Source organism: Tachyglossus aculeatus, chromosome 1 (assembly GCF_015852505.1).
Source record: "Tachyglossus aculeatus isolate mTacAcu1 chromosome 1, mTacAcu1.pri, whole genome shotgun sequence".
NCBI classification, from domain to species: Eukaryota; Metazoa; Chordata; class Mammalia; order Monotremata; family Tachyglossidae; genus Tachyglossus; species Tachyglossus aculeatus.
The window spans coordinates 76,556,314-76,700,492 of NC_052066.1; the positions used below are offsets into that span (position 1 = coordinate 76,556,314).

Genomic DNA, 144,179 nt, shown 5'->3' on the forward strand with positions numbered 1-144,179 from the left:
TAGCAGGGAAGGAGAAGGAGTTACAGTGAGTAGGTTGACTAGTGAGGAGAGAAGAAGGTAAGCTGGGGTATAGAGGAAGAAGAGAGAGAAAATGCCTAGTAGAAAGATAACAGGCTTGGGAGTCAGAAGGACCTGGGCTCTAATTCCGGCTCCACCGCTGTCTGCTGTGACCTTGGGCAAGTCTCTTAACTTCTCTGTGCCTCAATTATCTCAACTCTAAAATGGAGGTGAATACTGAGAGCCCCATGTGGGACATAGACTGTGCTCAACCTGATTAACTTGTATCTGCCCCACCATTTAGTGCAGTGTCTGGCACGTAGTAAATGCCCAACAAATACCATTAAAAAAAAAGAAAAGAAGTTGGTAGAGTGCTGATTGAGTGTCATAAAGCCAGTTGTCTGGGGTTTGAGCTTAATGTGGAGATGAGTGGACAGCCAACATAGTTTTTGAAAAGTGGGGAGGAGTGGTGAAATGAGCTCAAAATGATGCTTTAGAAAAAGGGGCTAGGCAGCAGAGTGAGGTATGGACTGGAGATGGAACAAGCTGAAGGAATGGAGGTCAGTGAGGAGGCTGATGCAGTGAGTGAGATGAAATATGGCAAGTGCTTGGACCAGTGTGGTAGCAGTAGTAGGTTTACACACATTAAAAGTTCAGTAAATACTCTTGATTAAATTGATCAACTGATGGAGAGGGAGGGATAGATTCTGGAAATGTGATAATAGAACAGATTGGATTTGGGGACTGATTAAATATGGGGTTGGAAAGATAGTGGGCAGTATAGAATAATCTTCCCCATTTTACAGATGAAGAAATTGAGGCACAGATGCACCCAAGGTTATATAATGGAATAATGATCTAAAACCATAGGAGCTCAATTCCGGTCCTCCAGACACTTCCCACTGTGAGGCATCACATTTTAAAAAGACTCTACAGAGCTATAGTTGGCATCGCATTTTCCATACCTACTAGTAACGTGAAAGCATGGGAAAGTGCTCCAAAAACTTTATTTTTTCCATTTCCTGTGTTGGGCAGGTTTTCTTGTCTTAACCTTAATGTTTTATTAATGTGGTGTGGGTCTCTTTTTCACACGTAGATTCTTATATAGTAGAGGCAGAAGAGCAACCTATATTAAAGACAGGGTGGTGAAAGACACCCAATGGTATTATGGCCAACATGATTGAATCATGGGAAATTGGAAAGCCAAAGGAGTTTGATGTGATTGTTTTATTAGAGTTTAGGCCAGGGAGAAGAAATGGATTTTGTGATGAGATTTGAAGAGTCGGAGAGTTCAGGCTCAAAGGTTACCCTAGTGTTAGGCACAAGTGGAGGAAACATATAAACGTTACTCTAGGGAGGCTTTCAGGAAACACTAGAAGAGTTAATAAAGTGTGCAATGCTTGCTGTCCAGCTGCTGCTAGCTAGCTAAAAATTCAATCCCCAAAGTGTTATGAAGAAATATCATTACCTACACAATAAAGGATCATAAATACAGAGGCACAGTCAAGCTGGGTAACAGAAATAGTAGTGAGGTGACCATTACAGTCGCTGACAATAGTTGGGGGGCACGTGGCAGATATATACTAAGTTTGGGATAATCCAGCTGTAAATTTGGGGGAATACTGGAAGGGGCAGGAGGACAGGATGGAACAGTTAGCTACTGGCAGTAGCATGGGCAATGAGTAAAACCAAAGGATGATGGGATCAGGGCAAGGAATGGCACAGTGGTGAAAGGATAACAGGATTACAACAAGAATAGATCATCCCATCATCACCAGGATGCCAATACTGAATGGGCAGGGAGTCTTCTCTTCCTTCTCCAGACAATCAGATAAAAGTATCCCCTGCTCTGACCATGACCTTTTTACCAGGATGGAGCAGACTCAGTTGGTCAGTTGGTTGTATTTATTGAGTCCATACTGTGTGATGAGCACTGTACTAAGCACTTGGGAGAGTCCAATGTAACAATATAACAGACACATTCCCTATCCACAAAGAGCTTTCGGTCTAGAGGGGAAGACAGACATTAATATAAATAAATACATTACAGATATGTATATAAGCATTATAGGGCTCCTGAGCACTTAGAACAGTGCTTAGCACATAGTATGCACTTAAATGTCATCATTATTATTGAAATTTGTGGACATGCCTCAGGAATGCCCCAGACCACCCAGAGTGATGACAGAGCCAAGGAAGCCCACCTTTGGGAAAGATATGGAATATTGGATGGAGATAAAAGAGGGATCAGGGGAATACTCTTGGTTTAATGGGTCAGAGCCCACTGATCTGTACAAATGTGCAAAGGTGAGCCAGTGAACTACATCGTCGTGGACTTCTTGACATGACATCTCATTCTTGGATTGGTCATTACACTGGGTGACAGGCTGGTTCTTTTATTTTTTGGAGAGGGCTCTCTTCTATGAACCCCAGAATTTTGTTGATGGGAGGTGGTTGTCAGCAACACTGACTTCTTGACAATTGTTATCTTCAGAAGCACAGAAAGTGAGTGAAAGCCAGAAGCCCATATAATGCTATGTAATCCTGATAGAAGCACTGTATTTTCTCCATCATTAACCTGTTTTGATTTTGTGGACCCAATTCCCATCAACAAGACTCTAGACTAAGATATTTGCAAGATTGCTTAACTAAATATGCAAGGGTAAAACAATTCTATTGCATTGTACTTTTCCAATTGTTCAGTACAGTGTTCTGCACACAGTCAGTGTTCAGTAAATACAATTGTTTGATTGTGAGGCCAGTGTCCTTGGCTCAGTCTCCCAGCCTGCTAACAGTTCAAGCAGTCTGGAAAGCAGGCTTCTGAGGCTCTGTTTCTCCTTCAGGGACAGGACTAATCTCCCATAATTATTACGAAATTTTAACTTTCTCCAGAAATTCCCAGGACCCCTAATTCTTTCCTCTTTCATTCTTATTACCTGACCAGTTTATTTCCTTGACTCTGGAAACTCCATGCCAAACTGCCTTGCAGCATCCAGATAGAAAGGACAAGAAGTAGCAGCAGCAGCAGTAGTCCTCACCATTTAACGTAGAATGTTGGGAAGGACATCGCTGTGTCCGTTACTATGGCTGCGGTTGTCCTTGTGGGGCTCTGATCAGTGGGAAGGCTGAAACTCTTCTCTTCTAGCCACGGTAATTAGTCAATCAGATTCATTAGAAAAACAGTGTGGCTCAGTGGAAAGAGTCCGGGCTTGGGAGTCAGAGGTCATGTGTTCTAATCCTTGCTCCGCAACTTGTCAGCTATGTGACTTTGGGCAAGTCACTTAACTTTTTTTTGCCTCAGCTACCTCAACTGTAAAATGGGGATTAAGACTGTTAGCCCCACGTGGCACAACCTGATTACCTTGTATGCCCCCCAGTGCTTAGAACAGTGCTTGGCACATAAGTGCTTAAATAACATTATTATTATTATTATTCTCCCACTCCCTTCTGGGTAGCCCTGACTTGCTCCCTTTACTCATTCCCCCTTCCAGCCCCACAGCTCTTATGTACTCATGTGTAATTTGTTTACTTATATTGATGTCTGTCTCTCTCTCCTCTACAATATACACTTCTAATGGGCAGGGAACGTGTCAGTTAATTGTTATATTATACTCTTCCAAGAGCTTAGTACTGTAGTCTGCACACAGTAAGCACTCAAGAAATATGATTGACTGACTCATCATTTTATTATTCCTTCTCTGCCATTAATCTCCTTTCCCCCTTTACACTTAGATTGTGACCCCCTAGAGGATCAGGGGCCATATCTACTTCTCAACCTTGTGTTCTTTCTCAGGGCTTAGTAATTGATCAGTCGATCAATGGTATTTATTGAGTACTTAGTGTGTAAAGAGTAGTGTCCTAAACTTAATTCAGAACAGCTTGACTTAGACTGTGATCTCCAAGTGAGACAGGAAGTCTGAGACAGAAGACCTGCATTATAATAGTTACCTGCTAAATCTAATCTTACCTGCTGTGTGACCTTGGACAAGTCACTTATCTACTCTGTGTGTCGGTTTCCTCATCGCTAAAATGGGGATTCAATACCTGTTCTCCCTCCTACTTAAACTGTGAGCCCTATGTGGGACAGGGACTCTGTCCAACCTGATTATTTTGCATCTACCCCAGTATTTAGAACAGTGCTTGACACATACTAAGGGTTAACAATAATGATAATAATAATATTAATAATAATAATAAGTACTTGGGAGAGTAAAATACCAATAGAGTTGGTAGTCACCATCCTGTCCTCCAAGAGCTTTCATTACATTTTTTTTTCCACTCAGTAAGTGCTCAATAAACAGTCTTATTCATCAAGTGTGATTTCCCTAAAGTCCCGTTTGAATCTAGTCATGCCTTAGATGGGCTGTGCCCTATTTCATCACAGATTTAGAGGGACAGAATCAGTACAGGCTTGAATATCTTCTGATATTTCCTCCTAGGTTTCTCCTTTTGGCTCAGATTTTCCCAACCCAAGCTCCAAAGCTACCCGACCAGAACTAAGAACAAAACCAGAGATGTTTAAACTCGGTTTGCCTTCAGGCTGCTCTGCTAGAAATGCTGCTGGGCCTGTCTGTCTTTTAGACTGTGAGCCCACTGTTGGGTAGGGATTGTCTCTATATGTTGCCAACTTGTACTTCCCAAGCGCTTAGTACAGTGCTCTGCACACAGTAAGCGCTCAATAAATATGATTGATGATGATGATGATGGTACATTCACACTTTGTGGTGGTTCCCCTGTGGGCTGCTGGGATACATAGCCCCATTCATGCCTTACAGCCCCAGCTCACGTGCCCAAACCTGGTTGTTGATGGTTGAAGCAGGAGGGAGAGGATGGAGCAGGCTTTCCTGGAAGCTGATCCCTTGCACTTGGAAGAGCCACAGGAATGCAATGATAATAATAATAATAATAATAATAATAATAATAATAGTGGTATTTCTTAAGCACTTGTCAAACACTGTACTAAGCACTGGTTTAGATCAGATCTCACATGGGGCTGACAGTCTAAGTAGAAGGGAGAACAGGTATTGACTCCCAATTTTGCAGATGAAGGATCCGTGGCACAGAGAAGATAAATGACTTGTTCAAGGACACACATTGCAGGTAAGTGGCAGCGTTGGGAGAATAACCCAGGTCCTTGGACTCCCGGGCCAGTGCTCTTTCTACTACGCCGCTCTGCTTAGGCAGCATTGCGCTGAGAAGCAGCATGACTTAGTGGAAAGAACACAGGCTTGGGAGTCAGAGGATGTGGGCCTAATTCAAACTTGGCCACTTGTCTGCTGTGTGACCTTGGACAAGCCACTTAACTTCTCTATGCCTCAGTTACCTCATCTGCAAAATGGGGATTAAGACTGTGAGCCCTATGTGGGACAACCTCATTACCTTGTATCTATCCCAGTGCTTAGATCAGTGCTTGGCACATTCATTCATTCATTCATTCAATCGTATTTATTGAGCGCTTACTGTGTGCAGAGCACTGGACTAAGCGCTTGGGAAGGACAAGTTGGCAACATCTAGAGACGGTCCCTACCCAACAGCGGGCTCAGAGTCTAGAAGGGGGAGACAGAGAACAAAACAAAACATATTAACAAAATAGAATGAATAAAATAAATACGTACAAATAAAATAAATAGAGTAATAAATTCGTACAAACATATATACATATATACAGGTGCACATACACACACACACATATATATACACATATATATATATTTATACGTATAGATAGATAGATAGGTAGATAGATAGAGATAGATAGATAGACAGATGATAGATAGATAGAGAGAGAGAGATAGAGATAGATAGATAGATAGATAGATAGATAGATAGATAGATAGATAGATAGATAGATACAGGTGCTGCGGGGAGGGGAAGGAGGTAGGACGGGGGGATGGGGAGGGGGAGGAGGGGAAGAGGAAGGAGGGGGCTCAGTGTGGGAAAGCCTCCTGGAGGAGGTGAGCTCTCAGTAGGGCTTTGAAGGGGCCCCCCGGGCCCCCCGCTTCACTCACATATTAAGTGCTTAACAAATACCATAATTATTGTTATAATTTCCAATGTCTCTGACCATCTTCTGGCCTCTTACCCATGTTGTTTTAATCCCTTATTCACTTGTCCCTCAGAGGCTGGTGCTGATCGGCAATAGAACAGACACCAGCCCACCTGAGAGACAAGAAGAGTAATTATTTAGCACAAAACCTCCAGACACTATAATGGATTTCATTTTCACAGAGAAGTCATTTGAAGAAGCCAGTCAATGTCGAGATCAACAAGCAGTTTTTCAGCAAGTGCAATTATGTCTTATCATTTATTTAACCACTTCTGTACACAGCTGGTTTGTCATTAGTGTCTCCAGAGGGATAACAAGGGGAAGTGTATGAGGAACCAAAGAGCTGCCCCTTCAAATCAACCACTCGGCAGGATGTGATAACTCAGGTCACTTTCCAATAGAGAAATTTTAGTTTCACAGAGTTCCCAGCAGACTTGATCAACCTATTAGTAGGGAGGGAGAGAAGGAGAGCCGCAATTATTTTTTAATGATTACTAGATCTTTAAAGGGCTCACTTTGTTTCCGGACTTCAGGATTTATCAACACCATTTTTTTTATAAACCTAAAGAGTGAAATTTATTTGAAGAGTGTTTTTTTCATTTAGGAGGAGGAGGATGTACCAAACAAGCCAATTCTTACTTAAGGCCCATTTTGGATAGAACGGTGCTCAGTCTGTTTTGCTGTGAGTATGTTCATTTACTTTTATAAAAGCTTCCTCATAGATACTCTACTTCCAAACTAAACAAGCCCCTATTTTCTGTATGCACAGCCTGTTACCCATTAATGACTTTGTTTTAGCCTCCAGCAAAGAATATCTTAAAGCACTTTTCATATTCAGGAAAAAAATTTTTATTAATACAAAATAAAGGACATGCATTTAATATGAAATGCATTAATCTACAGATGCTGCAGGCTTCATTTATCTGCTTTCACTAATGTTTTATTGAATAACCAAGTGACTAAAACAACCATGGAGATGTTACACCTCACTTCAGAAATGAATAGTGTGTTTTGGATTCACTTAATCTACCACTGGGGCTTGTAATATTCTCTTAAAACATTAGTATTCTCTTCATGATTTTTTAAAAAAATATTTATTTCATAGTCTCCTAGTGCCCTGAGCATCTCTAGGTTCAACACTGAAGAATAACAGCTAAATTTCCCCTTAAAAGGACACCGGAATACTACTTGCTGGAGAATACGGGAAAAAACAATGGGTCAGATGGAGTCTCCTGAAAGTCAACCAATCACTGTGGCTTGCTTAGAGAGAATAAAAGGATAAGAAGTGACATAGTAAGTACCTAGACTTCTGCAAGTCTCTTTACGTATGAGAGGTAATTTCATCTAAGTGACTGCTTTCCCTTTGTACAGATAACCCAATTCATTGAGAAGCAGTGTGGCTCAGTGGAAAGAGAGTGGACTTGGAAATCAGAGGTCACGTGTCTAATCCCGGCTCTGCCACTTAATAATAATAATAATAATAATAATAATAATAATAATAATTGCATTTGTTAAGCACTTACTACGTGCAAAGCACTGTTCTAAGCGCTGGGGGGGGGAATACAAGGTGATCAGGTTGTCCCAGATGGGGCTCACAATCTTAGTCCCCATTTTACAGATGAGGTAACTGAAGCTCAGAGAAGTGAAGTTACTTGCCCAAGATCACACAGCAGACATGTGGCAGAGCCGGTATTCGAACTCATGACCTCTGACTCCCAAGCCCGGGCTCTTTCCACTGAGCCATGCTGCTTCTCTATAATAATAATAATGATGGCATTTGTTAAGCGCTTACTATGTGCAAAGCACTGTTCTAAGCGCTGGGGAGGGGAAACAAGGTAACGGGTTTGTCCCATGTGGGGCTCCCAGTCTTAATCCCCATTTTACAGATGAAGTAACTAAGGCTCAGAGAAGTTAAGTAACACAGCAGATGTGGCGGAGCCGAGATTCGAACCTATGATCTCTGAGTCCAAAGCCCGTGCTCTTTCCACTGAGCCACGCTGCTTCTCACTTATCAGCTGTCTCACACACTTATCTCTGTCTCTCACTTATCTCACACACTTATCAGCTGTGTGGCTTTGGGCAAGTCACTTAACTTCTCAGTGCCTCAGTTACCTCATCTGGAAAATGGGGTTTAAGACTGGGAGCCCCATGTGGGACAACATGATTACCTTGTATCTCCCCCAGTGCTTAGAACAGCGCTTGGCACATAGTAAGTGCTTAACAAATACCAAAATTATTGTTATTATTATGAGGCTGACTGGGCCAGAGACAATTCTTAAAAACACTTTTACAGTGAAAATGATGGACTCTGACCCAAGTGCCCACAAGGCAACATAAAGTACCAGACTAACATTAGGCTTCTCCATCTCTAACTCCTCCTCTTCTTCCTCCTCCTCTTTTGTACTATCCCCCTTCTTCCTCCGTATTCTCTTTCTTTCTCATCTACCGCTCAGGGGGCTTCTTCTGTTCCCCGATTCCCAGAGATTGCAAGACAGGGCAGGGTTTGTCCATGTGCCACTAGAAAATACAGTGTGAAGCAGTGTTTCCTAGTGGATAGAGCATGAGCCTGGGAATCAGAAGGACCTGGGTTCTAATTCTACCTCTACCATTTGTCTGCTGTGTGACCCTGGGGAAGTCACTCCATTTCTCTGTGTCTCAGTTACCTCATCTGTAAAATGGGGATTAAGACTGTGGGCCCTATGTGGGCCAGGGACGGTGTCTAACCTGATTAATTTGTATCTACCCCAGAGCTTAGTAGAGCACCTGGCACATAGTAAGCAAAGCAGTGTGGTTTAGTGGAAAGAGCACGAGCTTATGAGTCAGAACAAGTGGGTTCTAATTCCGGCTCTGCCACTTGTCTGCTGTGTGACCTTGGGCAAGTCACTTAACTTCTCTGTGCCTCAGTTACCACATCTGTAAAGTGGGGATTAATAATAATAATAATAATAGCATTTATTAAGCACTTACTATGTGCAAAGCACTGTTCTAAGTGCTGGAGAGGTTACAAGGTGATCAGGTTGTCCCACAGGGGGCTCACAGTCAATCCCCATTTTACAGATGAGGTAACTGAGGCGCAGAGAAGTTAAAGGACTTGCTGAAAGTCACACAGCTGACAATTGGCGGAGCTGGGATTTGAACCCATGACCACTGACTCCAAAGCCCGTGCTCTTTCCACTGAGCCATGCTGCTTCTCTAAGACTGTGAGCCCCACTTGGGACAATCTGATTACTTTGTATCTACCCCAGCACTTAGAACAATGCTTGGCACATAGTAAGCACTTAGCAAATATCATAATTATTACTTAACGAATAACATATAAAAATAATAGCAGACACTTAAGATTCTCATCCTCAACTGTGATGAAAAACACTAGGGCCTAATCTTCCTTAAATGAGCTGGCTTATTAGTCAGATAGCATTATTGCCCTTAAGAGATGTGAACTCTGTGACCATTTTTCCACTTGGCTTTTGATGTCTCCAGGGAAGACATGACCAACAAGAGATCATAGATTTAAATTGTATGAAGACCAATTAAGGTTAGATGTAAGGAAAAATCTCTTTATAGATAAGATCATGAAACAGTTTTTCAAGGAAGATGAAAAAACACTTTCCATGGAAATCTTAAAAAGTTACCTAGCTGCCCAGTTGGCCCAAAGGTCTGAAGAATACCTAGAAGGGAGTTAAGGACAGATAATATCATTGAAAGTGTATTTGAAAAAAAGGCAGGTTAACCCATAAACCAGTGTTATCTTTATCCTATTTCTTTCGGTTCTGGAGAGGGACTCATTCTTTGAGCTGCTGAAGATGTTTCTAAACAGATGGTTGAACTGCATTATGAAAATACAATCTTTTGATTCCATTCCTTATGGTGTGATCCACACATAAATAATAAAAAATATGAGGGTTTATGTGAAAATGACAGCAAGGAAAAGGAGTCAATTATTTATGAGTAGTAATCTCACAGCATTTATAGAGCACTCCTTAAATCACTTGCCTGGAATAGTCTTCTGAGGAAAGATAAGGACTGTTATCTATTTTACATTTGAGGAAACAGTGGGGAGAGAGTTTAAAAGGCTCCTGATATCACAAAAGTAAGTTACTAGAACAGCCGGGATTCAAACTAAGGAGTCAAACTAAGACTAGTTCTGGGTTCTTATGACAAGCACTCACCTTTAAATGTCCTAACTTCAAAAGGAAAGTCATTTTTTGGTGAGCTGTCAAAATGCACACAAAGCATCCCCGAAACCATTGATGTGCTTCCAAGGTTAGAAATGATTCCCATACAGGACTGCTGTTCAGCTGCTGACAAAGCCATCAGCCTCCGAGAAAACTATCAAAAATACCATTACCCCATAGGGTAGTTTTGTATATTCAGCAGACCTCTCTGTCAGAGGCATCAGCAATGGGCTCTCCTAGATGAGATGGGGTGGTTAGCTACGCTGTGCCTCCCCTTATATCTCCATCTATTTTGCAGGCATATGCTAGGCATTTACAGAAGCCTGGCTGGAGATCTCTGCACTTTCAAAGGATTATGTTAACTCCATGTGATATTCCTGGGGACTTTCAACCCTAAATCCTGGAAGAAAGAGCCTGCCGAGTCACTGTAGGAGAGCCCAGACCCTGTTCAGCCTGCACTGGGACCTAAAACCCTCCAGTTTTCTCACTGCCCCTTAAATCCCTGCACCTCTTTTTCGCTGCCCCCACTCTACTGCTGAAGTCCAGGCTTTTCTCCCAAAGTAGAGAGACAATCGGGGACTAGGCTGCAACCCTGGTTCCAGGGCTGGTTGCAGGAAATTAGGAGATAAAGCAAGAACTCCAGCCTGCAGCTCTCCAGATGATGTATCTCCCTGGCATCTGGAGCTTTGCATTCATTCATTCCATCACATTTATTTAGTGTTTACTATAATAATAATAATGGTATTTGTTAAGCGCTTACTATGTGCAAAACACTGTTCTAAGTGCTGGGGGGATTCAAGGTGATCAGGTTGCCCCACCTGGGGCTCACAGTCTTAATCCCCCTTTTACAGATGAGGGAACTGATGCACAGAGAAGTTAAGTGACTTGCCCAAAGTCACACAGCTGACAATTGGTGGAGCTGGGATTTGAACCCTTGACATCTGACTCCAAAGCCTGTGCTCTTTCCACTGAGCCACACTGCTATGTGCAGAGCACTATACTAAACTTTTGGGAGAGTACAATACAACAATAAACAGTCACATTCCCTACCAACAATGGGCTTAAAGTCAAGAGTCGAGGAGACATACATCAATATAAATGAATAAAATTGCAGCTATGTACAGAAGTGCTGTGGGACTGGGATGGGGGAAGAGCAAAGGGAGCAAGTCAGGGTGACACAGAAGGATTGAGGTAAAGTGGGACTTAGCTTCTCCCACAGCTCCTACCTGAGGTAGACACAAAGATCTGAGATCTTAACACTACTTAATGAGTTCTGAAGTTAACAAATCAAAGCAAAACCATTCAAACGCACTCTCTCTGGATCTACTAATTCTACTCCAGGATCCACTGAATTTCCCTCTAAACACGCCAGGGCTCCTAGCTGCTGGACTCTGAAGCTCAGAGATCCTCTCCTATCCTTCTCTGCACCCTGTGTCAGTCCAGGGACCCCAGCATGAGCTTTCCCCATGGTCTGCTTTCCCGGAGGCACAGCTCATTTCCCTTCCCTCAAGATGGCTCAGGGTCCTCTTTTTCTGCAAGTCTGGCCCCTCTACTTCCTTTCTAGACTGTGAGCCCACTGTTGGGTAGGGACTGTCTCTATATGTTGCCAACTTGTACTTCCCAAGCGCTTAGTACAGTGCTCTGCACACAGTAAGTGCTCAATAAATATGATTGATTGATTGATTCCTAATAATTCACACTGATTGGTTCATCTTATACTTCAGTCAGGGGCATCATGGAGTACTCTCCTGGGTTCCTCCTCCCTCTCTTAAATGAAGGGAGACAGTGACACTGGTCATCACATTCCTTATTGTCTGGAATTGTCTGCAAAAGCATTGGAAATACCCAGCCATGACCATCATGGGTTGCATGACCTGGGGCGATTTGCTCATAGATAATAATGGAATGGGAGAGGACTAATTTTTTCATTCTGATGATGAGGAGGAGGAGGAGGAGGAGGAGGAAGAGGTGAAGGAAGAAGGTAATTTGGGTTAAGCCCTTGTCATGTGTCAAACACTATTCTAAGAGCTAGGGTAGATACAAATCAGTCAGTTTAGATGTGGTCCCCAACCAACAGGAGACCCCACATTTTAATTAGGATGAAAAACAGGTATTAAATTCCCATTTTACGGATGAGGAAACTGAGGCAAAGAGAAGTGAACTGACTTGCCCAAGTTCACACAGCAGGCAAGTGGCAGAGTGAAGGTAAGAACCCAGGTAGTCTTCACCTATGCCCAGAGGGAGTGTCAACGTTCCTCATCTTCATGTAATGGTCCTAACTCAGGAGCTGGCATTCCTGGTCTTAAAATAAATACCTTAGATATTGATGAAATTTAGTTGATATTTCATTGAAATTTGCAGAAATCTGGGGAAGCAGCATGGCTCAGTGGAAAGAGCATGGGCTTAGGAGTCAGAGGTCACGGGTTCAAATCCCGGCTCCGTCACTTGTCAGCTGTGTGATTCTGGGCAAGTCACTTAACTTCTCTGTGCCTCAGTTACCTCATCTGTAAAATGCAAGCCCCAGGTGGGACAACCTGATCACCTTGTACCCTCCCCAATGCTTAGAACAGTGCTTTGCATGTAGTAAGTGCTTAATAAATGCCATTATTATTATTATTATAAAGTGAGTAGGAGGCTGATTGGAAATATGCTTTTGGGCAGAAACTGATGAATTGTATTTCCCATGATGACAAACTTAGCCCATGCCTCATTTGGCCCAAATCTAGTGTGAATCATGAGATTTCCAAAGATAATAAAAGAACTGGACCATTGCTCCAATTCCCCTGCTCTTCAAACAAAGAATTATGTAGTTGGGATAATCTTGATAATCTATTCTATGCTGTGATGAGTGAAGACACAACAAAAGACATGGAATCTAGATTCAGAGTAAAATTATAATCCTCTACTAAACTACTCCAATCAAACAAATTATAGATGTGATCTTACATCATTGATTTAGCCAACGAACTGTTATATCTATATCTCCAGCCCTGATCTCTCTCCGTCTCTGCAGTCTCACGATTCCTCTTGCCTTCAAAACATCTCTACTTGGATGTCCACCCAAAACCTCAAGCTTAATATGCCCAAAACAAAACTTCTTATCTTCCCACCCAAACCCTGTCCTCCCTTTGACTTTCCCCGTAAGTCTGCCCCATAAGTCCCTGCACCTCTTTTGCTCCCACCACTCTACTGCTGAAGCCCAAGCTTCTCCCCAAAAGTATAGAGATCACTGGGAACTAAACTGCCTCCCCCATCCCAGGGCTGGCTGACACCACCATCCTTCCTGTCTCACTAGCCCATAACCTTAGTGTTATCCTTGACTCCTCTCTCTCATTCAACATATTCAGCCCATCACTAAATCCTGTCGGTCCCACCTTCACAACATCACTAAAATCTGCCCTTACCTCTCCATCCAAACTGCTACCATATTAATACAATCACTCATCCTATCCCATCCTATCTTCAGCTGCTCACTATCCAGTGGACTCTTCCCCTCAGCCTTCAAACATGCCCACATCTCCCCCATCCTAAAAAAAACCCTCTCTTGACCCCACTGCCCCTTCCAGTTATAGCTCTATCTCCCTCCTACCCTTTCTTTCCAAACTCTTAGAATGAGTCATCTACACTAGCTGCCTCAAATTCCTCAACTCCAACTCTCCAAGACCCCCTCCAATCTGGCTTCCATCCCCTACACTCCACCGGAACTGCCCTCTCAAAGGTCACCAATGACCTCCTTCTTGCCAAATCAAATGGCTCCTATTCTATCCTAATCCTCCTCAACTTCTCAGCTGCCTTTGACACTGTGAACCATCCCCTTCTCTTCAACACATTATCCAGCCTTGACTTGACAGACTCCGTTCTCTCCTGGTTCTCTGCTTATCTCTCTGGCCACACATTCGCAGTCTCCTTTGCGGGCTCCTCTTCCCCCTCACATCCCCTTACTGTAGGGGTTAAGAGAAGCAGTGTGGCTCAGTGGAAAAGAGCACGGGCTTTGGAGTCAGAGTTGATGGGTTCAAATCCCGGCTCTGCCACTTGTCAGCTGTGTGACTTTGGGCAAGTCATTTAACTTCTCTGTGCCTCAGTTCCCTCATCTGTAAAATGGGGATGAAGGCTGTGAGCCCCACGTGGGACAACCTCATGACCTTGTATCCCCCCAGCGCTTAGAACAGTGCTTTGCACATAGTAAGCGCTTAATAAATGCTATTATTATTATTATTATTATTCCTCAAGGATCAGTTCTTGGTCCCCTTCTGTTCTCCATCTATACTCACTCATTTGGTGAACTCATTCACTCCCATGGCTTCAACTATCATCTCTACATAGATGACACCCAAATTTACATCTCCTCCTCTGCTCTCTCTCCCTTCCTCCAGGCCCGTATCTCCTCCTGCCTTCAGGACATCTCCACCTGGATATCTGCCCACCACCCGAAATTCAACAAGTCCAAGACTGAGCTCCTTATCTTCCCTCCTAAACCCTGTCCTCTCCCTGACTTTTCCATCACTGTGGACAGCACTGCCATCCTTCCCACCTCACAAGCCCTCACCATTGGTGTCATCCTTGACTCCACTCTCTCATTCATCCAATCCATCACCAAACCCTGCCGTTCTCACCCTCACAACATCACGAAGATCCGCCCTTTCCTCTCCACCCAAACCGCCACCTTGTTGGTTCAATCTCTCATCCTATCTCGACTGGATTACTGCATCAGCCCCATCTCTCATCTCCCATCCTCCTCTCTCTCTCCGCTTCAGTCTATACTTGAATCTGCTGCCCGGATTATCTTTCTACAGAAATGCCCTGGACATGTCATTCCCTTCCTCTAAAATCTCCAGTGGTTACCTATCAGCCTTCACATGAAGCACAAACTCCTCACTATTGGCTTCAAAGCTCTCCATCACCTCACCCCTTTCTGTCTCACCTCCCTTCTCTCCTTCTACAGCCCAGCCTGCACACTCCACTCCTCTGCCACTAACCTCCTCACTGTGCCTTGTTCTCGCCTGTCCTGACACCAACCCCTTGCCTTCTTCCTATCTCTGGCCTGCGATGCCCTCCCTCCTCACATCTGCCAAACTAGCCCACTTCCCCCTTCAAAGCCCTACTGAGAGCTCACGTTCTCCAGGAGGCCTTCCCATACTCAGCCCCCCTTTTTCTCAGCTCCTCCTCCCCTCCCCACCACCCCCACTCCTTCCCTCTGCCCTTCCACCTTCCCCTCCCCACAGAACGTGTGTATATTTGTACATATTTATTACTCTATTTCATTAACGATGTGTAAATAGCTATAATTCTATTCATCTATTTTGATGATATTGACACCTGTCTACTTGTTTTGTTTTGTTGTCTGTCTCCCCCCTATAGACTGTGAACCCATTGTTGGGTAGGGACCTTTTCTATCCGTTGCCAAATTGTACTTTCCAAGTGCTCAGTACAGCGCTCTGCATACAGTAAGTGCTCCATAAATACGATTGAATGAGTGAATGAATCCCACCTGGATTACTGAATCAGTCTCCTTCATTCATTTATTCATTCAATTGTATTTATTAAGTGCTTACTGTGTGCAGACCACTGTACTAAGTGCTTGGAAAGGACAATTGAGCAACAGATAGAGACAATCCCTACCCAACAACGGACCTCCCAGTGTCCCATCTCTCTCCACTCTAGTCCATAGTCTGCTAAAAAGCATTCAGGACATGTCTCCCCAATCCTCAAAAAACTCCAGTGGTTGCTCATCAAACAAAAACTCCTCACCATTGGCTTTAAAGCCCTGAATCACTTTGTTCCCTCCTACCTCACATTGCTACTCTCCTACTACATACTTTGCACTTCTAATGCTAACCTTCTCACTTTGCCTCGATCTCATCTATCTAGTTGCTGACCCCTCACCCACATCCCGGCTCTGGCCTCCCTCAAGGCCAACAGACAATTACACTCCCCTTCTTCAAAGGCACAACTCCTCCAAGAGGTCTTCCCTGACTAAGCCCTCCATTCCTCTTCTCCCATTCCCTTCTGTGTTGACCTGATTTGCTCCCTTTATTCATTCCTCTTCCCAGGCCCACAGACCTTATGTAAATATCTGTAATTCATTTATTTATATTAATGTCTGTCTCCCCTCTCTAAACTATAAACTTGTTGTGGGCAGGAAATGTGTCTGTGTATTGTTGTATTGTACTCTCCCAAGTGCTTGGTACCATGCTCTGCACACAGTAAATGCTCAATAACTATGGTTGAATAAATGAATGAATGAATAAATGTTAAAGGCAGTTAGTAATAATAATAACAATGATGGTATTTGTTAAGCACTTACTATGTGCAAAGCACTGTTCTAAGCACTGGGGGGATACCAAGTGATCAGGCTGTCCCACGTGGGGCTCACAGTCTTAATCCCCATTTTACAGATGAGATAACTGAGGCACAGAGAAGTTTAGTGGCTTGCCCAAGGTCACACAGCTTACAAGTGGTGGAAACAGGATTCAAACCCATGACCTCTGACTCCCAATAGTACTTTCAATTTGTTCTATGAAAACAGAGCATTAACTAAACAAGAAAAAAGAAAATGTAAAGTGCATTAATTTTCTCCCAGAATCACAAACAAACCCTACAGAAACACAAAAATGTGATTTTTGCGAGTATGTATATACATATATATATGCATATATGTATATGAATATAAGAAGACAATATTCAATTTATTATCATTTACATCTTATTCAGCAAGAAGGCACATTGTGCTACCAGACTAGAGATATGTTATTAGCAGTGAAGTAGCAGTGATGGTCCCTATTCAACACTTTGGGAAAAGCATACTACTAAGCACTAGTTTGGTTACAAATAATGACAGTAATAATGACAATAATATTTGTTAAACACTTATTATGTATCAAGCACTGTTCTAAGCTCTGGAGTAGGTTCAAATCAATCAGATTAGATACAGTCCTTGTCCTGCACAAGGTTCACAATCTTAAAATGAGGGAGAATAGGTAGTGAACCCCCATTTTCTAGTTGAGGAAACCGAGGCAGAGAGAAGTTAAGTGACTTACCCAGGATCACATATCAGATATGCTGTAGAGTTGAGATTAGAACCCAAGTCCTCTGACTCTCAGGCTCACGCTTTTTCTGCTAGGCCACACTGCTTCTATTTACAAAGTAAATCGTTTACAAAGTAAATGGATTAGAAATGGAACCTGTTCTGCACTCACATTCTAAATGAGCTTCTAATCTAGAACAATAGCAGTGGGAAAAAAATCAAAAATCAAAAACCCCAAAACAAAGTAAAACTGTATGGTCAGATACCATTTATGGAGGGCAGAATCCTCCCACCTCCTGATGACTACTGACACAGCTTATACCAAATTGACCTGTCATTATATCAGGCTAATTTGGAACAATCATTAATTTCTCTGTACAAGTCAGAGTACTTTGAAGACTGAGGGGAGGAGGGGTTTGAGACAAAGGAAATGTTGTAACAGTATCTCAAAGTGAGAGAGAGCAGTAAGTAATATCAGCAATGGTATACAATAATGTTACTGTGAAAGAGCACTTAAAGAAAGAAGAGGGCTATAACTGGAATGACTACTAATGGATTAGTTGTGCTCCGGAAACATATACATAAGAAGATAAACAAATGATTCAGAACTTCCTAAGAAGAAGATAAAAGCCACAAAACAGTCTGCATCAGGAAATCCCTGTCCTTATTTGAGGATGTCATGATCTTTCTCTTCACCCTACCAGTATCAAGTACTAACAACACCAAATGCAACATTACACCATTCACGGGCACGCTTGTGTTAAAGATTATTGTTCTTTCCTGTGACATCCAAAATCATGGATGGAAAGTACTCCACAAAGTGTCATCTTTGAACCCGAAGGCCCACTAGAGACTGATTTACTTGGGTGAGATTTATCTGCCATGGAAGTGATGTTACAGCTGACAATGAAGATGGAATTCAGTGGCAGAGCTGGCCATAAAAAGCTTATAAGTGCTTAGTACAGTGCTCTGCACACAGTAAGTGCTCAATAAATACGATTGATAAAAAGCTGACTTTAGAGTTCTTAGGATCAAAGGCTCAGTCTAAATTCAAATTATCATTATTAAGCCTAAACCGTAAGCTCACTGTGGGCAGGAAATGTGTCTGTTCATTGTAATATTGTGCTCTCCCAAGCACCTCTTAGGCTCTCACTTGGAGAGTTTCCAGTACTCTACCTGTCTCAACTATGGGAGGGAGGGTCATCATCATCAATCGTATTTATTGAGCGCTTACTATGTGCAGAGCACTGTACTAAGTGCTTGAAGCAAAGGCCTATGCATTCCGTTCCTAGCTTGGCAATGGCTAGAGAGTGGAAGGCAATCTAAACTCACCCATGCTGGGCAGCAGCATGGGAGAGAATCGAGGGCTGAAACTCAGGTTTACTTCACTGAAGGAGGCAATGGTAAACCGCTTCTGTATTTTTACGAAGAAAACTCTATAGATACACCACCAGAACGATTGCAGATGAAGGTGGGGCGTTCCGGGGGAGATATATCCATGGCGTTGCTATGGGTTGAACACAACTCGAAAGCATAAGACAACAACAACTCTCCCAAGCACTTCGTACAGTGCTCTGCACACAGTAAGCGCTCAATAAGTACTATGGAATGAATGAATTAATGAGCCTATTTCTGTTCCTCACTCCAGCATAGAGAGAGAATGGGTGGTCGGTGGAAGACATCAGTCATTTAGATTTAAAATGGGTGGCAAGGGAGGGAACTGAGAGGAGGAGAAGATGCATTTACTTCTGGCATTCAGCAGTGCCATTATGCCTTGTCCTTGTGGCAGGCATCCACTGAGATCAATCAATCAATCAATCAATCGTATTTATTGAGCACTTACTGTGTGCAAAGCACTGTACTAAGCACTTGGGAAGTACATCCCCATCTGGATGTCTGCCCGCCACCTAAAGCTCAACATGTCGAAGACTGAACTCCTTGTCTTCGCTCCCAAACCTTGCCCTCTCCCTGACTTTCCCATCTCTGTTGACGGCACTACCATCCTTCCCATCTCACAAGCCCGCAAACTTGGTGTCATCCTCAACTCCGCTCTCTCATTCACCCCTCACATCCAAGCCGTCACCAAAACCTGCCGGTCTCAGCTCCGCAACATTGCCAAGATCCGCCCTATCCTCTCCATTCATACCGCTACTCTGCTCATTCAAGCTCTCCTCCTATCCTGTCTGGACTACTGCATCAGCCTTCTCTCTGATCTCCCATCCTCGTGTCTCTCCCCACTTCAATCCATACTTCATGCTGCTGCCCAGATTATCTTTGTCCAGAAATGCTCTGAGCATATTACTCCCCTCCTCAAAAATCTGCAGTGGCTACCAATCAATCTGCGCATCAGGCAGAAACTCCTCACCCTGGGCTTCAAGGCTGTCCATCACCTCGCCCCCTCCTACCTCACCTCCCTTCTCTCCTTCTACAGCCCACCCCACACCCTCCGCTCCTCCACCACTAATCTCCTCACCGTACCTCGTTCTCGCCTGTCCCGCCATCGACCCCCGGCCCACGTCATAACCCGGGCCTGGAATGCCCTCCCTCTGCCCACCCGCCAAGCTAGCTCTCTTCCTCCCTTCAAGGCCCTACTGAGAGCTCACCTCCTCCAGGAGGCCTTCCCAGACTGAGCCCCTTCCTTCCTCTCCCCCTCATCCCCCTCTCCATCCCCCCCATCTTACCTCCTTCCCTTCACCACAGCACCTGTATATATGTATATATGTTTGTGCATATTTATTACTCTATTTATCTATTTATTTTACTTGTACATATCTATTCTATTTATTTTATTTTGTTAGTATGTTTGGTTTTGTTCTCTGTCTCCCCCTTTTAGACTGTGAGCCCACTGTTGGGTAGGGACTGTCTCTATATGTTGCCAAATTGTACTTCCCAAGCGCTTAGTATAGTGCTCTGCACACAGCAAGTGCTCAATAAATATGATTGATGATGATGATGATTGATGATACAAGTTGGCAACATATAGAGACAGTCCTACCCAACAGTGGGTTCACAGTCTAGAAGGGGGAGACAGAGAACAAAACCAAACATACTAACAAAATAAAATGAATAGAATAGATATGTACACATAAAATAAATAAATAAATAAATAGAGTAATAAATATGTACAAACATATATACATATATACAGGTGCTGTGGGGAAGAGAAGGAGGTAAGACGGGGGGGATGGAGAGGGGTACGAGGAGGAGAGGAGGCTCAGTCTGGGAAGGCCTCCTGGAGGAGGTGAGCTCTCAGTAGGGCCTTGAAGGGAGGAAGAGAGCTAGCTTGGTGGATGGGCAGAGGGAGGGCATTCCAGGCCCAGGAGATGACGTGGGCCGGGGGTAGATAAATACGATTGATTGATTGATTGACAGGCGAGAACGAGGTACGGTAAGGAGATTAGCGGCAGAGGAGCAGAGGGTGCGGGGTGGGCTGTAGAAGGAGAGAAGGGAGGTGAGGTAGGAGGGACGAGGTGATGGACAGCCTTGAAGCCCAGGGTGAGGAGTTTCTGCCTGATGCGCAGATTGATTGGTAGCCACTGGAGATTTTTGAGGAGGGGAGTAACATGCCCAGAGCGTTTCTGGACAAAGACAATCCGGGCAGCAGTATGAAGTATGAATTGAAGTGGGGAAAGACACGAGGATGGGAGATCAGAGAGAAGGCTGATGCAGTAGTCCAGACGGGATAGGATGAGAGCTTGAACGAGCAGGGTAGCGATTTGGATGGAGAGGAAAGGGCGGATCTTGGCAATGTTGCGGAGCTGAGACTGGCAGGTTTTGGTGACAGCTTGGATGTGATAGGCACCTGGACTCAAATGGGCAAATCTTGTCACCAGCGATTCCTCAAGAACATTGTTGGGAAGGAGCAGAGCAGGACAATGCACTAGCAGATGCCACCCTGGACCAATGGGCAGACACACTCCAACTCGTAAAGGGGAAGTTGGAAACATGTTAGTTGGAATTGGCTTTTAAATCAATCAATCCATAAGTTGTATTTATTGAATGGTTACTTTGTGCAGAACACTGTACTTAGTGCTTGGGTGAGTGGCATTAGTAGAGAAGCAGGGTGGCTCGGTGGAAAAAGCCCGGGCTTTGGAGTCAGAGGTCATCGGTTCAAATCCCGGCTCCGCCAGTTGTCAGCTGTGTGATTTGGGGCAAGTCACTTAACTTCTCTGGGCCTCAGTTATCTCATCTGTAAAATGGGGATTAAGACTGTGAGCCCCCCAGGACAACCTGATCACCTTGTAAGCGCCACAGTGCTTAGAACTGTGCTTTGCACATAGTAAGCGCTGAATAAATGCCATCACTATTATTATTATTACAGTATAACAATATAACAGCCACATTCCCTGCCTATAATGAGCTTACAGTCTCAAGGGAGCTTTTATTGTTGGTTCATTGCTTTGCATCTGTGAGTCTGGGAAAGGACAGTAGCAGTACATTTATTATTAGCTTTATCCTAATTGTTATTGTATGTCAAGGTACAATCCTCTAAGCCCTGCTACCTGCCAGGAGGAATGTATTCAAGTTGACAATTCTGCATTTAAAAATTACATTAAGGGCTCTGTAGTGCATGACTTCACTTCTTTCTACTATGTCATGACATGTTAAACACCCTCTCTATTACATCTTGATCGTAAATCCTCTTGAGGTGAAAGAGCAACCAAATCCCCCTTTGCTTGATTGATCTTTAAGAGAGCACATTTCTTTGAGGCCAAGGATTTCCAAATTGCACAGGGCCTGTTTCTTATCCTCCGTCATTTGGGAGGCTTTACAGAAGAAAAGGAATTTGTTATAGAGCCCAGGAGAGCATAACATTCTATAATCCTTTCAAAGTGTAAAGAGTAGGTGCCAGAAAAGGTGTTTCTAAATCTTCATACACCCGAATGATGGGGCTTCCAAAATATTACACTGCAAATGAAGCAGAACACAGGATTTGGAGTCAGAGGTCACGGGTTCAAATACTGGCTCTGCCAATTGTCAGCTGTGTGACTTTGGACAAGTCACTTCACTTTTCTGGGACTCAGTTACCTCATCTGTAAAATGGGGATTAAGACTGTGAGCCCCACATGGGACAACCTGATCACATTGTAACCTCTCCAGCGCTTAGAACAGTGCTTTGCAGATAGTAAGCACTTAACAGATGCTATCATTATTATTTAGGCAAAGGGGATTTGTATATTCTGAATTGTACTTTCTTGCATTTAGCACAGTGATCTGCACACAGTAAATGGTCAATAAATACGATTGAATGAATGAATGAATATTCCGTATCATTTGTAAGAAAATGAAGAAAAAGTTGGCAAAACTACTGAACTCCCAATGGGAACAAGTCAATTCCTAAAGGTATCTGGCAAAAGACAACTTATTGCTTCCCTTCAAGGTCCTCCCTTGGTCCAGAGCTCCTCTGTCCCCAGGATTCTAGAGCCATGCTGGGCTTCCTCTACACTGAGCTCAGGGAGGGTGAGTGTGAGAGTAACTGTGCCTATATCTTGCTATGAAAGGGGAAGAAGGATTGAAGATAGACCCCATGAAGACCCCCCAAAATGGACATGAATACCATGTTTACCCCTGGAGAAGCCCTCTGAGGCCAGTTCAAGAGATGAGAGGCTATAGGGAGCTGATGACTCCTGGAGGCAAAGATTACCTTCCCTCTGCTCTAAACTCTGGTCTGAGGAAAGCACTTCCAGGAGGGAAGGGTCAGGGTGTGTTAGAGTGACGGGTAGCATCCTTGAGGGTCAACAATATCTGTTTGTGCATATGTATATATGTTTGTGCGTATTTATTACTCTATTTTATTTGTACATATTTATTCTATTTATTTTATTTTGTTAATATGTTTTGTTTTGTTCTCTGTCTCCCCCTTCTAGACTGTGAGCCCACTATTGCATAGGGAGCGTCTCTATATGTTGCCAACTTGTACTTCTCAAGTGCTTAGTACAGTGCTCTGCACACACTAAGCGCTCAATAAATACGATTGAATGAATGAATGAATGAATGAATGAATGAATGAACAGAGAGAAATGAGGCAGGAACACCTGAAGCTATAGAGAACCTACTGGTCCACAACTATGGTGGGCAGAAATAGAAGGTGTCAATCTCAAATGTGTTTGTCGCATAATAAAGGCAGCTGGCCACTAAAGTTGGGATATTAAAGGAGTGGACTCTCCCTCTTCTCATGCTGTTGGAGAGGTAAGAGGAGAATCCATGTAGTCAGTGAGTCAGTCAGTCAATCGTATTTATTGAGTGCTTGCTGTGTGCAGAGCACTGTACTGAGTGCTTGGGAAAGTACAATATAACAATCTAAGAGGCACATACTGCTTCTTGCCTAACACAAGGCCCACTAGCTGGAAAAATCAACCTTGCTGTTACCCATCTGTGACAAAGTGTCTACTGAGTCGGAGAGGGAAAGATCTCTCTCTTGTTCAAGGGGTGTAAAGAGCCCAGGAAGGAGGCAGTCCAAACGGAAGGCGGATGATAGCAGGCTGCAGCTGGCTGAAAACAGGTTACATGGCTCAGAGGAAAGAGCACAGGCTTGGGAGTCAGAGGTCATGGGTGCTAATCCCAGCTCTGCCACTTGTCAGCTATGTGACTTTGGGCAAGTCACTTAACTTCTCTGTGCCTCCGTTCCCTCATCTGGAAAATGGGGATTAAGACTGTGAGCCCCGTGTGGGACAACCTGATTACCTTGTATCCCCTCAGCACTTAGAAAGTGCTTGGCACATAGTAAGTGCTTAACAAATGCCATCATCATTATTATTATTATTAAAGGGGGACTGTTTACGGCCAAAGAAACCAGTGGGAGCTAGTGTGCAGATACCCCAGTCCCTAGGCCCTGAATATCAGACATCAGGCATACATTAGGGGGTCAGCAGAAGGGGTAGTCCATGGGTCAGGATGTGGATCTCACTAAATTAGAGGTGCCGTTCGCTGAAACCTCAGATCCCAGTGAAGAGTCACTGGTGGAGATCTCAGCACCCAGTGACATGTCGTTGGTGGAGACCATGTTGGGGGATATAGCAGCTAGAAGTAGGAGAGTGCTGCCTGGGACTATGCTGTCAGTGGTGAAGGTTTTGATTGAAGAACCATCCAGGATTCGACGGAAGCCCAAATCTTACCCATCTTGGGCAACAAAGATAACAGAAGCTGTTATATCATGGTGCTATGACCAGAAAGGGTTTTGCACATGAAATTGGTGCATCTGCTCACCTGTACAGAGTTCCCAAAGGAAACACAACCGTCAGAGAAGAGGACATGTGAGTGTCTCTGAGCAAACCACTATCATAATAGTCTGTGCAGGTTCTCAGACAAGCCCACAACTGGAAAAGCAGCATGGCCCAGTGGTTAGAGCATGGGCCTGAGAATCAGTACGACACGGATTCTAATCCAGGCTCTGCCACTTGGCTGCTGTGTGACTTTGGGCAAGTCACTTCACTTCTCTGGGCCTCAGTTATTTCACCTGTAAAATGGGGATTAAGATTGTGAGCCCTTTGTGGGACTGGGACTGGGTCCAACATGATTAGTACAGTGGCTGGCACATAGTAAATGCTTAACAAATACCATTTTTTAAAAAATCTTGACTCTGAGGATCCTCCTTTTTGACAAAGGGAGATGCCATTGTCTCCTGCAAAGGGGAAAGGTCTTGAACACCAATTATTTATTGTTTTACGAACAAAGGGCAGCCTACTATTCCCAGAAACACACACACACACACACACACACACACACTCTCTCACACACACACACACACACACTCTCACACACACGCCCACCCAGTGTTATCATTAGTCTGAATAGGCTCCACCAGCAATACAGAAGTGCTGAATACTGCTAATAAGGCCATAGGGTTATTTAGGTACTCTTAACATATATTGTACTCTCCCAAGAGCTTAGTACAGTGCTCTGCACATAATAAGTGCTCAATATATATGATAGAATGAATGAATAAAAAATGAGCTTAGAGGTTCAGTTGGCTTCTGGAAGACTCAAAAACAGAAAATGGTGCCCAAATGACATAAAGTTTTGTTTGTTTGTTTCTTTTAAATGGCATGTGTTAAATGCTTACTATGTAATAATAATAATAATAATGGCATTTATTAAGCGCTTACTATCTGCAGAACACTGTTCTAAGCGCTGGGGAGGTTACAAGGTGATCAGGTTGTCCCATGTGGTGCTCACAGTCTTAATCCCCATTTTACAGATGAGGTAATTGAGGCTCAGAGAAGTGAAGTGACTTGCCCAAAGTCGTACAGCTGACAAGTGGCGGAGCCGGGATTTGAACCCATGACCTCTGACTCCAAAGCCCGTGCTCTTTCCACTGAGCCACGCTGCTTCTGACATAGACACATAGACAGGCTGCTTCTATGTGTCAGGCACATAATAATAATAATAATTATAATGGTATTTGTTAAGCACTTACTATGTGCCAATCATTGTTCTAAGTGCTGGGGTTTCTACAAGGTAATCAGGTTGTCCCACGTAGGGCTCACAGTCTTAATCCCCATTTTACAGATGAAGTAACTGAGGCACAGAGGAGTTAAGTGACTTGCCCCAAGTCACACAGCTGACAAGCGGCAGAGCTGGGATTACAACCCATGACCTCTGACTCCCAAACCCGTGCTCTTTCCACTAAGCCACACTACTTCTCATAGTATATGGGGCATATAGAAAATAATCATATTGACACAGTTCATGTCCCAAGTGGGGCTCAATGTATCTATTCTCATTTTGCAGATGAGGGAACTGAGGCACAAAGAAATTAAGTGATTTGCCCAAGGTCACACAACAGCCAAGTGGTAGAGCCAAGATTAAAACCAAAGGTCCTTCTGACTCTCAGGCCCAGGGTCTATCCATTAGGCTATAATGTTTCTCTTTAAAACTCAACTGATGGTCTCTAGAGTTATTCTATTAATAATATTCTTCATATCTACATAATCTATATAACCTCCTTTATATCCAGAGTTTAGAACACTGTCTGGCACACGTGTTCTTTTTACATACCATTAAAAAAAATAACTGTCATTTCGGGATTTACCACAAACCCAAATCTCATCAGGATCAACAAAACTACTATCCAATTTCCTCAAATCTTTAAATTTAGCATTTTCCTCCCTCTCTTTCAGTCCAGTCTGTCCCTGAATCCTGTTGTACTTCCACAACACTTCCAAAACCTGTTCCTTCCTCTCCACCTAAAGAAAGCCCATTCTGTTCCAAGTATTTACCATGTCCCAATTTTACTATTTTATCAGCTTCCTCACTGATCGCCCTGCTGCCAGTTTCTGTCTTTTTCAATCTATATTGGACTTTGCTGCCAAGCAATTTTTCAAAATATCACTCTGCACATGTCTCTCGACTCCTCACATACCTCCAGGTAGAAACTCCTGACAATTGGTTTGTACTTAATTCTCTCCCTCCTACTTGGCCGCTGTCTTCATCCACTATATCACAATTTGTACTTTTCATTCTTGTCAAATTAATCTCCTCATTTGGCCTTCATCTCTTTTGCCACCAACCACTTGCTTACAGTCTTCCCTCTGTCTAGAGCTCCTTCTCTCATCATACCGACAGGTAACAGATCTTCCCATCGTCCAAGCCATTCTGAAATCACACCTCTTTCAGAAGGCCATCCCCAGGTTATATTTCTTCAGTTGCCACTTCAGCGATTTTGTTCCATCTAAGCATCTGATGATGATGATGGCAACGATGATGATAATGGCATTAGTTAAGCACTTACTACGTGCCAAGCACTGTAGGCTGAAAGCTCTTTGTGAGCAAGGATCATGTCTATCAACCCTATTGGAGAAGAAGCGTGGCTCAGTGGAAAAAGCCCGGGCTTTGGAGTCAGAGGTCATGGGTTCAAATCCCAGCTCCACCAACTGTAAGCTATGTGACTTTGGGCAAGTCACTTCACTTCTCTGTGCCTCAGTTATCTCATCTGTAAAATGGGGATTAAAACTGTGAGCTCCCCTTGGGAAAACCTGATCACCTTGTAACCTCCCCAGCACTTAGAACAGTGTTTTGCACATAGTAAGTACTTAATAAATGCCATCATTATTATTATTATTATTATTATTGCACTTTCCCAAGCATTTAATATAGTGCTTTGTACCTGGTAAGTGCTTAATAAATAGCACATATTGATTGATTGATTGATTAATGAGTGCCAATACAAGTCAGACACAGTTTCTGTTTCTGAGCTTCAAAGTCTCAGTAGAAGGGAGAAAGGTATTCTTTTATTCATTCATTCATTCATATTTATTGAGCACTTACTGTGTGCAGAGCACTATACTAAGCGCTTGGGAAAGTACAATACAGCAATGAAGAGTGACAATCCCTGCCAACAATGGGCTCACAGTCTAGAAGTGGGGGAGACAGACATCAGTACAAATAGACATCAATATAAATAAATAAAATTACAGATATATACATAAGAGCTGAGGGGCGAGGCAGGGGGGAAGAGTAAAGAGCAAGAGTCAAGGTGATGCAGAAGGGAATGGGAGATGAGGAAAAGTTATGCTTAATCTGGGAAGGCCTCCTAGGAGAAATGTGCTTTCAGTAAGGCTTTGAAGTTGTGGGGCGGAGAGGGGGGAGAGTAATTGCAAAATTGAGAAGGGAGGGCGTTCCAGGCCAGAGATAGGATGTGGGCCAGGGGTTGGCAATGAGTCAGGCGAGATTGAGGCACAGTGAGAAAGTTAGTACCAGAGGAGCAAAGTGTTTAGGCTGGGTTTTAGAAGGAGAGAAGTGAGGTGAGGTAGGAGGGGGTGAGGTGATGGAGTGCTTTCAAGTCAATGGGAAGAAGTTTTTGTTTGATATGAAGGAGGATAGGCAACCACTGGAGATTTTTGAGGAGGAGGGTAACATGTCCTGAATGTTTCTGTAGAAAGGTGATCTGGGCAGTGGAGTGAAGTATGGACCGGAGTGGGGAGAGGCAGGAAGGTGGGAGTCCTCATTTTACAGAACAGGAAACTGAAGCACAGAAGAGTTAAGGGCCTTGACCAAATTCACACAGCAGGCAAGTAAGTGGTGGAGTCAGAATTAGATCCAAGAGCCTCTGACTCTTAGGCCTGCACTCTTTCCAACATGTCATTCTTCTCTCAGAATCCCCCTTAGCAATTATGCACATCTTATTCTTATTACTCTTATTAGTTCCTCCGAAAAATTTACTTTGGAGTTAAGCTATTCTGCTAGACTGTAAACTTGTTGATGGCAGGGATTCTACTGTACTCTCCAAAGCATTTACAGTGCTCTGCTTACAGTAGAAAAAATATTGTTGATTGATAAATACAGTTTCTGGAACCATTTTATCTTTGCCACATTGCCATTCCTAACATCAAGTGGTAGCCGGATGGTAAACAACAGATACTAGAAGTCAGAGTTAGTAATGTGTACTAAGTGCCTATTATATGTAGAGCACTTTACTAAGGTATGAGTTACCAATGGATAGTCACCTAAGGTGGAATGGTCTCACCTTGGTATTATCAGCCAACTTGGCACCCATGGTTAAAACCCAGAGGACAGCTGAATCTATTCAGATGGAAGGGGAAAAGAAAAACCTCCATCTTTCCTTCTGAGTTCTTTGTTCCCCATACTACACAAAAAATTCATCCAATTTCCTGATATTTGAAATCAGATGATATTAGCAGTGAGACACAGCCTAATGTCTGTCAATGTAGGTGAGGGGCGGAAAGGCAAGCTGGGGAGAAAACGTGTCCAGAAGACAGGAGGTGGGAAGAAAATGCTTGTGGGTTGGAAGAAAAATATCTGAAACTAGTTTCACCAGCTGTTTTGGTGTTTTGTGTCAGAAAGCCAATTTGTGGTGTTTCTCTTCTACTTTCCCCCATTAAGGCAGCTCCTCATCTTATGAATTATGCAGACTGTGTTAACCACCCAAGGTGAGGCTAATTAAAATGTTAAATGTGACTTTAGATGGAGTGCCTAACACCACTTCATCTTGTTTCATTTTATAACTCTGACTTGCTTAACGAAAAGCATACTTCCTGCTGGTAAATAACCATCTGCGCTAAGAGGGAACAGAACTTTCTGTGCCCATGATTTTATCTGGGACCATATTTAACAGTGATTAATAGGCAAAACTAAAAATAAAAATGGTTAAAGCATATGGTGATCATTAAACAAAATGATAACTTGATAGAGTAAGACAATCCCTTGAATGGAACAGGATCTCTGTTCCACACAAGTTGCCAACTTGTACTTCCCAAGCTCTTAGTACAGTGCTCTGCACACAGTAAGCACTCAATAAATACGATTGATTGATTGATTGATTGAAGAAGAAGAAACGACTCAACGGAATGTTTTCCTTGCAACTTTTCATTTGCACCATTTTCCGATTGGTGCCAAGTAGAAATGCACGAGATATCTGAAGCCCTTAGAGGGAGAAGCAGTTTTGAGCATCTGGCCAGCTCCAGGGCTGGCACCCGACTTTGCGTGTTACTTGTGCAGTGTAACTAAATGGATTCTGGGCCAGTGACAGCAGGGTTGTAGGGCTGAGAGTTGGCCATATTGCTGAGTGAGTGGGGACTTCCAGCCAGACTCTCCTCTCCCGCTAGACTATAAGCTCCCCAGTAGACTGTAAGCTCCTTGAGGGCAGGAGACATGCCTCCCAACTGTTCCGTACTCCCCCAAGCACTTAATATAGTGGCCTGCATACAATAAGTGCTCAACAAATACCACTGATTAACTAATGAACTTGCCCTGTCAAGTGTCTGTCAGTCAGTCAAACGTATTTATTGAACATATTTATTTAAAGTATTTACTGTGTGCAGAGCACTGTATTATTGTTGTATCTGTTAAATGCTTACTATGTGGTAGGCACTGTACTAAGCACTGAGGTGGATACAAGCGATTCGGGTTGGACACAGTCCCTGTCCCATGAGAGGCTCACAGTCTCATTCTCCATTTTGCAGATGTGGCAACTGAGGTCCAGAGAAGTGAAGTGACTTGCCCAACGTCACACAGCGGACAACTGCCAGAGCTGGGATTAGAACCTATGACTTTCTAACTCCCAGGCCTGTGCTCTATCCACCTCACCATGCACAGTAAAATAATAATAGTGAAGATGGTATTTCTGAAGTGCTTACTATGTGCCAAGCTCTGTTCTAAGCACTGGGACAGATACAAGGTAATCAGGTTGTCCCACATGGGGCTCACAGTCTAAATCCTCATTTTACAAATGAGGGAACCAAGGCATAGAGAAGTGAAGTGTCTTGCCCAAAGTCACACAACTGACAAGTGACAGAGCTGGGATTAGAACCCACAACCACTGACTCCCAAGCCCGGGATCTTCATGTGGGAGAGTACAATATAATAGTAAACAGACACATTCCCTGCAGGCAGTGAGTTTATAGCCTAGTGCGGGGAGACAGAAATAAATATAAATAAATAAATTACAGATGGACAATGCAATACAAATGGCCAGTACAATTCAAACACAGGTGGCCAATACTGGGCTTCCCTGAGCAGACAACTGAGGTGGCAGAAGTCTAACATTGGGGAGAATAACTGGCAATTAATAAAAATCACCATTTTTCACCCTCATATATTTAGATTGTGATTCCAGCTGAGGGGCAGGAGGCAGGTCTAATTCCCCCTTGTGCATTCTTCCCCCTTGCTGGTTACAGGGCTCTGCGCACAGCAAACACTTAATAAATGCTATTACTAGTACCCCTAGTCCCATTCCCAGGTCCATCGGCTATTTTTCTGGGTCCCACATCATCAAACATTGGGAAAGATATCACCTGGATCCTTGTCCACCATAGGACTTCACTCTTTGGCTTTCTTCCACCCTGGTAGAGTAGACCAAATATCAACTATTACTCTATCAAGGCTCTTCATCCATCCATTGCTCCCCAGTTTCTCTCTACTTATTCCTGTCTGCTGGCCTCCTTTCTGCCCTAATGCTTTTATTTTTACTTTCACATTCACTATGTTTTAGCTGTTAATGAGTTAAATGAAAGATGTTCCTCCAGAGTGTACTCTCCTAAACCTTTTCTAATTCATGTAGAAGGATTTAGAAGTGGAAAAATGTATGTTTGACAAAAGAAAATGAGACAAACAAAGCAAAGTGAGCTTTGAACTCCTCAGTCATATGGAGGAACGAAGCTATAGTGCAGAATTTGATTTCCATGATGGCCAGGAGCTGTGGGCTTCTAAAATACCCCAGAGTGGGTAGAGATATTCTTGTCTCTCACTGGAGTGGAGTGGAGAAGCAGTGTGGCTCAGTGGAAAGAGCATGGGCTTTGGAGTCAGAGGTCATGGGTTCAAATCCCGGCTCCACCAATTGTCAGCTGTGTGACTGGGCAAGTCACTTCACTTCTCTGGGCCTCAGTTCCCTCATCTGTAAAATGGGGATTAAGACCGTGAGCCACATGTGGGACAACCTGATCACCTTTTAACCTCCCCAGCTCTTAGAACAGTGCTTTGCAAGTAGTAAGCCCTTAATAAATGCCATTATTATTATTATTATATAAAAGTCTGCTACAGGGATTTTTTTTTATCTTGGTGGCCACTGAAGAATTTGAATCCTACCCTGGGATCTGTGCAACTGCTGCTACTGTAACTGGGTTTTCTGATGGGTTGGCACATTTTTCTCCCTGAAACATTATTCAGGCAAAACCCTTCAAGACAGCATGACAGACATGTGGCTTATAATGGCTGTCGATCAATCAGTTTATAATTGTATTACCACATTGCCTGATCTTCTGAGGTTGGGGTGGCACTGGGGAAAAGGGAGGCTAAACTTTCCATGAAGCTCAGTAGGAGGAGGGAACTGGTATGGGGAGCGGACTGGTGATGTGAATGTACATGGTTTCCTCTAAAACCAAAGTGTTTGTGAGTGAATCTGTAACCGGCCCCGTCAGTAGGAGAAGAAGGGATACCAGCTAGGGCCACAGTAGCCGGGGCCTTCCTGTCTGGTCTCAATCAGTTGCGTTGCTAACTCCACCATCACTAGGCTGTGTGGGTGAAAGGGGATGTGTTTGCATGGGGTTTCCACTGCCATACCAGGGAACAGAGAAGTTGCTGTCTCCTGTCTCATCAGTCTGGGCTCCAGAGTGGCATCCAGAGAGGGGAAGACTTTTTCCCTCCCCTCAATGCAGGAAAGCAGTGTAAACCGAATCGGCTGTCTCTCAGCCCCTTGGGAAGGTTCGTGCTGCCATTTCCCTACTCATTAGACTGGGCTCTGGAGTGACAACCAGAGCAGAGAACAATAATAATAATAATAGTAATAATAATAATAATAATAATAACAATAATTGTGGTATTTGTTAAGCACTTACTGTATGCCAGGCACTGTACTAAGCACTGGGGCAGATATAAGCAAATTGGGTTGGACACAGTCCCTGTCCCACATGGAGCTCACAGTCTCAATCGCCATTTTATAGATGAGGTAACAGGCACAGAGAAGTTAAGGGATTTGCCCAAGGTCCCACAGCAGACAGGAGGCAGAGCTGGGATTAGAACCCATGACCTTCTGACTTCACAGCCCCCGCCTCTAATCGACTACACCAGAGAAAGGAGGAAAGCATATGTAGTTCCTCATAAGACCTTTCCCTGTCTGGGCCTGGCCCAGGGTGGGTGGAAGAAATGGAACAAGAAGCCTTTTCTCTTTAATTTTCTCTATCTTTCCTTCTATCTAAAAATCAGGGCAAGCGGCAGTCTGAGGCAGAGGTGACTCCTAATCGGGGAGCTCTGCAAGTCACTGCTCGGCTCAGCAGGGTCGCCCGTAGAAGGTAGACAACAGCCCAACCTCAGATTGTGTCCTCTGACAGGAAGGGAGAGGCAGCACCATGTTGGCTCATAGTTCAACCCTTTCAGCTGGGAATTGTGGTGGAATTGGTAGGACACCTAAACAAGTTCATCAGCCAATCAAATGCCCTACTGAGATCTCACCTCCTCCAAGAGGCCTTCCCAGGCTGAGCCCCCTTTTCCTCTCCTCCTCCCCACCCCCCTGCCCTACCTCCTTCCCCTCTCCACAGCACCTGTATATATGTTTGTACAGATTTGTTACTCTATTTTACTTGTACTAAATTACTATTCTATTTTGTTAATGATGTACATTTAGCTTTAATTCTATCTGTTCTGACGACTTAACACCTGTCCACATGTTTTGTTTTGTTGTCTGTCTTCCCCTTCTAGACTGTGAGCCCTTTGTTGGGTAAGACTGTCTCTGTATGTTGCCAACTTGTACTTCCCGAGCACTTGAGAAGCAGCATGGCTCAGTGGAAAGAGCCCGGGCTTTGGAGTCAGAGGTCATGGGTTCGAATCCCGGCTCTGCCACATGTCTGCTGTGTGAACTTGGGCAAGTCACTTAACTTCTCTGAGCCTCAGTTACCTCATCTGTAAATGGGGATAGACTGTGAGCCCCACGTGGAACAACCTGATCATGTTATATCCCCCAGCGCTTAGAACAGTGCTTTGCACATAGTAAGCACTTAACAAATGCCATTATTATTATTAGTACAGTGCTCTGCAAGGAGTAAGCGCTCAATAAATATGATTGAATGAATGAATGAATGAACCCCTCATCCTGGACACTTGTGGTGAGTTGAGTGGCTTTGTGTGCAGTGATCATGAGATGGAGTACTGTAAATGAGAGAGTAAGTAAATGCCCATAGTTTGATGAACTGCCAAACAGTTGTCTAGAAAACCCAAAACAGTAGGACTTTTTTTTAATCAAACAAGGGGTGTTCTGGATATGCTTGCCCTACTACACACAATCTTGCTTGCTTACAAACATTGGACAGAAGTGTTATCCTTTGAAAGCCTTTTAAATGCAGTGATTAACATGAAAGGGGGGATTTTGAGTTGAGCATTTGAATTAGTCTCATCTATCCACTTGAATTACAGGTGTGAATGCTTCTGATTGTGATGATGCTCTAATTTGACTCCTCATCATCAATGCCTTTGTATCCTGCACTTTTAAATGAAGAAACCCAGAGAAGCTCAATCAAGTTGTTTTCAAGTGCAGGTACTGACAAGCAGACAAAGTAGGAGAACAGCCCTGGAAGTCTTGCATTTCTTCAGCATAGAAGAAATGTCACCTGATTCTCCTCTGCTAATACACTAAGGACAAATTATGTTGCCCTATCTAAAAAAAAATTAATTAAACTAAAGTTCCCATGATGTCATCTAATTTAACTCAAACTTTTATTTTTTATTGAATATGCATTACACATACCTTTGTTTTAACCATAAGAATAATGCACCCGAGATTGGTTGCTTTAGTCTGTGTTAGATACATAAGAAATAAAATATTTATGCTTCTTCTTTCTCTGTGTCTCTCTTTGTTCTCCTCCCGCTCTAACCCCTTTTCCTGAGAAGGAAGAATGTTGGTCCTGTGATATTTATTGTACCTATGACCAGCAAAAGGTACAAAGTATAAGTCCCACAAAGGGACTCCAGTATTGTAGCAAAGTAAAAACAAAAGCCTGAAGATAGAATGAAATAATAGTGATAGTAATAACAATAATGGTACTTGTTAAGCATTTACTATGTGCCAAGCACTGTTCTAAGCACTGGGGTAGATACAAGGTAATCAGGTTGGCCCACTTGGGGCTCACAATCTTAATCCCCATTTTACAGATGAGGTAACTGAGTCCCAGAGAAGTTAAGTGACTTGCCCAAAGTCACACAGCTGACAAGTGGCAGAGCCAGGTTTAGAACTCATGACCTCTGACTCCCAAGCCCATTCTCTATCCACTAAGCCATGCTACTTCTCAAAAGGAAGGGGAAGGTCACAGAACTTGTGGGAGCTTAAAAAAAATTAAATGCCCCCAATTCCATCTTTGTACCAAGAAATTCATTCATTCAATCATATTTATTGAGCATTTACTGCATGGAGATCACTGTAAGAAATTATTTTCTTGCTGGTACTTGGAATAACAATCAATCCTCTAGAAAAGATGTTAGAGGCTTTTTTATTTTACCTTCCTATGTCCACTGTACTTCACCTATTTAGATCCAGTCTCCCCCTCCCAGAACAATTTTATATGTATTAAAGATTAACACAGGAGTCCCAGAATACTAAAAATTCTGAGCATGTTGCTAGGTACCAGTCATGGTAGCTGTTTTGGAAAGAGGCTCCTTTGTAGCTTTCCTGCCGATTTTCACCCAGTGAAAACCCAATAAAGGAGACTGACTGACTGACTAGCCTGCCTAAACCAGGATAAAATGGAAGTTTGGGATGGGGAAAGGTACCACTGACTGACAGCAGATAATAAAAATAATTGTGTTGTTGTTAAGTGCTCACTATAAACCAAGCACTGTACCAAACTCTGGGGCCAATACAAGATAATCAGGTCACACACATGGGCCTCATAATCTAAGTCTAAGAAGAAGTGGCTATTCCAACAGTGAAAGAGAGGTGTTTGGCTGAGAATGGGTTGGAGACATCTGGGACATAAAGGATCAGAAAAGGAGATTGCCAGATCAGGAACAAAAATGACAGAGATATTCCAATGGGGGAAAAAAATAAAACAGAGTTTCTTGTGAAAAGAAAGGTTGGGACTATCCCAAAGGCTCTGTCCCTTGGAGGGTCTCCTGTTTCATCAGGAGTTTCCCACCACTTTAAGATCATATGTCACCAGTAAAATCAATGCCTCCAATTTCTCCAAAACCCTACATATTGCACAGACAATCAGTGTGTCTACACCGACCTCATTATATTTTCCAACAATGCATAGTCGTTTTGCAGTGAATTTTCACAGAGCAAGCCAAAGACATATGAACTGACTTCATACCCAAATGATCCATCAAAGCCCACACAAGTTCCCCTTTTGATTCTCCCCCAGGAAACCTGCCTCAAGCTTTGACCCTCCAATGAGCGGCATTAGTGTCAGAGGGGTGAATTCCTGGGCCAGTTGGGAAGCACAAACAAGGAGAGGAAAAGAAGCCATGTGATGAACCAGATGGTCTTCTTGAGCCCCAACAAACAGCCTGGCTGTGAACCTCACAATCATGTCATGGTTCAGGGGACAGAAAACAAAGTCAGGTGCCCTGGAGTCATTAAGAAGCAGGCAGGATTCCCTACGGTACTTTTTTTTCAATCTGGCATAATCACAATAACAGAAAATGAATAATGTTTGGGAAAATCTTCCTTGCATCCATATGGCTGTAAAAATCCTTGTGTCAGCACCTTTTTCAAACAGATGGTATTCTGCTTGCTGCATAATAGCACTCACTCCCCATCTTAAAACATGCCTTAGTAAATACTTCCTTCCCCAGAATGTCAGGGGGCATATAAGGTTTCTTGTTCTTCTCCATGAACTGTCCCTGAAATCGCTCTTTCATATCTTTGACTCCTTAATGAACATTGCCAAAGAAGTCAGAGCAATGTGGCCTCATTATTTCAAGTCAAATCACTCATCTCCTTGCCGAATAAGGAAGAGGAAATAAATGTAGGGAAATGGAGTCTGTCATTTCAGCCTGATATCTGCTCACTGATTTATGATGCAGTCCCGTATTATGGAGAACATTTTTCTCCAAATCGAGGCCCGGACACTTTACTAAGCTAAGTACCAAAAAACATTTGGAATGCATTTGCATTGTTCATTTTTCCTCTAGGACCGGATCTTGTTGTTTCTCCATGTGAAATATTACCATTCAGTACATTTCTAATGGTTCTACAAGTTCCCAGTCTTCTCAAGGTTGAGCCAAGGCACACAGACTTTGAACATGCATCTGAATTGTTTAAGGTAAATTGATAGCAATCAGAATTTGTTCAAGTGCTATTTTTGAAAGATTGCTCAATAGATCAAGTCCATGGCAATTTATCTTGGCCACATGTCCAAAACCTGAACACTCCAAATGACATGATAAAATATTTGTGTTCTACAAGTTTTAGTATATCAATCAATAAAGCAATCGATCACTATAAGCAGCCTGTTGTAGCGCTTAGAGCTCGGGAGTGGAAGTCAGAAGGTCATGGGTTCTAATTCCGCCTCTGCCACATGCTGTGTGACCTTGGGCAAGTCACTTCACTTCTCTGGGCCTCAGTTACTGCATGTGTAAAATGGGGATTGAGACTGTGAGCCTCACGTGGGACAGGGACTGTGTCCAACCTGATCTGCTTGTATCCACTCCAGTGCTTAGTACAGTGCCTGGCACATAGTAAGCGCTTAATAAATATCATAAGTGTCAGTAGTAGAAGTATGTACTGAATGCTTACTTGGTTCAGATCACTGTACTAAGCACTTGAGAAAGTGCAGTAGAGTTAGGAGACATGATCTCTGTAAATCTAAAGTCTTCAAATTAAATTAGCTTTCTTTAGGGAGCCAGGGTCTCAATGCATTCATATTTCTTTCCTGCTCAGAAACACCTCCTCTGAAGAAGCCCAAGTTCACGAAGGAGCCTATGTCCGGCAATTCCTTCACTCCAGGAAGAATTCCATCAGCAGCACAGAGTCGAATGCTAGCACAGAATAATGTTACTTTAGCAGCATGGGGCCCAATTGTGCAAGAAAAACAAGGTGGGTGAAAATCCTAGTCAAGGTGGCTAGAACCTCCTTTGGGATAGTAAAACAGTATGATGCCAAAATGTCATCAATGGTATTTATTGAGCGCTTACTGTATGCAAAGCACTGTACTAATTTTTTGTGAGAGTACAAGTAGACAAAATCCTTTCCTGCATGATAAAACTGTAAGCTTGTTGGGGGCAGAGGATGTGTCTACCAACTGCATTATACTCTACACTCCCAAGCACTTAGTACAGTGCTCTGTACACAGTTAGCACTTAATAAATACCATTGATTGATTACAAGATTCTAACCAAGCTGAAGGTTTATGTAGGGCAACTCTTGAGTCCCACCTTCCTTATGCCTGTAAGTGCCGATCCTACCACAGTGGTTCTATGCAGGGCCTTCTATTGGAAATTCTCAGAATTAAATGTCAAGACAGGATCCCAAGCAAGGAGGGCTTCAGTTGCATCTTCACATTACTGGTCTGGTTGAATAAGGCAGGGGCTAGTTTGGAGTTGGGAGAGTTAGAGAGATGATTTCTATGGCATTGTCAAGACAGGGCCCCACAAAATCCATAATAATAATAATAATAATCATGGTATTTGTTAAGCACTTACTATGTGACAAGCACTGTTCTAAGTACTGTGGTAGTTGCAAGTTAATTAGTCATGAGTTCACAGTGGGGGGAAAAGGAGTTAATACAGCTCTTGCCTTCAAATGCATATGAAATCCTGGCACACCCCCAAATGAAATCCTGCTACCACCCCCCAAAAAAAGCTCTTTGAAAGGGAGAAGGGAAAGGTTGGTTCCCACAATAATTAAGTAGTCCACATATCTGAAAAGCTATAAGAATAAATGGACTTGGGTACCATAATGAGGACAGTTTGAGAAAAAGGATAAAAAAAGATGGTGAGTGATCGTTACAAACCTTTTGGGTGGAATGAGAGGGTAAGGAGCAGAATGCAATATGGCTTCATAAAGAGGCTGATTGGCATACTGATTTGGGGAAATTGTAATAGCTTTGCTGATGACTCAATGAAAGAATGCATGCCCAAGATCACACAGTAGCCAACTGGCCTAGCAGGGATTAGAACCCAGGTTCTTGACTCGCAGGCCTGTCCTCTTTCCACTAGACTCCACTACTTCCCTTGAATGACACTGATAGAAGATAGTTATTGGCATAGAATGTCATGGTGCAGTAGCAGATGGCAAGAGAAGCTGCAGAGAAGCAGATAAGTGTAAAGCCAACTACCCTGATCACAAACCATGGGAATGGGTGATGTCGACGGGAGAAGTGGGTTTCAGTTTGCAATGAATCAAGAAGAAATGTGTCTGGACATAGAGACCTCCTTTGTCAAATGCAAAAATTTGGTCATTTGCAACCCGCGTGAACTAATAGGAGGGAAACTGCAGCGCAGACATCAAATTTGAGCCATTCAATAGCAAAACATGCATGAACAACATGGAGAAGACTCAGCTTCTACAGGGATATGTTGCAAAGTGTAATCAACACTTCAAATCTATTGCAACATCTCTCTCCCCCCGTAAAATTGAAAGCTCCTGGTGGGCAGGGTTTGCACCTACCAACTCAACTACATTATACTTTCCTAAGTGCTTACTATAGTGCTCTGCACAATGCTCTGCCTTTATTGCTGCATCAGCCTCCTGGCTGACCTCCTGCTTCCTATCTCTCTCCACTTCAGTCTGTATTTCACTCTGCTGACCTGATCATTTTTCCACACAAAAAATTAAGACCATATTTCCATGCTCTTCAAGAACCTCCAGTAGTTGTCCATTCACCTCCACATCAAACAGAAACTCCTTACCCTTGGTTTTAAAGCTCTCAATCACCTTGTCCGCATCTACTTCACCTCACTGCTTTCTTACTACAACCCAGCCCATCCGCTTTGCTCCTCTAATGCCAACCTACTCACTGTACCTCAAACTCATCTATCTCGGCTCCAAACTCCTCTCATCCATGTCCTGCCTCTGGTCTGGACTGCTGGGTCAGTGGAAAGAGCACAGGTTTGGGAGTCAGAGGTCATGGGTTCTAATCCCAGCTCCGCCACTTGTCAGCTGTGTGACTTTGGGCAAGTCACTTAACTTCTCTGAACCTCAGTTCCCTCATCTGTAAAATGGGAATTAAGACTGTGAGCCCACCCATGCGACAACCTGATCATCTTGTGTCCCCCGAGCGCTTAGCACAGTGTTTTGCACATAGCAAGCATTTAACAAATACCATCATTATTGTTATTTTTATTAATAGCAGACAGATGATCACGCTTTTCACTTTCAAAGCCTTATTGAAGGCACATCTCCTCCAAGAGGCTTCCTTAAGCCCTCTTTTCTTCTTTACTATCTTTCTTCTTTATCACTCTGATTAGTTCCCTCTGTTCACCACCCCCATAGCATTTATATGCATATTCATAAGTTTTTTTATGTTAATGTCTGTCTCCCTCTCTAAAGTGTAAGGTTGTTGTGGGCAGGGAATATGTCTTACAACTACGTTATAGTGTTACTCTGTACTCTCCCAAGTGCTTAGTACAGTGTTCTGCATACAGTAAGTGCTCAATAAAAATAATTTATTTATTAAGCACACAATAAATACCATTGACCCCTCTCAGAGTTGCACCTGGAGAGTTTCCAGTACTGTACTAGTCTTGACTACGCATGGCCTAGTGGAAAGAGCACGGGCTTTGGAGTCAGAGGTCATGAGTTTGAATCCCAGCTCCACCACATGTCTGCTGTGTGACCTTGGGCAAGTCATTTAACTTCTCGGAGCCTCAGTTACCTCATCTGTAAAATGGGGATGAAGACTGTGAGCCCCACGTGGGACAACCTGATCACCTTGTATCCCCCCCAGCACTTAGAACAGTGCTTTGCACATAGTAAGTGCTTAACAAATGCCATCATTATTATTATTATTATTATTGACTACAGGAGAGTCAAGCAGAGGCCTGTCCATTCCATTCTTAGCTTGGGCAGTGGCTAGTGAGGGGAAGGCAATCTGCTACAAGTAAAAACTCACCTGAGCTTGGCAGCAGAGGCACGGGAGAGAGTCAAGGGCGGAGACAGCTTTACTGTGGGGAAGCAGGCAAGGGCCTCCAATTTTTTACCAAAAAAAATCTATGGATAAACTACCAGAATGATTGTAGATGAAGATGGGGCATTCTGGGAGAGATGTAACAAATGCATTGCTATGGATTGGAGACGGCTCAATGGCACAAATTCTATTGATTGAGTAAGGTCTGCATTATCCTTCTTTCTCAGAGATAAGGTAGGCATAAACGGCAACAAGAAGACATCATCTACTAGGCTTAGTCAATAGGGATAATGTGGACTTTTAGTGGTTCATCAGAATCAGAAGGTAACGAAGAGAACACTTCTACTTCTCAGGATCGGGCCCTAGAGGCCAACTCCTTGGGGTAAATGGAGTTGTTGGCACTCACAGCTACTGAAGCTCAGTTCCCAGTCTCACTCATCCCCGGTCTCTGACAAGCTCTGAAAACATCCAGTCAATGCAAAAGAGATGCAAAATGGTGTTTTTCTGACCTGTCAGCTCTTAGAAGCCTGATTTCTCTCAGTCCCCTCCCTCCTAAAAACTCAGACCCCTTCTTGTTCCCTCACACTCACAATGAAAAGTTGGAACCTTTGCTTAGTACAGTGCTCTGCATCCTCATCAGCAGCAGAATGGCTCAATGGAAAGAGCATGGGCTTTGGAGTCAGAGGTTTTGGGTTCAAATTCTGCTCCTCCAATTGTCAGCTGTGTGACTTTGGGCAAGTCACCTAACTTCTCTGGGCCTCAGTTACCTCATCTGTAAAATAAAGATTTTACAGATGAGCGCCCCCGTGGGACAACCTGATCACCTTGTAACCTCCCCTGTGCTTAGAACAGTGCTTTGCACATAGTAAGCACTTAACAAATGCCATTATTATTATTATTATCCTCACCATCATCTTCATCAATGGTATTTATTTAGCACTTACTGTGTGCAGAACACTGTATTAAGCACTTGGGCAAGTATAATTCAAAAGAGTCAAGAGACATCTTCCCTGCCCAAAATGACCTTACAGTCTAGAGGGACAGAGAAAACACTCAATAAATGCCATTAATTGACTGATTGAGCATGCTACTGGTAGTCTTAACAGTAGTGGATGGATGTGAATATTTTAGTTTTCCCTTTCCAATGGAATGAATATTCTCATAACAACAGTTGAGATATAACAAATGTGGACTTAGGATATGACATATGGGGACCTAGGAATAGGTTTGAAAGACTGCCCAAAATATAGTCATCCAGCTGTGAATAATTTTGCTGGCCTGTAGAAAGATCCACATTTTAGGGGAAAAAAAATCGATTCATTCAATTCATTAATTTAATAGTATTTATTGAGCACTTACTGTGAGAATGAATGAATGAATACGATACAATGGTGAACAGGCACATTCTCTGCCCACAATGAGCTTACAGTCTAGACAGGGGGAGACAAACATTAATCTAAATAAATGAATTTCATATATGTACATAAGTGCTATGGGGCTGGGAGAGGGGATGAACAAAGGGAGCAAGTCAGGGTGAAGCAGAAGATTTCTCCTTGACCCTAAGAGATTAGTAGATCTAGAGTACTACAGAAGCAAAATATGTGAAAATTATTTTCCTGTTAGCTATTGTCAGGGGTTTTTTGGTCTTTGATCAAAATATAGTATACGCTTGTCTGGTTTTTTTATTTGTTTCATTTGCTGTTTCTGGCTCAGATAATGTTCTAGATTGTACCCACCCTAAACATGTGGTGTTAACTTTTCTTTGATTAATCATTGAATCTAAAGGCATAGACTAATATTTCAAGGATTTTCCCACTGTTCATTCTATTATAAAAACTGATAATGAAAAACTACCTGTTTTTCTTAAATAAGCTACTGTCATTTCTAAGGCAGAATCCAAGGGCCTTCTGTCCTTTATGATTCACATGTGATCCTCAGAGATATTGCAAAAGGGGAAAGAACTGGGATTTGATGGGTGATTAAATATTAAAGGTAGGAGAGAATGTCTGGAAAGAAAAGAATCAGGGCTGCCAAAAGAGAAAGGTTATAGGGTGAAGGTAATGAAACTGCCTGTAGAGCCTGTATTGCAAAAGGGGAAAGAACTGGGATTTGATGGGTGATTAAATATTAAAGGTAGGAGAGAATGTCTGGAAAGAAAAGAATCAGGGCTGCCAAAAGAGAAAGGTTATAGGGTGAAGGTAATGAAACTGCCTGTAGAGCACAAGGAATTAGATGTAAGACCTGAAAGAAGGTATATGAAGTGAAGTAAGATATTAAGGAATGCCATGGCTTGATAAAAAAAGCTTCAGATATCCTATGGCTAAAGCATTTATCATTATTATTATTATTAACAATAATAATAATAATGTTGGTATTTGTTAAATGCTTACTATGTGCCAAACACTGTTCTAAGTTCTGGGGCAGATACAAGGTCATTCATTCACTCATTTATTCAATCATATTTAATGAATCGTATTTAATCATATTTAATGAATGCTCTGTGTGCAGAGTACTGTACTAAGCACTTGGGAAGTACAAGTCGGCAACATATAGAGACGGTCCCTATCCAACAACGGGCTCACAGTCTAGAAGGGGGAGACAGACAACAGGTTGTTCCATGTGGGGCTCACAGTCTTACTCCCCATTTTACAGATGAGGTAACTGAGGCTCAGAGAAATTAAGTGACTTGCCCAAAGTCACACAGCTGACAAGTAGTGGAGCCAGAATTAGAACCCACCACCTCTGACTCCTAAGCCCATGCTCTTTCCACTAAGGCATGCTTGTTCTCTAGGACAAGCCAACAGACCTGAAATGTTCAGTCCTTTCTTTTCTCCGATGGCTCAAGAGATTTAAAAGTTGCCTCTCTCTTTAGTCTATCTTGCAAATCAACAAAGATTCATTCCCTTGTTAAAGTTGCCCTGTAAATTCCTTTTATGATATTTGTTAAGCACTTACTATATACTGAGCACTGTACTGAGCACTGGGGTAAATGCAAGAGAATTGGGTTGGGCATAGTTCCTGTTCCACTTAGGGCTCACAGTCTAATCCTCTTTATAGTTGAGGAAATTGAGGCACAGAAAAGTTAAATGATTTGCCCAAGGTAACTCAGCATGCAATTGGCAGAGCCAGGTAGAGAACCTGACTCTCAGGGCTATGCTTCATCTACTAAGCCACACTGCTTCTTGTGCTTTAGCCCTAAGATTCTCCATGAGGGCCAACATTAAAATGCATAATTGTGTCATCATTTGTGGTCATATCCCCCTGACCATTTTATCTAAACACAGTAAAATACATATTTACTTTTGTTGAAGCCATGAAGGAGGAGTCAGTTGTCTTTGCTATACTCAGATTTAAAACTTAGAATAGTAAACCAGACCTTTCTACACAGTAAGCTATCAATAAATACAATTGAATTGAACTGTGAATTGAAAAACTCTTCCAATTTCAAATCCATGTGGTTATTAAAAAAAAAACATTAAAGCCTCATCAGTTGAACCATTTTATCGTGTGTCTTGTTCATCTCTCACTGAACTCCAGCAAAGCTCCTGGGGTCGGTTCCTCAGGGAAGACCCGTACTGACCTTGTGGAGAAGTTATGATCATGCTGATCATTAGGAGAAGCAGCTTGGTTCAGTCGAAAGAGCATGGGCTTTGGAGTCAGAGGTCATGGGTTCAAATCCCAGGTCCGCCACTTGTCAGCTGTGTGACTTTGGGCAAGTCACTTCACTTCTCTGGGCCTTAGTTACCTCATCTGTAAAATGGGGATTAAGACTGTGAGCCCCCTGTGGGACAACCTGATCACCTTGTAACCTTTCGAGCACTTAGAATAATGTTTTGCACATAGTAAATGCTTAATAAATGTCATAATTATTATTATCATTTCCTCTTCTCCTTACTCCCTTCTGAATCTGCCTGATTGCTCCCCTTATTCATCCTCTCTCCCAGCCCCACAGCATTTATGTATATATCTGTAATGTATTTATTTATATTAATATCTGTCTCCCCCATAGACTGTAAGCTTGTTATGGGCAGGGAAAGTATCCATTAGATTGTTCTAGTCTACTCTTCCAAGCACTTAGTACAGTACTCTGCACACAGTAAGTGCTCGATAAATGTGATTAACTTACTGACAGCGTTCACTGCTACATGCCACAAAGCCTATTTCATCAATAGTTGAAATGATATCTGAGAATAGCCAGACCTAACATCAGGAATGAAAACTGCCAAAGGCATCCTGAAAAGAATCAGACATGGAACTTTTCCACAAATTATCTGGAAACTGTGATTAGCATCTTAGTCACAACCCTGACCTTCACTCCAAGTCAGAGGGCTGACAGTGTTACAGAACCAAAATCTCATCCTCCAGAGATTCCTGGTTCGTGTCCATAGAATCAGACCAAAAGGGTTAAAGTAACAGACTGGAAACCCATGTGATTGTCATATGAATAAAAGGATCTTCCCCATCCTGTGCCTCCCAGATGTGGCCCTTGGGTGGGTCGAGGCCACTGGGCGGGTGTGCCACAGCTAGAACACGGGAGTTGGAGTCAGAAAGACCTGGGTTCTAATTCCTGCTCTGCCACTTCTCTGCTGAGTGGCCTGGAGCAAGGCACTTGACAAGCAAGACACTATCCTCTCCTGCTTCTCCTCATCTCTCTGGCCACTCATTTTCAGGTTCATTTGCAAGGTCTTCCTCTGCCCCCCATCCCCTAACTGTGGGAATTCCTCATGGTTCTGTTCTGGGTCCCCTTCTATTCGCCATCTGCACCCACTCCCTTGGAGAACTAGTTCATCTCCATGACCCAAGCGCTTAGTACAGTGCTCTGCATACAGTAAGCACTCAATAAATATGACTGGATGAATTAATGAATGACTTCAACTACCACTTCTATGTGGGTGATACCCAAATCTGCATCTCCAGGCTTGACCTCTCGCCCTCTCTTCAGTCCCACATTTCCTCGTGCCTTCAGGACTTCTCTACTTGAATGTCCTCCTGGCATCTCCCCCTGGAGATGTCCAAAACAGAGCTCGTTATCTTCCCATCCAAACCCTGTCCTCCCCCTGCCTTTCCCACCACTGTATGTGGCACCACTAACATTCCTCTCCACAGGCCCATAACTTTGACATTATAGATGACTCCTCTCTCTCATTCAACCCACATATTCAATCCATCACTAAATCCTGTCAGTTGCAACTTCACAACATTGCTAAAATATGCCCTTTCTTCTCCATAATAATAATAACTAGGGTATTAGTTAAGCACTTACTATGGGCCAGGCACTGTACTAAGTTCTGGGGTGGATACAGGTAGATCGGGTTGGACACAGTCCCTGTCCCACTTGGGACTCACAGTCTCAATCCCCATTTTATAGATGAGGTAACTTAGACACAAAGAAGTGAAGTGACTTCCTCAAGGCCACACAGTAGACAAGTGGCAGAGCTAGGATTAGAATTCACCAACTTCTGACTTCTGAACTTCACGAACTATCTTCCCACCCAAATCCTGTCCTCCCCCTGCCTTTCCCATCAGTGTATGTGGCACCACTAACTTTCCTCTCCATAGGCCCATAACTTTGATGTAACTTCTCTCTCTCATTCAACCCACATATTCATCACTAAATCCTGTCAGTTCCAACTTCATAGCATTGCTAAAATACACCCTTTCTTCTCCATAATAATAATAATTATGGTATTAGTTAAGCACTTACTATGTGCCAGGCACTGTACTAAGTGCTGGGGTGGATACAGGTAGATCGGGTTGGACACAGTCCCTGTCCCACTTGGGGCTCACAGTCTCAATCCCCATTTTATAGATGAGGTAACAGACACCAAGAAGTGAAGTGACTTGCCCAAGGCCACACAGCAGGCAAGTGGCAGAGCTAGGATTAGAATTCATGAACTTTTGCCCCCCAGCCCCAGGATCTATCCAATATGCAATGGTGGTTCTCTACTATGTCATTAATACAATCAGTTATTCATTCATTCAATCATATTTATTGAGTGCGTACTGTGTGCAGAGCACTGTACTAAGCACTTGGGAAGTACATGTTGGCAACATATAGAGACGGTCCCTACCCAACAGTGGGCTCACAGTCTAGAAGGGGGAGACAGAGAACAAAACAAAACATATTAACAAAATAAAATAAATGGAATAAATATGTACAAATAAAATAAATAAATAAGTAGAGTAATAAATACGTACAAACATATTTACATATATACAGGTGCTGTGCGGAGGGGAAGGAGGTAAGGCGGGGGGGATGGAGAGGAGGGGGAGAGAAAGGAGGGGGCTCAGTCTGGGAAGGCCTCCTGGAGGAGATGAGCTCTCAGTAGGGCCTTGAAGGGAGGAAGAGAGCTAGCTTGGCGGAAGGGCAGAGGGAGGGCATTCCAGGACCGGGGATGACGTGGGCCGGGGGTCGACGGCGGGACAGGCGAGAACGAGGTACGGTGAGGAGATTAGCGGTAGAGGAGCGGAGGGTGTGGGCTGGGCTGCAGAAGGAGAGAAGAGAGGTGAGGTAGGAGGGGGCGAGGTGATGGACAGCCTTGAAGCCCAGGATGAGGAGTTCCCGCCTCAATTATTGTGTTAGCCTCCTTGCTTACCTCCCAGTCTCCTGTCTCTCCCCACTCTGGGTCCATACTTCACTTGGCTGCCTAGATCATTTTCCTTCAAAAACATTCAGGACATGGCTCCCAGCTCCTCAAAAAACTCCAGTGGTTGCCCATCCACCTACGCATCAAACAAAAACTCCTCACCTCTAACTTAAAAGCATTCAATCACCTTTCCCCCTCCTATCTCATCTCACTACTCACCTACTACAACCCAGACTGCACACTCTGCTCCTCTAATGCTAATGTTCTCACTGTACCTAGACATCATCTATCTCGCCACTGATCATTCGCCCACATCCTGCCTCTGCCCTGAATCCCCTCCGTTCTCAAATCTGACAATTATTCTCCCCGACTTCAAGGCCTTATTGAAGGCCCAACTCCTCCAAGAGGCCTTTGCTGGCTCATCCCTCCTTTCCTCTTTTCCCACACCCTTCTACGTCACCCTGACTTGCTCCCTTTATTCATTCCCTTTCCCAGCCCCACAGCACTTCTGTACAGATCTGCAATTTATGCATTTATTTATATTAATGCCTGTCTCTCCCTCTAGACTGTAAGCTGAATTTGGGCAGGGAATGTGTCTGCTTATCATTATCATTATTATTATTACTATTATTAATAATTTCCTGAGTGCTTAATGTGTGCAAAGCACTGCACTAGGCACTGGGGAGAGTACAATATAACATCAGACACATTCCCTGCCCACAACATTGTTGTACTGTGCTTTCCCAAGAGCTTAGTAAAGTGTTCTACACACAGTAAACACTCAATAAATACAGCTGAATGAGTGAATGAATAAACAAATGAATTCTCTGTGCCTCAGTTACCTCATCTATAAAATGGGGATTAAGGCTGTGAGCCCCATGTAGGACATGGATTGTGTCCAACTTGATTAGCTTGTATCTACCTAGCGCTTTGAACAGTGCTTGACACATAGTAAATGCTTAACAAGTACCATCATTATTATCCCCAGGCCTGTCCCAAACCAGCTCAATTATGTGGGGCGGTTCCAGAGCTGCTCAGTTCTGAGACTCACCTGGGGCCAATGCCTCATCCCCACTCTCATAGGCTGATGACTCTATGGAACTGAGGGAAGGAAAAGAGATGGGAATAGGTCTTTAAAATATGTTGTATTGTGCTCTCCCAAGTGCTCAGTACAGTGCTTTGCACACAGTAAGTGCTCAATAAATACTATTGATTGAGAGATGGGAAAGATCCGGAGAGTCCTTTGTTTGGTTTACCTCAGCACACTAAGAAGGTTGGGAAGCATTTTCTGATTGTCTTCCTTCACTGAAAATCCCTGATTCAAATTGAATTTAGCGATCGGAACCAGATTGCTCCTCCACGTTCTTCACCCCATTCTGCAGTTCCCAACCCAACTCTCTCTGAGGGTGGCCCCATGTTTCACTTAGACAACCATTAAATATGGAGAGAGATCAATCATATATGGGGAGAGATCAACCCTCTAAAGTCTGTCTAAGAGTGAATTGCTAACAATGTCCAGAGAAGCAGCATGGTCTGGTGGAAAGGGCATGGGCCTGGGAGTAAGAGGACCTGGAATCCAATCCCAGCTCTGCAACTTCCCTGCTGTGCGATGTTGGTCAATTCATTTATCTTATTTGTGCCTCAGTTTCCTCATGTTCAAAATGGGGGTTCAATTTCTTCTTAGGCAGTGAGCCCCATGTGAGGCAGGGACTGTGTCAAACCTGATTTTGACACTTGGTACAGTGCTTGTCACATGGTAAGAGCTTAAAAAATACCATTGATATTATTATTATTTGGGTCTCCTGAAATCAAAATTTGGACCTTTCAACTGCACCACACATTCATCTCTCCCACTTTCGTCCACTCACACTGATCCCCCAGTCTGGAGTTCCCTTCCCCAGCAAACCCTGGGGCTCACAGTCTTAATCCCCATTTCACACTTGAGGTAGATGAGGCACAGAGAATAATAATAATGATGACATTTATTAAGTGCTTACTATATGCAGAGCACTGTTCTAAGCACTGGGGAGGTTACAAGGTGATCAGGTTGTCCCATGTGGGGGCTCACAGTTTTAATCCCCATTTTACAGATGAGGTAACTGAGGCACAGAGAAGTTAAGTGACTTGCCCAAAGCCACACAGTGGTGGAGCTGGGATTTGAACCCATGACCTCTAACTCCAAAGCCCATGCTCTTTCCACTGAGCCACGCTGATTCCCTCAAGAGAAGGGAAGTGACTCGTCCAACATCACATGACAAACACCTGGCAGAGTCAGAATTAGAACCCAGGTCCTTTTAACTTCCAGGCCCATGCTCTATAAACTCAGTCATGCGTCTTCTCAAATTTTATAACTACCAGTGCAACTACTGAACCACTAATTGTCCAAAACTTGAGGTTTGTAGAGTGCGATCTCTCTATGAGCAGGAAACGTGTCACTTTTTTTTGCTTTTTATTTCCTAATTTATTAGTAGAGTGCATTGCATCTAGTGGGTGCTTAATAAATGCTTCTAGTAATGATAATAATGATAATAATAATGATGGTATTTGTTAAGTGCTTACTATATGCAAAGCACTGTTCTAATCGCTGGGGAAGTTACAAGGTGATCAGGTTGTCCCACGTGGGATTCACAGTTTTTTAATCCCCATTTTACAGATGAGGTAACTGAGGCACAGAGAAGTTAAGTGACTTGCCCAAAGTCACACAGCTGACAATTGGCAGAGCCAGGATTTGAACCCATGACTTCTGACTCTAAAGCCTGGGCTCTTTCTACCGAGCCATGCTGCTTCTCATAATAATAATAATGATGGCATTTGTTGGGCGTTTACTATGTGCCATGCGCAGTTCTAAGTGCTGGTGGAGATACAAGGTAATCAAGTTGTCCCATGTGGGGCTCACAGTCTTAATCCCTGTTTTACAGATGAGGGAACTGAGGCACAGAGAAGTCAAGTGACTTGCTCAAAGTCACACAGCTGGTCAGAAGCGGAGCCGGGATTAGAGCCCATGACCTCTTACTCCCAAGCCCAGGCTCTTTCCACTATGCCACGCGGTACTAAACAACATATATTTCCCCTTATTTCACCAGTGCAGTATTAATAATAATATTCATTAAATGCTTCCCTGTATGCAGAACACTGTGCTAAACTCTGGAAAAGAATGCACGGCTGGGGAATAGACAACATCCCTTTCCTTTTGGGGGGGCTCTTAATCTAAGACTCTAAGTAGGGAGAGGATTGGAGATAGACACATCAGGAATGTTGAAACATTAGAATGCAACACAAATACACGGAATAAAAAACAAAACCATAGGGAGCCGTGGCTAGAGGAGCAGAATTTCAGGCTCCTTGGGGCTCAGAGGTCAGGGCACATCCATGGTCACCAGGCTTCGCAGGGTTTTGTTAAGACCTCATGCTATGGGTGCATGCAGGAGCAGGTTTTATCTCCATCAGCTGGATGAGCCCCCCCGCCCTTCCTCCTTTTTCTACTTCCCTCCAAATTCTTGTCATGCAGTCACAAGTTCCCATAATAGGCAACTTGTCCCTTCTTCTCCCTTCCCTGCCCAGGCAGATAAATAATGGAATTTTCATCCCTGAAAAAATGACCTCCAACAGAGGAAGCACCTATCTAAGAGTTGTGCGATGGCCTGTTCATTCGAACATATTTATTGAGCGCATACTGTTACAGAGCACTGTACTAAGCTCTTGGGAGAGTACAATACAACAATAAAAGGAAACATTTCCCTCCCCCAATGTCCTCCATGCATAATCGGTTTTTTCGTAAGTACGGCATGTAGGAAAGAATCAAAGTCATGCTGGAAGTGCTTTCCAACAATGAATTGGTTTTGTCATTTAGCCATGTAAGGGTGTTTGATTTTTCTTACAGATGTGAATATCAATCACAACCACCCATAGAATCTCTGAACGTATTGACTTACATTATTATTATTCTAAAGTGCCGTCGAGTCGTTTCCGATTCATACGACTCTATGGATATTATATCTCCAAAAGGTCCTGTCCTCTGCCATAATCCACAACCTTTCTAATGGTTCTTCCGTTACTGTTGTTATGGTCTCAATACTTCTAGCTGTTGATCTGCCTCTTTCACGTTTTCCCTCGACCTTGCCTAGCATTAGTGTCTTCTCCAGAGAATTAGTCTTCCTGATTATGTGTCCACATTTGCTAATCTAAGTCAAGTCATTCGGCCTTCCATAGACCACTTTGGTTTAATTTGCTCTAAAATCCATTTTTTTGTTTATCGGGCAGTCCATGGTATTCACAAAAACCAACACTACATTTCAAAAGAATCAATGTTCTTTCTATCCTGTTTTTTCACTGTCCAGCTTTCTGATCCATACATTGTCACTGGAAACACCATAGAGTTGACAATTTGGATTTTTGTGGCAATTGTTACATTAGCACATTTCATGACTTTTTCCTGGCTCTTCATAGCAAGTCTTCCTTACATTAATCTTCAACATATTTCTTGGCTACTAGTTCCTTTATTATTGGTTATCAATCCCAAGAGGGAAAACTTACATACCTACTCTCCTACTTAAGTATTTACTGTAGAAGGTAGTAGTGAGGAAGTAGTAATAATAGCAGTAGTACTAGTATTAGCAGTGGTAGTAATCATGGCTCTGCAACTTGTCGGCTGTGTGACCTTGGGCAAGTCACTTCATTTCTCTGTGCCTCAGTTACCTCTCTGTAAAATGGGGATTGAGACTGTGAGTCCCATGTGGGACAGGTACTGTGTCCAACCCAATTTGCTTGTATTCACCCCAGAGTTTAGTACAGTGCCTGGCATATAGTAAGCACTTAACAAACACTAGGTAGTAGTAGTAGTAGTAGTAGTAGTAGTAGTAGTAGTAGTAGTAGTAGTAGTAGTAATAGAATTTATCAAGCATCCCCTGGGAGCAGTGCGTTACAGTAAACAATACACTTAGGAAGTACGAAATGAGCTACTGATCAATCAATCAATCAATCGTATTTATTGAGCGCTTAATATGTGCAGAGCACTGTACTAAGCGCTTGGAAAGTACAAATTGGCAACACATAGAGACAGTCCCTACCCAACAGTGGGCTCACAGTCTAAAAGGGGGAGACAGAGAACAGAACCAAACATACCAACAAAATAAAATAAATAGGATAGAAATGTACAAGTAAAATAAATAAATAAATAAATAAATAAATAGAGTAATAAATATGTACAACCATATATACATATATACAGGTATAGTACCTATCCACAGGGAGCTTGCACTTTAGTGGGTAGAGACATAAAGTTATTTAAAAACATAATGATCATAATAGATAATTGCGTGAATACAAATGTGCAAGTATTGAGGATGGGATCTAAAGAGCTTATATGACTTGGAAGCTGATAATTTCTCAATCTCTTTTGCGGGCTCCTCCTCCCCCTCCCATCCCCTTACTTAGGGGGTTCCTCAAGGTTCAGTGCTTGGTCCCCTTCTGTTCTCGATCTACACTCACTCCCTCGGTGACCTAATTCGCCATCATGGCTTCAACTATCATCTCTTCGCTGATGACACCCAAATCTACATCTCTGCCCCTGCTCTCTCTCCCTCCCTCCAGGCTCACATCTCCCCCTGCCTTCAGGACATCTCCATCTGGATGTCTGCCCGCCACCTAAAACTCAACATGTCCAAGACTGAACTCCTTGTCTTCCCTCCCAAACCCTGCCCTCTCCCTGACTTTCCCATCACTGTATACAGCACTACCACCCTTCCCGTCTCACAAGCCCGCAACTTTGGTGTCATCCTCGACTCCGCTCTCTCATTCACCCCTCACATCCAAGCCGTCACCAAAAACTGCCGGTCTCGGCTCCGCAACATTGCCAAGATCCGCCCTTTCCTCTCCATCCAAACCGCTACCCTGCTCGTTCAAGCTCTCATCCTATCCCGTCTGGACTACTGTATCGGCCTGCTCTCCGATCTCCCATCCTCGTGTCTCTCCCCACTTCAATCCATACTTCATGCCGCTGCCCGGATTGTCTTTGTCCAGAAACACTCTGGGAATGTTACTCCCCTCCTCAAAAATCTCCAGTGGCTACCAATCTACCTACACATCAGGCAGAAACTCCTCACCCTGGGCTTCAAGGCTGTCCATCACCTCGCCCCCTCCTACCTCACCTCCCTTCTCTCCTTCTCCAGCCCAGCCCACACCCTCTGCTCCTCTGCCGCTAACCTCCGCACGGTGCCTTGTTCTCGCCTGTCCCGCCGTTGACCCCCGGCCCACGTCATCCCCCTGGCCTGGAATGCCCTCCCTCTGCCCATCCGCCAAGCTAGCTCTCTTCCTCCCTTCAAGGCCCTTCTGAGAGCTCACCTCCTCCATGAGGCCTTCCCAGACTGAGTCCCCTCCTTCCCCTCCCTCTCCTCCCACTTTCCATCCCCCCCGCCTTACCTCCTTCCCCTCCCTACAGCACCTGGATATATGTATAAATGTTTGTATGTATTTATTACTCTATTTATTTTATTTGTACATATTTATTCTATTTATTTCATTTTGTTAATATGTTCTGTTTTGTTCTCTATCTTCCCCTTCTAGACTGTGAGCCCACTGTTGGGTAGGGACCGTCTCTATATGTTGCCAACTTGTACTTCCCAAGCGCTTAGTACAGTGCTTTGCACACAGTAAGCACTCAATAAATATGATTGATGATGAATAAATATGATTGAATGAATGAATGAATGAATAATTAACAGGGGAAGTCAGGTTAAAGGCAGTGAGCTCTCACAAGTGCTTCTAATATAGATAGGCCTGGAGTACAGGAGTTTGGGGAAGGGAGGGAATTCCCAACAAGGGAACAACAGCTTGGGCAAAGGAGGGAGATAGGACAATCAACAATTAAGTTCAACTTGAGGGCTAGCCTACTCATCAACATACCCATCTGTCTATTCTCTTATTCCTCCTATCTGTAATTCATAAGAGTCTGTCTCCCCTGTTAAATTGTAAACTTCTTGAGAGCAGGGATCATGTCTTGTAACTCAGTAGTACTCTCTCAAGCCTCTACAAAAATGTTTTGCCCACAGTGAATGCTAATTGATTGATTGATTGAATGATTGACTGATGGGACCATACTAGTTCTTATATGGCACTTTGATCTCTTAAAGTGTTTTTACATTGATTTTGTGCTTTTGCTGTACTGAATCATTTCCCCAAGGAGCTCAAAAATACAAGGAACCCTTCTGCAGAATGCTAATTAGACAGTAGCAGTGTAATGTTTCACTGTGCTTACAGTTCTTATAATCATTTACTAATTAAAAAGAACCATAATTGTTTATCAAGAGAGTCACTGTATATTAATGATCTGCTGGGTAGCTGATGTGATGATTTTGATAAACTAAATTTACCCTGGCACTTAACTATAGAGCTTCCTGACATCACTTTAAACATCAATCAATTATTTAAAATCCCTTGTATATTGACTTTTTTAATTAGAGAGCATTTCAGAACTCAGGGAGTGTTAACAAAGAAAGAATGAGGTTGTTGTGAAGATTAGAACACTCCGTATTAGAATTTGATATATTTTCCTCTGTTTTCATTAAGATCTTGGTTTGCTTTATAGATCTTAGTGGAGTGGGCCAATTTGTTTTTGAAGGTGATGTTTTTCTGATTATTGTTCTGAATAGTAGCTACTCAGTCTTAATTGGCATTTCTGGGTTTTGATCAAGCAGTCATGAGAAACCTCAAGCTTTAGGGATAATTGTTCTCTCAAGTTTTTTTGGAGCTGTCATGTCCTGGTTAAAAATAGATCTTCTCCTCTTCCCTCCCTTGAAACTTCCATCTGAATGTCTAGAGTATAAAATTAGAATCTGAAGGGAAATTCACTTGGAATGGTAGCACCCGAACTTCTGATTGTTCTAATTAAATGCCCCATCTATTTCAGATGGAGGTTTTGAATTTCCTACTTCACTATAGTTCCTTGAACTGTACCAATCAATACTATTTGTTGAGCACCTAGTGAGTGTAGAGCACCATACTAAGCACTTGGTATGATAATGATGATAATAATAATAGTAATAATAATAATAATGGCATTTGGTAAGCACTTACTATGTGTGAAGCACTGTTCTAAGCGCTGTGGGGGATACAAGGTGATCAGGTTGTCCCACGTAGGGCTCACAGTCTTCATCTCCATTTTACAGATGAGGGAACTGAGGCACAGAGAAGTGAAGTGACTTGCCCAAAGTCCCACAGCTGACAAGTGGCAGAGCTGGGATTAGAACCCATGACCTCTGGCTCCCAAGCCCGGGCTCTTTCCACTGAGCCACACTGCAGTGCCATTCGGTAAGCACTTACTGTGTGACTCAACCTGTACTAAGCCCTGGAGGAGATAATCAATCAATCAATAAACGATATTTATTGAGCAGAAGCGATGTTGCCTAGTGGAAAGAGCATGTGCCCTGGGGGTCAGAGGACCTACATTTCATTCATTCATTCATTCATTCATTCATTCAATCGTATTTATTGAGCACTTACTGCATGCAGAGCACGGTACTAAGCACTTGGGAAGTACAAGCAGCGTGGCTCAGTGGAAAGAGCACAGGCTTTGGAGTCAGAGGTCATGGGTTCAAATACCCACTCTACCAATAGTCAGCTGTGTGACCTCAGGCAAGTCACTTAACTTCTCTGGGCCTCAGTGACCACATCTGTAAAATGGGGATTAAAACTGTGAGCCCCCCGTGGGACAACCTGATCACCTTGTAACCTCCCCAGCACTTAGAATAGTGCTTTGCACATAGTAAGTGCTTAATAAATGCCATCATTATTATTATTATTATTACAAGTTGGCAACATGTAGAGACAGTCCCTACCCAACAGCAGGCTCACAGTCTAGAAGGGGGAGAAAGACAACAAAATAAAACATATTAACAAAATAAAATAAATAGAATAAATATGTACAAATAAAATAAATAGAGTAACAAATATGTACAAACATATATACATATATACAGGTGCTGTGGGGAAGGGAAGGAGGTAAGGTCGGGGGATAGGGAGGGGATGGAGGGGGAGAGGAAGGGGGAGGCTCAGTCTGGGAAGGCCTCCTGAGTTTTAATCCCAGCTGTGCCACCTGTCTGCTGTGTGACCTTGGGCAAGTTCCTTAACTTCTCTGCACCTCAGATACCTCATCTGTAAAATGGGAATTAAGACTGCGAGCCCTATATGGGAAAGGGACTGAGTCCAATGCAATTATGTTCTCTAGACTGTAAAATCGGCGTGTGCAGGAAACACGTCTCCTTGCTCTGTTATAGTGTAATCTCACAAGTGCTTAGTACAGTGCTCTGCAAACAGTAAGCACTCAATAAATACGATTGATTGATTGATTGCAGGACATCATACTAAACTCTTGGGAGAGTACAGACAAAATTAGCAGACATGTCCCCTGCCCATTTCTAGATTACAGTATAGATAAAAGATAATCACAGACTCCATCCTCTCCTGGTTCTCTTATCTCTCTGGGCGTTCATTCTCAGTCTCTTTTGCAGGCTCCTCCTCCCCCTCCCATCCTCTTACTGTGGGGGTTCCCCAAGGTTAAGTGCTTGGTCCCCTTCTGTTCTCGATCTACACTCACTCCCTTGGTGACCTCATTCCCTCCCACGGCTTCAACTATCATCTCTACACTGATGACACCCAGATCTACATCTCTGCCCCTGCTCTCTCCCCCTCCCTCCAGGCTCACATCTTCCCCTGCCTTCAGGACATCTCCATTTGGATGTCTGCCCACCACCTAAAACTCAACATGTCCAAGACTGAACTCCTTGTCTTCCCTTCCAAACCCTGCCCTCTCCCTGACTTTCCCATCTCTGTTGACAGCACTACCATCCTTCCCGTCTCACAAGCCCGCAACCTTGGTGTCATCCTCGACTCCGCTCTCTCATTCACCTCTCACATCCAAGCCGTCACCAAAACCTGCCGGTCTCAGCTCCGAAACATTGCCAAGATCCGCCCTTTCCTCTCCATCCAAACCGCTACCCTGCTCGTTCAAGCTCTCATCCTATCCCGTCTGGACTACTGCATCAGCCTGCTCTCTGATCTCCCATCCTCGTGTCTCTCCCCACTTCAATCTATACTTCATGCTGCTGCCCGGATTATCTTTGTCCAGAAATGCTGTGGGCATGCTACTCCCCTCCTCAAAAATCTCCAGTGGCTATCAATCAATCTGCACATCAGGCAGAAACTCCTCACCCTGGGCTCCAAGGCTGTCCATCACCTTTCCCCCTCCTACCTCCCCTCCCTTCTCATCTTCTCCAGCCCACCCCACACCCTCCGCTCTTCTGCCGTTAATCTCCTCACCGGGCCTCGTTCTCGCCTGTCCCGCCGTTGACCCTCGGCCTACGTCATCCCCCGGGCCTGGAATGCCCTCCCTCTGCCCATCTGCCAAGCCAGCTCTCTTCCTCCCTTCAAGGCCCTACTGAGAGCTCACCTCCTCCAGGAGGCCTTCCCAGACTGAGCCCCTTCCTTCCTCTCCCCCTCGTTCCCCTCTCCATCCCCCCATCTTACCTCCTTCCCTTCCCCACAGCACCTGTATATATGTATATATGTTTGTACATATTTATTACTCTACTTATTTATTTATTTATCTTACTTGTACATATCTATTCTATTTATTTTATTTTGTAAGTGTGTTTGGTTTTGTTCTCTGTCTCCCCCTTCTAGACTGTGAGCCCACTGTTGGGTAGGGACTGTCTCTATATGTTGCCAACTTGTACTTCCCAAGCACTTAGTACAGTGCTCTGCACACAGTAAGCGCTCAATAAATACAATTGATTGATTGATTGATTGATTGATTAATAGTACCTGCCCCACAAGGGGCTCTCAAACTAAGAGGCAGAGCAAAAGAATATATAGAGTAAGATATGTCAACCTAGGCCTTAAGGAGTTAGAATCAAGCGGGGAAGACAGACATTTAAATGATTTACATACAAGAGGAAAAACATGAAGGATGCATACATACTTAACTGCTTAAGTAATAGGGTATTTAAGATATACACACCAGTGCTTTGGTTGGTTATGATTACACCTGAGTTGAGGAGGTATAGAAGTCCCAAAGTGGCATTTGTGGGAGTTAAAACTGAGGCAGTTAGAAATTACGGAGGGCTTCATGGAAAAGATGTGATTTTAGAGGACTTTGAAAGTGAAGGGAGTTGTGGCTGGGGAGGTTGAAGTGGGAGGGAGTTCCAGGCCAGGTGAGAGTGTGAACAATAGAGAAACAGTGGATCCTAGTAGAGAGAGAGCATGGGCTTGGGAGTCTAGAAGGACCAGGGTTCTAATCCCGGCTCAACCACTCTTCTGCTGTGCAATCTTAGGAAAGTCACTTAACTTCTCTGTGCCTCAGTTACCTCACCTGTAAAATGGAGTTTAAAACTGTGAGCCCTATGTGGGACAGGGATTGTGTCCAATCCAATTATCTTGTATCTACCCCAGCAATTAGTACAGTGCCTGGCATATAGTAAGCACTTAACAAATACCATAAAATGGGATAGATGAAAACCAGGTATATTGAATAGGTACAATGAAGAGCTTGAGAGGACTGAAGTGTCTTGAGCTAAGGAATAGTGGGAGAAGAGGATGGATAAGTAGGAAGAAGAGAGCTGTCTGAGTGTCTTAAAGACAATGGTTAGTACTTTTTCCTTGGTCAGGGGAGGAATGGAGCCATTGGGAGTTTCTGAAGGGTGCGGGGTTGGGTGTAGAACTACATTTTAGAAAAATGTTCTAAGTAGCAGAGTGAGAAACTGGAGGCTAGGCTGTGAATGAGAAGGTTGATTCATTTGTCAAGCTGAATCTGAAAAGTGCCTGGGCCAGCATGGTAACTCTTTGGATGGAGAGGAAGGAGTGGATTTGGGACATCTTGCAGGGAAAAATGGATAGGATTAGGCAATGGATTCATTAAATAGAGGAAAGAGAGGTTAGAGTCAAGATAAGTGGAAATGTTTCAGATTTCAGAGATTCATTCATTCATTCATTCAATCGTATTTATTGAGTGCTTACTGTGTGCAGAGCACTGTACTAAGCGCTTGGGAAGTACAAGTTGGCAACATATAGAGACGGTCCCTACCCAACAGTGGGCTCACAGTCTAGAAGGGGAAATGTCCAGCACGTCAACTGTAGGGGGGAAGTTAGTTGGAGAAGAAGATTTGGGAGGGAAGATGAGTTCAGTCTTGTACATATTGAGCTTGAGGTACTGGAGGGTCATCCCTGTAGAGGTAACATGGAGGTAGATTGGTAAAGACCAAGAGCCAGATGTTGTTCCATGAAATGCACATAACGCCATGCAGATAGGGGTTACTTATGGTCTTCTCTTGTCTTATGCTGCCCCAACCCATTGCAAATCAATGGACACATCTCTCCCAGAACGCCCCATCTCCATCTACAGTCATTCTGGTAGCATATCCACAGTTTTCTTGATAAAAAAAATGGAAGTGGTTTTCCATGGCCTTCTTTCACAGGATAAACTTGAGTCTCTGCCCTCAGCTCTCTCCCATGCCATTGCTGCCCAGCACAGGAGAGTTTTGGCTTGTAGCAGATTGCTTTCCACTTGCTAGCCACTGGTCAAGCTAGGAATGGAATGGGTAGGGCTCTGCTTGACTATCTCTCCCATAGTTGAGATTGGTAGAGTACTGGAAACTATCCAGGTATGATCCTGAGAAGGGCATTTCATGGAAGATGGGAGGATAAATAGGGAAACATCATGGCTTACTGGAAAGATCATTGGTCTGGGCATCAGAGGACCTGGGTTCTAATCCTGACTCTGCCTCTTGTCTGCTGGTTGACCCTGGGCAAATCACTTAACTTCTTTGTGCCTCAGTTTCCTCATCTGTGAAATAGGGATCCTATAGCTGTTCCCCCTCCCCTTAGACTGTGAGCCCCTTGAGGGACAGGGACTGTGCCCAGCCTGATTAATCTGTATCCAGCCCAGCACTTAGAACAGTTCTTGACACAAAGTTAGCGTTTAACAAATACCATTGGAAAAAGCCCCAATAGTCCACAACTATTCTGTCCTTATCTTTTGTGTATGTCATGTTACAAATATATTACTAATTCCCTTCCCCCTGCTGGACTGTAAACTCATTGTGGGCAGGGAATGTGTCTGTTTATTCTTATATTGCACTCTCCCAAGCACTTAGTACAGTGTTCTACTCACAGTAAGTGCTCAATGAATATGACTGACCCACAAACTTCTTCACTCCTAAATGATATTTGTTAAGTGCTTATGCTCCCATATCCAATAGTTTAGTACAGTGCTCTGCAGATAGTAATCTCAATTGCATTTATTGAGCACTTACTATGTGCAGAGCACTGTACTGTTTGGTAGAGTACAATATAACAAGTCGGTAGACATGTTCCCTTTAGACTGTGAGCCCACTGTTGGGTAGGGACTGTCCCTATATGTTGCCAATTTGTACTTCCCAAGCACTTAGTACAGTGCTCTGCACACAGTAAGCGCTCAATAAATATGATTGATGATGATGATGATGAAGTTCCCTGCCTATAAGTAATCATTCAATAAATACGATTTATAAGAATGTTCATAAGAACCTAAAAACAACTCCTGTCTTCCTCAGCTTTTGCTAGTTTTGTTTTTTGTTCCTTGTCTGTCAGTAGTAAACTCCCTTCACCCCATTTACTCTTACACTGTGAGCCCCTTGGCACACAGTAAGTGCTTAACATGTACTTCTTTCTAGAGCTGAGTACAGTGCTTGGCACACAGTATGTTACTACTGCACAGTACTACTACTACTACTACTACTACTACTATTACTACTACTATTATTATTATTACTACTATTACTACTACTATTATTACTACTATTACTAGTACTACTAATACTATTACCACAACCATTATTACCCAACTACCCACCCACTGCACATTTTTGCACCTAGGAGGTGTGTTCCCCTGCTTTGCTCTCCATTGTAAACTCATCACTAGGCTGTAAGCTCGTTATGGGAAGGAAACATGTCTAAGCTCTGAAGTACTGCACTCTCCAAAGCACTTAGTACGGTGCTCTGCATTCAGTAAGTGCCCCCAAAATACCAGTGATTGATGGGCTCAAACATTCGGTTTATTTTCCATGTTGTCTCAGTCTAACCAAACTGAACAGGCCAGGAAGCATGCTGTTGCAAGCCCGAGTGTGGAAAAACTAGTCATAGTCTACGCTCCACAGCTGGACCTCAGGGCTACAAGGCCCATACACAGCCAAAAACAAACTTTTAAAGGCCTTTAAATCCTGGATATCGGATTTGAGCAGTCTAATATGCTATATTGCAATGAACTCTCCACTAGGCAGTTAGTGCTAGAGATAGGATTTAGACACACTCACTGGATTTAGAAGTGACACACACTTCCTATGCTTAACAGACATCAGCAAGGATTTGGTCAATAGAGACTGCATTGTGAAAAGACGCCTGTTTGAAAAATGAACAGAATTAGTTGGAGCCGAGATCAGTGGATTTCCTGTGTCTTCCCTGACATCAAGAGTTTCTTTTGGCGGGTTTCAATATCTGTCTTAGCCCATTAAATCAGGTGGTATTTGTGGCGATCATAGTTGTAAAACCAGATGACAGCTCAGGTGATAAATTAATCAAGGAAAGACACACGCTAACCTGTTTGGTATCCAGCCTGCGTCTTGCCCAAGTATGTCTTAATACAGAAGTGACACCACTACTGGTCTGTATCTAATGCATTTTTATTGACATATGTGTAAATAATTGAAAGCTAATGGAAAGTGCAGGCAACATTAACCCTCCAAAGTCTCCAGAGGTTATTGCACAGAGAATTGCAAATGATTCTAAATTTATTTTTCTTTCATATTTGTGGACTTATTCCATGAGTTTGAACAATAATATTGAAAATAAATTGCTAGCACAAGTAAACTTATATCTGGGCTCCTTTGTTGCTGCTACCTCTATCGAGGGCATTAAAGCAATCAATCAGTTGTATTTATTGAATTCTTACTGTGTGCAGAGCACTATACTAAGCACTTGGGAGAGTACAGTATAACAGAATCAGTGAACACGTTCCCACAAGGAGCTGACAGTCTAGAGGAAGAGATAGATATTAAAATAAATTACGGATACGTGCCTTTGTCCAGTGGGGTTGAGGGTGAGGTGAATACAGGGTACAAATCCAAGTGCAAGAGTGACAGGAGAGAGACAAAGTAGAACTGAGAGCTTAGTTGGTGATTTGTACTTCCCAAGTGCATAGTACAGTACTCTGCACACAGTAAGCACTCAACAAATTAAAGAAATGAAAAATAAAGCAATGGAGGGAGAGTTTAATATAAAAGCAGCATTATTTCTAAACAAAATTAATGACAGATACATTCAGCAAGAGGAGTTAACATCTTCAAGAAAATCGAAAGTACCTCTAGCTATAAACAGGTATGAACTAAATTCTTGTTAATTTATTGTTTAAGGTAATGCGGCAATTATTATTAAAGTAATATGTAGTAAATATCCATCTTGCTGTACCAAACAGAATGGAGGTAGATTGACCATTTTTCTGCACTTGAAAGCTAAGGATCATATTAAAAATATAAGCAGTTTCAAACACAGACTGTGACTGCAGAGACTTTTTATTCTCAACTTCCTTCTTCAGTCACTTCTTGTGAAAAACCAATATGAAAACAGGGGATGGAGCCAAGGACAAAGAGTGCTGGAAAAAGAATAGAAGCATAGTGTGTGTTTGCTTTTGAATTTCCCTTCCCTTTTTTCCTTTTTTAATGGACTATTTTCTACTCTACTCTAAACAGCAGCAAAAAATAAAAAAGGGGATGTCAGTGAAGGGGTGAAAGAAGGGAAAAATAAAAGGAAGGGTAGCCAAAATTAAGTTGGGAGGTAAGTGACAGCAAGATGGTTGAAGGAACTCTATTTATTTATTTATTTTACTTGTACATATTTATTCTACTTATTTTATTTTGTTAATATGTTTTGTTTCGTTCTCTGTCTTCCCCTCCCAGACTGTGAGCCCACTGTTGGGTAGGGACCATGTTGCCAACTTGTACTTCCCAAGCGCTTAGTACAGTGCTCTGCACACAGTAAGCGCTCAATAAATGCAATTGAATGAATGAATGAATGAACAAATACGATTGAATGAATGAATGAAGGCCTCCTGGAGGAGATGTGATTTTAAGGAGGACTTGAAGGTTGAAAGTGTGATCATCTGTTGGATATAAAGGGGAGGAAATGTTTTGTGTGAGTGTGTGCGTGCACGTGTATGTGTGTCTGTGTGTAATATTTTATGGTACTTGTAAAGCATTTTCTATGTTCCAGGCACTATACTAAGAGCTGAGATAGATACAAAATAGGTTGGGCACAGTCCCCGCCCCTCACTGGGCTCACGGTCTAAATTGGAGTGTTAGAATTATTGTAATTGTTAAGCATTTATTATATGTCAAGCACTATTATACGCACTGGAGTAGATACAAGTTAACAGAATTGGACCTACAGTCAGGGACAGTCCATGTCCCACGTGGGGCAGTCTAAGCAGGAGGGCAAAGGGAGAGTGAATCCCCACTTTACAAATGAGGAAACTGAGGCTCAGAAAAGTTGTGAATTGCCCAAGGTTGCGCTGCAGGTAAGTGAAGGAGCCGGGCTTAGAACCCATGTCTTCTGGCTCTCAGGCCCATGATCTCTCTACTAGGCCATCCTACTTCATGGCCAGAGTTCCAGGACAGGACGTGGGCAAGGGGTCGACAGCAAGACAGACAAGATGGAGGTATAGTGAGTAGATTGGCATTATAGGAATGAAGTGAGTGTACTTTGTTGTACAAAGAAATCAGTGAGGTAAGGTAGGAGGGGCAAGGTGATTGAGTGCTTTAAAGCCAATGGTAAGGAAATTCAGTTTGCTGCAGAGGTGGATGGGTAAACCTGGAGGCTAAAAACTCCTCACGCTGGGCTTCAAGCCTCCCCATCACCTCGCCCCCTCCTACCTCACCTCCCTTCTCTCCTTCTCCAGCCCAGCCCGCACCCTCCGCTCCTCTGCCACTAATCTCCTCACCGTGCCTCGTTCTCGCCTGTCCCACCTTCGACCCCCGGCCCACGTCATCCCCCGGGCCTGGAATGCCCTCCCTCTGCCCATCCGCCAAGCTAGCTCTCTTCCTCCCTTCAAGGCCCTACTGAGAGCTCACCTCTTCCAGGAGGCCTTCCTAGACTGAGCCCCCTTTTTCCTCTCCTCCTCCCATCCACCCCGCCCTATGTATTTCCCCTCCCCACGGCATTTTTATATATATATACACTTGTGCAGATATATTACTCTATTTATTTTCCTTGTACACATTGACTATTCTATTTATTTTGTTAATGATTTGCATATAGCTTCAATTCTATTTGTTCTGATGATTTTGACACCTGTCTACATGTTTTGTTTTGTTGTCTGTCTCCCCCTTCTAGACTGTGAGCCTGTTGTTGGGTAGGGACCGTCTCCATATGTTGTCGACTTGTACTTCCCAAGCGCTTAGTACAGTGCTCTGCACAAAGTTAGTGCTCAATAAATATGATTGAATGAATGAATGTTTTGTTTTGTTATCTGTCTCCCCGTTCTAGACTGTGAGCCCGTTGTTGGGTAGGGACCGTCTCTATATGTTGCTGACTTGTACTTCCCAAGTGCTTAGTACAGTGCTCTGCACACAGTTAGTGCTCAATAAATACGATTGAATGAATGAATGAATGAGTGGGGAGATGTGAACTCAAACTTTTTTAGTAGAAAAATAACCCAGGCAGGAGAGTGAAGTCTGAACTGGACTGGGAAGAGACAGAAGTCAGAGAGGTTAAGAGAGTGACTGATGCAGTAACCAAGGCAGGGTAGGATAAGTGCATGGATCAACAGGATAGCAGGTTAGATGGAGAAGAAAGGGTAGATTTTAGCGATGATCTGAAGGTAGAACTGATAGCAATTGGTGACAGATTGAATATACATTCATTTATTCAGTCGTATTCATTGAGCGCTTACTGTGTGCAGAGCACTGTACTAAGCACTTGGGAAGTACAAGTCGTCAACCTATAGAGACGGTCCCTACCCAACAACGGGCTCAAAGTCTAAAAGGGGGAGACAGACAACAAAACAAAACATGTAGATGGGTGTCAAAGTCGTCAGAACACAATATGTGTTGAATGAGAGAACTGAGTCAAGGATAATGCCAAGACTGAAAAGCAACATGCCCTAGTGGATAGAGCACAGGCCTGGGAGCCAGAAGGACCTGGGTTCTAATCCCTTCTCCACCATTTGTCCGCTATGTGACCTTGGGCAAGTTACTTCTCTGTGCCTCAGTTACCACATCTGTAAAATGGGAACTGAAACGGTGAGCCCCACGTGGGACTTGGACTGTGCCCAACCTTGTATCTACCCCAGTGCTTAGTACAACATCCGGCACATAGTAAGAGCTTAATAAATATCATAAAAAATGAAAGGTTGTGAGACAGGAAGGATGGTGGTCCTGATTGGTAATGGGAAAACTGAGGGGGACTGCCGCTTCTTCTGAGTACATTTGCCAGGCAAAATGATAAAGTCTCCCAGAGCCGAAGCTATGCTCACTTTAATTACCCTGAGAGGACATGAGAGAAGACTGAGTGAGAGTCTCACCACCGCAACATCACCAAGATCCACCCTTTCCTCTCCATCCAAACCGCTACCCTGCTCGTTCAATCTCTCATCCTATCCCGACTGGATTACTGCATCAGCCTCCTCTCTGATCTCCCATCCTCCTGTCTCTCCCCACTTCAGTCTATACTTCATGCCACTGCCCGGATCGTCTTTGTGCAGAAACGCTCTGGGCATGTTACTCCCCTCCTCAAAAATCTCCAGTGGCTACCAATCAACCTACGCATCAGGCAGAAACTCCTCACCCTGGGCTTCAAGGCTGTCCATCACTTCGCCCCCTCCTACCTCACCTCCCTTCTCTCCTTCTACAGTTCAGCCCACACCCTCCGCTCCTCTGCTGCTAACCTCCTCACTGTGCCTCATTCTCACCTGTCCCGCCGTCGACCCCTGGCCTAGATCCTCCCCCTGGCCTGGAATGCCCTCCCTCTGCACATCCACCAAGCTAGCTCTCTTCCTCCCTTCAAAGCCCTACTGAGAGCTCACCTCCTCCAGGAGGCCTTCCCAGACTGAGCCCCCTTCTTCCTCTCCCCCTTCTTGCCCTCCCCACCCCCTAGCTTACCTCCTTCCCCTCCCCACAGCACCTGTATATATGTATATGTGTTTGTACATATTTATGACTCTATTTTATTTGTACATATTCTATTCATTTTATTTTGTTAATATGTTTTGTTTTGTTGTCTGTCTCTCCCTTCTAGACTGTGAGACCACTGTTGGGTAAGGACTGTCTCTAGATGTTGCCAACTTGTACTTCCCAAGTGTTTAGTACAGTGCTCTGCACACAGTAAGTGCTCAATAAATACGATTGAAAGAATGAATGAATGAATGAATGAGTAGTTCATGCCCGCAGCTGCTGAACAAAGAGCTGAAATTGGGAAATCTTAAGAAGGAGAGCAGAGGTAAAGTGTTAAGGACTTTAACAAAGCAAAGCCTCAGATGATACTGCATAGTGGCTGAACCCTGGGAGTCAACTGCTGCTGCAAACAAGAAAGGAGTGCCTCTTTTCTAGCAAAAGCTTTGCAAGGAATGAGAGGTGAGGAGGCAAAAGAGAAAACAACTCCAGATTCTGCAGATGTTAAACATAATGACACAACTTGGGATTAATCAATCAATCAATCAATGTTATATTTATTTAGAGCTTACTGTTTGAAAAGCACTGTACTAAGCACTTGGGAGAGTATAGTATACTAGAGTTGGTTGATAAATTCCCAGCCCACAGTGAGCTGCAGTCTAGAGGAGGATAGAGACATTAAAATAAATAAAATATGGATGTGTACATAAGTGCTGTAGGGCTGAGGGAGGGATGGATATACCACCGGCCTGGGAGTCAGAAGGACCTGGGTTCTAATCCTGGCTCTGCCACTTGCCTGCTGTATTACCTTGGGAAAGCCACTTCACTTATTTGTGCCTCAGGTACCGCATCTGCAAAATGGAGGTAAAGATTATGAGCCCCATGTGGGACAGGGACTATTTCCAACCTGATTATCTTGTATGTACCCCTGTGCTTAGAACAGTGCCTGGCATACCGTGAGCATTTAAAAAATGCCATTAAATACAACATATATATTTATATATATCATCATCATCAATCGTATTTATTGAGCGCTTACTGTGTGCAGAGCACTGTACTAAGCGCTTGGGAAGTACAAGTTGGCAACATATAGAGACAGTCCCTACCCAACAGTGGGCTCACAGTCTAAAAGGGGGAGACAGAGAACAAAACCAAACATACTAACAAAATAAAATAAATAGAATAGATATGTATAAGTAAAATAAATAAATAGAGTAATAAATATGTACAAGCATATATACATATATACAGGTGCTGTGGGGAAGGGAAGGAGGTAAGATGGGGGGATGGAGAGGGGGACGAGGGGGAGAGGAAGGAAGGGGCTCAGTCTGGGAAGGCCTCCTGGAGGAGGTGAGCTCTCAGTAGGGCCTTGAGGGGAGGAAGAGAGCTAGCTTGGCGGATAGGCAGAGGGAGGGCATTCCAGGCCCGGGGGATGACGTGGGCCGGGGGTCGATGGCGGGACAGGCAAGAACGAGGCACGGTGAGGAGATTAGCGGCAGAGGAGCGGAGGGTGCTAGGTGGGCTGTAGAAGGAGAGAAGGGAGGTGAGATAGGAGGGGGAGAGGGGATGGACAGCCTTGAAGCCCAGGGTGAGGAATTTCTGCCTGATGCACAGATTGATTGGTAGCCACTGGAGATTTTTGAGGAGGGGAGTAATATGCCCAGAGCGTTTCTGGACAAAGATAATCCAGGCAGCAACATGAAGTATGGATTGAAGTGGGGAGAGACACGAGGATGGGAGATCAGAGACAAGGCTGATGCAGTAGTCCAGACAGGATAGGATGAGAGCTTGAATGAGCAGGGTAGCGGTATGGATGGAGAGGAAAGGGAGGATCTTGGCAATGTTGCGGAGCTGAGACCGGTAGGTTTTGTGACGGCTTGGATGTGAGGGGTGAATGAGAGAGCGTAGTCATGGATGACACCAAGGTTGCGGGCTTGTGATACGGGAAGGATGGTAGTGCCGTCAATAGAGATGGGAAAGTCAGGGAGAGGGCAGGGTTTGGGAGGGAAGACAAGGAGTTCAGTCTTGGACATGTATATGTATATATTTATATATATATAAATGAAGGGTACAAAAGCAAGTGCAAGTGCAAATGCGACCCAGAAGAGAGTGGGAGAAGAGAAAATGAGGGCTTATTCAGGGAAGGTTTTTAGGAGGAGATGTGCTTCAAATTAGACTTTGAAGATGGGGAAAGTGATCATCTGTCAGGTATGAAGAGGGAGTCAAGAGGTGGCCTAGTGGATAGAGCACAGGCCTGGGAGTCAGAAGGACCTGGGTTCGAATCCTGGCTCTGCCACTTGTCTGCTGTGTGACCTTGAGCGTATCACTTCCCTTCTCTGGGCCTCAGTAAAATGGGGATTAAGAGTGTGAGCCCCATGTGGGACAGGGGCTGTGTCCAACCTGATTAACCTGTATCTACCCCAGCACATAGAAAAGTGCTTTGCACATAGTACACGCTTAAGAAATACCATAATTACTACTTAACTTCTCTGTTCCTCAGTTTCCTCCTCTGTGAAGTGGAGATTCAATTCCTGAATTACCTCCTACTTAGACTGTGAACCCCAGAGACTGTGAGCTGGATTTTCTTGTTTCTACCCCAGTGCTTAATTCATCGCTTGTCACATAACAAGCACAAACAAATAATAATAATAATATTAATAATATTAATAATAATAATAATAATAATAATAATAATAATAATGGTATTCATTAAGCCTTACAATGTGCCAAGTACTGTTTTAAGCACAGGGGTAGATACAAGGTAATCAGGTTGTCCCATGTGGGGCTCACAGGCTTCATCCCCATTTTACAGATGAAGTAACTGAGGCACAGAGAAGTTAAGTGACTTGGCCAAAGTCACACAGCTGACGTGGCAGAGGCTGGATTAGAACCCATGACCTCTGACTCCCAAGCCCGCGCTCTTTCCACTAAGCCACGCTGTTTCTCCTATTAACATTCTGATTATTATTGATAATAATAATGAGAATAATAATCATGGAATCTGTGAAGGAATATGATGGCTCTGGAGCAAAAGAGAAGGTTGAGAGTCCCTCCAGAAAAACACTCAAAGTTGGGGGATTCAAATAAACGTACTTTTTTATGATGTCATTGCGTTTCGTTGCATGGCTACAGAGCATAACACAATGATGCCATATGCTTGTGTATCTAACAACCTGAATGATAATAATAATGATAATGATATTTGTTAAGCACCTATTATGGGCCAAGCAGTGTATTAAGCACTGTGGAAGATACAAGATAATCAGGTCAGACATACTCCCTGACTCAAATACAGTCTGACTATGCCCTCAGGATGTTAAGAATGGGAAATTGTATCAACACTGAGTTGTCGTATATACCCGAGAATACTTTTGAAAGAAAGTCCTGCATACCCTGATAGAATCACTGGAAACATTGGTGGATTAGAAATACCTTTTCCATGGGGTACAATTGGCATGTTACACATAGGCCACCAGGCCTAGGCCCCTCCTGACTTCTTTCTTTCTTCCAGTCTCCAGTCCGTGTCCATCCCTCTTCAGACTCCACAGGGGCTTGGAGTCTTTCACTTACCATTGTGAAGTGAGAAGCAATGTGGTCAAAGGAAAGAGAAAAAGGTCTGGAAGTTTGAGGGCTGGGTTTCTAATACCAACTCTATTTGCCCGCTGCATAAGACTTGGGCAGGTCACTCTGTATCTCAGTTACCTTAAAATGGGGATTAATAATAATAATGGCATTTATTAAGTGCTTACTATGTGCAAAGCACTGTTCTAAGCGCCGGGGAGGTTACAAGGTGATCAGGCTGTCCCACGGGGGGCCTCACAGTCTTAATCCCCATTTTACAGATGAGGTCACTGAGGCCCAGAGAAGTTAAGTGACTTGCCCAAAGTCACACAGCTGACAAGTGGCGGAGTCCTGCCCTAGACTCTAGGGTCATTATGAGCAGGGAAACTGCTTGCTAATTCTGTTGTATTTATACTCTCCCAAGTGCTTAGTACAGTGCTCTGAACATAGTTCTTAATAAATACCACTGATTGTTTGATGCTTGCTCCAATTTAGAATGAAAACCCTCTTTATGACAAGGATTGTATCTCACCCAGTTATCTTATATATCCCTCATCTCAGTATAGTTTTGGCAATACCAAAATTAGTATTATTAAGCTGATTTTTCCCTCTGCTCAGCCCTGTGAATTATCTTATATATCCCTCATCTCTTAGTATAGTTTTGGCAATACCAAAATTAGTATTATTAAGCTGATTTTTCCCTCTGCTCAGCCCTGTGAATGGGGCTGGGCTGACTATTTTCTTAACAATTACCTCCTGAGATTCAGCTGATTATTATAATTATCACTATTAATTATGAAGATGAGGAGGAGGCGAAGGAGGGAAGTAGCATGGCTTAATGGAAAGAGCATGGGCTTGGGAGTCAGAGGTCATGGGTTCAAATTCCGTCTCCGCCACTGGTCAGCTGTGTGACTTTGGGCAAGTCACTTAACTTCTCTGTGCCTCAGTTCCCTCATCTGTAAAATGGGGATTAAGACTGTGAGCCCCTCCCGTGGGACAACCTGATCACCTTGTAACCTCCCCAGTGCTTTGAACACTGCTTTGTATATAGTAAGAGCTTAATAAATACCATTATTATTATTATTATTAGTAGTAGTAGTAGTAGTAGTAGTAGTAGTAGTAGTATTAATTCCCCATTTTAAAGATAAGGAAACTGGGGAACATAGAAGTTTAGTAACTTGTCCTTGGTTACACAGAAATCAAGTGGTAGGACAGGATTAGACCCCTCACAACGAAGCCTGCATTCTTTCCACTAGGCAATGCTGCTTCTGAAGGTGCTTAAACAGACTGCTCTAAAATTTCCCACAGCACAGCGGGTAAAGCTGCTACCTGTTCATTAGAAATGAATCTTATTTGCATATTCCAATTACATTTTCCATAAACTCCAACCACAGTTTCAGTTAAACTACAGCACATACCCCAAGGGTCCATTAAAGTCTCAGGATTTATTGCCCCAAACAGTAGAAAAAAGCAGTTTTAACAGTTACCCAAAGAAACATATGACATTTTTGTCTAAGACCTGAGTGGATATTATAAAAGCAAAGCCAAAAATGTTGTTGCTGCAATTCCAAAAGCCTATTTCTGCTCTATCACCGTTGGTACCATTTAGTGTGAAAATTATGTTTATATAGTCATTTGTAAATGGTTTTCCCACTCATCCTACATTATTCATGTGCAAAAATTCACTGATCATTGTTCTGCTTATGGTTTAAGAATTCATCAGTAGCTCCAGATTTCCAACTTCACCTCTACGACCTAGTTTTATGAACCTGAAACCACACTGGTTTATCCTCTCATACTTAAGGGTCTCTGACCCCAAGGAAAGTCCGAAGCCAGTGGTTTCTGTGGCCATCAATGGCTATAAGGGAAGTTTAGGGAGGAGGTGGAATATATAATTGGTCAAAGGAACACTGAAGCAGGTTTCCTAGCATGTCTGACACTGCCTTAAATGAATTTTAATAACAGGTCAGGAAACCCAAATGAAGGGATTGCTTTAATCCCTGATTTAAGGAACTGTCTATGGTATTTTTTTTACTTTTGAATGATGATTTAGCCACTGAAGTTTCTACTTGTACCTGCTCAATAGTGTGATGAAATGGGGTAACACAACAAGTGAGATCAAAGGAACATTTTAAAAGCCAAATCTTACACTATTCTGCATAGTTGTGAATAGGTGAAAAGCAACTATAGAATCAACTAATCACGTTGAGAAAAAGAGCCCAGGGTTAGGAGTCAGGAGACTTGAGTTCTAATCACAGCTCTGCCTGTTGCCTTCCATGTGATCTTGGGTCAGATGCTGCATTTCTCTGTACCTCAATTTTCTCATTTTCTGAATGGGGATTCAATACCTGTTTTCCTTCCTATTTAGTTTGCACCCCACGTGTGATGGAGCTGTGTCAGAATTGTTTATATTATATTATACTCCATTGTCTAGTAGAGTTCTTATCACATTGCAAGCAACTAATTGATACCACAATTATTACTATCAATAATTGCATTTATTGAGCACCTGTGTGCTGTGCATGAACTCTACATGCCCTTGTGAGAGTATAGTATAGCCAAAAAACATGGACCCTACCTTCCAGAAATTTACATTGCAGATGGTTTAAATTACTCATAAATTCAGGGTCAGCTATTACAAAACATGGGGCAAAGTTTCATGATTCCATGTCCCTGATGTGGGCTTCCAGAGGTCTTATGGGGAGAATATACACCTATGGTTGGAATTTGGGATTTTGGTACACTCCCCACAACACCTGTATATATGTTTGTACAGATTTATTACTCTACTTTACTTGAGTATTTACTTTACTTTACTATTCTATTTATTTTGTTAATGATGTGCATTTAGTTTTAATTCTATTTATAATGACGGCTTGACACCTGTCCACATGTTTTGTTTTGTTGTCTGTCTCCCCCTTCTAGACTGTGAGCCCGTTGTTGGGTAGGGACCGTCTCTATATATCGCCAACTTGTACTTCCCAAGTGCTTAGTACAGTGCTCTGCACACAGTAAGCATTCTATAAATGCGATTGAATGACTGAATGAATGCTGGAGTCCAAAAGAGTTCCCACCTTTTTAAATTGAATTTGGGTCTGTATTGTGCATATCTGTAAACTAAGACCAAGCATCTGAAATGTCTTTACAGCTATCAAGGGAAGATATGGATTTAAGAACACCTCCCAGGATCCAATTAAATATCCTGTGTATGCCCCAGGGAACATAACTGAACTTCAACCCCAAACCAGAGCAGCCTGAAATCAGAATTTAATTAGTCATACAAATAGAAAGAGCACCGTGCAATACTGAAGGTGAGGTTTCCCAGTAGTTACCAACAGCTCCTGAAGGACTGAGATCATCAGACACCCTAGAAGGACCCAGACCATGAGGTTGGGCAAGGCTTGGAAGCGTGGAGAAATCTGAGAAAATGGGTTAGGCTTAAATCTCCTCTGGACTGTAAGCTTTTTGTGGGCTGGGAATATAGCTATGAACTTTGTTACACTGTACTCTCCCAAGAGCTTAGTACAGTGCTCTGCACACAGCAAGGGCTCAATAACTACTAAGTGATAATAATAATAATAATAATAGTAGTATTTGTTAAGTGCTCACTATTTGCCAGGCCCAACACTAAGCACTGGGATGGATACAAGCAAATCAGGTTGGACACTGTCCCTGTCCTATGTGGGGCTCACGGTCTCAATCCCCATTTTACAGATGAGGTAACTGAGGCCCAGAGAAGTGAGGTGACTTGCCCAAGGCCACACAGCAGACACACAGCAGAGCCAGGATTAGAATCCATGATCTCCTGGCTCCTGGGCCCATGCTCTATCAACTATGGCTTGCAGCTTCTCGTTTCTCATCACCAAATTAATCCACACTAACCTTTGTTTTTGTTCCAGACGTAGCTTAGAGGGAGAGAAATCAATTCTGACTGGCAGGCAGGGGATGGAGAGTCAGGCTGGAAGCTCCACCATGAACCAACTCCATCCTGAAAAGTTGCCCAAGCCCAGCCCTCAGTTTGTTCAGCCCCACCCCATGGAGTGGGACTCTTCACCCAGTTGGATAAAAATCAGTGCCTTCAGAATACTCCAAACTACCACAGGGGAAGATTAATTCATGCATTCATCCATTCAATCATATTTATTGAGCGCTTACTGTGTGCAGAGCACTGTACTAAGCACTTGGGAAGTACAAGTTGGCAACATATAGAGATAGCCCTACCCAACAAAGGGCTCAAAGTCTAGAAGGGGGAGACAGACAATAAAACAAAACATGTAGACAGATGTCAAGTCATCAGAATAAATAGAAGTAAAGCTAGATGCACATCATTAACAAAATAAATGGAATAGTAAATATATACAAGTGAAATAAATAAAGTAAAAAATCTGTACAAACATATATACAGTTGTTGGGAGGGGATGGAGGTAGGGCAGGGGGATGAGGAGGAGGAGAGGACAAAGGGGGCTCAGTCTGGGAAGGCCTCCTGGAGGAGGTGAGCTCTCAGTAGGGCTTTGAAGGGAGGAAGAGAGCTAGCTTGGCGGATATGTGGAGGGATCTGTCCCAAACCAAAGTGTGAGCCAACTAAGGAAGATGTTCCAGGTGACATCATCAGATGGGGTCAGTCAGGACTGTCACAGCTCAACAGTTAGAGCCACATCCCACTCAGAAGCATTGAGTTTTCCTAAGAACCCTGCAAATTTTCCCAGGCTCCCTCTAGATTGTGGCCTGATATTGTTGGGCTGCAGAAAGGGCTAGGGCAAGGGTTCCATTGAAACATACATTTTTCTTTGAAACAATAGTAAAGATCAGCAGAAGCAACATTCAGCGGCAGCCAAATATGACAACTGAATGAGATTTTCTTTCTACTGAAGCATTTCCATGGCACTGTACTGGATGCCAATATGGTCTTAGGCCATTACGGCCTAGCAAGAAGAGCCAGGATAGCAGTCTTGAACCTGATACTTTATTACAATCCATTAGATTGTCAAGTCCCCACTAGATTGTAAGCTTCTCGTGGACAGGAATCAACTCTGAGGTACCGCACTGTCCCAATCCCTTAGTACAGTGGTTTACCTACAGTAAGTGCTCAATAAATACCATTGCCATTTTATTTTTACTTCTATCTGTAAATGATTTTATATCTGTCTCTCCAATTATATTAATTTAATAATAATGATGATGATGGTACTAATTGAGTGCTTAATACATGCCAAGCACTGTTCTAAATACTGGGGTAGATACAAGTTAATCAGGTTGGACACAGTGCCTGTCCCATATGGGATTCACACTTAAAATCCCCATTTTACAGATGAGGTAACCAAGTCCCAGAGAACTGAAGTTACTTGCCTAAAATCACACAGCAGACATGTGGCAGAGAAGAATTAGAACCCAGCACCTTGTGACTCCAAGGCTTATTCTCTAGCCACTAAAAGCTCCTTGAGGATAGGCATAGTATCTTTTACTTCTATTGTACTTTTCCATCCATGACCGTCATCAGTTAATCAGTCAATCTTACATTTCTTGAGGCCTGGACAGAATGCTGTACTAGATGCTCCGGAGACTATAACAGAGATATCAGACATGATCTCTGTCCTCAAGGAGCTTACAATCCAACTGGGGAGATTGTCATAATAATGAATTGGAGGTTGTGGAGGCAACAGGGCTTGAAGGTATGTTCGTAATTGCCCTGGACAAGGGTGAGTATCAAGTGCTTAGGTGGCATGGAACTGCTGAAGTGGCAATAGAAACTGTTGAAGGGGAAATAGAGTGGGGAGATGAGAGATTAATCAAAGAAGACTCCATGAAAGAGGTGTGATTTCAGAAGGACCCTGAAGTTGGGGAGAGCAGTAGTCTGCTGCTTGAAACCCAGGCAGAAGAGCTGGTGTGAGCAAGAGGCTAGTGGGAAGAGAAAAAAGAGCAAGGCACACTGAGTAGGATGGCTTGAGAGGAGCACAGCATGCAATCTAGGATGGAGTGGGAAAGGAATGAGGATAAGCAGTGCAGAGAGAGCTGATTGAGTACCTTAAGTCAATCAATCAATAAGTTGTATTCATTGAGTGCTTACTGTTTGCAGAGCCCTGTACTGCATGCAGAGGTTGTTTGGTTGGTTTGTTTGTTTTGTTATGGTGTTTGCTAAACTTTTACTATATGCTGAGCATTTGGAAAGACACAAGCTAATTAGACTGGATACAGTCCATGTCCCACATGGGGCTCACAGTCTTAATCCCCTTGTTACAGATGAGGTTAATTCAGGCACAGAGACATTAAGTGACTTGCCCAAGGTCACACAGCAGACAGGAGGTGGAACCAGGATTGAAACCCAGGTCCTCTGACTCCCAGGCTTTTGTTTTATTCACTAGGCCACACTGCTTCCCATATGAGTTGGTAGATGCTCCATGACCACAACAAGCTTAGAGTCTGGAGGGAGAGACAGACATTAACTATAAATAAATAATATATTCATTCATTCATTCAATCGTATTTATTGAGCGCTTACTGTGTGCAGAGCACTGTACTAAGCGCTTGGGAAGTAAAAGTTAGCAACATATAGAGACGGTCCCTACCCAACAGTGGGCTCCTTTATGGATGTGTACATAGTGCTGTGGGGCTGAAGGTGGGTGAATACCAAATTCCCAAAAAGGTATGGATGCATATGCACAGACAACATAGAAGGGAGAGGGAGTTGAAGAATTTGAAGGAGTTGAAGGAGTTTACCATCGACCCCCAGCCCACGTCCTACCTCTAGCCTGGAATGCCCTCCCTCCTCACATCTGCCAAACTAGCACACCTCCCCCCTTCAAAGCCCTACTGAAAGCTCACCTCCTCTAGGAGGACTTCCCAGATAAGCCCCCACTTTCCTCTGCTCCTTCCCCTCTTCATTGCCCCAACTCCCTCCCTCTGCTCTACCCCTTCCCCACCCCACAGCACTTGTGCATATTTGTACATATTTATTATTCTATTTATTTTATTAATGATGTGTATATACCTATAATTATATTTATTTATATTGATGCTATTGATGCCTGTTTGCTTGCTTTGTTTTGTTGTCTGTCTCCCCCCTTCTAGACCTGGAGCCTGTTGTTGCATAGGGATTGTCTCTTTGTTGCTGAATTGTACTTCCCAAAGTACAATTGTGCTTAGTACAGTGCTCTGCACACAGTAAGCACTCAATAAATACAATTGAATGAAGAATAGAGGGTTTAATCAGGGAAGGCCTCTTGGAAGAGATGTGACTTTAATAATAATAATAATGATGGCATTTATTAAGTGCTTACTACGTGCAAAGCACTGTTCTAAGCGCTGGGGAGGTTACAAGGTGATCAGGTTGTCCCACGGGGGGCTTACAGTCTTAATCCCCATTTTACAGATGAGGGAACTGAGGCCCAGAGAAGTTAAGTGATTTGCCCAAGATCACACAGCTGACAATTGGCAGAGCTGGGATTTGAACTCATGACCTCTGACTCCAAAGCCCCGTGCTGTTTCCACTGAGCCACGCTGCTTCTCTAATAAGGCTTGGAAGGTGGGGAGAGTGGTGGTCTGGTTTATATGAAGGGGTAGGCATTGCAGACCATGGGGAGGATGTGGGTAAAGGGTTCGCAGTGAATAGACTAGATCAGGGCTCAATGAGCAAGCTGTCACTAGAGGGGAAAAGTTTGTAAGCTGGGCTGAAATGATAATAATAATAATTAATAATGATAGTATTTGTTAAGTGCTTACTATGTGCCAGGCACTCTAATAAACACAGGTGTGGATACAAGCAAATCGATTTGGAAATAGTCCCTGTCCCATGTGGGGCTCACAGTCTCAATCCCCATTTGATAGATCGGGTAACTGAGGCACGGAGAAGTTAAGTGACTTGTTCAAGGTCACCCAGCGGACAAGTGGCAGAGCCAGAATTAGAACCCAGGACCTTCTGCTATGCTCTATCCACTATGCCATGCTGCTTCTGTAGAGATCAGTGAGTTAAGGTAATAATAACAATAATGATGACATTTCTTAAGCGCTTACTATATGCTAAGCACCGTTTTAAGCGCTGGGGGTGATACAAAGTAATCAGGTTGTCCCACATGGGGCTTACAGTCTTAATCCCCATTTTACAGATGAGGTAACTGAGGCACAGAGAAGTTAACGTGGCTCAGTGAAAAGAGCACGGGCTTTGTAGTCAGAGGTCATGGGTTTGAATCCCGACTCCACCACATGACGGCTGTGTGACCTTGGACAAGTCATTTAACTTCTCTGAGCCTCAGTTACCTCATCTGTAAAATGGGGATTGATTGTGAGCCCCACGTGGGGCAACTTGATCACCTTGTATCCCCCCCGCGCTTAGAACAGTGCTCTGCACATAGTAAGCACTTAACAAATGCCATCATTATTATTATTATTGACTTGCCCAAAGTCACAAAGCAGACAAGTGGCCGAGGCAGGATTAGAACACATGACCTCTGACTCCCAAGCCTGGACTCTTGTCACTGAGCCACGCTGCTTCGGGCAAAATGATAGAGCGCTTTAAAGCCAATTATATGGAGTTTCTGTTTGACTTGGATATGGGTGGGTCGCCATTGGAGATTTTTGAAAGATGGGGAGACATGAGCCAAGTTTGTTTTTTTTTTAAATGATCTGTACTGTAGACTGAAGTGTGGACTGGAGTGGGGAAGGACAGGAGGCTGGGAGGTCAGCAAGGAGGAATACGCAGTAGTCAAGGCGGGATGGGACAAGTGCCTGGATTAGCATAATAGCAATATGGAAGGAGAGGAAAGGATGGATTTTAGCAGTTATGAAAGTAGGCCTGATAGGATTTGGTGACAGGTCGAATATGTGGGTTGAATAATAATAATAATAATAATAATGGCATTTGTTGAGTGCTTACTATGTGCAAAGCACTGTTCTAAGTGCTGGGGAGGATACAAGATGTTCAGGTTGTCCCATGTGGGGCTCAAAGTCTTAATCCTCATTTTACAGATGAGGTAACTGAGGCACAGAGAAGTTAAGTGACTTGCCCAAGGTCACACAGCTGACAATTGGAGGAGCTGGGATTTGAACCGATGACCTCTGACTCCCAAGCCTGTGCTCTTTCCACTGAGCCACAAAGGAGAGAGATAAGTCGAGAACATTATCAAGCCTAAGGGCTTGTGGATAGGGTGATTAGTGATATTATCTACAGTGAGGGGAAAAATGAGGAGGCAGGGTCAGGATGGGAAGATAAGGGTTATCTTCTTGAATCATCACTCAGCCCAAACATCTCTCTTATCCTCAAACCTCCAGTGGTTTCCTGGGTCGCTTCTTCCGCCTGGACTGTAAGCTTATTGTGGGCAAGGAACACGTCTACCAAATCTTTTATATTGTACTCTCTCAAGCCCTTAGTACAGTGGTCTGCCCACAGTAAACACTCAATTTGCTCCTACTCCCTTTCTCTGCTCTACCCCTCTCCCCAACCCACTGCATTTGTGTATATATGTACATATGTATTATTTTACTATTCTATTGATTTTATTAATAATTCATTCATTCAATCAATCATATTTATTGAGCACTTACTGTGTGCAGAGCACTGTACTAAGTGCTTGGGAAGTACTAGTCAGCAACACATATGTGTATATATCTATAATTCTATTTATTTATATTGACGCTATTGATGCCTGTCTAGTTGTTTTGTTTTGTTGTCCGTCTCCCCCTTCTAGACTGTGAGGCTGTTGTTGGGTAGGGATTGTTTCTATTTATCGCTGAATTGTACTTTCCAAGCATTTAGTCTACTGTCTGTCTACTTGTTTTGTTTTGTTGTCTGTCTCCCCCTTCTAGACTGTGAGGCTGTTGTTGGGTCGGGATTGTTTCTATTTATTGCTGAATTGTACTTTCCAAGCATTTAGTACAGTATTCTGAACACAGTAAGCTCTCAATAAATCTGACTGAATAAATGAATAAATACAACTAATCAATTCCGAGTACTTAATACAGTGCTCTGCACACAGTAGGGGCTTGATTAAACATTACCGATTAGTTACTTGATTGTTTGCAATGCCCCTGTGAGGAGAGTAAATGCCAGCCAGGAGAGTCAAGCAGCTACTAGACTATGGGCTAAGAGGAAACAGTAGAAAGCATGGCAGGTGGAAAAAAAACCACAACGAAGACACCAGCCCACAACTCAGACGTCAACAGAGTGGAATATTAACCGGGTAAAGCCACAGCAGAGATTGACTGATCATCTAAGCCAGATTTTGAGGTGAGTTTGGCCTATTTGTCAGAAATGCTGGATCTGTCAGCGTAGATGCAGAAACGTAAGTAGTTACAGACCTGGGAGAAAGTCACCCCCACAGCTAGTGAAAGGACAGACAAGCTCTGAACTCGGTAAGGGAATGACAAAGTCAGATCTTCAGTCTTTCAACACCCGGGTACACAGAGGTATTATTCACCTTTGAAGCCTCATCCTCATAGCCAAAGGATAATGGAATCATTTGTAGTTATTTTTTGCCAACTGTGGTCATGCAGATGACACGAAAGAGGATAAGAATTCCAACTGTGGGAAACTGGAGAATTGGGCAGAAGCAAATGAAATGAAGTGCAAGGAGGAAAAGAACACAGGCCTGGGAATCAGAAGGACCTGGGTAATGATCCCAGCTCTGCCACTAAACTTCTGTGTGATCTTGGACAAGTCAATTCACTTCTCTGTGCCTCAGTTCCGGGCAAGTCACTTCACTTCTCTGTGCCTCAATTCACTCATCTGTTAAATGGAGATCGAGACTGTGAGCCCCATGTGGGACATGGACTGCACCCAACCTGAGCAGCGTGGCTCAGTGGAAGAGTCTGGGTTTAGGAGTCAGAGGTCATGGGTTCTAATCCTGTCTCCGCCATTTAGCTGTGTGACCTTGGGTGAGTCATTTCACTTCTCTGGGCCTCAGTGCCCTCATCTGTAAAATGGGGATGAAGACTGTGAGTCCCCCATGGGACAACCTGATTGCCTTGTATCCCCCCAGCACATAGAACAGTGCTTGGCACATAATAAGCACTTAAATACCATCGTTATTATTAGAGAAGCAATGTGGGTCAGTGGAAAGAGCATGGCAGAGAAGAGAGAACAGGAAGGCTCAAGGTGGGGAAGAGCCTGGGATCATATTGTCCTGAGCCCATTCTCTGGCTTCCTCTGAGTGCCCATCCCTCCAATTTTCCCCTTCCTCCACTGTCACCACCATCCACTCCCCTCCAGGCCCACCCAATCCATCCTCGATCCTCATAACCCTGTTTTTATGTCCCTGGGTGGAGTAGTCTTCTGGGAATGGAGGAGACTGGGTTGGTGGCAAAGCTGGTGGCTTGTTCAGTGAGCTCACTGAGGTGTCACATGGCAGCTGGCTTCTGCTGGCTATGGTGGTTATGCTCGTCTTCTCATTAGGGTGACCTGAGCATTTAGTCAGAGCATTTAGGTAGGGATCACCCAAAGACCTTTATCTTCCAGAAGGATTGTTTTCCCATATTTCAAATCGTTAATGGTTTTCTTTCCCTTCAACTGATCTGAGTGAGCAGGATTTGTTTGTGTTTGGAACACAGGGCACATTTCTTTCTCATTTCCCCTTGCTTAATTTCACATCCCTGAAATGGATTCAAGTGAGGTAATAGACTAATAATGAGAACAAATTATTGATGTCTCTGGCTTCTGATGTCCATTTGAATGCTGTGACAGACATGGATTGAAATGAGACAAAATGCAGTTGATCCTTCCCAAAGGCCTTCTTGGGCACCCTCAAGATTTCCTTCTTGTGCTAAATATATTTAACTTTTCGATATCTAAAGAATATTTCCTTTGCATTATTGATATTGGGGGATTCAGTGATTTAAATAAGGCTAGTATTTCTATTTATAGCATTTAACACTGCCTAACTGCCTTATCCTTTCACCAGTGACTAGGAAATGGGTGAGTGGAAACAGTGACACAATTATTCCCATTTTCTTCTCACTGATTCAGGCAAAAGCCTATGTCAGTGATGTTACTCCCATTCAATCTAACACTTTGGTGGAGAGAGGGTGAGACTAGGAAAGGACTGAGCCTGGGGATTTTGATAGAAAATTTGTTCACTGAGGAATCTCTCAGATTCCTTCCTTCATCTACTTGAACTCCTCCCAACCCTGGCATAGTTCCCTTAGACTTTTGCTTCAAACAGACAGCCACACTAATCACACGCTTCATGTACATAGGTGGCTGTAGGATTATGTGCACATGTGCACAAACACACACAAGCACACACAGAGAATCAATGAGGTTGTGAGTCCCCCATGGGCCAGGGATTTTATCTAATTTATTATCCATTGCTTTCTCTTCCAGGCTTTAGCACAGTGCTCTGTTTATGGTAAGTATGCCATAGAAGCAGCATTGTTTAGTGGATAGAGCACGGGCCTGGGTTCTAATCCCAGCTCCACCACTTGTCTGCTGTGTGATCTTGGGCAAGTCACTTCATTTTTCCAGGCCTCAGTTACCTCATCTGTAAAATGGGGATTGGGACTGTGAACCCCACATGGGTCAGGGACTGTGTCCAACCCGATTTGCTTGTGTCCAACCCAGAGCTTAGTACAGTGCCTGGTACATAGTAAGCACTTCATAAATACCATAATAAGAACACAATAAATATTATTGAATAAATAAGAGTTAATGCATGCTACTAAGACCCGATCTTTGTCCCTTAGAGGACTTATAGTCAGAGAAACGGGGAAGGAAGTGTGGCAAGCAACAAATAAGGAAAGGTTGGAATCCTAAAAACCACAAAAGCAACAGAATAAAAGGGAGAAGGAGCACTATCAAGTGGAAAGAGCATGGGACTGGGAGTCGGAGGACATATGTTCTAATTCCTGCTTTGCCACTTGTCTGCTGAGTAAGCTTTGCCAAACCACGTTTTTAGCTGTGCTTCAGTTACCTCATCTGTAAAATGGGGATCAAGATGGTGAGCCCCATGTGGGACATGTACTTTGTCCAATGTGATTAGTTATATCTTCCCCAGTAACCTGACCAAGGTCACATAGTAGACAAGTAACAGAGCTGGGATTAGATCCCAAGTCCTTCCAACTTCCAATTTCATGGATGGATAAAACACTGGAAGTTCTTGAGGAGTAGGAAAACAAAGAATGACCTTTTTTTAGAAAAATGATATGGGAAGGAGAGTGAAGTATGGACTGGAATGGGAGAGACAGGAAGCAGGAAAGTCAGTAAGTGTTCCATAAATATGACTGAATGAGAATGAGAGTGAAAATGGATATTCTGTTCAAATTTTTCTTCCTACTTAGAAATTCCAAGTTTTGCAAATTAAATATTTATAGGGATGATGACCATTGACTTTCATAGCCAAGAGAATAACAGTTTAATTAACAGAATGATATGAATCTATTGGAACATTTTTCATGATTCAAAGCTGCTGAAAATAAATACAAACTGTTAATTTAAAAAAAAAATCAATAGGCCTGCTGCAGATAATGAACAGTTCATTGCTTTGTACATTCTAAAATAATTTGAGACAGAGTAAACATAAGGTCGACACAATTGCAAACCTCATGAAACATGGGCCCTCATCTTTATAACAACTAACAAGAAGTTAAAACTGTGCAATGCAAGAGGTACATACACACAAGTTAACCCCAACACTTATTTTCACTCACAGAAGTGGAATTGTTATTTTTCAAAATGAGAGGCAGCATTCTAACTCAGGTAGAATTGCTAGGCAGTGATGCTGAGTATAAGACAAAAAGAAGACTTTGTTCAGAGGTTTGTTTTTCCTTGTGCTATAGTGAGCAGATGAATATCAGAATGGCTCATCATTGTATGACAGAGAGGAAAGTGGAAAAGATTAGAAATGAAGAGTTTAACTATGTCCTGTCAGATAAAATCAACTGAATATGAACAAAAAAGTGTCATATCCCACAAAAAGCAACTGCTAGAGAAGGATAGTAAGGTATAAGAGGATCCTCATGTTTTAATGTTTTTAATCAATTTTTTTTCCTGTGATAATTTGTTTTATCACTCTAAACTACCCAGAAAAGTCAGTTATCCTCAGTGGATCTATCTTCACTACCAAATTCTACCAAGAAGAACTAACAGATTCTTCCTTTGAAAAATACATTCTCCATAGAACGACTGAATTTTCTAGAAAATTTCTACAAAATAGACACAGTTTTTGAATTGCTGCCATCGCTGACTGACAGAGATAAAGTGAAATGTTGTCTTTATTCATATTACAAAAACCGCTGAGCCAAATTGAAATGAAGAGAGAAGCAAATTTGCCTGTAAATTCATCCAAAAAAAAAAAACAACCCACAAAGATGGAACCTTTTGGACTGTTTTCTCTACATTAGCTACCTACCTTAGATTCTAAACTCTTTGATAGCGTGAACTATTCCTAACCTTTCCTATATGCTCCAAGCACCTGAGCACTCAGTGGGAAACTATTATTAGTTGTTTAATGGATGACATGGCTCACATTCAGTTTTAATTTGCAAATGCAGCTTAATTCTGCAAATTATAGCAATTGCATGCAGATAAATGCACTAGTTCAAATACTATGAGCAAAAAAGACTAGTTTTGCTAGCACTCCCCAGCAACTGTTCAAGAATGTACAATTCTGTATCAGTTCACAATACAGAATAAATGGAAGTACTTATTGGCTTATTGATCCACTCTTTTCTGTGCATCATCATGCTAAATACCCTAAGGCTTTATAGGGGTGCTTACAATTTTTTTAAGTAAAATTAATGTTTCTAATGCAAGAATGGAAACTTGGGAATTCCAGGACATTTTAAAAGGGTGAATCAGAGAAACTCAGTGAATAAGACAGCTCAAGCTGTCTTTTCTAAAACTGTTAATCAGTGGTATTTATTAAGTGTTTACTGTATCCTGAACACTGTACCAAGCACAGATAGCATTAGCATAGATAGTATTAGACAGAAAGGTCATGGAGAAAGTGGTATGTCTTCAAATCCTTTGAAGGAAGCTTGGCAGGAAAATTTCAGGGAGAGAAGCCTAAAAAGTCCACACTCCCTAGGGGCTGTTTTCCCCTCTTTCCTGGCTTCTCTAATCAATTCTGGGAGAGCTGTCCACTAGACTTGGACTGCAGCCCCATGTGGGTTATGGACTGTGTCCACCCTGATTATCATGTACCTACTTACCACGTAACCAACAAGTACCATTAAAAAAAAAATAAGAAAGAACCCTAAACTACAAAAAGGATACCTTCCCCTACCCTTACTGGCTTCTCTACCAATACTAGGAGAGCTCCACTCCAACCTGGAGGGGGACAGAGTTTACATTCAGTCAGTCAATTGTATTTATTGAGCACATACTGTGTGCAGAGCACTATATTAGCCCTTGAGAGAGTACACTATAACAATATAGCAGATATATTTCCTGACCACAGTGAGCTTAGAGGCTAGAGGGAGAGATAGACATTAATATAAGTAAATGAAATTACAGATGTGTACATAAATGCTGTGGGGCTGGGAGGAAGGTGAGTAAAAGGAGCAAGTCAGGGTAATGTAGAATGAGTGGGAGAAGAAGAAAAGAGGGCTTAGTCAGGGAAGGTCTCTTGGAAGAGATGTGCTTTCGATAAGGCTTTGAATCAGAAGAGAGAAATTGTGCTACCTATGAGGAGGGAGGGACTTTTGGGACAGAGGCAGGACATGGTGAGAGGCCATGTGTTTGACCTGATAATCAAGATGGATGAGACTGAGGTACAGTGAGAAGGTTAGCATTAGAGAAGTAAAGTGTGCAGGCTGGTTTGTAGTAAGAAAGTAGCAATTGGAGGTAAGTGGAGGCAAGGTGACTGAGTGATTTAAATCCAATAGTGAGGAGTTTCTGTTAGATGCAGAATTAGATGGGCAACCACTGGAGGTACTTGGTGACTGGGGAAACATGGCCTGAATGTTTTTTGTAGAAAAATGATCCAGGCAGTTGAGTGAAATATTAACTGGAGTGAGGAAAAACAGGAGGTTGAAAAGTCAACAAGTAGGCTGTAATCAAGGAGGGATAGGATAAGTGTTTGAATTAATGTAGTAGCAGTTTGGATGGAGAAGAAAGGGTGGATGTTAATTATGTTGTGAAGGTCAAACCAACAGGGTTGAGTGATGGATGGATTGAGTGGGTTAAATGTAGGAGAGGAGTCAAGAATAATGCCAAAGTTATGGGCTAGTGAGACAGGAAGGATGGTGGTGCTGTCTACAGTGATGGGAAAGTCAGGGGGAGGACAGAGCTTAGGTGGAAAGATAATAAGTTCTGTTTTAGTCATGTTAAATTTGAGGTGACAGGAGGACAAACAAGTAGAGATGTGTCTTAAAGGAGGGAGGAAATGTTGCCAACTTGTACTTCCCAAGCGCTTAGTACAGTGCTCTGCACACAGTAAGTGCTCAATAGACATGATTAATTGATTGAGGAAATGTGAGACCGCAGAAAGGGAGAGAGATCAGAGCTGGAGATTAAGGTTTGGGAATCATCCGCATAGAGGTGGTAGTTGAAGGCATGTGAGCAAATGAGTTCTCCAAGGCAGTGGATGTAGATGGAGAATAGAAGAAGTGAACCTCGAAGAACACCTACTGTTATTGGGTGTTGAGGAAGATTAAGCTGGAGTAGAGTCTGTTAAATTTGTCAAAAAAGAGATCATTTGTGACCTTTGAGAGGGCGGTTTCTGAGGCATGAGAGGGATGGAAATGATTATTGGAGGGAGTCAAGGAGAAAATTGGAGGAGAGGAACTTGAGACAGTGAGTGTAGACAGTTCGCTCAAGGAGTTTGGAAAGGAATGGCAGGAGAGAGATGAGGTGATAATTGGAGTGAGCCATTGGGTCAAGGGAGGATTTTTGTAGGATAGGGGCGACATGAGCATGTTTGAAAGCAGTGGGGAAGAAGCCATTGGAGAGAGAACTGATGAAGATGGCAATTAGGGAGGGAAGAAGGGAGAGGGTAAGTATTTTGATAAAATGTTAAGGAATGGGATCAAATGTGCACATGGAGGGGGTGGATTTTGAGAGAAGGCAGAAGATCTCTTGAGATACTGCTGGGAAAGATGGCAGAACTGAAGATGGGGCAGGATGTGGGGGGAAGAACTGGGAAATGTCAAGGGAAGGTTTATGTAGAGCATGCCTGATTTTGTCAATTTTCTCAATAAAGTAGGTGACCAGGTCATTGAGGGCAAGAGATGTGGGAGGTGGAGGGACGGGGGTTTGAAGATTGAGTTTAACATCTGGAACAACTGGCTAGAGCAATGGGTATGGGTATCAAAAAGGATGGAGAAATAATTTTGCCTGACAGAGGCAAGGGCAGAGTTAAAGTGCACAAAGTTAAATTTGAAGTGGATGAAGTTAGCCTGATATCTAGATTCCCGCCAGTAGTGCTCTGCTGCTGGTGCACAAAAACGAAGGAGGTAGACTATGGAGGTGATCCAGAGCAGTGGGCTAGTGGTGCAAAATTGACAAAGGAATAGAGAAGCAAGCAAGTTGAGTTCAGTAGAGAGGGTATTGAGAGTGTCAATTTGATCAAGAGAGCTGCATGGCTTAGTGGATAAAACATGGGTTTGGAAATCAGAAGGTCATGGGTTTTAATCCCGGCTCCACCACTTTGCTGTGTGACCTTGGGCAAGTCACTTAACTTCTCTGTGGCTCAGTTATCTCATCTATAAAATGGGGATTGAGACTGTGAGGCCCATATGGGACAAGGACTATGTCCAACCTAATTTGCTTTTACCCACCCATCGCTTAGTACAGTGTGTGGCATTTAGCAAGTGCTTAACAAATGCCAGAATTATTATTATTATTGTTGGTTTGAGTATAGAGACTAAATGGGGCATGAGGACTTGAGAAAATTGGACGGGGCCAAAAGATTGGAGGCCTCTGTGAGGAACCAGCATAGATTTGTGGGGAGGAGGAGTGTGGGAGAGAAGACAGCTGAGGAGGTTGTGGTCAGATATAGGGATTTCAGAGTTGGTGAGGACAGATATTGTGCAGTGGCTAGAGATGATGAGATCAAGTGTGCATCTAAGTTGGTGAGTGGGTGAGGTGGGGTGGAGCAGGAGGTCACTGGAGTTGAGGAGTGATAGAAGGTGGGCAGGAGAAGGGTCATCAGGAACATCTATTTGTGTGGAAATTGAAGTCCCCAAGGATCAGTGTAGGCATGGAGAAAGAGAGAAGTGATGTGAGAAAGGGATCAAAATGGTTAAAGAAGTTGGAGGTGGTTCCTGGGGGGTGATGACCATCACTATGTTCTGGAGTCGGGGATAGATGATAGGAAGAGAAAGAAAGGGATGGGTGAGGTGAAATGGTCCGAAAGTGGCATTGGGGAGTGAACAGTGCTTCGCACATAGTAAGCGCTTAATAAATGCAATTATTATTATTATTATTATTATCAAGGAAGCCAACACCTCCTCCTTTCCAAGTGAGTCTGGGGGAGTGGGAGTAGATGAGGTCTTCTATGGAGAGAGCAGAGAATGCCATCTGCAGAGAGCCAGATTTCAGTGATGGTGAGGAGGAGGAGGAACAGGTCAAGGATGAAGGAAAGTTTCCCTGTGATGCAGCAGGGTTTCCATAGACTGCACTTAGTTGATGCTGTGGAGGGTGTTCTGGGGGAAGGGGCGGTGCAAGTGGTGGAAGTGGGTTGAATGGGAGTAAGTTGATGGGAGCTAGGGGAATGAGGGGTAGCACTGTGACAGGATGACAGGGATGGGGTGGGGGAGAGGGATGGGGACAGAGCATGGGATAGGGAGGGATTGGGTGGAAGAGGAGGAGGAGGTGGTGAGGTGGGAGGGGAGGACTGGGATGGGCTGAATTGAGGGCTGGGATTGAGAGGTCCTGATAAGGTCAGTGAAGTTTAAGTATGGCAGGCGAGGTAAAAGACAGCAACAACTACTTAATCCTATGAAACTTTGAGGATATAATAATAATAATAATAATAATCTTGGTATTTGTTAAGTGCTTACTATATGCCAAGTACTGTTCTAAGCGCTGGGGAGGATACAAGGTGATCAGGTTGTCCCATGTGGGGCTCACAATCTTAATCCCCATTTTACAGATGAGGTAACTGAGGCCCAGAGAAGTTAAGTGGCTTGCCCAAAGTCGCACAGCTGACAAGTGGCAGAGCCGAGATTAGAACCCATGACCTCTGACTCCCAAGCTCGTGCTCTTTCATGCTGCTTGAATTGTGTGCAGCAAGCTTCTTGGGGAACAGACCTGACAACTCTGTTATAGTGTATGCTCCCAAATGCTTTGTACAGTCAGTGCTCTGCACACAGCAGGTGCTCAATAAACATGATTAATTGACTGACTGGGCTTTACTGTTCTCTGCTTACCTGTCTGCTTCCTTGGTGTCCAGACAGAAGCTCCATGTGGTACTGTATTTCTTTCTGCATAACTTATTCCTGGACTAAAAAGGAAGTTTGGAGAACCTAATTTTAGCACAAATACCCTTAGCCACCTGCTGAACTATTCTAAATACCTAGTACAGTGCTCTGCACACAGTAAAGCCTCAATACATATGATTGATTCTCCTAAGCAAAGCCTCGGCGTTGCTATATAGCCAAGCCCACAGTGAGTGGCTTCTAGTAATCCATCATCAAATTTGTATTTTCACTTTAAACCTTAATGGTTTAAGATTGCATTCGTTAATCTCACTTTTGGTGTCTTCTTTTGCTATTGTTTTCAGTACTGGTGAAATCTTAACCTTGGCCATTAAGCGCTTACTATATGCAGTGTGGCTCAGTGGAAAGAGCATGGGCTTTGGAGTCGGAGATCGTGGGTTCGAATCCCGGCTCCGCCACATGCCTGCTGTGACACCTTGGGCAAGTCGCTTAACTTCTCGGAGCCTCAGTTACCTCATCTGTAAAATGTAGATGATGACTGTGAGCCCCACGCGGTACAACCTGATCACTTTATATCCCTCTAGCGCTTAGAACAGTGCTTTGCACATAGTAAGCGCTTCACAAATGCCATTATTATTATTCCTTCCAGAATTGTAATTGCGGTATTTGTAAAGCACTTATTAAATGCCAGGAAATGTACTAAGCGCTGAGGTGGATACAGGCTAATCAGATTGGACACAGTTCCTGTCCCACATGGGATCACAGTCTTAATCTCCATTTTACAAATGAGGAAACTCAGGCAGAGAGAAGTTAAGTGACTTGCCCAAGGTCACACAGCAGGCAAGTGGCAGAGGGAATTAGAACCCTGGTCCTTCTGACTCCCGGGCTCTTGCTCTATCCAACAGGCTACAGCATGGCTCAGTGGAAAGAGCCTGGGCTTGGGAGCCAGAGGTCGTGGGTTCTAATTCCGGTTCTGCCATTCGTCTGCTGTGTGGCTTTGGGCAAGTCACTTAACTTCTCTGTGCCTCAGTTCCCTCATCTGGAAAATGGGGATTAAGACTGTGAGCCCCTTGTGGGACAACCTAATCACCTGGTATCCCCCCAGCGCTTAGAACAGTGATTTGCACACAGTAAGTGCTTAACAAATACCATCATTATTATTATGGCTTCTGAATCTGGCCCAACCATCCGAAACTACTGGGACCTTCACGGAGTCATCAATCGAATACTGGCTCAGTTGTCTAAGGCTGCATTTTTTTTGGACAGCCCTGAATTTAGGGGGGTTAGCTTTATTACTAGCTCGGTATTACACAATTAGAAAGCCCCAATCTCAATCTCATAAAGCAAAAGCCTCCGTGTGTAACACATAACATTTTGATGAGCTCCTTGAGGGCAGGGAACGTGTCTACCAACCTTCCATTCATTCAGTCAGTCATATTTATTGAGCGCTTACTGTGTGCAGCGCACTGTACTAAGCGCTTGGGAAGTACAAATCGGCCACATATAGAGACGGTCCCTACCCAACAGGCTCACAGTCTAGAAGGGGGAGACAGACAACAAAACAAGGCATGTAGACAGGTGTCAAAGCCATCAGAATAAATAGAATTGTGGCTATATGTACATCATTAATAAAATAAATAGAATAGTAAATATGTACAAGTAAAATAAATAGAGTAATAAATATGTACAAATATATACAAGTGCTGTGGGGAGGGGAAGGAGGTAGGGTGGGAGGGATGGAGAGGAGGAGAGGGAAAAGGGGGCTCAGTCTGGGAAGGCCTCCTTCATAACAACATAACCTTGCTATGTTATACTTTCCTAAACACCAAGTATTTATGCTCTGCACAAAGTAAGCACACAATAGATACCACTGATCGATTGATTCTACATTTAAATGAAAACAAAATATTTCCAATGATGATGATTAATAAGAAATAGTAATCAGAGGTTTCTGGCTACCTGCTGCACATGCTACGAAGTCACCCAGACCCTCACCCCAAATATAAAAGTGATGATAGTGCTATCTGTTAAGCACTGACTATGGGCCTGGCACTATAATAAGCTCTGGGGCAGATAGGAGTTAATCGGTTGGACACAGTGCCTGTCACACATAGGGCTCACAGTTTTAATCCCTGTGTTTGAGGCACAGAGAAGTGAATTGATTTGCCCAAGATCACACAGCAGACAAGTGGCGAAGGCAGGATTAGAACCCAGGTCCTTCTAACTCCCAGGCCTGAGCTCTATCCAAAAGGCTACATTACATATCTAAATAAAAGTGGACATGTAGGTAGTTTCTATGTGGCAAATTCTCCTGAAGCATATTTACTTTTAGAGACCAGAAAAGTGTCAAAATATAAACCTGTTCTTAAAAAGCCTATATGTAGTAGAAATTGAGATTAGTGCCCCATCCTTTCAAAACCCAGAAACTTTTTTAAAAGTCCCCTCTCAGTTTCTCTTTTGGTAGGTCACATAAAGCAGCATGGCTCAGTGGAAAGAGCCCAGGCTTTGGAGTGAGAGGTCATGGGCTCAAATCCCCGCTCCGCCAATTGTCAGCTGTGCCCAAAGTCACTTAACTTCTCTATGCCTGTTTTGTCATCTGTAAAATGGGGATTCAGATTGTGAGACCCGGGGGGGACAACCTGATCACCTTGTAACCTCCCCAGCACTTAGAACAGTACTTTGCACATAGTAAGCACTTAATAGATGCCATTGTTATTATTATAAACATAGTTCCTGTGAGCCTTTTCTTCAGAGTCCCTCTTCCAAACTTCCAAACTTTCCATTTATTTCCATTCTCTGAAGAGCCTCAAATTTCTCCACATTCCTCAATAACTTTTATGTTTTTATTTCAACTAAGACTAGGCTACAGAATGTATTTTGTTTCCTTTAAAATTCCCCTATTGGAGTTGTTTAAATGAAGCATACATTTATTGTCCCACAAGAAAATTAATTTTTTGTGCAATTGTTTCTGTCATTAATCCAGCTCGGACATTTCAATTTGGATGCCAGCTGGACATAACTTTTCACATGTGAGTAAAGTAATCCCCTGTAATTTGACTGACAAGTTGTCATCAAAATACCTTGCCACAGCAACTGCTGTTTCAAAAATGACCTTCAGTTTACTAAAGATTAGTTTATTTTTCAGTTTAGAAATTACCTGACCCATTTAGAGAAATCTAGAAAATACCAAAATAGTTCATGGTCTAAGACATGTTGCTCCACCCTTTTTTTTTAAATGATGCTCAAGAGGCTGTGTGTGTGTGTGTGTGTGTGTGTGTGTGTGTGCATGAGTGCTTGCATATATGTGTGTGTGTGTGTTGCTAGGGAAAAGAGGGTCTGGAGAATAAGGGAGTGGGAAAAGAGTTAATCTTATTTACAAGGACATAGCAGACTTTAATAATAAACTTTCCTAAATCAAAATAGTAAGCAGAGTTTTGTCATCTTCCTGTGGTAAAGAAGACACTTCGGTGGTTATAAAAAAGAGGTTGGGCTATGAACCACAGAATGCAATGTAAAATTCACCAGTGGAACTATTATTTCCAGTTGAATAACACTGTTCTGAAACACTCCTGAAGGCATCAATGAATATTTATAGCTATCCCAAAAGTACACCCATGTGGCTTTGGAATTTTCATACAGAATTGTTCTCTGAATTTATCTAGCCTATACAAAGACATTAGAAAACACATAACACCACCCTTTAACTGACACAGGCTAATTTTATGGCATTACTCAAACTCGTCTCTCAGTCAACCAAGTACGGAATACCTATTTCTGATAAATTATTTCTTGAGATTACATGGAAGCTCAGGGATATAAAAAATATTAATACCCAAATGCTTGAAGGATGACAGTCACAAACAAATCAGCTGTATAATAAATAATCAACAATCCAAATATCAATAAAAGCAATCATTGGATTGTGAGCCCACCGTTGGGTAGGGACTGTCTCTATATGTTGCCAACTTGTACTTCCCAAGCGCTTAGTACAGTGCTCTGCACACAGTAAGCGCTCAATAAATACGATTGATTGATTGATTGATTGGATTCTAATCCTAACCTTAGCCCTAAACTGAACTCTAAATTTAAACCTAGCTTTAACATAATTTTAACCTTGATCTGAAGTCTAAAAGGATTCTTCATTAATTGAGGTTTTGATAATTTTGTAACACCTCCACCTACCCCTTCTCAACTTCCAAGAACACTTGGACCCACCTTTATATCATCAATTATGAATCAATCAGTCAGTCAATCAATCCATGGTACTCACTGAGCACTTACTCTGTGCAGAACACTATGCTAAGTGCTTGCTTGGGAGAGTACAACAGCAATGGTAGACATGTTTCCTGCTCATAAGGAGCTTACAATCTACAAAGGGAGACAGATATTAAAATAAATTATGTATATGTACATGAATGAAGTGGAGCTGAGGGTGGGGTTAATACTGGCGAAGCACCATGGCTCAGTGGAAAGAGCATGGGCTTTGGACTCAGAGTTCATGGGTTCAAATCCCAGCTCTGCCAATTGTCAGCTGTGTGACTTTGGGCAAGTCACTTAACATATCTGTGCCTCAGTTACCTTATCTGTAAAATGGGTTGAAGATTGTGAGCCCCCCGTGGGACAACCTGATCACCTTGTAACCTCCCCAGCGCTTAGAACAGCGCTTTGCACATAGTAAGCACTTAATAAATGCCATCATTATTATTATTATTATCAAGTGCTTAAAGGTTACAGATCCAAGTGCATAGGTGATAGAGAATAGAGAGCAAGTGAGGGAAATGTGTTAGGAAAGGCCTCTTGGAGAAGATTTGATTTTAATAGGGCTTTGAAGATGGAGAGAGATTGGCCTGTTATATATGAAGGGGCAGGAAATTCCAGGTCAGAAAGAGGATGTGGGCAAGGGGTTGGCAGTGATAGGTGAGATGGAGGTATAGAAAGTAGGTGGGCCTTAGAGGAGCCATTCGTGTTGGCAGGATTGTTATAGGAAATTAGAGGGGTAAGGTAGAAATTGGAAAACTAATTGAGTGCTTTACAGTCAATGGTAGGGAAACTGTGTCTATCAACTCAGTTGTAGTGTATGCTCCAAAGCACTTAGTACAATGCCCTGTACACAGTAAGTGCTCAATAAGTACTGTTGATGATGATGATGATGATGAATCAATCAATCAATCAATCGTATTTATTGAGCGTTTACTGTGTGCAAAGCACTGTACTAAGCGCTTGGGAAGTACAAGTTGGCAACATATAGAGACAGTGCCTACCCAACAGTGGGCTCACAGTCTAAAAGGGGGAGACAGAGAACAAAACCAAACATACTAACAAAATAAAATAATGATGATGATGATGATTAATGGTAAAGAGGCTCTTAATGATACAAAGGTGGGTGGGGAACACTGGAGATAAGCACTTAGTACAGTGCTCTGCACACAGTAAGTGCTCAATAAATACGATGGAATGAATTCTTGAGAAATGGGGAGATGTGGATTCAACTTTTTTTAGAGTAATCGATTCAGGCACCAGGGTGAATTAAGACCCGGAGTGGAGAGTGACAGGAGGCGGGGAGGTCAGCAAGGAGGCTGATGCAGTAGTAATGGAGGGATATAATAAGTGCATGGATCAGCATGGTTGTAGTTTTGATGGAGCTGGGTGGGCAGATTCTAGAGATGTTGTGAAGATAAAAATGAACAGGATTTGGTGAAAGATTGAATACGTGGGTTGAATAAGCAATATGAATTGAAGCTATTGCCAAAGTTACGGGTTCATGTGACAGGGATGGTAGTAGTACTGTCTACAGTGATGGGAAATAGCTGGGAGGACAGGATATGGGGGTGAAGATGAAATGCCCTGTTTTGGAAACGTAAAGTTTGAGGTTTCAATGGGAGATCCAAGTAGAGGTGTCCTGAAGGCAGGAGGAAATACAAGACTGCAGGGAAGGAGAAAAATTGGGGTTGGAGATGGAGTTTTGGGAATCATCCATATAAAGATGTTAGTTGAAGCCATGGGGGCAAATGAGTTCTTCAAGGGAAGGGAGGTAGATGGAGAAAAGAAAGGGACCTAGAACTGAGCCTGGAGGGACTAGAGAAGCAGTGTGGCTTAATGGATAGAGCATGGGACTGGGAACCAGACAGACCTGGCTTCTAATCCTGATTCTGCCACATGTCTGCTGTGTGATCTTGGAGAAGTCATTCTACCTCTCTAGGCCTCAGTTACATCTGGAAAAAGGGGATTAAGACTGTAAACCCTTTATGGGGCAGGGACTGTGTCCAACCAGTTATCTTCTACTCTAGCACTTAATACAGTGCATGGCACTTAACCCCAATTATTATTATAATTATTATTACCACAGAGGGGGAATAATAATAATGATGGTATTTGTTAAGTGCTTACTATGTGCAAAGCACTGTTCTAGGTGCTGGGGAGTTTACAAGGTGATCAGGCTGTCCCATGGGGGGGACTCAGAGTTTTAATCTCCATTTTACAGATGAGGGAACTGAGGCCCAGAGAAGTGAAGTTACTTGCACAAAGTCACACAGCTGACAGTTGGAGGAGTCAGAATTTGAACCCATGACCTCTGACTCCAAAGCCCGGGCTCTTTCCACTGAGCCATGCTGCTTCTCCATGCAGAGTAGGAGTCTGTGGAAGAGACTGTGAAGGAGCAGCCAGAGAGATAAGAGCAGCCAGGAGAGGACAGTGTCACTGAAACTAAGGTTAGATAATGTTTCTAGGTTAAGGGGATAGTTCACAAAGGCAAAAGTATCTTAAAAAAAAATATGGTATTTTTGGTACTGTACTAAATCCTGAGGTGCCCGATCATCTTTGTGCAGAAATGGTCTGGGCATGTTACTCCCTTCCTCAAAAATCTCCAGTGGCTACCAATCAACCTATGCATCAGGCAAAAACTCCTAACCCTCGGCTTCAAGGCTGTCCATCCCCTCGCCCCCTCCTACCTCACCTCCCTTCTCTCCTTCTCCAGCCCAGCCCGCACCCTCCGCTCCTCAACTGCTAATCTCCTCACCGTGCCTCGTTCTCGCCTGTCCCACCGTCGACCCCCGGCCCACGTCATCCCCCTGGCCTGGAATGCCCTCCCTGTGCACATCCGCCAAGCTAGCTCTCTTCCTCCCTTCAAGGCCCTACTGAGAGCTCACCTCCTCCAGGAGGCCTTCCCAGACTGAGCCCCCTCCTTCCTCTCCCCCTCCTCCCCCTCTCCATCCCCCCGCCTTACCTCCTTCCCCTCCCCACAGCACCTGTATATATGTATATATGTTTGTACGTATTTATTACTCTATTTGTTTATTTATTTCATTTGTACATATTTATTCTAATTATTTTATTTTGTTAATATGCTTTGTTTTGTTCTCTGTCTCCCTCTTCTAGGCTGTGAGTCCAATGTTGGGTAGGAACCATCTCTATATGTTGCCAACTTGTGCTTCCCAAGCGCTTAGTACAGTGCTCTGCACACAGTAAGTGCTCAATAAATACGATTGAATTAATGAATGAATGAATATAAGCAAATTGGGTTGGGCACAGTCCCTGTCCCACTTGAGACTCACAGTCTCAATCCTCATTTTACAGATGAGGAAACTGAGGCCCAGAGAAGTGAAGTGACTTGCCCAAGGTCACACAGAAGACAAGTGGCAGAGCCAGGATTAGAACTCATTACCTTATGATTCCCAGGCCCATGCTCTATCCATTAGTACATGCCGCTTAGAAGTTAAGGAAGACTAAGTTGGAGTAGATAATGCTGAATTTTGCAAAAAGGAGGCCATTGGTGACCTTAGAGAGGGCAGTATCTGCGGAGTGAAGGGAATGGAAGCCAGATGGGAGGGGATCAGGAGAAAATTGGAGGAAAGAATGTAGAGGCAGTAGGCATAGATAAATCACTTAAGTCTATCTGGCCAGGTCTGTAAATGAAAGGCAGAACTGATGGAGATTTGTGGGCTCTCACAGGGCCTGCTTCACTCTGTTCCTCTTCATCCCTCACTCCAAGTTACAACCTCCATGGAATGTACTAAACAAAATGATTTTGTCTCTGCTCCATGCTCAGAGCACAGTTATATCCCCAGTGTCCATGAGGAAGCTGACACCAAAAAAAAGAAAAAGAAAAGAAAAGAAAAAAATTCCCACAATGGCACAGGTTGTTGTAAAAACAGGCAGAAACTGAAAGGACGAAAGAGAGAGTAGAATCTTCTAGGGAGGAACTTTTTAGAAAAAGCAAAAATGTTTTCCACAGACACAGTCAGGCAAATAAAATGAGTGATTATTTGGGGCTGAAAGTTCAGTTAGTAGAAACATGAGGTTACAATTTTAAGGGATCACAAGGAAGGATGAATAAGCTTTATGTGGACAGGGATTAAGCCTACCAAATCTATTTTATTTTATTTTCCCAAGTGCTTAGTAGAATGCTCTGCACACAGTCAGCACTCAGTAAATGTCACTGATTGACTGATTGATTGGGTGCGAAATAGGTCCCTGGGTAAAATCCCTAATTTTTCTCCTGTATATATGCAAATTGTTCTTGAAGGTATCTCTTTTTCTCTCCCTTTCTCTTCCTTGCCACTTCATCATATTTCTGCAACAACAAAAAAACCCAAAGGTGTCATATCAGTTTTCTCAGCAGGTTACACGTTCATTCATACTGCGTCTGTTCTCATTTTTCTTATTTTCTCATAATAATCTCAGGAGAAAGGCTTCCTAGTGCAAGTCATCGATTTTCCCCTGAAGGGAGAAATTCAAGTCGTTGTTGCCACTTTCTAATTCCTTTCTGAATTGGAATATTTTTCTTATTAAATTCAATGTGGAGGAACAAAACTAGGGAGCTGGAAGACAGCAGGAGCTGGGATTTCAACCCAGAAAGCACTACGTGCCTGGGAAATTGGATGAAGATAGTTTAGAGGTACATGTGAGAAATCAATTTTAATTTCCCCAGGTTAAGCCTCCCCATCTGTCATCTTAAATATACCCCATTATTTAAGCACCAACCCATACACCCAGCCCCGTTTTCCTCTTCTCCCTATCTGTAATTTACTGTCTGTCTCCATTGCTAGATTATAAACTTCTTGAGGGTCAGGATCAGGCCTCCTAACCCTATCATACTCTCCCAAGAGCTTAGTACAATGCTCTGCATCTACAGGAGACACTCGATATGTACTACTGATTAAATGATTGCATTAGATAGGTTGCTGAAGATAGGAAGTGGGTGTGTGCAATCTCATTATAGGCAGGGAGTGTAACTGCTAATTTATCTTGTGTTCTCCCAAGAACAATGCTCTTCATATAGTAAGTGCTCAATAAATACCATTGATTGATTGATTAATTGATATTAGCCCTTCTTCTACTTCTTTTTCAATCTTTCACTGTGCACTTAGTTCTGCCATATGAGGCATGTTCACTGAATTTCGACTAGAAGGCCACAGCAAAATTGGGAAGTATTCTTTGACAATTCAAAGCTATCTAGGTATAGTGTGACTCTTGTTAGAAGAAAAGGTTGAGCACAGGCAGACAGCATCAGACATACGTATTGCAAAATGAGTTTATCTAATATGGAGTTCTACAAGAACGCAACCACCTTGCTATAGGACAACCAGGTATATTCTGCCTAGAGAGCTGCTAAGTAAGAGAAGCTCAGAGGCAGCATGGCTCAGTGGATAGAGCACAGGTCAGAAAGTCATGGGTTCTAATCGCGGCTCCGCCACTTGGCTGCTATGTGACCATGGGCAGGCACTTCTCTTCCCTGGGCCTCATTTACCTCATCTGCAAAATGAAGATTGAAACTATGAGCCCCATGTTAGACAGAGACTGTAACCAACCCGTTTTTTTTTGCATCCACCCCACCACTTAGTGCAATGCCTGGCAGTTAGTAAGTGTTTAACAAATACCACTATTATTATTCTTGCCCTGTCTAGTGCTGTCAAGTCATTTTCGACTCATAGCAACTCCATGAACATATTTCTCTCAGAACATCCCACCTCTACCTGCAATCGTTTTAATAGTGTATCCATAGAGTTTTCTTGATAAAAATACAGAAGTGGTTTACCATAGCCTTCTTCCATGCAGTAAACCTGAGTCTCCGCCCTCAACTCTCTCCCTTGCTCTGCTGTCCAGCACAGGAGAGTTTTGACTTGTAGCAGATTGCCTTCCACTTGCTGGCCACTCCCAAGGTAAGAATGGAATGGCTATGCCTCTGCTTGATTTCCCCACCCATAGCTGAGCCACGTAGAGTACTAGAAACTCTCCAAGTTCAATTCTTAGAGGGGAATATCATTATTATTATTTTAATTATTATTGCCATTATTAATTGCCAAGAAGTGGGAAATGATAGCTTGAATTTTCTAGGAAATTAATCATCATCATAATAATAATGGTATATGTTAAGCGCTTACTATGTGCAAAGCACTGTTCTAAGTGCTGGGGAGGTTACTAGGTGATCAGGTTGTCCCACGGGGGGCTCACAGTCTTAATCCCCATTTAACAGATGAGGTAACAGGTACAGAGAAGTTAAGTTACTTGCCCAGAGTCACATAGCTGACAGTTGGCGGAGCCGGGATTTAAACCCATGACCTCTGACTCCAAAGCCCGAGCTTTTTCCACTGAGCCACGCTGCTTCTCAAATTATCACAAAATTTTGACCTAAATTATTAATGTATTTGTGTAACTCATTCAAATGAAGTGAATTCATTCATTCAATCGTATTTATTGAGTGCTTACTGTGTGCAAACACTGAAAGACACCAACTGGAATTCATGGAGATAAGCAGTAACTAAATTGTAGACAGTTTGGAGACAATAATTTATGGCCATCAGGCTTTCCAGATAGAGGTCGTGGACCGAAGCGAAGGAAGAGAAGACTTCCAGTGTCTCCTTTGCTGGCACTGTCCACGTTTCTAATCTCTGAAAAGCATGCTTTAGCACAGACTGCAGGGTCTTACCGCAGACTTTTACCTGCCCTGTGGGCTTTTCAGCAGTCGTGTTGAGCTTCTTTAGAGAGGAAGACCCAGGAGTGCAGACCAGCTGTTTGGAAGCCGTTTGTGTCCTACAGAGGATTCTTCTCCTCCTTGCAGCCCCTGTTCCCTGAGAATGTAGAGCAGGTGTTTATCTATGATGCTCTGGGTTGGGCTTGGTACACTATGAGTACCAGAATGATATACATGGAGCATGCCCAGAGTGATAGCTTCTCTATATATCTCCATGTTTATGCCTTTTCTCTGTATTTAGATCCGCTGAACCACAGGCCAAAGGTTCCATGGAGGCAGCCTGTAATAAGGAGAACAGATGCTATGAATCACAACTGCTTTGCAGTGTTGGAAATATGAGGAATCTTCAACTGCTACAGCCCTCACGATAACCCGAGGCTCCTGTTAGAGTACAGGTTTGCTTTCTCCAACAACCTCACAGTAGTGTTATGGTTTCTGCAGATGTTTTTAACAAATATCATCCTCCAGGGGCAAGCAGATGACCAAGAAAATAAATTTCCCTTTCAAAGGAGTGTAGAGGTTTAGAAAACTTGACGTTTGTCTGGGGCGGACCAACTTGGTGACTGCTCACAGTTCTGAAACTTCTACATCTTGGAGCAGATGCATTTACAAGCTGGAAGAAAGTGCTTCTTCGCTAAAGCCATTTCTGAGGCAAATGAAAAGAAGAGTTAAGATCTGCCCAAGGCCTTGTGCAGCTATTTCATAGGTAAGACCAGGGTTTTTTATTTTGATGGCATTTATTGAGTGTTTACTATGTACAAAGCATTGTTCTAAGCGCTGGGGAGGTTACAAGGTGATGAGGTTGTCCACAGGGGGCTCACAGTCTTAATCCCATTTTACAGATGAGGTAACTGAGGCATGGAGAAGTTAAGTGACTTGCCCATAGGAAGCTTACAGTCTAGAAGGGGAGACAGACATTAACAAATAAATATGAATAAATATCTATCTCCCATGACTGCAAGAGCATCCTAAACCTAAGTAGGAAGAAACTTGGGCTAATGGAAAAATCTTGGGCCTGGGAGTTAGAGAAACTGGGTTCTAATCATGGCTCTGACTGTATCTAGCTCGATTCTGAGAACACTCCTTGACACACAGTAAGCACTTAAGTAGTAGTAGTAGTAGTAGTAGTAGTAGTAGTAGTAGTAGTAGTAGTAATGTGTAATTCAGTAGGACACTACCTGGAAGATGATGGGACCCCTAGAACTTCTAATTCTATACCACTTCCCTGATCCAGAGCCATCATTAATTATCCCTGGACAGCATTGAATTACAAGGTCAGAAAGTTATCGGTAGATATCTGGGCTCTCTATTTACTTCCTCCAACACGACTCACCTCTGTGCTCATCCTACTGTTCAAGCATAGACGTTTGGGTCAGCAATTCAGTCACTCTGATTCTTTCCCACTCCATAGTCATTTTTTTCTCCCTTTAGGTAATAATAATAATAATGGTATTTGTTAATCTCTTACTATGTGCCAAGCACTGTTCTAAACGCTGGGGTAGATACAGGGTAATCAGGTTGTCCCACATGGGGCTCACAGCTTTAATCCCCATTTTACAGATGAGGTAACTGAGACACAGAGAAGTTAACTGGCTTGCCCAAGATCACGCAGCAGACAAGTGGTGGAGCGGGGATTTGAACCCATGACCTCTGACTCCAAAACCCGGGCTCTGTTGTGCTTCAGAAGGTAAGATTTCTATGATCACATTCAGTTTTTGGCTGAAACTGCTCTGAGGGAGTGAAACTTTGGTTCCAGAGCTTGGTCCAAATGCATTCCACCCTGTATTTATTGCGGTAATCAGTGAAAGCTCTGGTTTGTTTTGCTTAGGCCTATTGAACTAGGGAGAAGCAGCATGGCTTAGTGGAAAAAGTATAAATCTGGGAGTCAGAGGACCTGGGATCTAATCCTGACTCTGCCACTGCCCTATTGTGTGACCTTGGGCAATCCACTTCAGTTCTCTGAAGTGGAGTTCTCGAGAAGCAGCGAGGCTTAGTGGAAAGAGCATGTGCTTGGGAGTCAGAGGTCATGGGCTCCAATCCCGGCTCTGCCATTATCAGCTGTGTGACTTTGGAAAAGTCACTTAACTTCTCTGTGCCTCAGCTACCTCATCTGGAGAATGGGGATTAAGACTGTGAGCCCCAGGTGGGACAACCTGATTATCTTGTATCTACTCCAGCACTCAGAACAGTGCTTGGCGCATAGTAAGTGCTTAACAAATGCCATTATCATTCTCTGGGCCTCAATTTCCTCACCTGTAAAATGGGAATTCAATGCCCATCCTGTCTCCTACTTAGAATATGAGCCCCATGTGAAACAGAGACTGTGCCTAATCTGATTAACTTGTATTTACCCCAGTGCTTAGAACAGTGCTTGACACCACATATGTGCCTAAAAATGTAATAGAAGTAATGATAATAATGAAGGTAAAGCATATTTTTGGATAGAATTACTGTGAATTTAAGAATAGGCCTTCTTTTTTGATTAATCCAACACAGGAAATGTTTCAGATGGTGTATCCTTGCTTACTAATGGGACATTTTTAGGCAAAATGCTTTACCTTCATTGTCAACTGTTCAGATGTAGATGCTAATTCAAGTGACAAATAGAAAGAATGATTTTAGTCTCCTTCCCTTAGCTCTACATCATATTAGGGATAAGGTCAGAATTTCCAAATAAGGGGGGCAATGACCCAGTTGGTGTCTCTCCTATATTATTTTTAACAGCTTTCACCCAGAGGAAGGGAAGGACCCTAAGAGAAATAATTTGGCTTACTGGAAAGAAGATAGGCTTAGGAGTCAGAGGACATGGGTTCTAATCCGCGCTCCACCACTTGTCTGCTGCGTGATCTTGGGCAAGCCAGTTAACTTCTCTGTGTCTTAGTTACCTCATCTGTAAAATGGGGATTAAAGCTGTGAGCCCCATGTGGGACAACCTGATTACCCTGTATCTACCCCAGCGTTTAGAACAGTGCTTGGCACATAGTAAGAGATTAACAAATACCATTATTATTATTATTACCTAAAGGGAGAAAAAAATGACTATGGAGTGGGAAAGAATCAGAGTGACTGAATTGCTGACCCAAACGTCTATGCTTGAACAGTAGGATGAGCACAGAGGTGAGTCGTGTTGGAGGAAGTAAATAGAGAGCCCAGATATCTACCGATAACTTTCTGACCTTGTAATTCAATGCTGTCCAGGGATAATTAATGATGGCTCTGGATCAGGGAAGTGGTATAGAATTAGAAGTTCTAGGGGTCCCATCATCTTCCAGGTAGTGTCCTACTGAATTACACATTACTACTACTACTACTACTACTACTACTACTACTACTACTACTACTACTACTTAAGTGCTTACTGTGTGTCAAGGAGTGTTCTCAGAATCGAGCTAGATACAGTCAGAGCCATGATTAGAACCCAGTTTCTCTAACTCCCAGGCCCAAGATTTTTCCATTAGCCCAAGTTTCTTCCTACTTAGGTTTAGGATGCTCTTGCAGTCATGGGAGATAGATATTTATTCATATTTATTTGTTAATGTCTGTCTCCCCTTCTAGACTGTAAGCTTCCTATGGGCAGGGAACGCATCTACCAAATGACACACAAGTCTGTGAAGCGTTGCACATTTTTACGATTTTGACACCTGCTTACATGTTTTGTTTCGTTGTCTGTCTCCCCCTTCTAGACTGCGAGCCCTTTGTTGGGTAGGGACTGTCTCTATGTGTTGCCGACTTGTACTTCCCATGCGCTTAGTACAGTGCTCTGCACACAATAAGTATTCAATAAATACGATTGAATGAATGAATAAATGAATTCTGATGTATTGTACTCTCCCAAGCACTTTGTACAGAGCTCTGCACACAGTCTTGTCTTGTCTTAGCCGTTGAGTCTTTTCCAACCCATAGCGACACCACGGACACATAATAATAATAATGATGATGGTATTTGTTAAGCACTTACTATGTGCAAAGCACTGTTCTAAGTACTGGGGGGATACAAGGTAATCAGGTTGTTCCACATTGGGCTCACAGTCTTAATCCCCATTTTACAGTTGAGGGAACTGAGGCCCAGAGAAGTTAAGTGACTTGCCCAAAGTCACACAGCTGACAATTGACAGAACCAGGATTTGAACCCCTGACCTCTAAGTCCAAAGCCTGGGCTCTTTCCACTGAGCCATGCTTCTTCTCATCTCTCCCAGAATGCTCCACTTTCCATCTGCAATCATTCTGGTAGTTTTCTGGTAAAAATGTGGTAGATTTTTCTGCTAGTCTGATAGAGTATTCCTGGTAAAAACATGGAAGTACGGAAAGTGGTTTACCATTGCCACCTTCTGCATAGTAAACTTGAGTCTCCACCCTCAACTCTCTCCCATGCCACTGCTGCCCAGAACAGGGGAGTTTTGACTTGTAGCAGATTGCCTGCCACTCACTAGCCACTGTCCAAACTAGGAATGGAATGGATAGGCCTTTGCTTGACTCTCCTTCCCCAAAAGAGCCTTAGATTAACCACAATAAAGTGGCACTTGCTGTTTGAAATCCACTATAGCCTTTCTCCTTCTCTGGAGAATAGGACCCATTAGATTGCAGGTGTGAATGCAATCGACACATTTATGATGATGCCATTTTTCGATGTGTGAACAGTTGTTATGATGCTTATTTTCTTTACCTTTTGTTTTGGGGTTCCTGCTTTTGCAGAAGAAAAAGAATAAGTGTTATCTGGCATCCAGAGAAAGTACATAAGAAAGATACTCATAATTGACATAGTCTAGAGAAAATGTCACTCAAAACAAGATGCCAGTTCTAGGAAAAGTGGCTTCTATTTGAAATTATTCCCAGGGAAGAGCTTTGATAACATGCTTTGACAAGTTATTTCAAGAATGTGCCTTCTCTGAGATCTAATCAAGGCTCCAAGTCTAGAACTATATAAATTAACACTCTCATTAGGGCTCCTGAATGGCTACAGGCTGTATGTTAGACTCACTAAAACTTCCCTATTTAAATGTAAATTTTGACATTCCACCCAAGATTGAAAAAAGAAAAAAGTTTCCCCATCGAAGCTCTGGGAAGGAGAATAAGGATTAAATATTCATTCTTTATAAAGAAAGACATTTTAATCATGTTTACTTTTTGACCATGATGATTTTACTGCCTTAACTCGTATTTTTTTCTTCTTCAAGAAAGAATATTGGATTTTTAATTAACTAAATTCTTGAAACAATATCTGAATGGCCAAGTTCTCCCTCATGGCTGTAAATAGTGTGATTCAGTATAATTTGGTTTAAAGTATAGCTTGTGAAGCTGTTAATTGACAGAAGTCATGAAGAACCTGAGGATAATCAAGCAAGAATGAAAACATGTAATTCTCTGAGAAAATGAAAAGTAAACCCACTGTGTATAATACACTACATTGGTAATAAAGTTCTGAGCTTCCTGGACATGTGTTCTAGTTCTCTTCATCCTTTGGTTCAGCAAGAATAGTTAAGGTGACAGTGGAAGTCATTCCAAGAATGTCTTCATAATTTTTTAATGGGGCAGTGTAATAGTCATTTCACAGTTGTCACTGAATGACTCATTGGATTTTGTCATTCATCATCTTACACTAAATGCCGCAATTTTTTTTTGGGGGGGGGACAGGCATTTATTTAAATAGGGTCATCAAGTTATCAACGAATATTACCAAATACCCTTTTAATCAATCCATCATATTTATTGAGTGATTACTGTGTGCAGAAAACTCTACCAAACACTTGGGTGAGTACAACAATACAACTGATACATTCCCTGCCAGTGGATAGAGCACAGGCCTGGGAATCAGAAGGTCATGGGTTCTAATTCCAGTTCTGCCACTTGTCTGTTGTGTGGCCTTGGGCAAGTCACTTTACTTCTCCTTGCCTCAGTTACCTCATCTGTAAAATGAGGATTAAGACTGTGAGCCCTATTCAAGACAGGGACTATGTCCAACACGATTTACTTGTATCCACCCCGATGCTTAGTACAATGCTTAGCATATAGTAAGTGCTTAACAAATACCATATTTAATTTATTGATTCATTAACACTCTGCATTTCCATACCAATTTTCTACCTAGAAGCTAAAGTGTTCTATGAACAGACTCACAGCATTCATTCATTGAATTGTATCAGAGTACTGTATTAAGCTCTTGGGAGAGTACAATAAAAGAATAAACAGACACATTCTCTTTCTACAGCAAACTTTCATTCTAGAGTGGGAGACAGACACCAATGTAAAGAAATAAATTACAGATATGTACATAAGTGTTGTGGGGCACTTCACTTTTGAAGGTACATCTCCTCCAAGGGGCCTTCCAAGAAAAAGCCCCACTTTTCCTCATCTCTCACTCCCTTCTGCATTACTCTGACGCACTTATATACATATCTGCAACTTTATTTACTTGTTGTGATGTCTGTCTCCCCTCCTGTAGACTGTAAGATCATTGTGGGCAGGTAATGTCATTGTTTATTGTTGTATTGTAGTTTCCCAAGGACTTAGTACAGTGTTCTGTTCACAGTAAACCCTCAATAAACATGATCGAATAAGCATGAATAAACATGATTGAATAAACATGAATAATGAATATGGTGTGCAGAGCGCTGTACTAAGCAATCGGGACAGTAGAATAGAATAATAAACGGACACATTCCCTGCCCACAAAGAACTTGCAGTCTATATGGGTGGTGGTGGGGGGGGGGGGAACACACCTTTATATAAATAAATAAACTATAGATATGTACATAAGTGCCATGGAGCTGGGATGGGGGATGCATAGTAAGATAAAACTGGGCATTAATTTTATAGATAATGTTTCTGTACCCTACTAGGGGTAGCCCTCATTCCTCCTGAATACTACTCTGGAACTCACTGTACGAAGCTACACTACTTCCTGTTCTTTGAATTCTGCTGGGCTAAGGAGTCCACTTTTCTGAATGAAAATAAATAACAGCAGGCCCAGCAAGTTACTTACAATTCTTTAGTTGGGGGTGGAATAATTGTGAGACTTCATTTTTTTTCTCTCCTGTATCAGGTAATTCAAAGTATTTCAAATATCATCATCATCATCATCATCAATCGTATTTGAGCGCTTACTATGTGCAGAGCACTGTACTAAGCGCTTGGGAAGTAAAAATTGGCAACATATAGAGAAAGTCCCTACCCAACAGTGGGCTCACAGTCTAAAAGGGGGGAGACAGAGAACAAAACCAAACATACTAACAAAATAAAATAAAGAGAATAGATATATACCACTCTATCATTTGCTCCCCTTACTTTATGACAAATATTTTGCTTATTAAGGCTTGTATAGCTAGTAAATTGGTCCTCAAAAAAGAGGTTTAGGTGAATGATAAACATTAATATTTACCAACTCAAATTCACCCTGTTTTCTGCTACAGCTTCTTTCCCTCCTCTGGAGAATGGTAGCTTTTAGATTAAAGTCAGCTCTATCAATACTGACATCAATTTTAGATGATATAAGGTGAACATTTCAGTCTCCAGGTAACCTGAACTTGCACTTTTTTTCCTAACGAAAGCATTCACCATGTCCCAAATACTTTTAAAATTCTGTGAAATTTGGAGGGAGGGTAAAAATAGAAGCAAGAAGAAAAGTAAACAATATCCGCAGGACACCATTAGTATTGACCAGTTAAGAGGTTCTGGCATCCAGGACCTCAGAGGGTGAGAAGTTGCAGTGAAGTGATTCTGCACTGGGTTTAGGAGAAAGTGGGTTAATGAAAGAGGGAGAAAATCAGGGACCATTGTGCTAATGTCAAAACTAGAAACTAAAGGATTCATTCATTCATTCATTCTATCGTATTTATTGAGTGCTTGCTGTGTTCAGAGCACTGTACTAAGCACTTGGAAAGTACAATTCGGCAACAGATAGAGACAATCCCTACCCAACAACAGGCTCACAATCTAGATGGGGGAGACAGACAACAAAACAAAACAACAGGCATGAATAGCGTCAAAACAGATAAATAGAATTATAGATATATACACATCATTAATAAAATCAATAGAATAATAAATATGTACAAATATACACAAGTATTGTGGGGCGGGGAAGGGGGTAGAGCAGAGGGAGGAAGTAGGGGCAATGGGGAGGGGAGGAGGAGCAGAGAAAAAGGGGGGCTCAGTCTGGGAAGGCCTCCTGAATGAGGTGAGCTTTCAGGAGGGCTTTAAAGCGGGGAAGAGAGCTAGTTTGGCGGCTATGAGGAGGGTGCGTATTCGATCCCAGACCAGAGGTAGGACGTGGGCCAGGGGTTGACGGCGGGGCAGGCAAGAACTAGGCAGAGTGAGGAGGTTAGTGGCAGAGGAGTGGAGTATGTGGGCTGGGCTGTAGGAGAGAAGGGAAGTGAGGTAGGACGGAGCTAGGGGATAGAGTGCTCTGAAGCCAATAGTGAGGAGTTTTTGCTTCATGCAAAGGTTGATAAGCAACCACTAGAGACTTTTGAGGAGGGGAGTGACATGCCAGAGCGTTTCTGTAGAAAGATAATCTGGGCAGCAGAGTGAAGTATAGATTGAAGTGGGTAGAGACAGGCGGTTGGGAGATCAGAAGGGAGGCTGATGCAGTAATCCAGTCGGGATATGAGCAGATATTGTACCAATAAGGTAGCAGTTTGGATGGAGAGAAAAGGGCAGATATTGGTGATGGGTGCTTCTATTAGTGTTTTGGAGAGTTTTATTTCCTCGGCAGGAAGAATGGCAAAGATGATCACCTTCTAGCTGTGAAACACCATGGCATAGTGAATAGAAGATAGGCCTTGGAGTCCAGAGGTCATGGGTTCTAATCCTAGTTCTGCCACTTGTCTTTGTGACCTTGGACATGTCACTTCACTCCTCTGTAATAATAACAATAATAATAATGATGCATTTATTAAGTGCTTACTATGTGCAAAGCACTGTTTTAAGCGCTGGGGAGGTTACAACGTGATCAGGTTGTCCCACGGGGGGCTCACAGTCTTAATCCCCATTTTACAGATGAGGTAACTGAGGCCCAGAGAAGTGAAGTGACTTGCCCAAAGTCACACAGCTGACAAGTGGCAGAGCTGGGATTTGAACCCATGACCTCTGACTCCAAAGCACGGGCTCTTTCCATTGAGCCACGCTGCTCTGTGCCTCAGTTACCTCATCTGTCAAATGGGGATTGAGACTAAGCCCCTCATGAGACAGTGACTGTGTCCAACCTGATTTGCTTGCATCCACCCTAGTGCTTAGTGCAGTGCCTCGTACATGGTCAGCACTTAACAAATACCATAATTATTATTATTATTATTATTATTATTATTACTCACTTTATATAAAGTCACCTTATATATTTTGGGGCCAAGGTGATGGAAATGTCCAGACTGGAAGTTACAAACAGAGAACGTGTCTGCCAATTCTCTCATACTGTACTCTCCCAAACATTCAGTACAGTGCTGTGCACACTAAGTGCTCAGTAAATACCATTGATTGATTGACTAGCTTCTAATAATAATAATAATGATGATGATGACTTTTGTTAAGCACTTACTATGTGCAAAGCACTGTTCTAAGCACTGGAGAGGATACAAGGTGATCAGGTTGTCCCACAGGGGGCTCACAGTCTTAATCCCTATTTTACAGATGAGGTAACTGAAGCACAGAGAAGTTAAGTGACTTGCCCAAAGTCACACAGTTGACAATTGACAGGGAAGGGATTTGAACCCATGACCTCTGACTCCCAAACCCGTGCTCTTTCCATTGAGCCACAAAGGAAAAGAGCTGAATAAGATGGTTGAAGTGTTATTTGGGAAAGTGTCTCTTCCAGAAACATCTTCACCCTGGCTCAGGGTGATTATCTTTAATTCTACACAATAGGGGTTCCTGTCTCTTCTACGAAGAGGCAGGGCCAAAGAGGGAAGGACCATAATGGTTCTGCATCCAATGTCCCCAGGGTGGGGAGTAACTACCCAAAGTTAGAAAGATTGCATTCCTCCAACATTACACTCCTTTTTTCCCAAACCAATGGGCTTGGTCCTCCTTTTGTTCCCCTGTCCCCACAATCTCCATCTCAGGGATTTTTCTGGCAACCTGTCATCTGCCACACTTTCCCAATTCTTGCTATTCCATCTGAACCTGAAAAAAAGTTGATCTCAAGAACTGGGAGGGAAATACAATTGACCGGGACAAGAATTTTGATTGAAGAAAATATACTTTACATATATGTAATAAAGGGAAATGTTCCACATGAAATATGTACTTCCTCTTTTATTATCTAATGTGAGGAAGAGCAGTGAAATATTGAGAGCTCAAGATTTAATTAAAAGTGAACTCATTGAACTGAAGTCTGCTTTCAAATTATAGCAAAGATTAATATGAGATATCAAACCAAACTATTTGTGCTAGGCTGGTTGGGTCATAATTTATGGAAACAAGAGGAAAAGAGCAAGATCACTGCTTTAAAACCAATTTATGACTCCTCAGACTTTGTAAAACTGAGACAGTGAATAGACCCCAGCCAATTCTATCCAACCCAATGCAGAGGAGAGAGATACCATGTAGACTTGGAAGACAACTGATTTGTGGCCTTCAATTTAAATTGAACTGAGGTGGGGAATTGCCCTGAAAACCTGTTTCAAAAAGTATACAGGTTGTCAGCTCAAAAGCAATGAAGCTGCAAAATACTTCTGTGGTTCTGTTTACTGATCACTGTGGTGTACAAACTTGCTAGGAATGAGTTGGCATCCTTGATTTAATTCTTTCATTCCTCCCTCCCACTTCCTTTCCCTCTCTCCTTAAGGAGAGAGGAACTGCAGGAGATGATTGGAAAACATGAGAAAGGAGCTCACACAGGCATAGAAAGAGGAGAAGATGAGTGGATGGGAGAGAGAGAGTAGTAGACATTGGAAAGAGGATGGGGGAGAGTAGCCAGAGCTCAATCTGTCATTCCTGCCCCATCCAGTTTCAACCCTCCCTACCTTGGCATACATACTCTACGGCAAACTACCCAGGCCAGTGATGAGTTTCCCGGGCCTGGGTTAGATTGCACCCTATGTGGGTGAGAAAAGTCTTTCCTAGCTGCGAGCCAAGGGGAGAAGATAAATGAAAACAGATCCTAGGAGTTGTATGTCCCTCAATCCCTTCTCTCTTCCTCAGGTCCAGCAGGGAAAATGGTGGTATTGGGTGAGAAATTGCTTGGTTCAGGGCTGAATTTTCCCATTCTTCCTTACCCAAGCCAGAAGTTTCCAGAAGATGTGCCTGGGACTGTCAGTCTAGGTCAGAGCAGGCATCAGGTTAGGGACCTCCATGCTCCAGGCTCTCTGGCATCTCCCAGCCTTCAACCAATTCTCCCTCAAGAAATGGATTGAAAATAGAAGATGGTTCTCCAGATAGGTGTTCCTTCTACCCATGTGGGACAAGGACTGTGTCCGACCTGATTATCCTGCACCTGTCTCAGACCTTAGTACAGTGCTAGACATATAGTAATCACTCAACAAATACCACAATTTTTATTGTAATTGTCATTACTACTATTACCATCATCATAATCATCATTATTGTTAAACTACATTCAGACCCTTGTGGAGCTCTTCAGTTCCTACACCTTCAACTACCATCTCTAGGACTATGGCTCCTTCTTCTCTGCAGCCTCGCATTAACTCTTGCCTCCCTAATGTCTCTACATGGATATGCCGTCGGCACCCCAAACTCAATAAGGCCAAACTGAACACTGGGGAGGAAAGAGATGATGTTGCCATCTTCCTTTTCCAATCCTCTACTCCATTGTGCTTCCCTTCGTAGATGGCAACACCACTATTGTCTCTATCTTGCAAGCCCAAAACCTGGGCCCTATTCTTGACTTCTCCCCCTCTTTCAATGCATATAATCTTTCTGTAACCAAGCCCTGTCTGCTCTTCCTTCACAATCCTCTAGAACCTTCCCCTCCTCCTTATCCAAACTGCCACCCCATTAGCCCAAGCGCTTTTCATATGCCGATTCCAATGCTGTACAAGCAGAACTCTCAGATGTTGCATCCTTCAGTCTCTCCCTATTCAAGTCCATACTTCACTCTTGTTGCCCAAAGCATTTTTCTAAAATATTCACATATGTCTCCCCACACCTCATAAAACACCCAATGGTTACCCGTTCCTCTTTGCAAGAAGCAGAAACTCCTCACTGTTGACTTTAAGGCACACAACCAACTTGCTCTTTCCTATTTATCCACTTATCTCCCACCACACCCCAGTCTGTCACCTTTATTCTTCTCAGGACAACCTACTTAAAGTATGTCATCCTAGACTCTTCCAGCTTCAGTTTATTGCTCATACCATCTGCTCTATCTGAACTCCCCCACTCTTCACATCTGACAAGCCACAGTCCTTCCCAGCTTTAAGCCCTTCTGAAATGCCATGTCCTTCATAAGGTCTTCATTATCTTTAAGCTCTCATCTCCACTTTCATTCATTCATTCTTTCAATCGTATTTATTGAGCACTTACTATGTGCAGAGCACTGTATTAAGCACTTCAGAAGTACAAGTATAGAGACGGTCGCTACCCAACAACGGGCTCACAGTCTAGAAGGGGGAGACAAGACAACAGAACAAAACATGTAGACAGGTGTCAAAATCCTCAGAACAAATAGAATTATAGCTATATGCATATCATTATCAAAATAAATAGAATAGTAAATATGTACAAGTAAAATACATAGGGCAGGGGGGATGGGGAGGAGAGGAAAAAAGGGACTCACTTCTGATAGCACTTTTAATGCCATTTCTGCACGTCTATGACAGATAATTCTAGGGTGCTCAACTCCTCACTCCCACCCACCATATCACATTCAGAGGTATCTTTATCCTCTATTACCTTCTTCTATCTGTAATTTATTTTACAGTCTCTCTCACTAAAATGTAAGGTCCTCGAGGACAGGGATCATATCTACCAAATCAACTGTACTCTCTCTAGTGCTTAGGGAAGTACTCTGGCCATTTTAAGTGCTCAGAAAATACAATAAAATGATTGATTGATTGATTGAGTGAAGTCCCTGAACAATCTCATTCAAGAGTATTTTAAGGACCAAAGGGGTGCTCAGAGTTCACCCTGATTGGAGGGGTAACAAGTTAGGGTAGGAGGAGATGACCTAGGCCCAGATTCCACCCTGTCTTTAATGCTTTGATGACATCAACTCTTCCTGGCCCTGAAACTCCAGGACATTTTTTGCTCAACCTATCCTACCCTGTCTACCATTTAGCCTAGGCAATATTACCATAGGGTTACATTTTTACGAATACATTTTTCTCTCTGTGACCTTAAAACTGACTTTCTTCATCTGGGGATTGCTGCCCTTTTTTCATTATTTAGTACTTAGCTTAAGTTACCAATTTTTCTTCCAATGCAGGCTTCTCCCTTCAGGACTAAATTCTGTCCTCAGATGCATCTGCATTGCTGCCTTTAACATCAGTGGGTTTTGGGAAGGTACACCAAAGGATAGGAATGGAGGCTAAATGTTTAGTGAATGCCCGAACCTACATAAATCCTATGATATGACTGAGGTCTTACAATACAGGCAGGAAGTCCTTGATTTGCCAGTGGACACATTTCTCATCCCATCAGAAACCAGGGTAGACTTGTACACTAAGCACAGGTGTCCAAGGCAGAAATCATCAGCCCACCAAAGTGCCACTTGCTACAGGCTCCATTTTTCACCAAAAAACATACTAGCTTGCTTTGAGCAAAATGTGGAACCAACTCACCGAGCTAGTTGTAATAATAATAATTTTGAGATTTTTAAAATGCTTTGTTCAAAAACTGTACAAAGCACTGGGATTGATACAGGAAAAATAGGTTGTAAATAGTCCCTGATGCACATGGGACTCACAATCTAGGTGGAGTGGAAGCCTACTGGAAGGACTATGGGTCTGGTTTTTCATCCCAGCTCTGCTGTGTGACCTTGAGCGAGTCAATTAACACCTTTGTGCCTCAGTTACCTCAAATGTAAAATAGAGATTAAATCCTCCTCTCTCTGACTTGGTCTTCAAACCCCATATGTGATAGGGACTGTGTACAAACTTATTATCTTGTATCTACCCCAGTGCCTACTTCAGTGCCAGGCACAGAATGCTTAGCCAGGACCATAAAAAAAAAAAGCCCAGCTATTAAATCCCCACCTTACATTTGAGGAAATTGAGGCACAGGGAAGTTAAGTGACTTGCTCAAGGTTGTACAGCCAGCAAGTGGCAGAGCTGGGATTAGAACCCAAGTCCTGTGGCTCTCAAATCCCCAATCATTCTACTTGGCCATGTGGTTTCTCTAGGCTTAAGTGGGGAAAGATGGACAGGTGAGCTGTGGAAATGAGGGAAGGAACTAGCCAGTTCACAATGTTACTCACTCAGAAGCTATGGACAGTTAGAATGAGTCAGGAAATGAAAGAATTTGCCCGGTGTAAAGAGCAGAAGAGGTTTATCTGCAGAACTCCTAATGGGAACTCAATAAAAAACATTTTGATTAGGCCTATTGGAAAGAGCATGGGCCTAAGAATCAGAAGACCTGGGTTCTAATTCCACCTCTGTCGCTTGTCCGCTGTGCAACATTGGGCAAGTCATTTAATTTCCCTATACCTCAATTTTCTCAACTGTTAAATGGGAATTAAATCCTACTTCCACCTAGTTAGACTGTGTGCCTCATGTGTATAGGAATTTTGTCCAACCTGATTCTCTCATGTGCACCCCAGTGCTTAGTACAGTGCTTAACGAAGTAAACATTTATCAAGCATAGTGATGATGATGATAATAATGATAATAATAATAATAACAAAACCAGGACTCCAGAGTCTGAAATTCCTTTCTCCTGGATCTACATGGAGGGATACAGGAATTGTGAATTAATGACTGGATAATTAATGGTAAAAAGGAGGAAGACAGAGAAAGAAAATTTGGTCAAGTGGAGCAATCCCCAGAGGTGGAGTCTTTGTAGGATAAAGAGAGAAATTGAGAATAGATTGTGCTTTCCACTGTGTTTGAGTCATAATAATGAAATGTTCAGGAGCAGAGTTGCCACCCCAAAGGATAGGTGCCAAAGAAAATTTTAGAAGTACTGAAATGAGCAGAAATGTCTCTCAGCACTCTCAAAGGGACCCAAAATATACCTCTATGTGAGTCCAGAAAGAAACAAAGGAAGCAAATATGGAATCAGCCACACTTATTTAAAGTTGCAGTTTATTAGATGCAGTCTCATAAAGGTCTGGAGATGTGGAATTGCCATTTGTGAACTGGAAACCCTCAGTAACAAGAGTTTGTCAAATAGATATGTGGCAGTTTACAAAAGATAAGAAAGACAATGGGAAATGATGAAAAACAGGAAGTTTTACTACGTGTAAAATGTTTTGCAAACATAATGCTGAAAAAAAATCATAACTGTAACTCCCTGAGCACGTATTTATTTTCTATAACAGTACTCTAGCAACAAATGACTCCTGGAGCAAGTCATTACACTCGCTGCCTCCAATTCCTCTCCTCTAACTCTCTCCTGTAGCCCCTCCAATCGGGCTTCCATTCCCTCCATGCCACTGAAACCACACTCTCAAAGGTCACCTATGACCTTCTTCTTCCCAAATCCAACGGCTCCTACTCCATCCTAATCCTCCTCGACTTGTCAGCTGCATTTGACACTGTCGACTATCCCCTTCTCCTCAACACATTAACCAACCTTTGCTTCACTGGCTCCATCCTCTCCTGGTTCTCCTCTTATCTGTCTGGCTATTCATTCTCAGTCTCCTTTGTGGGCTCCTCCTCCCCCTCCCAACCCCTTACTGTAGGGAGTCCTCAAGGGTCAGTTCTTGGTCCCCTTCTATTCTCCATCTGTACTCACTCCCATAGTGAACTCATTTGCTCCCACAGCTTCAACTATCATCTCTATGCAGATGATACCCAAATCTATATCTCCTGCCCTGTTCTTTCTTCTTCTCTCCAGGCTCACATGTCCTCCTGCCTTCAGGACATCTCTACTTGAATGTCCTTCTGCTACGTAAAACTCAATAAAATAATGATGGCATTTATTAAGCCCTTACTATGTGCAAAGCACTGTTCTAAGCGCTGGAGAGGTTACAAGGTGATCAGGTTGTCCCACATGGGGCTTACAGTCTTAATACCCATTTTACAGATGAGGTAACTGAGGCACAGAGAAGTTAAATGACTTGCCCAAAGTCCCAAAGCTGACAATTGGCAGAGCCGGGATTTGAACCCAAGGCCCATGCTCTTTCCACTGAGCCACGCTGCTTGATCCGCCCTTCCCTTTCCATCCAAACTGTTACAACATTAGTACAATCACTCATCTTATCCCAACTGGATTACTACATCAGCATCCTTTCTGACCTCCCAACCTCTTGTCTCTCCCCACTTGAGTCTGTACTTCACTCTGCTACCCAGATTATCTTTCACTCATTCATTCAATTATATTTATTGAGCGCTTACTGTGTGCAGAGCACTGTACTAAGCGCTTCTACAGGAACATTATGGGCATGGGCATGTCACCCCCCATGACCCTCTCCTCAAAAATCTCCAGTGGTTGCCTATCAACATTCATATAAAGGAAAAAACTCCTCACTACTGGCTTCAGAGCTCTCCATCACCTTGCCCCCTCCTACCTCACCTCCCTTCTCTCCTTCTACAACCCAGCCCACACACTCCGCTCCTCTGCTGCTAACCTCCTCACTGTGCCTCATTCTCGCCTGACCTGCCATCAACCCCTTGCCCACATCCTACCTCTGTCCTAGAATGCCCTCCTCCTCAAATCCACCAAAAAATCACACTTCCCCCCCTTCAAAGTCCTACTGAAGGCTCATCTCCTCCAAGAGGTCTTCCCAGACTAAGTCCCCATTTTCCTCAGCTCCCCCTTTCCTCCCCATCAACCCAACTCGCTCCCTTTGCTCTACCCCCCACCCTGCCCCAAACCACTTGTGTATATGTGTACATATCTACAATTCTATTCATTCATGTTAATGCCTGTTTACTTGTTTTGATGTGCATATAGCTATAATTCTATTTATTTATAGTGATGCTATTGGTGCCTTGTTTTGATGTCTGCCTCCCCTGTTCTAGACTGTAAGCCTGTTGTAGGCAGGGATTGTCTCTCTTTATTGCAGAATTGTACTTTCCAAGCACTTAGTGTGGTGCTCTGCGCACAGTAAGTGCTCCATAAATACAATTAAATGAATAGATGAAAACGATCGTTTTAAGGCTACTTGTATGGATTATTATACAAACTTTTCTTTATCATCATCATCAATCATATTTATTGAGCACTTACTGTGTGCAGAGCACTGTACTAAGCACTTGGGAAGTACAAGTTGGCAACATATAGAGACAGTCCCTACCCAACAGTGGGCTCACAGTCTAAAAGACTGTCTAAAAGACAGTTTAAAAGACTTTATCAAAATAGGTCAAAGAAGTGGGTTAAAAAAATGTAATCTTTATGCCAATAAATCACATTTATCAATTCACTCAATCAATCATATTTATTGAGTGCTTACTGTGTGCAGAGCACTGTACTAAGCGCTTGGGAAGTACAAGTCAGCCACATATAGAGATGGTCCCTACCCAGCAACTGGCTGTGTGCTTATTATAGTTACTGCCTACTTTACTAAGGGCTTGGGAGAGTACAGTACAACAGGGTTGGTAGACACATTCCCTGCCCACAGGGAGCTTACAGTCTAGCGAGAATTTATAGCTAATAATGTTGGCAGTTGTTAAGCACTTACTATGGGCAGAGCACTGTTCTAAGCGCTGGGGGGATTCAAGCTGATCAAGTTGTCCCCCGTGGGGCTCACAGTCTTAATCCCCATTTTACAGATGAGGGAACCGAGGCTCAGAGAAGTTAAGTGACTTGCCCAAGGTCACACAGCAGGCATGTGGAGGAGTCGGAATTTGAACCCATGACATCTGACTCCAAAGCCCATGCTCTTTCCACTGAACCACGCTGCTTCTTCACATTTGATAGTCTCTGGCATATCATAGTAGGTAAAAATGCTTATAAATTTCAATGCTTTGGAGAAGTACAGAGCCACCAGGCAATACAATAGCTCTTTTGCCCTCTCACATTTGTGACATGCATTTGCTTTTAGCCATCAAACTTAAACAAAGGTCTAATTCTCCCAAGTTTTCAATTTCAGGGCAAAGGAGTAGTTAACCACACAGCATGGCCTAGTGGCCAGAGCACAGGCTTGTTAATCAGAGGTCGTGGGTTCTAATCCCAGTTCCACCACTTGTCTGCTGTGTGACCTTGGGCAAGTCACTTCACTTCTCTGTTCCTCAGTTACCTCATCTATAAAATGGTGATTGAGATTGTGAACCTCATGTGGGGCAAGGACTGAGTCCAACCTGATTACCTTGTACCTACTCCAGTGTTTAGAACAGTGCTTAGGACCTAGTAACTGCTTAACAAATACCATTATTATTATTATTATTGTTATTATTACAAACACACTAATGCCATATGTTTCCTACACTAGCAGTCCACCCCACAATCTATATATCCGAAGATTTGTTCCATTCAACAAGAAGTGAATCAAGGACATGATTTCTTAGATTGTGAGCCCTATGAGGAAGAAAAGCAGTATTTAATTCCCAATTGTGTATTTTCTACCTGCTCTTGGTACAGTGCTTTGAACACAGTAAAGACTTAATAAATACTAGTACTACTAGTATTTCAGTAGTTAGTAGTAGTAGAAGTAATAGCAGTACTTATTGTGTGCCCTCTTTGTGTAATGCAATGCAATTATCAGTTGGGAAGCGCATTCATTCATTCAATCGTATTTATTGAGTGCTTACGGTGTACAGAGCACTGTACTAAGCGCTGGGGAAGTACAAGTCAGCAACATATAGATACGGTCCCTACCCAACAATTGGCTCAGTCTGTCAATTCATCATTATCCCTTGATTTATTGATCGGTGGGGCAGCTGGAGCAAGGAAACGACAGAGACAGGCGGGCGGAAAAAAGCCAGCAGCACTGTGGTGCCGAGCCTGCCCTTGCCGCCGCCTCCTCCGCGAAGGCCTCCCTCCTGCCCCTCGCAACAGCCGAGCCTGCCCCTGAGGGCCCGGGGGGTCTGGACAGCCAGGCTGGGGCTGGTCCGAGGGGCCTTGCTTGCCCACATGCAGAGGGTTTGGGGGAGAGTGGGCCACCGGTCGGGAGCCCTGCAGGGGACTCCCCTCCGCCTCCACCTTTTATCAGTTATCGATCACTTAATCAATGGAGCGATTGATCAGGGGTCGAAGTGCCCGGCAGCGGGGAGGTTGGGAAGGAGCGCTAAAACTGCACCCCTCCTGGCCCAACATGGGGAGAAACCTGGAGGACTGAATGCCCTCCCTCCACACAGCCAACAAACTAGCTCTCCTCCTCCCTTCAGAGCCCTACTGAGAGCTCACCTCCTCCAGGAGGCCTTCCCAGACTGAGCCCCCTTTCTCCTCTCCTCCTCCCCATCAGCCCTCCCCGCCCCCCGTGCCCTACCTCCTTCCCCTCAGCACTTGTATATATTTGTACAGATTTATTACTCTATTTATTTTAATTGTACATATTTACTACTCTACAAGAAGCAGCGTGGCTCAGTGTAAAGAGCACAGACTTTGGAGCCAGAGGTCATGGGTTCTAATCCCGGGTCCGCCAACTGTCAGCTGTGTGACTTTGGGCAAGTCACTTAACTTCTCTGGGCCTCAGTGACCTCATCTGTAAAATGGGGTTAAAATGGTGAGCCCCCCATGGGACAACCTGATCACCTTGTAACCTCCCCAGCACTTAGAACAGTGCATTGCTCATAGTAAGCGCTTAACAAATACCATCATTATTATTATTATTATTAGAAGACACATTACGAATTAATCAAGCAAGCAACCAAGGGTATTTATTGAGCCTTACTGCAGGGCATTGTTCTTACACTTGGGAGAGTACAACAGAGTAAAACAGCACGGCATAGTGGATAGAGCATGGGCTTGGGAGTCAGGAGGTAATGGGTTCTAATCCCGGCTCTGCCACGTGTCTGCTGTGTGTCTTTGGGCAAGTCACTTTACTTCTCTGGGCCTCAGTTACCTCATCTGTAAAATGGGGATTGAGACTGTGAGTCCCACATGGAATAGGGACTGTGTCCAACCTAGATTGCTTGTATCTACCCCAGTGCTTATTAAAGTGCCTGACTTACAGTAAGTGCTTAACAAACATTGTTATTATCATCATTATTATTAAAAGCAGACATGATTCCTGCCCTCAAGGGTCTTACAGTCTAGTAGGAGAAATAACGAAGTGACTCTTTCCCTGCTCAAGAGGAGCTTACACTAGAACAGGGGAAACAGACATATCAACAATTACAATTCAGTAGTCTAGACAAATAATTGAATGTACATGTCTTAGTCTGCTTAGTTCCTTTCCTGCTACACTTCACTGGCATGCTCTCTCAGCTAGTGTTGTGTGGCCAAAAGCAACATAAAGGTGGGAGTGTGGAAAGAACCTAAAGAACACCATGTAGAGTTCATATTCATCTTCCCTACTTGAAAGGGACAACACTGATAGTGAAATTACCCTAAGGGGCTAAAGAAGCTCAACATGGGGCTCACAGTTCTCACCCTGATGTGTCCACACAAAGGCTGTTTTTTGTTTTGTGGTCCCATTTGCTGTTTTCCACACCTGGTATTTTCTCCCTTTTGTCTCCCTATTCTAGGACCTTGTTCATGACCTCATCTTGCCATATGCCTCTCTGTGAACCAGGAAAGAGGAGATCACCACTAAGTATAATAACTCAGGCCTCATTTGTAAAATACTGTCTTAGGTCTTATTTTCTAGTTCTCTAAGGAATTTACCCTGACAGTATTGAAAATCTTTCCTTGAGGTCAAGATACATTTTGTATTCTCGGGATAGCATTCATTCCATTTCTTATGGAATATATTATAGGATTCTATTTAACAAGCCTGAAACTGAAAGTATTTCACTACACAGCTGGAAATTTAATGCAGCTAAGAAAGTCTAAACTTTCACATTTCCTGTCTCTTTCAAAACTTTATCCTGTAATTCACTAAGGCTATCCTAAATATCTCTAAAAGTTCTACTAAATTTCACATTTAATTAACTACCCACTTCTTGAGCAACTGCTCAGTGAAATAACTCAAGAAAAAAACTGTTAAAGATGGCAAAAATGCAAAAAGCTCATACTCCTTACCTAGCTGAAAAACCAAATTAAAAATAAAAAAGCCAAACTTCCTTGTGTAGTTTTTCAAAAGGGTCTGACATTTCTCACCTCATTTAATTGCTGCTAGATTTGATTCCCTCGAATTTTCATGGAAAGAGATCGCTAGATTAAAATTCATAATAATATTATTGAAGCTCGTAAACACCACCTGTCCATCCCTTTGTCTCCAGATCAAATTTTGACCAGGCCTGCTTGGCTTCTGAGGACAAACAAGGCAGAGCTCAGTGAGGCTGGGGAAGCTTTTAGGGATCTCCATGATGTAGGAGGTGGGCTGTGTCGAACCTGATTACCTTATATCTATCCCAATGTTTTGAACAGTGCCTCACACATAGTAAACGCTTAGTAATACCACTAAAAAAATGTGTACCTGCTAGGCAGGACAAGATTCAGGCTAAACATCAAATTTAAACCCTAACATAGCTGTTCTTCAGCCCATAGAAATAATACTAGGGCTAAGGGTAGATTTACCTCGTGCAGTATATCAGAACTGTACAGGGAAAGTTGTTCAGTATGTGACCAGCTTCAGTGCTACCTCAGTTTACCTCTGGCAGATTAAAAGGCACAATTCAGCTGATCCATCCCAGTGGAGTAAAGTAGTGCAGCCCTAAAAATAGCTCCCAGAATGTGCATAATCAGAGCTGTGTCCCTGTGGTGGAAAAGCTTGGGTCTGTTTCCTCTAGACTGTAAATTCACTGTGGGCAGGAAATGTGTCTGTGACTAAATTGTACTCTCCGAAGTGCTTAGTACTGTGCTCTGCACACAGTAAGCATTTAATGAATATGACTGACTGACTGCTTGATTGACTGGTAGAAGTATTTTCCAAGTTTCCATGGGGAGAAGAGAGCATAAAATAGATCCTTCAAGGTGGTAAGAGAGCAATCCCTCAGCCAAGTGTCAAAATCAAGACAGTTGGAGGCAAGGAGAGCCTGTTAACCTGAACTGGGAATTCAAGTGAGGCTTCAGAGGCAGCTAATCAAAATGGTGTGAGAGCATTGCAGGGAATCTGCCTTTGCTCAGAGTTGCTTATTTTTGTAGAAAGGAAACTCATTGAATTCACTGAAACTACATTTGATTTTCTATTTAGCAACACTTCACGAAACTTGGGTTCAAATTCCTGCTCTGCCATTTGCCTGCTATGTGACTCTGAGCAAGTCACACTTCTCTGTGTCTCAGTTTCCTCATCTACAAAATGGGGATTAAATACCTGTTCTCCCTTCCCCTTAGACTGTGAGTCCCAGTGGGCCAAGGATTAGGTATGACCTGATTACCTTCTATCTATCTATCCCATAATTTAATACAGTGCTTGGCACAGAGTAAGGGCTTACAAATACAATAATGATCTGCACACAGTAAGCATTCAATAAATACGATTGAATGAATGAATTATTGTTATTATTGTTAAAGGCAAATTCTACTGCCCAGAGGAGCTCTCTCTCAGGGATGTCCATCAGTCAACTGTACACACTGAGTACTCATGTGTAGAACACTGCACTAACATTCCTCCTCTCAAAATCTATCCCTTAATTCCATGCCTTTAACACCATCCCTTAGCACTGTATCAAAACATTTGCCCCATTCTTTCTTCCTTTCCTGACTACCATCTTCAACTGTGCACTTTCCAATGGGCTCTTTCTCACTTTCAAACACACTCGTGTGTTTCCCATTGCATACAAACCCTTGCTTTACCCCATAGCTCCTTCCAGTTATCACCCCATCTTCCTCCTACCATTCCTTTCCAAACTCCTTGAGCGACTTGTCTACACACACTGCCTTTATTTCCTCTTCTCCAATTTTCTCCTTGACTCCCTCAAATCTGGCTTCTGCCCCCTTCACTTCATGGAAAGTGTCCTCACTATGGTGACTAATGACTTTCTTCTTGCCAAATCCAACAGTCTTTATTCCATCCTAATCATCCTTGACATCTAGGCTATCTTGGATACTGCAGACCACCTCCTTCTCCTGGAAACATGATTAAACTTCACTGGCACTGTACTCTCCTGGTTCTCCTCCTATCTGACTTGCCACTCCTTTTCAGTTTCTTTCAAAGCCTCATTCATTCGTTCATTCAATCATATTTATTGAGCACTTGTGTGCAGAACACTGTACTAAGCACTTGGAAAGCACAATTCAGCAACAGAGAGAGACAATTCCTGCCCACAACGGGCTTACAGCCTCCTACTCTGCCTCCCACCTTACATCTGTGCGAGTTCTTTAAGGCTCCATTCTGGGTTCCCATCTATTCTCCATCTACACGCACTCCCTTGGAGAATTAATTTGCTCCCGCGGCTACAAGTACCAGCTCTATGCTGATGATTCCCAAAGTTACCTCTTCAGCTCTGAATTCTCTCCTCTGCAATCTTACATTTCCTTCGGCCTTTAGGATATTTCTACTTGGATGGCTCACAGACACCTCAAACTTAGTAAGTCCAAAGAAGAACTCCTCATCTTCCCAGTGAAACCCTGTCCTTCTCATATCTTTCACATCCCTGTAGAAAACACCATTACCCTCTGTCTTACAAATGTGTAACTTCGGCATTATCCTTGGCTGATCTCTCTCATTCACCCCACATCTTCAATCTGTCCCTAAATCACATCAGTTCTACTTCACAATACCTCTAGAATCTGCCTTTTTCTGTCCATCAAAACTGCTACCGTACTGATCCCAGGATTTACCATATGCCATCTTGACAACAGCACTAGCTTCATCCATGACCTCCTTGGCTCCTCTCTCTCCCCACTTCAGTCCTTACTTCAATTTGTTGCTCCAATCATTTTTCAAAAAAAACATTCAGTCCATGTTTATCCACTCCTCAGAAAGTTTCCGAACATTGCCCATCCACTTCTGCAACAAATAGAAACATGCATACTGTGCGCAGAACACTGTACTAAGCTTGGAAAGTACAATTCAGCAATAAATAGATATAATCCCTACCCAACAATGGGCTCGCAGTCTAGAAGGGGGGAGTCAGACAACAAAACAAAACAAGTAGACAGGCAACAATAGCATCAATACAAATAAGTAGAAATCATAGATATATACACATCATTGATAAAATTAATAGAATAATAAATAGGTACATATATACACAAGTGCTACGGGGCAGGGAGAGGGGTAGAGCAGAGGGAAGGAGTAGGGGTGATGGGGAGGGGAGGAGGAGCAGAGGAAAAGGGGGGCTCAGTCTGGGAAAACCTCCTAGAGGAGGTGAGCTTTCAGTAGGGCTTTGAAGGGGGGGGGGAAGTGTTTTATCACTTCCTTAAGTACCAGAACCCTCAGTAGAAGAACAGCCCTGTCCCTTCTGGCAAGTTTTGGGAGAAGATGTGCATGATTGCCTAAAGAAAGTTATCAAAAGTTCACTGGATCCAGACAGTTTCCCCAGAAGTAGCAATGAAACCAAGAATATTTACTGAGTGGTTTTCAGTTGGTGTTTCCAAATGATACTCTTCTTTCTTAGGGGCTTTGATTCTTACCAGTCTATTGGCCAAGAATTAGGTGCTCCAATACTCAGTGGGTCTTCGGAGGGGGCGAGTAGGAAGGGGTAGACGTGAATGACAGATGCTGTTTACTTAGGCCTAGTCTAAATAACCACAATTTCCTGGATAATTCAAATGGCCCCAATCACCCAAGTTGATAATGGAAAGATAGAATTTCTTCTTATTATTAGTATGCTGGAAAATTGCTATCATATTTCACTTTGTGCTGTTTAGACCTGGCACCCAAAATGAATCCCATAGCCAAATGAAATTTCATCACTAAGCAAAAAATATGTCACTAGTGTCTGTTGCATGTACTTACACATTGCCACATGTACCTTGCCCACCAAAAAATTTAATCTTCGAAAACTGTTGTGGAATTTTTCTGTACTTTAAGCCTTAGTTAGCTGTAAAAGTCAGTCTTATAGAGCAGAGAGGACTTTCAGTCACAGTTAAAAGCTACAAAGCCCCAAGGGAGAGAAAACATAATTGTGCCGCAGAAAAGAAATGTGCCAGAAACATGCAAATGAAAACAGTAATGCATTCCCAATTACCATAATTCTTCAAAAAATTAGGATTCAGACTAATTCTGTCAATCCCTCATAGATCCTTCCAGAAAACCTCATTCAGAACAGTCACTTTTATCTAAAACAAGTCCATTTCTTGCTCTCTTGCTTCCTTGTTCCCTATAGCAGGAATGGTCATGCCTCGAATTTAGGGGAACGCCTTAATTGGTTAATATGTTTGGACCCTATGTTGTAATTTTGGTATTTGATTACTTGGTCATGTGTCTGTCATCTTTTCTTTCGTTGTATTACTTTCTACAGCAACATTAATTGCTGTGAGGTGAGCCAAACCAGAAAAGTTAACTTATCTGAAAAGAACCATCCAGAATCCTTGAAATGAATTGCCTTTTGGAGCTCACAAAATTAGCTTTTGTGGTAAAATATAAAAGTTCATTCGCATAGAAGGATGATTTATGGAGTTACTAAAAGAACGGTTGTAAATGGCCTGTTGCAATTTCAATTTCATCTTAATTTAACCCAGGAAAAGAGCCGTATAAAAGGACTCAGACCTCAATGTCCTTTATGCTGTATTTCATGTTTTTTAAATGATCAAGCCTGCATAGAGCCTCACCAGATAAGGAACGGACACCTAGAGTGATCCCATACCTCCGTCCACTATTTTTAATCAGAACTTCGGCTCCTTAACTTTATTCCCTAAAGGGTACGAGTAACTGCATGTGGCAGTTTTATGGAAAAAATCATCACCTTCAGTAATACTTAAGGGGAACATTGGTACCATCTGCACTGATCCCATTATAGCCAGCTTATGGACAGCTGGAATGTCTGGGCATCCTCTCTCCTCATTAATCCCCCATTCCAGTACAATAAACTTCTGCAGAGATGGCAACACATTGCAGATGGAATTAATCCACCATGGCAGGAGCTAATTAAGAGAACAAATCTGAAGCTGTGCCTTATGGCTTTAATTCCTTTTTTATACCTGCAGGGCAAGAACTGTTGCAAATGAAAAGAAGTTGAAGCAAAAGCCAAAGCCAGCAATAACAATGGGGAAGATCAAAGATTTCCACAGCTCCTACACCTCCTAGCACAGTCTGGTTTGATCTCAAGAGCTATTCTATTTTGTGACTAGATTTATGCACTCAATAAGTGGGGCTTTGTTGAGAATATTCAACTCTAAATGGGCTATTATTAATAAGAAATTGTTCTGATACACAGTGCTCAATAAATTGCTCTGCTATATAATTATCAATCTAGAATTCATGCTATTGCTTGAAATCTTGAAAAACAGCAGGTGGAATTTTTGTTCGGTCAATCAACCAGTGGTATTTATTGAGTGCTTACTGTGAGCAGAGCACTGTAGTAAGTGCTTGGGAGAGGAGAAGAGGAAATGAGGGCTTAGTTGAGGAAGGTCTGTTAGAGGAGTTCTGATTTTAATAAGGCTTTGAAGGTGAGGGGACTGGTAGCATCTCCCTATTCAATTTTGCTATGTCTTACACCAAAGATTAATTAAGAATTTTGTGGCATTTCTTAAATGCTTACTGTGTGTCAAGCACTGAGTTAAGCACTGGGAAAGATACAGGGTAATTAGATGGGACACAGTCCCTGTCCTACACAAGCCTCCCAGACTAAGGAAGCAGTGTGAAAAACTGGAAAGAGCACGGGCTTGGGAGCCAGAGGTCATGGGTTCTAATCCTGCCTCCACCACTTGTCGGCTGTGTGACTTTGGGCAAGTCACTTAACTTTTCTGTGCCTCAGTTACCTCATCTTCAAAATGGGGATTAAGACTGTGAGCCCCACGTGGGACAACCTGATAACCTGTATCCCCCCACAGCGCTTAGAACAGTGCTTTACACATAGTAAGTGCTTAACAAATGCCACTATTATTATTATTATTATTATTGAGAAGGGAGAACATGGATTTGATTCCCATTTTACAGATGAGGAAACTGAGGCATTGAGAAGTTTAGTGACTTGCCTAAGGTCAGACAGCAGACAAGTGGTGGAGCCAGAATTTGAATCCAGGTCACCTGACTCCCAGGCTTGTGTTCTTTTCACTAATAATAATAATAATGGCATTTATTAAACACTTACTATGTCCAAATCAGTGTTCTAAGCGCTGACTAGGTCATGATGCTTCTGATAATATCACTGATTTTATGGTGCAATAGTCAGACAGCACTGTTGATGTTGGCTGCTTGCTCCTAATTCATTCATTCATTCAATCATATTTATTGAGTGCTTATTGTGTGCAGAGCACTGTACTAAGCACTTGGGAAGTACAAGTTGGCAACATATAGAGACGGTCCCTACCCAACAACGGGTAATGAAAAACATCATAAACTGGGCCATGGCACCAACTTCAAATTTTGCAAGAGTATGCAAATACAAGTCAGAGTGAACTATAATGCCACTTCTGTCAGCGACCATAGTCTTCTAATATAATTCAATTTCAAGTAGAACTTGTGCGAATTTTGTTAGGGGAAGATGCAGTCAAATATGATCTGTTCGTCAATATTCACTGAAAAACAAACTTGTTCCTTTTCATGAAAGCTGTGAAATGATGTGTTGGAGGCACATCACAAGGTAGATGTGAGTGGATCTTTCTTTCTCCACTGCGTCTCTCTGCCCAGAGCAGGTGTCACTTGTGGAAATAATTTTCCCCAGGAGTATTTCATATGGGACCAAAATGAGTTCGGGAAAACACTAACTACAGGTCAACATCAAATGGCAGGGCCAGATTCCAAATGGCGAGGGCCTGGAACACAGTACAGTGCTCACAGAAATCAAGCTCTGCAGGGTGGGACATGTGTGGAGAATGGATTTCCAAGAAACTGGTGGGAGCACACATGCCAGTTGGGGAGAATAAATAGTCTCAATGAATACAATACAACAGTGGATAGTTGGAAAGGCAAGCAAGAGCATAGCACAGTCACCAATTAGCTCGAACTGAGTCACTTCCTGCATACTTTTCCCGGTAGAAACTGATGCTTTCTCCAAGAGGAAGGTCCCCTCTCCTGAATATTCTGATGACCTTGGGACTCATTTGCAGAGGTCAATCAATCAATCAAAGATATTCATCAAGTGTTTATAGTAGGCCCATCATGGGCGAGAAACATATCTTCCAACTCTGTTATATTGTACACTCCCAAGCACATAGTACAGTGCTCTTCAAACAGTAAGTGCTCAATAAATAGGACTGATTGATTGATTGCTATATTAAGAAACTGGGAGAGTACAATAGAATTGGTAGACACGAACCCTGTCCTCTAGTATTTTGCAATCTAGCGGTGGTAGCTGAAGCAATCTCAGTGGACAGATGTAGAGCGAGAAAAGTAAGACAACCAGAAGAGACTCTTGCAGGACACCCCCAGTGAAGGGATGAGAGGCAAAAGAGCCAAGGAATGAAGCCAAGAAAAAGTGGTCAGAGACAGAGAAGGAAAACAAGGCTAGTATCGTGTCAGCAAAACTGAAGCTGCAATGGATCTCGAGGGATATTGAAAGCAGCCTAGAGCTCAAGAAGGATTGGGACAGAGCAGAGTCTATCGGATTTGGCTGTAGTGATCATTGGTAATCTTAGGGTGTGCAGCCTCAGTGGAGTGAAAGGGTCAGAAGCCTAAATGGGGTGGGTTAAGAAGAGAGACGGTGGAGAGGTACAAAAGGCAGTGGGTGTAAACAACCTTTGAATATGAGAGCAGGGAGATGGAGTGATAGCTGGAGGGAGCTGTGAGATGAAGAGGGGGATTTTCAGATACGGGAGAGATTTGGGTAGGCTCGAAGGCAGAACTGAAGGAGTCAACAGCGAAACTACGAATGAGAAGTTAAAGTGAGAGTGGGGCTGAGAGATGAAGAGAGCACCGTGAAAGGAGAGAAGCATGTGGGGGCAAGAGCTTTGAGTTGTTGAGGGTATATAGAGTTAGTTTGTTCAATCATTTATTCATTCCATCATATTTATTGAGCCCTTTTAACCCATTTGTAGTGGATGGAGAGAAGACTGAAATATTTGACAATTTTTCTCTACTGGAATCGATAATCAGTAATAAAGGCAATAGTAGCCAGGAAATATGCCCAAGATTAATGTTAGGAAGACTTGCTATGAAGAGCCTGGAAAAAGTCATGAAAACATGCTTATGTAACGATTGCCCCAAAATATGAATTGTCAACTCTACGGTGTCTCCAGTGACAATGTATGGGTCTGAAAGCCGGACAGTGAAAAAGCAGGATAGAAAGAACATCGATTCTTTTGAAATGTTGTGTTGGAGAAGACTTTTGTGAACACCATGGACCACCCAAAAACAAGTGAATTTTGGAACAAATTAAACCAAAGTGGTCTTTGGAAGGCCAAATGACTCAATTTAGATTACCATATTTTGGACAAATAATCAGGAGGACTAATTTTCTGGAGAAGACATTAATGCTAGGAAAAGTCCAGGGAAAACGTGGAAGAGGCAGACAAGCAGCTAGATGTAAATTCAAAATAAACAGAATTAGAATACCATCAAAATAAATAGAATTATAGATATATACACATCACTGATAAAGAGTAAGAAATATATACAAGTATGCACAAGTGCTGTGTGGAGGGGAAGGGGGTAAGGCAGAGAGAGGGAGAGGGTGATGGGGACGGGAGGAGGAGGAGAGTAAAAAGGGGAGGCTCAGTCTGGGAAGGCCTCCTGGAGGAGGTGAGCTCTCAGTAAGGCTTTGAAGGGAGGAAGAGAGCTAGTTTGGCGGATGTGTGGAGGGAGGGCATTCCTGGCCGGAGGTAGGACGTGGGCCAGGGGTTGACGGCGGGACAGAATGAGGCACAGTTAGGAGGTTAGCGGCAGAGGAGCGGAGTGTGCAGGTTGGGCTGTAGAAGGAGAGAATAGAGGTGAGGCAGGAGGGGACGAGGTGATAGAGAGAGCTTTGAAGCTGAGAGTGAGGAGTTTTTGCTTGATTCGAAGGTTGATAGGCAACCACTGGAGATTTTAGAGGAGGGGAGTGACATGCCCAAAGCATTTCTGTACAAAGAAAATCCGGGCAGCAGAATGAAATATAGACTGAAACGAGGAGAGACAGGAGGATGAGAGATCAGGAAGGTGGCTGATGCAATAATCCAGTTGGAATAGGATAAGAGATTGAACCAGTAAGGGAGCGGTTTGGATGGAGAGGAAAGGGAGGATCCTGGTAATATTGTGGAGGTGAGACTGGCAGGTTGGTGACAGATTGGATGTGTGGGGTGAATGAGAGCGCAGAGTCAAGGATGACACCAAGGTTGCGGGATTGAGAGACGGGAAGTATGGTAGTGCCATCCACAGTGATGGGAAAGTCAAGGAGAGGACAGGTTTTGGAGGGCAGACATCCAAGTGGAGATGTTCTGAAGGCAGGAGGAGATATGAGCCTGGAGGGAGGAAGAGAGAACAGGGGAAGTTCTCCTATGATTTCAATTTTTCCAAAAACCTAACTGAAGCGATCATCAAACTTCTCAGTGGCTGCCCATATGCTTCCTCATCAAACAGAAACTCCTTAGCATGGGCTCTAAGGCACTCTATCAGCTCTCTCCCTCCTACCTACTACATGTCTGCTGCATGACCTCGGGCAAGTTACTTCACTTCTCTGCGCCTCAGTTATCTCATCTGTAAATTGGGGATAAGAGTGTCAGTCCCATGTGGGACAGGGACTGTGTCCAACCTGATTAACTTGTTTCTGCCCCAGCCTGTCTCAGTGGAAAGAGCATGGGCTTGGGTGTCAGAGGTCATGGTTTCAAATCCCGGCTCCGCTGCTTGTCATCTGTGTGACTTCGGACAAGTCACTTAACGTCTCTGTGCCTCAGTTATCTTATCTGTAAAATGGGGATTAAGATTGTGAGCCCCACATGGGACAACCTGATCACTTGTATCCTTCCCAGCGCTTAGAACAGTGCTTTGCACATAGTAAGTGCTTAAAAATAATATTTTGATTATTAAATAGGAAGTGTTTAACAGGTACCGTAATTATTATTATTATTACCTAACCTCAATGATCTACTACAATCTAACCAGCACACTTCTCTCCTCTATCACCAACCTACCATCTGTACTTGGATCTCTTTTACCCCACCACCAACCCCTTACCCAAATAATAACAATAATAATAATAATGGAATTTATTATTATTATTATTATTATTATTATTGTGTGCCCACTGTTGGGTAGGGACCGTCTCTATATGTTGCTAACTTGTACTTCCCAAGTGCTTAGTACAGTACTCTGCACACAGTAAGCGCTCAATAAATATGATTGAATGAATGAATGAATTTAGGAGTATTTATTAATACTCTGGTCTAGAACTTCCTCTCTCTAAATATCTGACAATCCACCACCTTCACAAGCTTCTTCAAAAGGTGATGATGATGATTTTGGTACTTTTTAAGCGCTTACTACATGTCAAACACTGTTCTAAGTGTTAGGGTAGCTACAACGTAATCAGGTTGGACACAGTCCCTGTCCCACATAGGGCTCACATTCTTAATCCCCCTTTTACAGATGAGCTAACTGAGGACCAGAGAAGTAAAGTGACTTGCCCAAGGTCACACAGTAGACAAGTGGTGGAGCCAGTATTAGAACCCATGACCTTCTGACTTACAGGCCTATGCTCTACCCACTAGCCATGCTACCTCTCCAACTTCAAATCACATCTCATCCAGGGTGAGCCCTTTATTTTGTCTTTCTGTCCTCCCCCTTTTTTTGACTTTCCACTTGGCGATGTACCCCTTAAGCCCTTTGATACTCATTCTGGCCCCACAATATATGCATAAATATTCATATATTCTATTATTTCCCCAATCCATGACGCATTGAATGTTGTAGACTGTAAGCTTCTTATAAGGCAGGCATCATGTCTATCATGTCTATCTTGTATTGCACTTTTCCAAGCACTTAATATAGCATTCCGCACACAGTAAGTGCTTGCAGCATGGAGCAGTAGAAAGAGCACGGGCTTCGGAGTCAGAGGTCATGAGTTCAAACCCCAGCTCTGCCAATTGTCAGCTGTGTGACTTTGGGCAAGTCACTTAACTTTTCTGGGCCTCAGTTTCCTCAACTGTAAAATGGGGATTAAGGCTGTGAGCCCCCCATGGGACAACCTGATCACCTTGTAACCTCCCCAGTGCTTAGAACAGTGCTTTGCACATAGTAGGTGCTTAATAAATGCCATCATTTTTATTATTATTAATAAATATCACTGATGCATTCATAAGTTGATTAGAGCTGGAGAGGTGGGGGAGAACTAGGGATTTCAGGAGGGAAATAAAAGTTTGGAAAAGCTGTTGGGAGTTGCAGGTATGGGATTGTATGAGAGAGGAATAGAAGTGGTGTCTAGTAGGAGAAAGAGCTGAGTTACAAGCATGACAGATTGACCTCGTAATAGCAAATGTTGGGCCAGTCAGGGATGGGAGAGGTAGATTTTGGAGTTGTTTATATAGTGTGGGAGCTGAAATAACATGAGGGGTTGAGCTCACTGAGTGAATGAGTGCAAACCTAGAAGTGTAGGTGACCCAGAACAAAGCTTTGTGGAACACACACAGGAAGAAGATGAGAGACAGAAGATTCAGTTAGTCATATTTATCTAGTGCCTAGTGTGTGCAGAGCACTGTAATAAGCACTTGAGAGAGTACAGTACAAGAATAGACAGACACATCCCCTGTCCACAGTTATCTTACAGTCTAGAGAACAGCAGCAACCACTCCAAGTTGCTTTGTATAGCACTGATCTCAGACAGACACAGATGGTCCACACACTCCTGAGAATTATTATCTGAAACAATTGAGTACCCGACCACATTAAAGGCTAAATGAATCAGTACACAACCGTAAAAGAGATGATGTAATAGCAATAGAGTATGAAAATCATTAGCTATATAGTGGATTTCATGAACTAGGATTGATGAGGTTTCTCAAGATGGGGAATGAGTGAATAGTTTATGGAGCTAAAAAGAAGAAGAGAAAAAGAAGAAGGAAGTGATCACTCCATCCTTCCTTTGGGAGAGCTTTGGACAGGGTGACTTTCAGATTTCTATGAATGAGTGAAGGGAGAGGGAATAATTCCTGGGGTAGTAAGTGGTGATAGCAAAGGACAGAGTGGCGATTCCAGACCCTGGGTAGGTTCAGTGAGGAAAAGGAGCAGATCTGGTAAGTGAACCAGCTTGACTACAAGGTAGTGTGGTGAATCCAACTCCTCAGAACAGAGATCCAGGGTAAATTCGTTCATTCATTCAATCGTATTTGTTGAGCGCTTATTGTGTGCAGAGCACTGTACTAAGTGCTTAATCAAAACCTCTCTAAATACAAAAGAGCAGCTGGTAAAACATTTGGAAGTGGAATGTCCCACACTAGAGATATAAATCTTTTTCACTAGTTATAACTGAAATCCTCCCGAGTTCTAAATAACAAATGGGGGAGACAGACAACAAAACAAAACATGTGGACAGGTGTCAAGTTGTCAGAACAAATAGAATTAAAGCTAAATACACATCATTAACAAAATAAATAGAATAGTAAGTAAAATAAATAGAGTAATAAATCTGTACATTGAATTATCAAACAATGTAGCATTAAGAGAATAAATGGGACATTTATGTCCAACCCAATTACCTTGTATCTACCCCAGCATTTAGAATAGTGCCTGGCACACAGTAAGCACTTAAACACCACAATTGCTATTATAAAATACTTGACCTCAATTAGCCCTTTAAAATCTGTCACTACATGTCTGTTCTCCCATGAACAGGTACTGCAGTTTGTCTCTTTAGATGATGTCTAAATTCATTGAGATGGAAATACATTGTTACTGCATTTGAATAGGGCATTGATGGAGTCCCTTTGTTGCTCATGGCTTCACAAAGAGTCATGTATTACCTGTGAAGTAAAGTGGCTGCTATTTTTGAATTGAAGATTATCTGAGGCATGTGGGATTCTGCAGGCTGAACTGCTGCTGCTTGCTGCAGGCATACGGAATTTCCAATTAAATTATTCAGACGGATTTTTTTGCTGGTTCAGCACAGTGTTATAATGTTAGAAAATCTGATTTCACTCTTTCCTGCTCATTTGAGTAAATGAAATTGGATCCAGTTATGGATTAAAACCAGGCTGTTTTTAGGATTTAGCTTTACTTAAAAAAAATACTTCCTTATGAAGACTTATTTTTCAGCCTTGATGACTTGACTCCTCAAATGGCATTCATCTCTGGCATCTGAGACATTATGCCTGTCCTAGTAACAAAAGTGACAGGCCAAGGACCAGTTTGAGGCTATCCATCAGTCAGATATCTTTTCATAATTATCATATGGCATATTTTAAAACCTCATATGATTAAACCTCATCATCAGCTCCTTGAGAAAATCTCCAACACTAATTTTCAGGCAATTTCATAAAGGATGTGCAAGGTTATGACTCTTTATGCTTCTGATTCTCCCTTGAGGCTGGTAGTACCAAGTATCCTGCTACTTAATGTCCGAAAACCCCAAAAGTAATGAAGTCTGTGACTCTATCTGGCCTTAGAATAGCTTGACTAAGGAGACACCCTGTTCTTTTAGACAATAGGTTGGTATCCCTTAGCTCTGAATCAACAAACATTGTTCATCTTCAATTGTATACCATTCTTCACTGTTTTCTTAAAAAATAAGGGAGATGGCTGGGGATCTGAAATATGTAAAATCTGATTATCCTCTTTTTTAATCATTCTCATTCATTCATTCATTCATTTATTCAATTGTATTTATTGAGCGCTTACTGTGTGCAGAGCACTGTACTAAGCGCTTGAGAAGTACAAGTTGGCAACATATAGAGACAGTCTCAACCCAACAACAGGCTCACAGTCTAGAAGGGGGAGACAGACAACAAAACAAAACATGTGGACGGGTGTCAAGTTGTCAGAACAAATAGAATTAAAGCTAAATGCATATCATTAACAAAATGAATAGAATAGTAAATATGTACAAGTAAAATAGAGTAATAAATCTGTACAAACATATATACAGGTGCTGTGGGGAGAAGAAGGAGGTGGGGGGGAGGATGGGGAGGAGGAGAGGAAAAAGGGGGCTCAGTCTGGGAAGGCCTCTTGGAGGAGGTGAGCTCTCAGTAGGGCTTTGAAGGGAGGAAGAGAGCTAGCTTGGTGGATGTATGGAGGGAAGGCAATCCAGGAAAGGGGGAGGACGTGGGCTGGGGGTCAACGGTGGGACAGACTAGAATGAGGTACAGTGAGGAGATTAGCGGCAGAGGAGTGGAGGGTGCAGGCTGGGCTGTAGAAGGAGAGAAGGGTGGTGAGGTAGGAGGGGGAGAGGTGATGGACAGCCTTGAAGCCCAGGGTGAGGAGTTTTTGCTTGATAAATAGGTTGACAGGCTGCCACTGGAGATTTTTGAGGAGGGGAGTGACATGCCCAGAGCGTTTCTGCACAAAGATGATCCAAGCAGCAGCGTGAAGTATAGACTGATTTTCACAATCCAGATAAGAGATTGCTCAATTAAAGAATCCTAGGGGCACTAATCAACTGAATTTATTGAGTTGATGGGCAGAGCACTATATTAAGTGCTTGGGAGAGTACAATATAACAACATAACAGTACAATATAACATCTGCCTCAACCATCCACTCCAGATACTAGTCATGGTCATCTACTACCTCCAGGCCCCACCTCCAAATGTTTAAGTTATTTGGATCCTTTTATCACATTCCTTCTCTCTTCCTCCACACCTACATTGATTCTTGGGAATTTCAATATCCACCAGATGTTCGTGATGACCCTTCCACTTTCCACTTTCTATTTTTTTATGGTATTTATTAAGCACTTACTATGTGCAAAGCATTGTTCTAAGCGCTGGGGAGGTTACAAGGTGATCAGGCTGTTCCACGGAGGGCTCACCGTCTTTATCCCCATTTTACAGATGAGGTAACTGAGGCCCAGAGAAGTTAAATGACTTGCCCAAAGTCACACATGACCTCAGACTCCAAAGCTTGGGCTCTTTCCACTGAGCCACACTGCTTCTCGATTCTTTGAGAAGAAGCCACACTGCTTCTCGATTCTTCGAGAAGCCACACTGCTTCTATTGCTCCTCAAGAGTAATAATAATAATGTATTCGTTAAGTGCTTACTAAGGCACTGTACTAAGCGTTGGGGTGGGTACAAGTGAATTGGGTTAGACATAGACCCTGTCCCAAAGAGGGTTCTTAGTCTTAATCCCCATTTTACAGATGAGAAAACTAAGGCACAGAGAAGTGAAGTGACTTGCCCACAGCCATACAGCAGACAAGTGGCAGAGTCGGGATTAGAACGCATGACCTTCTGTCTCCCAGGCCCATTCTCTATCCACTACGCCATGCTCCTAGACCCATTTCACCCTCTCACCAACTTGAACACCCATTCAATCTCATCATCTCTCTAGTCACAGTACAATCTCTACCCTCACCAACTTTAAAATCCTTCTATCTGATCACAACTTCCTCACCTGTCTTCTCCCCAACACACCTCCTCCCCATAAATTTGTACTGTTCCCCAACAGTCACCTCCAATCTTTTGGGCCCACTCAATTTTCTCAAGTCATCATGCCCCATTTAGTCTCCATTTCTAAACTACCTTCTCTTGATGAACAAATCAACACCCTCAACACCACCCTTTCTCCTGAATTCAACTCACTCACTCCCTTATCCCTTCGTTAGTCTCATTCCACTAACCCAGAACTATGGATCATCTCCCAAGCCCACTTCCTTTGCTCCTGTGCATCAGCCATAGAGCAATGCTGGCACAAATCCAAATATAAGACTGACCTCTTCCACCTCAAGTTCATCCTTTCATACTTTGGCTCCGCCCTCTCCCCTTCCTCCCTTTCCCTATAGAATTATTTCTCCATCCTTACTGATTCCCAAGCCCATTGTCCTAACTAGTTGTTTCAGATGTTTAACTCCCTCCTCAAAACTCCATGCTCCCCTGACTTCCCCAAATCTTGCCCCTAATGACCTGGCCAAGTACAGGAATATCTCCCTAATACCTCCCCTTCTCCTTTCTAGTCCCTCCCTCTCCTGCCCCTTCTTCAAGTCTCCCATCTTTCCCTGCAGTATTTCTCAGTGTTTTGCACATAGAGGAGATCTCTTGCCTCCTCTTAAAATCCACATAATAATAATAATGATGATGATGGCATTTGTTAAGTGCTTACTATATGCAAAGCACTGTTTTAAGCGCTGGAGGTGGGGGGGATACAAGGTGATCACATTGTCCCACGTGGGACACACAGTCTTAATCCCCATTTTACAGATGAGGTAACTGAGGCTCAGAGAAGTTAAGTGACTTGCCCAAGGTCACACAGCAGACATGTGGGGGAGCCGGGATTAGAACCCATGACCTCTGACTCCCAAGCCCATGCTCTTTCCACTGAGCCATGCTGCTAATCCTACACCAGCACCACTGACCTCATCCCTTCACAATTTATCCAAGCACCAGCCCCTTCCCTTCTTCCCTCTCTGACTGCCATCTTCAAATGTTTGCTCTCCAATGGCTTTTTCCCCACTGCTTTCAAACATGCTTATGTCTCCCCATGCTAAAAAAACCTTGCTGACCCAACAGATCCCTCCAGTTATCACCCTATCTTTCTCCTACCATTTCTATTGAAACTCACTGAGAGAGTTGCCTATACCCACTGTCTCCACTTCCTCTCCTTTCCAATTCTCTTCTTGACCCCCTCCAATCTGGTTTCTGCCTCCTTCATTCTATAGAAACAACCCTCCCAAAGGTCACCAATGATCTTATGCCAAATCCAACAGCCTCTACTCCATCCTTATTCTCCTCGTCCTCTCTGCTGCAATGACACTGTCAATCACCCCCTTTTCTTGAAAACATTATCCAACCTTGGCTTCACTGACACTGTCCTCTCCTGGTTCTTTTCCTATATCTCTGGTTCACAGTCTCCTCCTCTGTCTCCTGCCCACTAACTGTGGGGTTCCCTCAAGGTTCAGTTCTTGAATCCTTTCCATTATCCAACTACACCCACTCTCTTGGAGAACTCATTTGTTCCCATGGCTTCAACTGCCATCTCTTTGTGGATGATTCCCAAAACTACATCTCCAGTCCTAATCTCTTTCCCTCTCTGCAGTCTCACATTTCCTCCTGCCTTCAGAACAACTCTAGTTGCATGTCCCACAGACACCGCAAACTTAACAAGTCCAAAACAGCACTCCTTATCTTTCCACCCAAACCCTGTCCTCCTCTTGACTTTCCTGTCACTGTAGACAGCACCACCATCCTTCCTCTCTCACACGCCCATAACCATGGCATTATCCTCGACTCACCTCTCTCACTCAACCCACGTATTCAATTTGTCACCAAATCCTGTCAAATTAACCCTCACAGCGAAGCTAAAATTTACCCTTTCCTCTCCAATCAAACTGCTGTCGTTTTAACCCAAGCACTTAATCCTATCTTGCCTTGATTACTGCTTCAGCCTCTTTGCAGACCTCATTATTTCCTGCCTTCTCCCACTTCAGTTGATACTTCACTCTGCTTCCTGGATCATTTTTATACAAAAGTGTTCATTCCATGTTTCCTCACTCCTCAAGAACCTCCAGGGGTTCCCAATCCACCTCTTGCCATCAACTATAAAGAACACAATCTCAAAGTGTCTCTAATACTCTGTTTCTTTCCTTATTGTCATTTGTCTTTTCAACCGCCCATTCCAACTGGGATTTACCCTGGTCAACTGATTTCTGCAAATCTTTTCATAAAGACTGGAGTGAAGAAAACATTAAAAGACTCTCTACCTTTCATTAGCTTTACCTGACATCTTTCTCTAGCTGATATTAACTTTTCTTTTCAGACAATTGAGGTAGTGGAGTCTGTATTAATGAATGAGTCTATCAATTGTATTTATTGAGTGCTTACCATGTGCAGAGCACTGTAATCAGTCAATCACTTAATTGCACTTCTTCAGCAATAACCATTCACAGAATACTGTTGTAAGACTTGGGAGAGTACAATAGAACAGAGTTATTAGACATATTCTCATTCATATTAGAGAAGCAGTGTGCTCAGTGGAAAAGAGCCTGGGCTTTGGAGTCAGAGGTCATAGGTTCAAATCCCAGCTCCGCCACTTTTCAGCTGTGTGACTTTGGGCAATTCACTTCACTTCTCTGGGCCTCAGTTCCCTCATCTGTAAAATGGGGATGAAGACTGTGAGCCCCCCGTGGGACAACCCGATCACCTTGTAACCTCCCCAGCGCTTGGAACAGTGTTTTGCACATAGTAAGCACTTAATAAATACCACTATTATTATTATTATTATATTCGCTTCCCACAAGGAATTTATAATCTGGAGGGGGAGGCAAATATTAATATGAATTACAGATATGTACCTAAGTGCTGTGGGGCTGAGAATGGGGTGAATAAAGGGTACACTTCCAAGTGCAAGGTGACACAGAAGGGAGAGGGAGTAGGGGAAATGAGGCTTAGTCAGGGAAGACTTCTTGGAGGAGATGTGATTTTAAAAAGACTTTGACAGTGGCAAGAGTGATTGTCTGTTAGATCTGAAGTGGGAGTTCCAGGCCAGAATCCTGATGTGAGTGACGGTTTGGCTGTGAGATAGACGAGACTGAGGTACAGTGAGTACGTTGGTGCTAGGGATGTGAAGCGAAAGAGCTGGATTGTAGTAGTAAATCAGTAAGGTAAGATAGAAGGGAGGAAAGTGACTGAGTACTTTAAAGCTGATGGTAAGGGGCTTTGGTTTGATGCAGAGGTGGATGGGCAATCACTAGAGTTTTTGAGGAGTGGGAAAATGAACTGATCATTTCTTTAGAAAAATGCTCCAGGCAGCAGAGTGAAGTATGGATTGGACCAACTTCTTGGAAGAGTACAATACAGAGAGTTGGTAGATATATTCCCTGCCAACAGGGAGCTTACAGTGTAGTTGCGGGGACAGAAATTAAAATAAATTATGGATGTGTACCCAAGTGCTGTGGGGCTGAGGTGGGGTGAAAATCAGTGCTTAAAGGGTACAAATCCCAGTGCATAGGCAATGCCACAGGGAGACAGGATAGTGGAAATGAGAGCTTAGTCAAGAGAGGACACAAGGATGAACATTTTGGTCTTCCTTTTTTGTTTACTATATTGAGGATGCTATTTCAGATTGAACTTATGCCTCACTCCAGTTGCATTATGCTTCCTATTTTTTGCTTTCCTAATGATGTCTCTTCCTTATTTATTTCTTGGTCTAGCATCCAGGTTTTGAAGCGTGCCCACGTAACCTGTAGCTTCCATGTGCTGATGGTAGCTGGCCCACGTTTTTCCTGTTCATCTGCATCTTGCTGACAGTATGTAGTGCAATCCTTGGGAAATAGCATGGTATAAAAGATCCCCAGGGCAGGACTGGAAGCCAGAAGAATTGTGTTCCCGTCCTGGCTCTGCCATTGGCCTTGCTGGGAGATGCTGATCAAATCCCTTAACATCCCTGTACCATAGTTTCTTCATCTGTAATTATGGAAATAAAATACCTGCTTTCACCATCTCATAGGCTGTGATCTCTACGTGGGAGAGAGACTATGTACAATTTAATTATCTTGTATTTACCTCATTGTTCAACACATAATAATTGCTTAAAGAATATCATAATTCTTAACTCTCGTGGGATTCAGCTGAAGATGAACCATGAATGAAAGTAGGCAGAATGGAGCTCAATTCAAACAAGATGGAGAGATTGCCAGAAGGCAAGGGAAGACATTTTGATAAATAGCTAAGAATGGGAACTATTCCAATTTATTATTACATTCTCAGCAGTAGTTCAAATTTTACAAATCTGTGTTCCATGTCCTATTACATGGTTTTATGGACTGTAATTTGGTCTGTCACCTAAAAAGAAAGTCACAACATCTTGGGCTCTGCGGAGAAAAGGTTGTGAGGCAGTTGTTCCCATCCCATGCTCACTGGGCTTTCAGGTGTTTATGTTCTGTGTAATTTCTTCTAAGTGTAATAAATTCAGATGAAGAGCGGCCATTAGACAATTAAGATTGATTTTATGTATGGATCCTCAGGGTCTAGAAACTTAAAAAGACATATCAACAAATAATATTTTCTTCATTATTTTCTGCTCAGAAAAAATATGCTAGAAATGCTTTGAGTTTTATGCATGGTATCTAGGCGGAGGTAACACATTTGTTTTTGTCTAATTACTCCCTCCCATTCCCCTGTCCACCTCAGGTCTTCACCTTTTCTGAATACTGAGGTTTTCCCTAGAGTCATTTGCCCCAGAAAGCTTCTCGAGTTTCAAATGAAAAATGAAAGAAAATATTACAGTATCACTTTTAGACTGTGAGCCCACTGTTGGGTAGGGACTGTCTCTATATGTTGCCAACTTGTACTTCCCAAGCATTTAGTACAGTGCTCTGCACACAGTAAGTGCTCAATAAATATGATTGATTGATTGTTTGATCAGTTTAAAGAACTGTGACCATAAAAAAGAATCATGAGTGGGAGATTTTAGCTTTCAGTATTCAGGTCTTCTTTAACTGAGGCAATAGGCTATTTGAAGTTCTGTTTACAATTGGTTGCTTCAGTTTTGTCATAAGGATTTATCCTGTCCAAAACAAAACTCATCACCTGAACACCTTTACCCTATCCTCCCCATCTTTCCCATTAATAATAATAATAATAATAATGGCATTTGTTAAGCAGTTACTATGTGCAAAGCACTGTTCTAAGCACTGGAACATTACTGTGAACAATACCATCATCTTCCCTATTTCACAAGCCCATAACTTCAGCATCATCCTAGATTCATCTTTCTCATTCAACCCATGTATTCAATGTCATCAAAAGCTTTTGGTTCTACCTTCACATCTCCAGAAGATTCCATTTTTTCTCCATCCAAACTGCTACCATGCTGATCAAAGCACTCTTCATATTGTGCCTTGACTAGGGCATCAGCTTTCGCACTGACGTCTCTGTTCCCTATTTGGCCCATCTCCAGTTCATACTTCACTCTGCTGCTTGGATCATTTTTCTAAAATCTATTCAGCCCACATCTCCCCACTCTTCAAAAATTCCCGGGGGTTGTCCATCTATCTCTGCGTCAGAGAGAAACTCCTTGCCATCAGCTTTAAGACACGCAGCTCTCCCTGACCTATATTACCTCACTGATTTCCTGCTATAATTTAGGCTGCACACTTCACTCCTCTAATGTCAACTTATTTACTATACCTCGATCTTGGTTTTTTTGCTGTCGACCCATTGCTGACATCCTCCCTCTAGACTGTAAACTCATTTTGGGCGGGGAATGTGCCTGTTATATTGCTATATTGTAGCAATAAGTATGAGTGACTGACTGATTGACTGACTCCCTCTATCATAGAGCTCCCTTCTCCATCATATACCACAGACCACCACTCTCCCCATTTTTGAAGCCCTATTAAAATCCTCTCACATGTGAGAGGCCTTCCCTGACTAATCCTTCATTCTTCCTCTACTCCCTCTTCCTTCTGTATGGTCCATGAATTTGGAGCTGTGCCCTTGAAGGACTTGATTTGCACTCCACCCTCAGCCCTGTAGCACTTATGTACGTATTTGTACTTTATTTTAATGCCTGTCTCCCCCTCTAGAATGTAAAGTCTTTGTGTTCAGGGAATGTGCCTACCAAATCTAGTGTACTGTATTCTCCAAATAATAATAACAATAGCATTTGTTCAGTGCTTACTATGTGCCAAGCACTGTTCTAAGCGCTGGGGGGGATACAAGGTAATCAGGTTGTCTCACATGGGGCTCACAGTCTTAATCTCCATTTTACAGATGAGGTAACTGAGGCCCAGAGAAGTGAAGTGACTTGCCCAAAGTCACACAGCTGACAAGTGGAGGAGCAGGGATTAGAACTCATGACCTCTGACTCCCAAGCCCGGGGTCTTTCAACTGAGCCACACTGCTTCTCCTAAGTGCTTAGTACAGTGCTCTACACCAAGCAAGTGCTCAGGGAATAAAATTAATTGATTGATTAATCATTGATTATTCATTGAATGCTTGCTGTGTGCAGAGCACTATACTTTAATCAAGAGTGATTGAGAAGTTTCATCATGCAGGTAGGCTTATTGCAGATTCCCAGCTACCTAAAAATATGGGCTACTACGCTGTCTGCTGACAGGCTTCAGAAAGTGAGAGCTCCTTCTTCAATACTATATTCCTTCCCTGCAGGTAAGGGCTGGCCCTTTCTCCCCTCCCCTCCCTTATTCCTGACTGTTTGCCTTTCTTTCATTCATTCAATCAATCATATTTATCGAGCACTTACTGTGTGCACAACACTGTACAAAGTGCTTAGAAAGTACAATTAAGCAACAGTTACAGACAATCCCTACCCAACAATGGGCTCACAGTTTAGAAGGGGGGAGACAAACAACAAAGCAAGTAGACAGACATCAGTAGCATCAAAATAAATAAATAGAATTATAGATATATACACATCACTAATAAAATAAATAGAATAATAAATATGTACATATATACACAACTGCTGTGGGGCAGGGGGGTAGAGCAGAGGGAGGGAGTAGGGGTAATGGGGAGGGGAGGAGGAACAGAGGAAAAGGGGGATCAGTCTGGGAAGGACTCCTGGAGGAGGTGAGCTTTCAGTAGGGCTTTGAAGGGGAAAATGAGC

General features: G+C 42.9%; 1 pseudogene; it reads left to right on the plus strand.

Annotated features, from left to right (window-relative positions):
• The first annotated feature begins 24,126 nt into the window (after positions 1-24,126).
• Positions 24,127-119,587, plus strand: LOC119926882 (annotated as a pseudogene).
• Positions 119,588-144,179: the final 24,592 nt, after the last annotated feature.